General features: G+C 37.1%; 12 protein-coding genes, 1 long non-coding RNA gene and 2 other non-coding genes across 23 annotated transcripts in view; 10 read left to right on the top strand and 5 right to left on the bottom strand.

The window, feature by feature from the left end:
* The window catches only part of LOC133882857 (probable phosphoinositide phosphatase SAC9), a 45,214-nt gene extending 5,187 nt beyond the window's left edge, over positions 1–40,027 (bottom strand). Inside the window, exons 1-12 of one of the 2 annotated variants that reach the window (XM_062322079.1) lie at positions 39,758–40,027; positions 36,401–36,999; positions 35,710–35,842; positions 32,637–33,853; positions 21,533–21,640; positions 21,213–21,383; positions 15,687–15,929; positions 10,576–11,010; positions 9,195–10,028; positions 7,860–8,057; positions 6,296–6,754; positions 5,965–6,195 (exon numbers count right to left, since the gene is read on the bottom strand). In XM_062322079.1, coding sequence (XP_062178063.1) covers positions 5,965–6,195; positions 6,296–6,754; positions 7,860–8,057; positions 9,195–10,028; positions 10,576–11,010; positions 15,687–15,929; positions 21,213–21,383; positions 21,533–21,640; positions 32,637–33,853; positions 35,710–35,842; positions 36,401–36,999; positions 39,758–39,770 — 4,641 coding nt within the window. In that variant the 5' untranslated portion in view covers positions 39,771–40,027. Of the gene's footprint in view, positions 1–5,964; positions 6,196–6,295; positions 6,755–7,859; positions 8,058–9,194; positions 10,029–10,575; positions 11,011–15,686; positions 15,930–21,212; positions 21,384–21,532; positions 21,641–32,636; positions 33,854–35,709; positions 35,843–36,400; positions 37,000–39,757 lie in introns of those variants that run through there. The other variant, XM_062322086.1, reaches the window with a different exon arrangement.
* Positions 40,028–44,148: 4,121 nt separating this feature from the next.
* LOC133882885 (uncharacterized) lies at positions 44,149–55,309 on the top strand. The gene is made up of 14 exons (XM_062322116.1): positions 44,149–44,400; positions 44,630–44,728; positions 44,947–45,873; positions 46,296–46,396; positions 46,504–46,618; positions 47,009–47,086; positions 47,299–47,391; positions 47,964–48,047; positions 49,427–49,525; positions 50,309–50,371; positions 51,900–51,930; positions 53,458–53,504; positions 54,466–54,524; positions 54,911–55,309. Exons 2-14 carry the CDS (start codon positions 44,681–44,683, stop codon positions 55,167–55,169), a joined length of 2,004 nt encoding a protein of 667 aa, XP_062178100.1. The 5' UTR covers positions 44,149–44,400; positions 44,630–44,680; the 3' UTR covers positions 55,170–55,309.
* Positions 55,310–55,832: 523 nt separating this feature from the next.
* LOC133882870 (ion channel CASTOR-like) lies at positions 55,833–64,477 on the bottom strand. 2 transcript variants are annotated; one of them, XM_062322099.1, is made up of 12 exons: positions 63,973–64,477; positions 63,809–63,880; positions 62,308–62,889; positions 61,954–62,136; positions 61,335–61,394; positions 61,054–61,257; positions 60,613–60,861; positions 59,525–59,623; positions 58,920–59,114; positions 58,423–58,515; positions 57,595–57,861; positions 55,833–56,516 (listed from the first exon to the last, which is right to left on the bottom strand). In XM_062322099.1, exons 1-12 carry the CDS (start codon positions 64,396–64,398, stop codon positions 56,298–56,300), a joined length of 2,649 nt encoding a protein of 882 aa, XP_062178083.1. In that variant the 5' UTR covers positions 64,399–64,477; the 3' UTR covers positions 55,833–56,297. The 2 variants fall into 2 exon arrangements, with proteins under 2 accessions (XP_062178083.1, XP_062178089.1); XM_062322105.1 differs by lacking the exon at positions 59,525–59,623 and adding an exon at positions 59,369–59,467.
* Positions 64,478–67,172: 2,695 nt separating this feature from the next.
* On the top strand, positions 67,173–89,603 carry LOC133882808 (cysteine synthase, chloroplastic/chromoplastic-like). Of its 5 annotated transcripts, none has more exons than XM_062322060.1 (11): positions 67,173–67,296; positions 67,493–67,804; positions 74,092–74,201; positions 75,009–75,066; positions 76,064–76,327; positions 85,582–85,719; positions 85,945–85,996; positions 86,110–86,189; positions 87,119–87,178; positions 88,106–88,186; positions 89,183–89,603. In XM_062322060.1, exons 2-11 carry the CDS (start codon positions 67,544–67,546, stop codon positions 89,273–89,275), a joined length of 1,197 nt encoding a protein of 398 aa, XP_062178044.1. In that variant the 5' UTR covers positions 67,173–67,296; positions 67,493–67,543; the 3' UTR covers positions 89,276–89,603. The 5 variants fall into 5 exon arrangements, with proteins under 5 accessions (XP_062178044.1, XP_062178032.1, XP_062178018.1 ...); XM_062322048.1 differs by having other exon boundaries at positions 67,177–67,296; positions 67,463–67,804; XM_062322034.1 differs by having other exon boundaries at positions 67,181–67,322; positions 67,463–67,804.
* A 3,579-nt stretch (positions 89,604–93,182) lies between these two features.
* LOC133882847 ((+)-neomenthol dehydrogenase) lies at positions 93,183–97,528 on the top strand. Its single transcript, XM_062322068.1, has 4 exons — positions 93,183–93,320; positions 93,450–93,708; positions 96,294–96,476; positions 97,046–97,528. The coding sequence occupies exons 1-4, from the start codon at positions 93,259–93,261 to the stop codon at positions 97,457–97,459; spliced, it is 918 nt and encodes a 305-aa protein (XP_062178052.1). The 5' UTR covers positions 93,183–93,258; the 3' UTR covers positions 97,460–97,528.
* A 1,172-nt stretch (positions 97,529–98,700) lies between these two features.
* LOC133882801 (uncharacterized) lies at positions 98,701–101,189 on the top strand. Its single transcript, XM_062322025.1, has 2 exons — positions 98,701–98,827; positions 100,731–101,189. Exon 2 carries the CDS (start codon positions 100,776–100,778, stop codon positions 100,980–100,982), a length of 207 nt encoding a protein of 68 aa, XP_062178009.1. The 5' UTR covers positions 98,701–98,827; positions 100,731–100,775; the 3' UTR covers positions 100,983–101,189.
* Positions 101,190–101,519: 330 nt separating this feature from the next.
* Positions 101,520–105,356, bottom strand: LOC133882791 (uncharacterized). The gene is made up of 3 exons (XM_062322015.1): positions 105,038–105,356; positions 104,654–104,791; positions 101,520–101,985 (listed from the first exon to the last, which is right to left on the bottom strand). Exons 1-3 carry the CDS (start codon positions 105,164–105,166, stop codon positions 101,806–101,808), a joined length of 447 nt encoding a protein of 148 aa, XP_062177999.1. The 5' UTR covers positions 105,167–105,356; the 3' UTR covers positions 101,520–101,805.
* A 108-nt stretch (positions 105,357–105,464) lies between these two features.
* LOC133882775 (shewanella-like protein phosphatase 2) lies at positions 105,465–106,974 on the top strand. Its single transcript, XM_062321991.1, has one exon. The coding sequence runs from the start codon at positions 105,593–105,595 to the stop codon at positions 106,790–106,792; it is 1,200 nt and encodes a 399-aa protein (XP_062177975.1). The 5' UTR covers positions 105,465–105,592; the 3' UTR covers positions 106,793–106,974.
* A 195-nt stretch (positions 106,975–107,169) lies between these two features.
* Positions 107,170–110,695, bottom strand: LOC133882783 (uncharacterized). Its single transcript, XM_062322004.1, has 3 exons — positions 110,418–110,695; positions 109,657–109,794; positions 107,170–107,594 (listed from the first exon to the last, which is right to left on the bottom strand). The coding sequence occupies exons 1-3, from the start codon at positions 110,544–110,546 to the stop codon at positions 107,415–107,417; spliced, it is 447 nt and encodes a 148-aa protein (XP_062177988.1). The 5' UTR covers positions 110,547–110,695; the 3' UTR covers positions 107,170–107,414.
* Positions 110,696–110,822: 127 nt separating this feature from the next.
* On the top strand, positions 110,823–112,350 carry LOC133882764 (shewanella-like protein phosphatase 2). Its single transcript, XM_062321983.1, has one exon. The coding sequence runs from the start codon at positions 110,969–110,971 to the stop codon at positions 112,166–112,168; it is 1,200 nt and encodes a 399-aa protein (XP_062177967.1). The 5' UTR covers positions 110,823–110,968; the 3' UTR covers positions 112,169–112,350.
* Positions 112,351–119,521: 7,171 nt separating this feature from the next.
* Positions 119,522–119,649, top strand: LOC133859001 (small nucleolar RNA snoR86). Its single transcript, XR_009898669.1, has one exon. It is a non-coding gene; the product is annotated as a small nucleolar RNA snoR86 (small nucleolar RNA).
* Positions 119,650–120,124: 475 nt separating this feature from the next.
* Positions 120,125–120,227, top strand: LOC133859022 (small nucleolar RNA snoR109). Its single transcript, XR_009898688.1, has one exon. It is a non-coding gene; the product is annotated as a small nucleolar RNA snoR109 (small nucleolar RNA).
* Positions 120,228–124,249: 4,022 nt separating this feature from the next.
* On the top strand, positions 124,250–125,964 carry LOC133863851 (non-specific lipid transfer protein GPI-anchored 5-like). Of its 2 annotated transcripts, none has more exons than XM_062301119.1 (3): positions 124,250–124,723; positions 124,841–124,903; positions 125,636–125,964. In XM_062301119.1, exons 1-3 carry the CDS (start codon positions 124,396–124,398, stop codon positions 125,785–125,787), a joined length of 543 nt encoding a protein of 180 aa, XP_062157103.1. In that variant the 5' UTR covers positions 124,250–124,395; the 3' UTR covers positions 125,788–125,964. The 2 variants fall into 2 exon arrangements, with proteins under 2 accessions (XP_062157103.1, XP_062156352.1); XM_062300368.1 differs by having other exon boundaries at positions 124,841–124,933; positions 125,636–125,960.
* Positions 125,965–128,117: 2,153 nt separating this feature from the next.
* LOC133882754 (uncharacterized) lies at positions 128,118–131,845 on the bottom strand. Of its 2 annotated transcripts, XR_009902718.1 has the most exons (4): positions 131,721–131,845; positions 130,498–131,592; positions 129,152–129,240; positions 128,118–129,072 (listed from the first exon to the last, which is right to left on the bottom strand). It is a non-coding gene; the product is annotated as an uncharacterized LOC133882754 (long non-coding RNA). The 2 variants fall into 2 exon arrangements; XR_009902719.1 differs by lacking the exons at positions 128,118–129,072; positions 129,152–129,240 and adding an exon at positions 129,828–130,309.
* On the top strand, positions 128,759–129,753 carry LOC133882743 (non-specific lipid transfer protein GPI-anchored 5-like). The gene is made up of 3 exons (XM_062321963.1): positions 128,759–129,080; positions 129,171–129,233; positions 129,430–129,753. Exons 1-3 carry the CDS (start codon positions 128,759–128,761, stop codon positions 129,555–129,557), a joined length of 513 nt encoding a protein of 170 aa, XP_062177947.1. The 3' UTR covers positions 129,558–129,753.
* Positions 131,846–141,641: the final 9,796 nt, after the last annotated feature.

Below are 141,641 nucleotides of genomic sequence, written 5' to 3'. Positions count from 1 at the left end.
ACCTCAGGTTTCTTTGGAATAAGAGTGATGAAAGTGGCATTGAAACATTTTTTCAAACATACCTTTATTATGAAAATCATGGAATACATCTTGATATCTACTTCAAGAACATCCCAAAAAGTTTGAAAAAACGCCTTTGTAAAACCATCAGGGCCCGAGACTTTATCATTATTAAGGGCCTCCTCTACCCCAATGGAATCAAAAGAAAGGCCATCCAACTTAGGCCGCCAACTAAACCGTTGGGTAAACAGGCTATCGTAGAACTACACAATGTAATCTCTAATCTCAAACTGATCCGAAAAGACCGTACCATTAACCACCAACTGTTCAATGGAGTTATTCCTCGTATTCAAATTGGCCACTTGATGGAAGAACTTAGTGCAATTATCACCCTTCGTTAACCACAACACCCTTAATTTACCAACTTACCTCCTCCAAAAGAGTTGTCCTTTGAAAGTCATTAATCATTGTAGCCTTCCTCAATTTCTCATCCTCACTTAATACTCTCCCTTCTTCCAAATCCTCATGGACCCATAAATCCTTCAAAAGAAGCTTTTTCTTTCTCTCTACATTGCCAAAAACCTCCTCATTCTAGACTTTTAGATTAACTTTCAAAGCCTTAAGTTTGCGACCAAAAATAGAGCTTGGAGAACCCTGAAAGTGATGAGAAGCCCACCATTGTTTCACCCTATCTACAAAACCTTTTAATTTTAGGGTTAAATACGTTTTTGGTACCTGAGGTTTGGAAATTTTATTTTTTGGTACCTCAGTTTTATTTCACATCGTAGATGGTACCCGAGTTTTGGGAAAAGACAGATTTAGTACCTCTGTCTATTTTTCCGTCCAAAATTTAACGGACAGTCACATCAACGCCATTTAACACCCCTAATATCGCGACACCTGTCCCTATTCGCCATGTCACTGCCACGTGTGTGTATATATATATATATCTTTATTTTTTTTTATTTTTTTTAATTAAAAAAAAAAGCTTTAAAAAAAATGAAAAAAAGGAAGATGAGGCCGGAGTCCTCGGAGAACGCCGGCCTTGGACACCGGTGTCCTCTGACGCCAGCCTCCATCTTTTTGATCTGGATCTCGGACCACAAGTTCATGGTCACGGATCAGACGAAACATTAGACATGCAACTATCCCATGTTGCATCACCAACCTCCACAACACTTTGCTGTACTGTGTCACCTTTAACAAGTTGGACACTGTCGTCAAACAAAGTTGATGCCTCCTTACTTGCATCAAGTAAGTTCGCAACAACGGATGTAATATTCTCCCATGAAGTACCAATATTACTACGAATAGAAGACTACTCCTTTTCACTATCATCTACTCCAAACTAGGTTTTACATTCCTCTTTGGCTAAATTCCCAACTCCTAAACACTTGCTTTGCAAACTTTGAATCCCCATCTTCACCAGCCATATTTTTACCATACCCATCTACAGATTTAAGCCCCAAATCACCCGAAACAACCGAAAACTCCCTTTTTCAATTACTCACATTGGCTAGAGCCAGACAGGTTTTTCCAAACCCATTTGTAATGTTATGTCCACTCGTCATGCAATTCACTTGCAAGCAACAAATCTCAAGCTCTATACCTCAAAACCCCACTTCTCAGATTGACTCAAACCAACAAATTTCAAAACCCTTTTGGTCCAAACACTCGAGAACCCCCAATTTACTACACAACATAAGCATAAAAAGTGTCATGGAGGCCGGCATCAAAGGACACCAGTGCCTCTGAGAACGTCGCCGGCCCCAACTTGGCCAGCGTTCACACCGGCCTCATCTTCCTTTTTTTCATTTTTTTTTTTAAAAAAAAAAAAAAAAAAAGAGACAAGAAAAGTATGTGGCCGTGACATCACGATATTAGGGGTGTTAAGTAGTGCTGATGTGGCAATCTGTTAAATTTTGAACGGAAAAATAGACGAAGGTACCAAGCCCGTTTTTTCCTAAAATCCATATACCATCTGTGATCGAATTGAAACTCAAATACCAAAAAATAAAGTTCTCAAACCACAGGTACCAAAAACGTATTTAACCCTTAATTTTAACCACATATTCTCAAACTTAAAATACCTTCTACCTCCATGAAGGCCACCGCAGTCAAATAGGATAGGAAAATGATCCGAGCACAATCTAGCCAACTTCTTATGGGTCAAGTCAAGAAATTGGGCTTCCTATTAAGGGAAAACAAGAAATCTATCAATTCTAGACCAATAGGGCGGATCTCTATTGTTTGACAACGTAAAAAAACCCCTACAAGACGAATAGCCATAAGCTCTTACTCAAAAATGAAATCTGAAAACTCCACCATAGCTAAGACTGAAGTGGGCTTCACCTGATCCCTCACTTAGAAAAGTGAGAAGCGTTGAAGTCCCCCCAATGCACCAGGGCAAGTTCCACCGGCTTAGTAAACTAGCAAATCCATCCCACAACATGTGTTTGGATAAGTTTTCTAAAAGTGTTTTACATTTTGTGTTTTGAAAAGGCATTTCAACATTTGACAACTAAAAAGTATTAGGTGGGATCTACATCTGAAAACTAGTTTGGATAAATATGTTTGAAAAGTGTTTTTGAACCGAAAAAAATAATATATATATATATATGAAAAGTATTTGCATGTACTACTGAAAACAATTTTTCAACACAAAGAAACAAAACAAAAAGAAAAAAAGTGAATTACACTTTGTCCCTCCCCCAAGGAGAAGACAAATGAGCCTTTGTTGGCTCGGCTCGGAATGCGACCGCCCTTGACAAGGAATACGTTGATTAGAAAGAACCGTTAAGGCTCCTGGGTGGCATGTCGGTTCGACTCAAAGATTTATTTGACCTGATTATGGACTGGACAAGGCAATAATACAAATTGTTCATATAATTGGGGTAAAAGATGTGCCTGAGCAGCGGTGTTTTGGTGACCATGTGGGCAGAGGTAGTGAAGATAAGATGTGGTGGGTCTCCTCCAAAAAATGTTTGTTCAAGGTTAAGTCCTTTTACTCCTTAGCTTGCTCTGGGGGTAGTCGCTTTCCCTAGAAAAGTGTTTGGCGCACTCAAGCTCCTTCAAGGGTTGTATTTTTTGCATGGTCTGCGGCTCTTGGCAAGATCCTTACCTAGATAACCTTAGGAAGCAGCATGTTATCGTGATAAATAGATGCTTTATGTGTAAGAAGACTGGAGAGTTTGTGGACCATCTTCTTCTCCACTACGATGTGGCTTCCGCTTTGTGGAGTACTCTCTTCAATCGTTTCGGGATGTCTTGGGTTATGCCCAGACGGGTTATTGACTTGCTTGTTGGTGGTCCTCTGGAAGGCTAAGGAGGGAAAGAAATAATAGGAGCTTTGAGGATTTGGAAAGTACCTTGGAAGAGATTTAATCCTCATTCTACCTTACATTGTACTTTTGGACTACGGCTTATGTACACCTTTAGTCACTTAATTTTGATGACTTTCTCGCTCGCTTTTCTCTTTCTAATTAGGTGATTCCTTTGTATACTTCTAGTGTACTAAGAAACGCCTTACGCTTTTTTAATGAGATTGGTTTCTTACTTATAAAAATAAAAAAAGATCTAGATGCGACAACGCGTAAGGCCATGAGAGAGGAGAAATGTTACGGGGTGGCTGTGGCCACCCCTCTTCTCCCAGTACGGCTGCACAGCTAACCCTGTCTTCTCTTAGGGTGGCCGCCATTGTTTCTCTTGAGGGTAATCGCGCGACCACCCTAGGAGAAGACAAGTAGTGGCCACATGGCCACCCACTATTTTCTCTTGAGGGCTGTTGTGGCCACCCAATGTCTTCTCTTTGGATGGTCGTGTGGCCACCTCAGGAGAAGATAGGAGGTGACGATGCAGCCACCCATTGTTTCTCTTGGGGTGACCGCGCAACCACCTTTGTCTTCTCTTGGGGTGACCGCACGGCCGCCAACTATTTTCTCTTGGGGCCACCCCTCTCTTCTCTTGGGGTGGTTGTGCAGCAACCCTTGTCTTCTCTTGGGGTGGCTGTGCAGCCACTCACTGTTTCACCTGGGAGTGGTCACGCGACCACCCACTATTTTCTTTGCAACCACCCAAGCCACCCCCTATCTTCTCATGGGGTGGCCGTATGTAGATATGTTTGGCCAAGGGATGTGTTTCCGGTTTGGGTTGTTTCACCTATGGTAGTGCCTTTGATGTCTTATGCAGAATTGAGGCGATGGTTTTTATGGGTTCAAAGTTATAGGGGTGTTGAGCTTATGCATTTTTTTCAATCTAGGAGGTTCTAATTTGCTACATCCTAAATGGGGTAGTTTGGTAAACAATATATTTTAAAACTCCAGAGTTTTCGCGATGACAATTCTGTCATTTGACACACCCAATCTAGGGCCAATTTTGGAAGCGCAAACGACTCGGTGTCATGTGCCAAGCATGTGCAACGTCTTATATCCACATTTAACGGCCAAATTAGGGTGCTACTTGGAATAAAATGGAAGTTTGTAGGAGCGAGTTGTAGTGAGTTAGAGTTTAGGGTGCAAGTGAAAATGAGGTGTGTAGTTTGGGGTAAAGTGTAATTTACCCAAAAAAAAATTTGTTGATTCACTCCCTGAATATTTTGTCTTTGTCAAATTGCTCCTTGAGTTTCTAATTTTGTCTTTTCCAAATCCTCAGTGGGTGGAATTTAGAAAATTGTTGCCAAAGTCCTCGCCAAAGGTTGAAAATGGTAGTGGAGGGATCATTTCCAAGCTTCAAAACGCTTTAATCAGGGGTATGCAAATTTTAGACTATGTTCTCATTGCCAATGAGTGCCTTGATAGCAGGATTAGATGCAGAAATCCACATGTGCTATGCAAGTTGGGTATTGGAAAGGCTTATGATTGTGTTAATTGGGATTTTTTGCTACATATGTTGAGGAAATGTTGATTTGAGGAGAAATGGTGTAGTTGGACATCACATTGTATTTCTTTGGTGCGCTTTTCTGTTTTAGTGAACGGCTATCCAACGGGCTTTTTTAGTAACTCATGTGGTTTGAGACATGGAGACCCTTTGTCCCTCTTACTATTCATTATTGTTATGGAGGTGTTAAGTAGAATGATTTCTACAAGGTGAACGTGGCTCTCTTACTAGGCTTTTTGGTAGGCTCTAAGAATGTTGGTGACCTCAACATTTTCCACTTTTTGTTTGCAACGATGCTTTGATTTTTTGCGGAGCAAATCTAGATAATCTTCATAATTTGCATTGTCTGTTCTTATGCTTTTAAACGGTCTCAAGTTTGAGGATTAATCTGGCTAAATCAGAGTTGGTCCCCATTGGCAATGTTAATAATGTGGAAGGTCTGGCTAGTACTTTGGGTTGTCTCTACCTATAAAATATCTAGGCCTTCTGTTGGGAGCCTTGTTTTAAGGCCAAATCTATATGGGATGGTATTATTGAGAATATATGGCGTTGTTTGGCTTGATGAAAAATTATGTATTTGTCAAAAGGTGGGAGGGTGACCTTGATTAAAAGTACCTTATCTAATCTGCCTACTTCATGTCTCTCTTTTCCCTCCCGTTGGTATTGCCAACTGCATAGAGAAGTTGCAGCAGTATTTTTGGTGAGGTGGTATTGATGAAGAGTTTAAATTCCATTTGGTTAGCTGGTCTAAGGTGTGTTCCCTTATCTTGAAAAGAAGGTTAGGGGTCCGTGATTTACTTTTGTTCAACCAAGATTTCTTGAAGTAGTGGTTTTTGGCATTATGTTCATGAGAGAGAGGCCTTTTGTCAAGATTTAATAAATTGCATGCTGAAAGAGCAACTAGTCATTGGTCAAAGAAACTAAGGGGCTGACCAAGTATATGAAAGTGGCTAATATATGAGCAATGAAAGAAAACATTTTGAGAGGAATGTAGAACTACATGTTCACATCCACTGTGCAAGGCAAATGAGCTAGACAGGATTTCCAGGCTAATCTAACAGCAACCTGAAAAGGCAGGACAGTAAATACCTGGAGATAAGACACTTGTATATACAACACAGCTGGAGAGACGTGTCTGTCTTCCAAGAATTTCACTGATGTTTCCTTGCTATGTATATCTGAAGAGGGTGAATGGGTAACCCGAGGCTTTATCGCGGTAAAAGCATCTAGACGAAATCCAGCAAGCAACGGTGAAGCAGGAGATAGATACTGTTCTAAGACAAGGTCATTGTCCATTAACCTCTCAGTCTCAATTGGAACCTAGAAGCATAAAAGAGGGTTTCAGTGGCAATGCATATGGACATAGTTCAATAATGAGCTGAAATAATGAGAGGAAAAAGCACAGAAGCATTAGTTTTACCTTGAATCTATTTGATTGTGGAGCTCTCTCTAACCAGCTTTTAAAATTCATCTGGTCAGGGCCTTGTGCTGATGTAAGCCCCGTCTCTTTTTTTACCGGGCTTCCAACTACAAGAATCCTTTTGGCATGCAGACAAGGGTCACTCCCAACTGATCCTCCAAAAGAGGCACGTCGATTTACTTGTGCGAAGGGGTTTTCATCTAAAGACAAAAGATTGAAGTCTTTCTCAAAATTAACAGAACTTGAACCGGGTCGCTGAAGACGTAGTGTTATCCAAATGATGCGGCACCGAATGGGATTCCTAAAGGCAAATTTCACGTGTCTAGGTACTTTATCCTCTGTACCCAACTTTTCTGGTCCATAAAACTCTGAAGAAGACATGATCAGGGATTGGACATCCCATTTTCCCATGCATGACCTTTCTTCCTTGTGTATTTTATTGCTAGCATAAATCTGTACCTGTACTAACAATAAGAGGTAGCTAGTCAAAGAAAAGCATAAAATAAGTAAAATATACAAAAACCAGTGTAATGCACACATAATTTGTAAGAGTAGAATTACTCTTAAGAATCTCACACCTACAAAGGACTGAGTTTTCTATGGAATGCAACATGATATAGACAGTTTGGCAGGGAAAATTCAGAAAAGGATGCAAGCACACTGCAGGCACAATAATAACTGCAATTTATATCTATATGTACAGGTATATAAAATTACACCACATACAACAAACAATAATGATTACGGTAAGTATCTTGCATGCAATTCGAAGTTGAATGACTGAAATGACATTTAGCTCCAAATCAACATTAAACCTATACTAAACGTCAATTTGATGACGCTGGAGGCAATTTGTTGTTCCCGCCAAGGCCGGTGTTACCGTCGGTAGCGAGGTGCTTCCCCCAGAATTTGCCGGTTATGCTATCAGTTCCCTTTCAGCATCTTCCTTCTTCTTTGGGTGTCTATAGGTTGGATGGGCCGGTGCCGGTTTTGATATGGTGGCCTCCCCTCCCACACAGTGGCCACCCCTTGCCGAGGTTGATGCTGCCTTGCACATCAACCAGTGTGGTTGACGTTGCTTTACTCCTCTAACCAAGTTTTCTGAGTCTTTGAAGGAGCTGATAGTGGCCGTTGATCAGCATGGGGCTCAGCACAAAGGGGAGTCTGAGATTGTGCAACGTGCGATGGAGATTGGCCCTTTGTTGGGGATTGCTTGTGGAGGTCATGGGAATCAGTTACTGGATTTCTTGACAACCCTTGATAAGGACCATTGTCCGTATTCCAGAATATTGTATTTGTTTCTATATATACTAATGGGTTGTGAAGCCCAAAGATGTACTGAGTTGTCAATCCTATTCTTGACCATCAAGCTTAATATCATTCAATCATTTAACCAAGGAAAAAAACAAGGTTATTCTCAAGTTCAATATCTGTGATAGGAGAGTAGCATGCAATTGAAATTATATACCACTTTGATGTTCTTCTAGACTTCTTGTCAAGTGCATAGAATCACAGCACTCAATTACATAAACACTTTACCCACACATAAATTCAGTGCACTCACCGTGGGAACGTCAGCCGCTGAATAACCACATGGACTAACAAGCAAGATAACCCCACTGACATCAGAAAGGGTACCAAGAACAACAACAAATTCAACAGAGGTTGTATTAGAAGGAGCTTTCCAGTATGAATGCTGTGATCCAGAATTTAATGGAGAAAGCAATGACAAAAACGGTGCTGAATCTGCCGCTGTTTCAACCTACAATTAGATATACAAAGTTTGGCATCAAGAAATAATTAAAAAGAAATAAAATACTGAAACGCTAAATAGGCCGTAGCACAAAATCTTGTTTTTTTTTTCTATTAATATGTAGCATAATTATCCTGTAGTAGACAGATTACATATCAATGCTTAGAGCTTCTACTCAAAGATATTCTTTCAGCTTCTTAAGGAATATTCGGTTAATTGAAAGAAATGTATTCTTTATAAAGAAACATTGACTGACAAAGCTTTAATTGTATGGTTAATCATATCAGATTGGTATTTGCATTCAAACACACAGAGAGAGAGAGAGAGAGAGAGAGAGAGGAAAAGGACTGTGCATCATTTCCCAGATCAGGATAGTAAGCAGTCACTAAATTTTGTCTAATGCACTGTATCCTAACGACCCAATGTCAACTTTCTAACACGAGTAAGGATTTGTTTAATGCTCCTTAAATCCAAAAATAAGCGTGAAATAAAATGAACCAAAAGGATTATGACTATAAATCGCCAAATAGCAAGTCTAAATGTTGGACTGGCCAAACCTAAATAAACAGTCTCTTTTACCTAAACATACCATGATCGTGCATAGGGGAAGAAGCAATATGGTGTTTATATTCTATCTTAAACTATAATCCAATTTGGCCTCTACTTTGACATGTTCTTCTAATGAGTTCCGATTTTTTCAACCCAGCTAGTCAGATAGAACAAGTAGGAACTTTCAAATTACTAAGTAGAAAAAGTCATAGAAGTCTCCCTTTGCTCAAACAATCCTACATCCTTCTGTTTCATAAAAATTAAGCAAACTTAAAACCAGAAAATATCATCTAGTGTAAATATTTGATCAAGACAATAAACCAACTGATATGGAATCCATTAAAATTAATAAAGAAACAACATGAGTTTTGCCACTTGGTCGGAGAAGGCGATAATGGAGAAGAAGTAAACGGACTATAGCTTGAAAAAAAGACCTTTAAACTTTGATAAAATGAATGCTGAGAAAGATCAATATTAGTACAAAGCAAACTACTAATGGTGACACATAGCAAAACTAGTAACTCTTATAATACAATTGAAACAAATCAAGTGCTGAAAAAGCCTACAACCAGAATCTAATATGAAAAAAGACAGTACCGAGTGTAAAAAGCAAGCATATGGAAATTCAGCCAGGGATTCCTCTCCGTTAAGAAAATGTCTTAGGACTTTGACAGCTCGCTGGCAATCAGAAGGCTGATTCCTTTCAGAAAGATAATCCCTTAAAGATGATCCAACCACCTGGTTCAAAGCTTTAAGAGCAGCACCATCTACACGGGCACTTCTTCGCAAACTAATCAAGACCCTGACATAGTCCAAGATCAAAGCATCAAGCACAATGTCATGGCAGCATTGTTTGCAAATAACACCATCTAGTGCTACTGAACGATTTGAAGAGACATCATCCTGGCAGCCACGGTTTGACCCACTCTGGCTTGATACACCATTGTAGTTTGAAAACTCCCTTGAGTTATAGCCAGGAAGCAGAAGAGCCCCTCTCCCAGCACAACAAACTTTACAGACCTTTTTTTCACATTGAGAGCACAACAAGACAGATTGTGAACCTCCAGCAACTGACACCATAGAGGATGTACCTGGTGTTTTGGTTTCAGCACGCACTTCACACATGCCACCAGAACAACTCTCTCCTATTCCAGCAATATTCCAGAAATCTATCACATCATCATCATTATTGTCAAGACCAATAGCAGCAGTAATTTTATCTTCAAGGGAAGCTTGCCCAAGCAGTGCAAGGTTGTTTGCAACTCTGCATAATCTTCCCATTTGGGAGTCATCAAGCAAAAGATTTGGATTTAGAGTAGCGGTGTCAATTCCAACTGATAATAAAGCCCTATCCCTTTCGGCAGCAGAAAGATTCAGCCTGAGGCGTTCAATTTCAAGTTTCATAGCTTCTGTGAAGTCTAGTTTCCTTTCCTGTAATTTGCATTGTCATAATAGGTCAATTTTATACCCTGTCATGTTTTACATTTAAAAAATGAAATCCATTAACTATTAGTTTCTGCTCTTTTGCATTTCAATATTATGCTTCTGAAATAATTAATGTGAGGAGATTCCGTCATGTGTCGCAACATCGGGTAAGAGTTTTCTTTCCCATAAGATGAAGGCTTTATGCAGATTTGTCACAAATTTTAGTCCCCAGCAATGCCCTCAAGATAAGGTGGGTGGGTAATAGCAAGAAGTGTGTCTACTTTTATCAAAATACGAAGCCGAGAAAGTGGAAGGAACTACCAAATACATTAGACTAAAGCAGACCAAACAATTAATTATGAACGAAAAAAAAAAAAAAAACTAATGAGCAGAAATGAGTCAGGATATGAAAGCATGAAACTTAGCAATAAGACAAATAATATATTTTTGAGGAAAGGTTGCTAAAGAACAACTTGATGTTAAACTCTATGATAGGTCTTAAACAAGGAATAATACAATGGCTCAAAGCAACATGCAACAGGTAACAACGTACCACACTTGGCCCTGCAATGGACGTCAGACAAGTTAAGTACTGCTGGGAGCTACTATCTGAAGGTCGTAAATCTTGTGATGAAGAATGTATATGATCATCTTGAGCACCACGAAATTCAACAACAGCTTGGTCCAAGAAATCAAGCACGGCACTTCCCTCATTCACAGCATTTCCCCTTTCTGGTTGCAAGATGGGTTCCGAAAATGTGTCCTCTCCAGTCAAAAGGTCAACCCAGAGGTTGGCAGAAGCACTTTGTTGCACCAATGGTGGCACGTTTTCATTAGTTGAAGTGCCCAAAAAGGGATTGGAATCTGAACTGGACAAAATGGGGTTGATTTCCTTCTGACTGTTTTTGGCAAGTTCAATTAATCTTTTACCATGGCCTTCATTAGTAAACACACCTTTCCAAGGAAGAGAAACTCCAAGGATCTCCATCTGTAACAATTTTTTTTTTTTTTTTTATAAATAATCGAATTTCATTAAAAAGCGCAAGGGCGCAACCCAAGAAGAACACATGATGAATACAAGAGAAACATCTAACCAGAAAAAACAAAAACAAAAACAAACAAACAAACAAAGTAATCTGCCTATAATAAAATTAACTAAAGAAACATTATCCAGCAGCAATTATAGTAAACTCCACCCAGATAAAAAATATACATACATATATATATATATATATATATATATATATATATATATATATATATATATATATATATATATATATATCGAATAAATAAATAAAATGGAGGATGAAAAAGGTAAACAAAAAGAATCTTCTCTAATTGAGGTTGTCAAACCATGCCAATTCATAAAATAATCCTGATACTTGGTAACTAGATTTCAGATGCAGCAGTAATATAGGTACTATACCATACACAATATCCAACAAGTTAAGATACTTTCTGATTTCTCTAAAATTCATAAAACTTATCCATTGTGAGTATACCGCTAACATCTGGCACTTAGTTCTAAACATTATTGGGGTCTCATGGGTCATGCCTAGTAACATCCTAAAACTTCTCTATTGCTGGAAATTTTAAGGGCGGGAACATCCCAAAGAGACAATCTGGAAAGTTATTCTTGCTTTCTTGATGTGGAAAACTTGGAGAGAAAGGAATCGGCATCTCTTTGAGGATAGAGAGACCAATGTGTTTTTCCTTAAATCCTCATTTCTAAGATCTCTTTTGGATTGGGTTATTGAATATATTCCCAATTTTGAGTCAGAGAAGCTGGCAGATTTGATTTGTTTTTTATATTGTAGTAGCATCTAAGGCCTTGGCTCTCTTGTATACTCTTCGTGTACGAGGGTTTTGCCCTTTCTTCTTTCTTTCTTTTTTGGGAGGTGCAGGTGTTGGCAATAAACTACAATTCTCAAATATAACTTCTGATTTGCAAGGATCTATAACTTAGTCTCCACATCAATGCAAAGAGGAAGAAGTTATTACAATAGGATAGTTCTCTTTAGCAGACTTTAAAACCACAGAACCTGATTCTTTTGAATTGATAATGAGCAGAAGTCAGAATCAGACAGTGTCACAGACAATTCCTTTTCATGGACAAATTGTGATTTTGACATACTAGCTGTAATGTTCTAGAAAATATTTAATGGATTTATTAAGATAAAAATAAAAATAAGTCTATATGGTGTGTTAAAATAAAACAAAATGATTTTATAAATTTGAAATTAATAGCCAAAAAAATAATAATAATAATAATAAAATGCAAGAGAACATTTTTAAAGTCTAAAAAGGGATTAGGAATGACAAAAGTATATAAAAGAAAAATAAAAGAAAATAGAATAGAATAATAAATATATATATATATATATATATATATATATATATAAGATGGGCCGCACGGCCTTTCAAATGAAAGGCCGTACGGCCAATTGGATGAAATGGCCATCACTGAAGGGCATTCGGCCCTTCAGTTTAAAAAAAAGAAAAAAAAAAAAAAAAAGGATGAGGCGCAGTCATGCGCCTCACCCTTAAACCAAATGAAGGGCCGTACATGGCCCTTTTTCTAAAAAGAGGCTGACACCTCTTCATATATAAAAACAAAAAAAAAAACACACATAGCATGAGGCGCACATGCGCCTCACTTAAGGAAGAAATAAAGCAGGCCTCTCATTCCTTCTCGGCAGTGGGAAAAAAAAGAAGAAAAGGGAGAGAAGAAGAGTAGGGTTCTTGTGAGTTTAAATAGAAAAATTACGATCTACAAAGATCCAACGGTCGGATCTTTAATCTGTTTTCAAAAACGTGATCCTTGCACTCGGATCTACGTTCTTACCGATTGTTTTTAAGGTAAAACACTAAACTCGTAATTTCGTGATTTTTGGGTAAAATCATAAATATGAGTTTAATCCTCTATATTCTTTAGGTGTTTGAGCTTATTGGAGCTTACTTGAAGCTACCCAAACTTTGGGTTGAAGTTTGGTGAATTTGGGTAAGTTTTCCTCAAGCCTTAATTTTTGGGTATTTGATATTTGTAGGATTTTAGGAGATTAACATTTAGTAAATGTCATTGTGTTAATAAACATTGTTATTGGGGTTAAGTTTGGAAAAAAAAAAAAAAAAAACCCTAATTTAATGGATGAAATTAATTGAGGTTTTGAGGTTTTTAATTATTTAAAATTATATTGTTAATTTATGGGCTAATTGCGGTTATAGTGATGATTAACCCTAAATTAACCATGAGTTTTATAAAATAAATAAATAAATATTTGTGGGGTTAGGTTTTAATGTTAATAATTTGTATAAATTGAGGATTTTATTGATAAGCCTAGAACTATTATTAGGTATGAGCTTAGGCAATTGATGGGTAAAATAGTCATTGAGCGATTCAAAGTGAAAATTAGTGTAATTATTGGATGGAAACTAAATAGATGCAATATGTTATGTACAGCGGCACTTTGTGGATTGAGCCTAGGACTTATTAGTGTTGGTGTGCAAGCAGTCAAGTGATATTTTACTCACTGAAAAACTATTATTTTTATGTTTATTAGAGTAGCAAAATATGTGTTTTATAAATCCGAACCAACTGTATGTTGAATATATCTGTTTTGGTTGATTTGAGTAGTTTCAACTATATTCAAATAATATCAATGATGTTATGAAATGATGTATGGATGAAATGTGTAGAATTGTTTTTAAAGTATTTGAATGTGAGCTGCGGTTGGAATTTAAATTATGCAAAGTAGAATGATAAAGTTTCATGTTAATTGGTTTATCGTATTTGAAGAAAGCATGAATTGTAAAGAATAAGAGTATAGAGTTTAAATTGTAAAGCATAAAGCATGAGCATAAGAATGAAAGAGTAAGCCTCAAAGAATGGAAAGGAAGGGAAGTCTCACAAAGAATGAAAGGACCATCATAAGTATGCATATCATTGTCTAAATTGTGTTATGTTTTCATGATATAGAATATAGTAGCTTTTATTCTAGACGTATTAGTATGCCTAAGAGTTTTTAATGGCAAAAGAGCTTATGTATACTGCTATCGTCTAGTTGCATAATATTAAAACATTGAGCTTGGATGAACAAAAATATTGTCATGGTTCGGTATGAGTAATACAGTGTCCTAGGAGTAGGTAGATGAATTGTCGTGGCACGTCAGTAGGAAGTGCTTGGATACCCGAGTTTTACTCTAGTAACAGCATGGACAACTACGTGCTCGACATGAAGTTGTAATGCCCTAGGATTCCATGTTAACCATGTTCGGAAAATGATAGTAAGCTTGTACTAAAGAGCGAGATGGCATGTTTTAAGCTTAGTGTGCTTGGTTTTGACGCTATTGGTTGCAATATCAGTGTGGCTGGAAGTAGGTAGATGGATTGTCGTTGCACATCAGTAAGAAGTGCTTGGATATCAGAGTCTTACTCTAGTAACCGCATGGACAACTATGTGCTTTGACATGAAGTTGTAATGCCTTGAGGCATAGTGTTATCACAGTTAATAACGTTAGACCTATGTGCATTTGAGATACAACATAAAAGTATTATTGTAGGTGGGTTTATACGTGGTTGCGTCAAAGCCAATGGAACTTCTACGTATGGGTCCAACTACATAGTATGTTTTAAATATTTTCTGATAGTCGGTGTTTGCTATATCAGCTATGGGGGTTTTCAAACAAAATGTTATAAATTGGTAGCTGTTATAGTGTACGCGAGACCAAAAAGAAAAGTTGGTTCTTTGCAAAAACTCAGTTAGTTTAATATTACTGAGGCGGTGAACTCATCATTTCACCTATACGGATGTGGCAAACCCCCACAACCGTATAAATGATGTCCATTTGACTGCAGGTACACCTGACTTAGAGGAGGACCCCATAGCTGCGTATTTGGGATATTAAGATTGAAGCACACCGCGACAGTCGTATTGAGTTGGACTATGGAGTTCACTCTTTTGGGGTATTTTGTATATGGCTAGTGACGTAGGTGTCACATATTCTTTTGTGTAACCATTCTTTTGTATTAGTGGAATTGTAAGCCTTAAACAGTTAGACAGATATATGGCTCTTTTGTATGGACCACATGTATATTTAGATATGCTTTCCGTTATGAGATATAACGTTATGATTATTCCGCTGTTAGATATTACTCTGAATATCAGGTACATGATATGGAGCATGTATGTATGTTGGCTGAGCGACACGTAGTCGTGCCACTGTGATGACCCTTTTATGTTTTATAAATATTTTATACAAAAAAAAAAAAAAAATGGGTCGTCACACTAGCACACCACATAGCAAAACTTTTCACCTTCCTAAGCTCGAGATTGATCAATGGCTACAATGTCAATCTTATAAACCCAATCAAAGAAACTTTTAACAGTGTATTCTGAAAAATGTTTTATCCAATTAACAACAGATATGCACATTAACACAGGTTTCGAAAAATGCCATGTTTGTCATCCCCACCCTCTATGTTCCTCAAATTTCCATTTAACTAGCACAAAATCTTTCTTCAGAAAAAGCACATCAACCTCTAATATACTGCAATAACTAACAGTGAAATTACTACGTATATGAAAACCAAAAAAATTAAAAAGCTTAGGCTGAAAGGATTATGACACATCAACTAATATATATCTTAAAATTGCTTTGTACCTCACCAAGAGTCATAGGGCTTCTTCCAGAAACAGCAGGATAAAACGTGAGCGCAACTACACGAGTAAGAAAGTCCAATTCTCCCTCTAGTTCTTCAAAATCATACAGTAATGAAATGGTTGGTGTATCTTGACCATGAAGGCGTGCACCTGTTCCAGTAACAGCCATGTCTTCTGCACTAATTGGCCCAGTTAAGGGTATGATGAGGTTTGTCCCACTTTCACACTGAGGTATGGAAGCACCCTGTCAACAATGTGCAATGCAGGATAAGAAACTATAAAATATTAATAACAAAGTCATGAAGCCAAATCCAATCAAGGGAAAACAAATCGTAGGGATGGAAGTGTTATACTCTGTTATGGGAATCCTGGTCACATCAAGTATTAATATCTACAACCTTTCGATAAAAATAAAGGTTACAGGCAATATTCAATGGAAGTGTTAGATGTGTTATTTAGTTTTGTTCAGTATTGCTAGATTTAAAGACACCTGGGAGGTAGATAATTTGTATGTGCTAGGTGGAGTTGCACATTAGAATGTTGTCTTTACACGCCTTGCACAGGATTGAGAGGTGGAGATGGTCCTTTCTTTATTTTATTTTTTTTTATAAGTAATATAATCTCATTAAAAAGCACAGAGGAGCGCAACCTTAGTACACAGGAAGAATAAAAAAGTGTCCCTAATCAAAGGAAAAAAAAGAACATGAATGTAATAACTCAGCAAACATAAGACAACTCTGGCTATAAGCCGAGACCCATACAAATAGCGTATTAAGCACATTTCGACACAAGTCCAAAACCGGTAATTCCACATCTTCAAATAGCCTTGCATTCCTCTCACGCTAAAGATCCCACATAATACACAAGGGAACCTGCTTCCAAATTTACTAAACTTGACCACAACCCAGCGAAGTGCCCCAACCACTCAATAAATCTAACACTCTTCTTGGCATGACCCACTCCACCCCAAACAAACTATAGAAAAAACTCCAAACAGCCCATGCCACATCACAGTAAAGTAAAAGGTGATCAATGGATTCTCCATTCTTCTTGCACATACAACACCACTCAACCACCACTATATGACGCCTATGCAAGTTGTCATGTGTCAAGATCTTTCCTAATGCTGCTGCCCACACAAAAAACGACACCCACTTTGGAGCCTTAACACACCAAATACTCTTTATTTATACAAGCAGTTGTGTTCTCATCGGATTCGGCATGGAGTGGTTGACAGGTTAGTTTGGAGTCTCTCTAGGAGGGGGCATTTTATCCATTTTACTTCGAGATCGAATAATAAAATTCTGCAGAATATGTCTACTATTATTTGCTTCATATTCTACCCCAGTATTTCCACTCTATGAACAAACTGAATAATTCTAATGCAAATTTAAGAAGCCTCCCAACTACATAATTAAAGAAGTGACAACTAGCAAATTGGCCTAGTTTCAAGTCTAGATCAATTTGGAAGCTCTTCAGAACATATGCCGTAGTAATTATGAGTCCTATTCTTTCTGATATAAGGTATAAACCTTTTTTCCATAAATTTACAAATAAAAAAAAAAAAAAAAAAAAACAACATAGAAATGACAGGCATACAGATGTTTTGTATTCTTATTTGCCAAAAAAAAAAATTTGTCCTCTGATAATCCACAGTATGTACTGAACCAGCAGCTGGTTGGCCAAGTGGTGCTTCTAATTAGTTGGTCTGGTGGCTAGGTCATATTAGATTGAGAAAAACTGAGGTGTTCTTCACTCATTATTCTCCTTGCAATCAAAACTTTAAAGTTTGAGAGCTCTATGCTGGGTGGGGCATTCATTGTATACAACCTTTCTCCTATCTTTTCTTTTATAAGTCTCTTCTTATCCAAAAAAAAAAAAAAGGAATGAGTCTTGAATTGTCCGAGTCTCAACTTACATAGCAGGTTTTCTTGACCCCCTATTTGATTGTTTTCCAAGCATTAGTAGTCTACACTAGAAACAATTTTTGAAGGAATGATGGAAAGTACTTTTAGCTCCATGTGGTGCAATCCTGTGGTGTGATGTTGTACTTTCTATGTTATCATTTGAATCTCGTATAGGTGCATGAGTTGTAACCCTTTAAAATACTAATATTCTCGATGGATTGGTGTTGAATTCATATAAATTCATCATCAATTTGGTATCAAAAAGCAATGGTCACTTTGGAGATATGAATGTTTTATCATCATCACCACACACCCAAGCAAGGAGCAAAAAGAATTTACAAGTTCAAACTTTGTATCCCATGCTAAATATGGCATTCAAAAAATTAGGGATTCTAGTACACTACAATTTTAAAACTCCAATAGATATCATCATAATATGCATATTACTTTGTTAATTTTAATACATTAGAGCACTAGCAGCAGCTTTCCTTAATTTCATTCATTTCCCTAAATGTAGGAAAAACTCCTTCAAACAAATTCTCTTATTGTTCCCTAAATTAAGGGAACATCAAGGGAACCAAAAGTTGTACCCTAAATCTAGGGAAGCAAAAGTAGTTCCCTTAACATTATTTTAATATATTAAAATAATAATAATAATAATAATAAAAAATTATCTTTCCTCTCTGTTTCCTCTAGCATTTATTTGAAACATTATTTAAATGGTTTCTCTTTCCTCTCTCTTTCTCCTAGCATTTTTAATTTAAATGGTATAGGGAAAGGATAAGGGAAGATAACTATAGAACATTTTGGGGGCAAAGTTTTCTAATTTTTGTCTTTACATAGAACATTTAGGCAAATCTAAATGAGAATCATGTTTCATTCCAAAAACTATCATTAGATTGGTCTTGTAAGTTTTATCTATGGGTTATTTGGGTTATTTCTACATTGAATCGAAGTCCTTTGAGTTACAATCGGGAGTCGGGAACGGAGGCTTTCGTCTTGCTGAATGGAGCAGAGGATTATTTCGATCGGTGGTCATGGGTTTCCAAAGTGTGGTATGGATGCTGAACATGATGGAGCAGTTGACAAATGGATTGACGTCGAAGGAGTTTTGTAGGCCTCGTCGAGTGGGAGATTCGGTGTTCATCATGCAGAAACATCAGAATCACTATGGGCAATTTTTGGAGATTACAGAATATGGCAAGGGAGGGAGACGTAGCTATATACTCATACCGGAAGGACGAGAAAGCTATGGATGGGGGAGAGATATTTTGCAATTGAGGAGGTTTGTGGCTATATTTGCAGAATTCCATAATCGAGGTCAGTTTGAGAAGAGTCTTAATGCTACTTTTGTTTCTCTGATTCCAAAGAAGACTTGTGCTATGGATGTGAAAGATTTACGCCCTATTAGTTTGGTGCGGGGGGATGTATAAGATTATTTCTAAGGTTCTCACGAACAGGTTTAAGTCAGTATTGGGCAAGATTATCTCCAACACACATAATGCTTTTATTGGCGGTCGACAAATTTTGGATTCAGCACTTATTGCTGATGAATGCTTGGATAGTCAAATTCGATCAGGGGAATCTGGGCTGCTATGTAAGTTGGATTTGGAAAAGGCATATGATCATGTTAATTGGGACTTCTTACTTTATTTGCTGCAGCGTTGTGGTTTTGGAGAGAAATTGAGGGCTTGGATACAATTAATCTTGTGAATGGAACCCCGTATGGTTTTTTTAATAGCACTTGTGGGTTGCGCCAAGGAGACCCACTTTCACCTTTATTGTTTGTAGTGGTTATGGAGGCATTGAGCCAGATGCTAATTGCGGCAATGGATCAGGGTAACTTGACAGGGTTTTCAATGGGACCCAAGGATTCTGATGCTTTAGTTGTGAATCATTTGTTGTTTACCGGTGACACTGGTTTTTAGTGGTACGCAAGCAGAACAAATTCAACATTTGCGATGTATCTTCTTATGCTTTGAGGCAGCTTGAAGATTGAGGATTAATCTAGGAAAATTATAAATTGTTCCTATCAGTGAGGTGGAGGATGTCAAACGGTTGGCTTAACTCCTTGGATATCGGGTCGCATCTTTGCCTATGACATACTTCGGTTTGCCGTTGGGTGTTTCTTATAAGGCCATTTCTATTTGGAATGGCGGTTGACTGGATGGAAGTGGATATATTTGTCTAAGGTTGGCTGGCTGACTCTTCTTAAAAGTACTCTTTCCAACCTTCCTACGTATTACTTGTCGTTGTTCCCTATTCCAGTGGTATATTTGACGGGAGCGGAATGCGCAGCATTTTGAAGATGTAGAGACATCAATGTCAGAATTACGAAAGCGTTTGCTTAACACGTTATATATTTGAATACCGGCTCATCATAGCTTGAGTGATTTTACTTAATGCAGATTTTTTAAATTTATTTTCTGTTCGTTCTTATTAGGGGTACTCTTGTATACTTCATATGTATTAGGGTTGCACCCCACTGCGCTTTATTAATGAATTGACATTACTTATCAAAAAGAAAAGAAAAGAAAAAAAAAAAAAAAAAAAAAAGGGATAAGGGGAGCTATTGTGGAGTTTATTTGAAAATGGAAGCAAAAAGTAGTTTGGTTCCCTACATTTAATCAAAATCTAAGGAAAGCTGTTGCTAATGCTCCTAAACATCACTCTCACAGTTAATACATTAAATTCATAGTACTAGAATCTCCGTTGTCTTTAATATCCACTGTTTTCAGAGTGACTCAAGGCTCTATGGATATCCAAAAACCTATAAAAGTCCATGACTTATTATGAGCCTCGTCATATGATTATCTGGATTGATACTGGTGAATCCATCATGGATATGAGATATCTTTGCAAATTGGAGGGTTTACTAAGCAACAGTCCTTCAGTGCACCATTTTATTTAATTGCATTGGGACTTTGGAATTTCCACCTTTATCTCATTTGTTGTGCTACTCTTCCCCCCCACCCCCCCCCAAAAAAAAAAACCACCGAAAGGAAAGTGTGTAATCACCTGCTCTTTCAATAAGATCCTATTTGATCAACATGACAATAACAAAACCTGGAGCACTGGACCACCTTATCCTATGTGGATCCTATGGAAAGAGAGAAACAACTGCACCTATAACGCTATTGGGATGAAATTGAATCCACTTGAGTCAGTTTTCTTAGAATATTGTATGATTAGATGATTGCCAATGTCGTTCATTTAAGGGATTTTACTTATAAAAAAAAAAAATCATTTATGGGTTTTCCTGCTCTTTCGAATATTAAATTGCAATTATTTAAAGGATACTACGCACATCACCTGTGTTCTATGTACACCATTTATTCAATAAAATTACTATTACTAATCAAATTAGATGTAGATGAATCGCTTTCATGCCCGCAAATAAGTAATTTTGCAATGGGAGAATTTCCTTCATAATCGAGCAAGCTACAAGAAAGCACGTATTTACTTAAAAGAGGAACTACAAGGGCAAAGAATCCCTCATCCTCTGAAGTCTTAACCATGTAAATAACACGACCTCTTCTACCTCATACAGAAGTAAACCGCAAGGGGCAAACGTTGATGTAAAGTTGAAAAAGAAACATCTATGGAAGAGAGATACAGACCTCCACAACCAGTTTAAGCCCATCTAGACACCGTCCCGTCCTTACGTCAACTGTTGCGGGATAAGTCGTATCATCTGCACCATGAGATATTGTGAGAAGAAGCTGACAAGCATGACAAGGCTCCCCAAGATAGATAAAAAGCTCAACCACATCTGCAGCTTGTGGGCAAACCTGTGAGACAGACGATGCATATATTTCCATAAGAAAATAAAATTATGGATTATCTTTTCAATTGATATAATATGCAAAGAATTCCAACAAAGATCATTCTTAAGTTGCAAGAAATTATTCTGTGATGAAAGGAAATATATTTTGCATACCCATACTAGGTCTTTTCTTTTGAAACTCAGAAGGCTAGCTCCACTATCAGAATTTGAAAACATGTTGGCAACTGGCTTAAGAAAGAAACCAGATGGTCGTGAGAGTACCTGCAATGATTGTCATGTTATAAAATTCCAAATTTACACAGCTAAACAGCTAGATTATTTTCTAACTATTCAAGAAAAGATCCATATCGTCTTGGGAAAAAAAAAAATCACAAGCAACAAATATTCATATGTAATAACTCCCAAAGGTACTAGCTTCATGAGAGCAACATTATAGTGATCCGAATGATAAACGAAGTGTTTTTAACCAGCATTTATGAAAGTAAAAATAACAACCAAAATCAGACGCTAGTTATGATCAGCCTCAAACCAAATTGGCCATCAAGTCCAAGGCCTAGGATGGTGTGTGATACCCAACTATTGGTCTAAACATACCAAAGTAAATCTTTCAATTTAATGAAGACGAAGTTTTGAGAATTTTTCTAGCAAATATATTCCTTATGAGGTGTGGTGAAATTCTAATCTTACTGTGACACTAAATTGACTAAGAGTGGATGCTCATTCAATGATGTCATCCCAAATAGATTTGGCTTTAAACGAAGCTCCCAAGAGAAGACCTAGGTACTCCATAGGTAAGGAAGATACCCTGCAGCCCAAAATACTCGCCAAACCTTTTTTTTTTATGGATCAGTAAGCATTTTCATTCAAACAAACTGCAAATACAAACAAAGGTCTAACAAGACCTATCAAAAAAACAAAGCTCAAAAATTACTCTGCATCAAAACAAAGAAAGCTAAACAACAAAGGAACCAGAAATCAAAACAAGACTGATTCTGCTATATTCCAGACATGACAAAGAGAAACATTTACTCTAGAAATAGGAAATTTCCCCTTCCCTGATATGCGTGAACAGACCTCCCAATAGATCCTACGAAGAATCTGCTCCTCTGTTAGAAACCGGCCCTGGAATTTAATAGCATTCCTAACCTGCCAAATATGATAAACAGTAGAGCTAAGAACTAATCTGCATATGACAGACAACATGCTCTTGGAACTCCACTTGCTACAAGCTTCGTCCAACATAGTTTGCCAGTCAAGCTAAGGGAGAAGAAAACAATGTTGAATACAAGTTTTCCAGACACGAGAATTGAAGCTACACTGGAAGAAAAGATGATCTCGACTTTCAATGCAATGACGACAAAATAGGCAAAGAATATCACCCTAAAAACCCCAAGCTACAAGTCTTGCACCAGCAGAAAGCCGATCTAACACAGCCAACCATAGAATAAATGATTGTCGAGGGATAGCTTGGGGAAACCAAACTATAGGCCACCATAAAACATATGGTTTCTTCTTCCTCATAAACTCCCAAGTATCAGCACTCACAAACATACCCGAACTAGAAATAGTCCATTTAGGCATGTCTGTGTCACCAATCCTACTTCCGGGAGCCTACACTGAATTACCACTAAATTTTCAGACCAAGCCGGCTTCCAAAACCATTCCCCATTCTTAATAACAGAGCTAACTCTAGCCTCCGGAGTACTTTGAGAGTCATAGATGATTCTAAGACCAAATTTCGCATGCAATGGACCAAGTGGATGCCAATTATCATGCCAAAGATGAATAGAATGTCCAAGTCCTACCTCAAACTTTATGTGCTCACGAGCAAAGCTGCGAAGATTCAAAAGCTTTCTCCAGCTCCAAGAACAGTCCTGAGGGATGCTTAGATTCCAGAAGCTCCTCCCTTTTTTTCTTTTTTTTATAAGTAAATGAAATTTTATAAAAAGCGTAAGGCGCCCCTCTAAGTACACTGGAAGTATACACAAGGAAACACCTAAGAAGGCAAAGAAAAACGAACAAGAAAATCAGAGAAACTAATAGACACAGGTGACAAAAAAGCCTCCGTCCAAAGATACAACATAAGAAAAAACGAAGCAACAATATCCTCCATGGAATTCTCCAAGTCTTCAAAACACCTAATATTTCTCTCCTTCCAAACACACCAAAGAATGCAAATAGGCACCATCTTCCAAACTACAGCACTCCTTGACCTGCCTGCCTTCTACCAACAAGCAAATAAATCTACAACTCTCCTAGGCATAACCCAAGACAGACCAAACCGAGAAAAGACATGATTCCACAAAGTAGAAGCCACATCACAATGAAGAAGAAGGTGGTCTACAGTTTCCCCATCTCTTTTGCACAAATAGCATCTATCCACAATGATGATCTTTCGCTTCCTGAGATTATCCGCTGTAAGAATCTTTCCAAGGGCTGCCGACCACGCGAAGAAAGCCGCCCTCGGAGGAGCCTGAGACCTCTACACACTCTTCCAAGGGAAATGACTACCCTCACAACCGGCCAAGGAGCTGAAAAAGGACTTCACCTTGAACACCCCTTTCTTAGAAGGGACCCACCTAAGCCTATCAGCACGATCTCTACTCACCGTGGCTAAATGCAACACATGATAGAAAGATGCAAATACACCCACTTTCCAGTCATGCGCCTCTCTAACAAAGCTCACATTCCATCGGATAGATCCGCCCAAAACCTCCATATTATCCGCAACAGAAGCATCCTTCATCCGAGCAATACCAAACAGAACAGGAAAAGCTTCTTTCAACACCCTATACCCTCACCACAAATCATGCCAAAATTTTCTCCTTGCCCCATCCCCCACTTCCAATCTAGAGAGACCATAGAAACTCCCCCACCATGTCCTGATATTCTTCCACAGCCCCACCCCATGAGCACCTACAGGCTCGCGGGAACACCACCCACCCCACAAACTACCAAACTTAGCATCCACCGCAACTCTCCACCAAGCTTCTCTCTCTATTCCATACCGCCACAACCATTTACCCAACAAAGCTTGGTTGAACAACAACAAATTTTGAATACCCAACCCTCCATCTGAAATTGGGGAACAGACTTTCGACCACTTCACCAAGTGAACTTTAGATTCTTCACCCAATCCACCCCGAAGAAAATCCCGTTGTAGCTTCTCTAATCGAGCAGCAACACTCCTCGGGAGATGGAACAGAGACAAAAAATAAGTAGGCACATTTGCAAGGGTACTGTTAATAAAGGTTACTCTACCACCCTTAGAGAGATACAACATTTTCCAACTAGCCAAACGATGTTCAATCTTCTCAACGACCCCGTCCCAAATATGCGTAGACTTATAGGAAGCCCCCAAAGGAAGACCAAGATACTTAATCGGCAAAGTAGCAAACCCACACCCTAAAATATCGGCTAGCCTTTCCGCTTGATCAACATGCCCCACTAGAATTAAATTAGACTTTGCCAAATTAACCTTCAGACCCGAGACTGCTTCAAACAGGAGGAAGAGACTCCGCAAATTATGTAACTGAGAAGAATGAGCACTACAAAAAATCAATGTATCATCTGCAAATAGAAGATGCGAAAAATCTGTGTCACCTATTTTAAAACCTTCCAGCAAACCCCCCCTAACTGCAGCTGAGATCATACGGCTCAAGGCTTCCATCACAAAAACAAACAATAGGGGTGACAAAGGATCCCCTTGTCTCAAACCTCGGGAGCTACTGAAAAAACCAAAAGGGGAGCCATTGATTAACACAGAAAACCGCACAGTTGAAATGCAATGAGCTATCCACCTACACCACTTTTCCCCAAAGCCACACCTCCTCAACATATACAAAAGAAAATCCCAGTTAACATGATCGTATGCTTTCTCCAGGTCCATTTTGCAAATGATGCCTGGCACCCCTGATCTAAGCCTACTATCAATGCATTCATTAGCAATAAGAATCGGATCAAGAATCTGCCTCCCTTTGATAAAAGCGCTCTGAGATTTGGAAATGACCTTCTCCAAGACTGACTTCAATCTATTTGCTAGAACTTTAGCAATAATCTTGTAGAAGCCTCCCACCAAACTAATAGGTCGGAAATCTTTGATGGAGTTAGCCCCTGGAACCTTCTGAATAAGAGAAATAAACGAAGCATTCAGGCTTTTCTCAAATAAGCCTCTGGCATGAAACTCATCAAAAACCTTCATAATGTCCACTCTCACGACATCCCAGCACGCTTGAAAGAAGGCCATAGAAAAGCCATCAGGACCCGATGCCTTATCACCATTCATAGCTGACACTACCTTCTTGACCTCCTCCTCTTCGAACGCTCTCTCCAACCAGCTAGCATCAGAATCTGAAATAGAATCAAAGGACAAACCATCCACCCTAGGCCTCCACCTACTCGGCTCATGAAAGAGCTTTTGATAGAAATTAACCACATGATCGCCAATTTCTGTCTTATTAGAAGATAGAATATCTCCAATCATTAAAGAGTCAATAGAGTTGTACCTTCTGTTAGAGTTTGCTATGGAGTGGAAATATTTAGTACACTTGTCCCCTTCTTTTAACCACAAGACTCTAGATTTCTGCCGCCAACAGAAGCTCCTCCCTTTTAGCAAATAAATGCAAATCCAGGCAACCCATAAGGATCCAGACTGGGCAAACAAGGTCCAAATGTGCCTAAGCATGGAATTTTTATTCCAAGTATCAAGGCATTTCAGACCTAAGCCTCCTTCCTTCTTTGGAAAACAAATATCATCCCAAGCTACTTTAGCCCTAGCCGAATGACCATCCTCCCCATTCCATAAGAATCTGTTAAATTTGCAAGTCATGTCTCTAATGATTTTTTTAGGAAGAATAAACATGCCCAACCAGAAGACTTGAAGACCATAAAGAATAGAATTTAGCAATTGGCCGACCTGCAAAAGATAAATTCCTAGATGTCCAAGAGTCAATCCTCTTGGAAATCCTATCTAGAAGCACCCTGCAATCAACGGCATAAAGCCTAGAAGAGATGAGAGGAACCCCAAGGTACCTCACAGGGAGAACACCCTCCTGCATTTGAAGTTCATCCAGCAACATTGCCTTCTATCTGGGGGAAACACCCGAACAGAAAATAGAACTCTTAAAAGAGTTAGCTTTCAAGCCAGAGACATCGTCAAATTCCAACAAAGCAGCCTTCACAGTGCGGATGAAAGAAAGACTAGCATCTGAGAATAGGAGAAAATCGTCTGCAAAACACAGATGGGTAAATTTCAACCTAGAGCATCTAGGATGAAACTGAAATCCAGAACCACTCCGAGAGTAATCTTCCATAAGTTTATTAAACACCTCCATAGCAATGACAAAAAGGTAAGGAGAGAGAGGATCTCCTTGTCTCAAACCTTTAGCACCTTTAAAGAAACCCACCAAAGAGCCATTAATAGAGATAGAGAACCGGGGAGAGGTAATACAAACTCTAATCCAGCTAATAAACTTTTTTGGAAAACCAAAACAAGCTAGGCAATGAAGAATGAAGTCCCAATTAACAGAGTCATAAGCTTTCATGAGGTCAATTTTCATAGCACAACTAGGCTGCCCTCCCTTACGGTGATAATTCCTTACTAACTCTTGAGCCAGCAGGACATTTTCAGAAATACTTCTACCAGGGATGAAAGCAGATTGATTCCAACCAACTAAAGAATCCAGACAAGGGAGCAATCTATTGGATAGAATCTTTGTAATGCATTTATAAATGACATTACAGCAAGAGATAGGCCAAAAGTCACCCATGGAAGAAACATTAGGCTTCTTAGGAACCAAAGATAAAATAGTAGCATTCACTTCCTGAAGAAGTATACCAGAATCAAAAAAACTTTGAATGGCTGCTACAACATCCACCCCAACAACTGACCAGGAAGACTTAAAAAATTTAGTAGTAAAACCATCAGGGCCAGGAGCCTTGTTGGAAGGCATACTGAACATGGTAGATCTGATTTCTTCAGCTGTAATCCTCCTTTCCAACAAAATAGATCTGTTAGTCGAAATAACTGGAGCAAGAAGCTGATTAAGCCGAGCTGCATGATCATCAGAAAAAACCATTGAAGAAGAACCCAACAGCTTCTTATAAAAATCTTCAGCAATACTCTTAATCTTATCAATCTCTTCAAACCGGGTACCCTGCTCATCACAAAGATGAGTGATAGTGTTCTGAGCATGTCTGCCTTTAAGAACAATAACCAGAATTTTGGTCCCCTAGCTGCAACCACTGATTTCTAGCTTTCTGCTTCAAAAAACTCTCATCAGCACTTGAAATGGAAACATAATGGTGCATACATTCTCTTTCACGCAGCAAGGCAGCAGCACTACCATGAGTATCCAAAACAGCTCTCTGCGCCATATCCAGACATTCCCGAGCATGAATAACTCGACTTCTAAGATTCCCATAACAACTCTTATTTACTCACCAAACCTTCAATGCTCATTATATTGCCAACATGACTAACTCTAATTTAGGCAGATTAATCCTCAGACCAGAAACCACTTCAAAGCATAAAAACAAACTACACAAATTGCGAAGGTGATCCGGATTTGCCTCGCAAAAAATTAACATGTCATCCGCAAAAAAAAATGTGAGAAATGTTGATAGCACCACCACTCCTTGACCCCACCATGGAACCTGAAAAAAGACTCCCATCCATTGAAGTTGAAATCATTTTACTTAGCGCTTTCATAACAATGACAAAAAGAATGGTAGACAATGGATCTCCTTGTCTCAAGCCACGAGAGCTACTAAAGAAACCTAACGGGATCCCATTCACCAAGACTGAGAACCATACATATGAAATACAGTATGCACCCATTTACACCATCTTTCCCCAAAACCGCATCTCTTCAACATATACAAAAGGAAATCTCAATTGACATGGTCAAAAAGCTTTTTCAATATCCAGCTTACATAGTACACCTAGAACCTCAAATAGAAGCTTACTATCAATGCACTCATTGGCAATGAGAACTGAGTCAAGGATCTGCCTACCCTTGATGAAAGCGTTCTGAGGCTTAGAAATGATTTTCTTCACAATCATTTTCAACCTATTAGCTAGAACTTTGGACATAATCTTATACACTCCACCCACTAAATAGATCGTAACTCCTTGATATCAACGGCCCCTGGTTTCTTCAGAATAAGAGAAATGAAGGTGGCATTGAAACTGTTTTCAAACGTATCTCTAGTATGAAAATCATGGAAGATATTCATGACGTCTAATTTAAGCACCTCATAACAAGCTCTGAAAAAACAATAGTAAAACCATTAGGACCCGGGGCCTTGTCACCATAAAGGACTTTCACCACCTCAAAGACCTCATCATCCTCAAAGTATCTCTCCAACCGATTGGCCTCCCCCCCACCCCCCCCCCCCCCCCCCCCCCAAAAAAAAAAAAAAAAAGAAGGTTCAAACGAGAGGTCATCCATCCAACCTAGGATGCCAGCTAAACCATTCGGTGAACAAACTGTTGCAGAACTGCACAATGTGATCTCTGATCCCTAACTAATCTGAACAAACTGAACCATTAACCATCAGTTGCTCAATGAAATAGTTCCTTCTATTCGAATTGGCCACTCAATGGAAGTGAAAGGGGGCTTTACACGTGACCGCATCCTGGTAAGTAAACACACAAACCTTCCCAACATATCATGCAAATATGTTTTTCTACTAAATTACTTTTGAAACCAAGGTTGGGAGAAATTTTATAACCCTACTTCATGTATGCATATTCGAAAATTCATGCTTAGAGTTATGAAATCTTCCTTTTGTATTTTAAATGCCATGAAAATGACATGATGATTTACAAGCCATGATATCTTATTTTCAAGCACCATGATATTCTAAATGCCATGATATTTTCAAGTACCGTGATATTCTAAATGCCATGATGTTTTATGTCATGATCAAGATTATGACATTCCATGAAAATGCACGTACAAATTATGTACGTATGACTATGAACTCAGGAAAGGCTTAAGTTATGTTTATGAAATAGCTTGTGGACCATGTTTTTATGAAATTACTCCACGGCACCATGGCATGATATGATTATGATGATGACCGGTACCAGGATACATGACATGTTACAAGTATGATTCACAGATAGCACGGCACACCACACATCACAATGCGGGCTATCAGTCGGATGGCCTTCTCCTGAGTGTACACCCATGGTGACGATCTTTTGCTCAACCATGGTCCATCGACCAAGGAAGATCTCACTGCAGGCAGCACTCTTGTGGCCACAGGATTAAGCTCATGAGGTCTTTCGAGACACACTAACCTACGTCGCCTAGGGTTTAAAAATGCGAAAAATGACCCAAGGGGTAATTAAGTTTCAATAAGAAATAATGCTCACGAAAAACGGAAGTCTTGAATGATTTAAAGTTTTAATAATCATAAGTTTGTGCTTCGGGATTTGATTACTTTTCATTTATTGCAAATTTCAAAGTAATAATTTTGCATGATCTATTACAACTTGTAATACAAATTTTCTTTAAGCAAATGTTTTATCATATGATATATATCATGTTTTGTGTTTACTTACTAAGTTGTGAAGCTCACCCCTTTCACTTGTAAAGCCCGTTTACAAAAACTGTTGTGTATGGCCCTCTACATCATCTGTTTAGCTGGACCAAGGATCAAGATGGCAGTGACCTGCAATGACCTCCCTATATGCAGTGTAGTTCCTTTTCGTCCGGCCCTTAGATTTTTGGTTATAGCATATACAGTGTATCAAAGCTACGGCCACTTTTTTTTTTTTTAATAAGTAATATCAATTCATTAATAAAGTGCAGAGGGGCGCAACCCTAATACACAAGAAGTATACAAGAGTGCCCCTAAAAGGAATGAACAGAAAATAAATTTAAAAAGTCTACATAAGTAAAAACATTCAAGCAATGATGAGACGCTATCCAAATATATAACGTATTGAGCAAACGCTTCCGTAACTCCACCATTGATGTCACTACATCTTCAAAGAGCCGTGCATTCCGCTCCCGCCAAATACACCACATTAAACACAATGGAACTAATCTCCAAACTTCTTTAGCGGGACCATACCCAACCGATGCACCCCAACTAGTCAACAACTCCAACAGGACCAACACCATACGTGGCATAACCCACTCTACCCCAAATAAAGTAAGAATGTAACTTCAAAGATCGTGAGCAACTTCGCAGTGAAGCAATAGATGTTCAATTGACTCCCCACTCTTTTTACACATACAACATCACTCTATCACTACGACATTCCTCTTTCGCAAATTGTCAAGCGTCAAAATTTTACCCAAAGCTACTGACCATACAAAGAAAGCAAACATATGATAAATATACCAGTTTTAAGTTTCATGTCATACTCTTTTTGTCCTGGGATTGTGCAATTACGATTTTATATTTATACTCTAATCACGTGTGCCTAAGTTTGCGCCCCCCTTATTTCCTCAAATCGGGGGTGTGACAACTCTTATGCAAGAAGTTATTTGGAGGCAGAAATCTAGGGCGACCTGGTTGAAAGAAGGGGATCACAATATAAGATTTTTCCACTGCCTAGCCAACTTTCATGGGAGGAAAAACTTTATCTCCAACCTTAGCATTGATGGTATTGTTACCTCCAATCAAGGGGCGATCAATGACACAATTATTCAGTATTACAAGAATCTCTTCACGAAAATAGTTCATTAGCACCCAAATTATATGGTTTGGAATTTCCCTTGTTAGACTCGGCATAAGATCGGATGGAGAGACTGTTTCAAGAGGAGGAAGTTCTTCAAGCTTTGCTTAGAATGGATGGGGATAAAGCGCCGAGCCCAAATGGCTTCACTATTGCCTTTTTTCGGTCGTGTTGGGCTGTAGTGAAGGATGACCTTATGCGCATCTTCCATAACTTTCATGAGCATGAGTTGTTCGAGAAGAGCCTTAATACTACTTTCATTGCCCTTATCCCTAAAAAGATTGTGCAATTGGAAGTAAGGGATTGCAGACCCATCGATCTAATGGGGAGTGTCTTTTTTATATATAAGTAAAAGCAATTCATTATAAAGCGCAAAAGGCGCAACCCAAGTACACAAAAAGTATACAGAGAGAAACCCTTATGGTAGAAGAAAAAAGATCAAGAAAAACATGAAAGCTAGAAATATTTAAGTCCATGGTAGTTGTATGGTGATAGAGAGTCTTAAAGAAAAAATCCTTAAGTTCCTCCACCGACTGTTTACGATCTTCAAAGATCCGATCATTTATCCTCCAAAGCCACCACATAAAGCAAGACAGAACCATCTTCCATATAATATTGTTCCAACTTCTACCAAAAAACTCTTTCCAACAAGCAAAATGATCTACCACTCGACGAGGCATAACCTGCAGCAACCCTACAAGGCTGAAGATGGCATTCCACAGGGCATTAGTCATCTCACAATGTACTAAAAGGTGATCCACTGACTCCTCACTCTTCTCACACGAAAAGCACCAATCGACCATGATGACATACCGCTTTCTTAGTTTATTCATGATTAAAATCTTCCCTAAGGCAGCCGACCAAGAAAAGAAAACCACTCTCAGAGGAGCCTTATTCCACCAAATACTCCTACAAAGGAAATGAGTGTTATCATAAGGAACAAGGACATTGTAGTATGATTTAACATCAAACAACCCTTTCTTGGAAGGTACCCAACAAAGCTTGTCTTGGCCACCCCGTCTCAATCCGAAGAAGTATAAGAAATTGAAGAACGATGTAAAGAGATCCACCTCCCAGTCTTAAGCCGCTCTAAGAAAGCTAGCATTCCACTTACGAGAGTCACCAGAAAACTCCCAAAGTTCTGCCACTGAAGCATCCCAAACAAGTCCCAAAAAGCTACCTTGAGGGCCTAATTTGATAAAAGGTTAAACCCCATAGACCTCTACAGTATTTTCCCGTAAAATAACTAATGATCCACAAGCTGAGTGTTCCAACATGGTTTGAGAAAGATACTAACAATATGAATATATTAATTGATATAATGAATCAACATTTGCATACTATTTAATCATAAAGTTTAACATACATAAAAACTCAAGAGAGCCAAAAAGACAATATAGAAAGCGAAAGTTCATAAAACAAAATCAACAAAGAATAACCAACTATTCAAGCAAAACTATAGCATTTATGAAATGAACTACAAAGCACATAGAGGAAGCACAATGAATAAAAGAATAAAATACCATTAGAGATAATTTGGAAAGTTCTAGAATAACATACGTTTAGAGGTTGAATAGGAATTGATGGAAGATGCTTGAAAAGCCTCATTCCAAGAAACATCTCCAACTGCTTTTGACGAGAGCTATCTACAATTGCATTTTTATATCTTCTCTGCAAAGTAATTTTCACATTCTGTGCTGCAGAAAACTGTTTAAACTTTCCAGCATCTTCATTAAATATGCTAAGGATTTGACTATGCATAGCTTTAGAACCAGTATAAAGTGTTGCATGAATATCACCAGCAAGCAGAAAAAGATCAGCTAGCTGAGATACTGGTGAAAGTATTGTCGATCGCTTGAACTCCTCGAATGTCATATCAAATCTCTTCCAAGGTTTATCTGGGCAGGGGTGCATCCATGTTGTGGTCTTAGTATTGTGATCAATAAAATATGTTTTCCCCGTCACTGCATCAGATCGTTTCTCCCAACCTGGAGGCAATGGAGCAGTATATCCACCATAATTATTCATTGACTGATAACCTAAAGCCAGATCGCTATCAAGTGATATTCCCAGCCGCCTACATTGCTCCACAAACACTTGGAGGGAGCCAAAATAACTAGCTGCATTGGTTCTATCCAAAGAATCTGCACAGTTGAAACGTATCACTCCATTTTGATGTGATCTTAAGCAGAAGGCACCCTCATAGTCATCGTTATATATGATTTCACCTCTGCAATCCTTCACCCGTTGTCGTGAAGGCAAATAATCACCTTCACAAATGCCTATAGTAACAGTGGGTCCTTTGAGAAGTTTCCACAATCCTTCAATTGTTTGCTGTTCACCTTTTAACTTTATATTGGCATGCCAATCATAATTTATTAAATGCATTCGAGTATAAGGAAGTTTTCTAGTTGATTTGATATAATCTAAAGATTCCTCAAAATGCTGAACTAAAATGGACTCTGACTTTCCTTCTCCATTCCTAAGTAAGTTGATGCATACAATTGGAACCAGAGCTTTTCTATTCTGACTGCCCCCAACACCTACATCTAAATTTCGAGCATCATACCTTTTACTCAACCTCTGATAATACTGTGAGCTTCCTTTATAAGGATCACGATCTGAAACATATATTTCTGCTTCTGCAGCAGTGATCTTTAATTCTGCTCCCCACCAGATTGGAATTGTGCCACGTCGCCAAACATATGTGTTAAAAGGAACACTCTGACCAGCTCTTTTGGGGACCCATACAAGTTGCTCGCACTCAACTTCATTTCCTGTCAAATACATATTCTTCTCAAGTTCAAAGAAGTTTATGGGGACACAACAAAAGGCTGGGAGAACAGCCAGCAATAAAATGTAACGGTTGTTGCAAAACTTATAAAAAAAGGAATCAGATACACATATAAGGTCAAAGTTACTTATCCAAGCAATACGAAATGGTAAAAATGCCTAAGCAGTTTGAATAAATTAGGAAAAGATAAGCAACAGCACTCAACTACAGAGGAAACTCACAAGAACCTAAGCTTGTAAAGAGTTATGAATGTCTACAAGAAAGAGAATCTAACAAATAAAAAGAAGTGGAAAAACAGCAAATGATCAAGTGAAATAAATAAACGTCAAAAAGGACGACTGCTTTAATTTCATGTGCAGGTGCCTCTTTCCCATCAAAAGCACAACTTCTCTTGGTCCAAACAGTCCCCAGTGAACAAAAGGAAGCATTTTTCCACGCCAAACATCTCCTCTTATCTCGAACTCCCCCTTCTCAACCAAAATAAATATCAAATGCATATCTTGGCAGAATCCAAGGGAGGCAAACCCTAAATTAAAATTTAAAAATAAAAAATAAAAAAGGAGATCCCGTTCCCTCAAAACCCAAAAAATAGAATACAAGATGACCCATGGAGCCCCCATCCTTTGCACGGATAACAAGGATTTGGAATGAAATTACCTCTAAAAACTAAATAATCAGCAATGAATAGATAATGTAATCACAGTGACTCATCACTTTTGTCTCAAATTGATGGCTGAATGAAAATGTCCTTCAATGCTGGCAAATCTCTTCATCCCAACATGGGAAATTCTCAATACTGTTAATTAGTCAATGAATTCCAAACTAGAGACAATATAGTAACTATAACTTCTTCTTTTATAACCGGGATATCTAGGGCTTCGCCCCGACTAGATCCCCGGGACACCGTGCAAAGCACCCCTTTCCACTTGGGTTGGATAAAGCTCTGGTTTTCACCCACAGTCGTGGCCCCAAGAAATTATTTGCACTCAAGGGGGGTCTACGGTTCTTGATGCTTCATAAGGTATCAGGGCCAAGTGACTTATCACTCGAGCCAACCCCTTGGGGTTCAGTAACTATAACTGATAGAGCTCTTAAATATACTTAACAAACACCATAAGATATGGTACACTCATGTGTTTCAAATGGAAAGAGAAGGATTGATAAGAAATGAAGAGGTTGTTGAAGGACATACTTGTCTAATTATTGGTTTCCCATACGTTCATCACATCTATTCCTAGTGAGGATGATTCACCAGGGTCCTAGAAAATTCTTTTCAGCAGGAATCAATTCATGAAGCTATTGAGCTCAACACTTCCCAACCCAATTGTACATCACAAACTTATAGATAGGCATAAATCCATTCCCTGAAGTAATGTCGGCCAAGTAGAACTGTAAAGGTGAACTTGTGACAACAATCAAATATACCATTGACACAGTCAAGGGGGATTTTTATCAAATAGTCCGGTATAAAATTTATTGGTACTCACCGAACAATGGCATGATAACCCAATGCATTTGAAATACGAATATTTATGTTTTTGCGCCTATAAATTAAGAGTGAAGACCAGTTTAACCAAACCAAAAAAGCAGTTAGAAGCAAAGAGAATTGCACAATTGACCAAATATCCCACAATGATCCATTCAGCATGGCATAGAAGAACCTAGCATTTTTTCTTTTATGTAGATACTAAGATGTAATAAAAATGCCAAAAAGGGTAAGTAGCCAAGGGCATAGAAAGTATAGAAAGGGGGAATAACCCAAAGGGAAACAAAAGGCTGTCACAAAAACCAGCAAGAAAAATGCCATTTGATTTCAAGAATTGTCAATAGGTTACATACCTGTGCTAAAACATGAATTTAACCCCCTAGCCAGGTATCGAGTACCAGGATGCAGTCTGCTACGGCGAGCTGTGAGAGCAACATAACCTTCTAGCTGACCTAAGCTTCCAAAACTACGACATTCTGCAAACCCCTACACATTAATATCATATCTTAAACACACATAAGATAGCTATTTCAATACTACCAGGTTGTAAGGCAGATAAATCACTAATATGCTACATCAAACACAAACATGTCAGAGAAGCTTCTTTGATACATTCAAACCCCCAAGTAGGAATAAACTAATATAGGCTAAGATTGACTAGAATTACATCCCCTAGATGAATCAATTAGGGACTGTCTAACCCTCAATTTCATGTTATTTTGTATCCATCAGTTGAATGCATTTAGTTTTCTTAACTTCCTAATTGATGTGGCAACTCAAGGAAAATACTTCTATCTCACAAAGTTCACCACCTGATATGGAGAGTAACTCACAGCTTGTCACCTTATACATTCTTTCTATGTGATGTATATTCATCTACACGCTACAAAACAAGCTATTATGGGCATATGACGCACTAGCTAGGACATTTTAAATGACATACAGAAGAGGTTGACTTGAAAACCAGTCGTTTTGAAAGAAAGGAAAACAATGACCATCAGAGGAGCATCAATATGAAGATATCAATCAAGTATGAAGCAAAACCTGCAGCAGAGTGACACAATGCTGTGGCAGCCCAATGTCTTTGAAAGGCATTGAAAACCATCCATTCCAAACAAATTCATCGTCAGGCTTTTGCAAAGGCATACGGCTTGGGAAAGGCCGAGTGATGTCTCTTGTCTCACAAAAGTAGTGCTTTCCATCAACATCAAGCTCAGTCAATTCTTGAACATTCTTCAGTTCTCCTTTACCTTGGGGTAGGGGATTTTGAAGTGATATTTTGATCCACTGGCTCTCAGTCACAGTATATACAGACCCTCCACCAGGCAGATTCGGAATGCTAGAGGTTAACTTTGTTGCAACAAGAAGCAAACCAAAGTTTCCCAGGGCAGCATAACCCAATATCGCCCTGGCATATGTTATACTCTTACATAGCCATTGTGATCCATTTGTAATATAATTTAAAGCCTCAGTTTCATATTTAAAAACATCAACACCCAACTTTCCATTGTAGCACAGCGCACCAGTTGTTGGATCAATATATATCACTTGAGTATCAGTCCTGGAAGACAAGCTAGCAATGATATATACTTCACCAGTATCCAGTGTAAGAACAATGACAGATGTATCCCTTAAACCCCTGACTGCAACAAAATACAAGGAAAAACGAAAAACATGCATAATATTAGAATGAAGCTGTAAACAGAACAAATTTTTTGGAAGTAACAGATATTAGTCATATTTTTTTTTTATCGGTAAGCAAAGAAGTTTATAAAAGGACACCAAAGATATTAGTCATATCTATGTTTATAACAAACTAAGAAAGCAAGAACATTTGCTTTATAAATTAATAGTTAGAAGAAAGCTGGTTAATCAAAAACCCAATCTAACACCTATCCTTCCAACAATCATTCAAAAATGAATTATTGACAGCACAGTTAACAAAATATATATCTTTTTGACAGCTGAAATAAGAAGTAATAACTTTTTTTGAAGCAAAACAAAATAAAAGCAGAAACCCCGAGTGTCTACTCGTATTGCTGGCTGTTTATCACTAAAGAGGCAGAAGGCACTGTAGAGACTTTTAGAGGGCACTGTATCCACCTTGAGTGGATCTGAGCTTGTTGTACCATATGTTTGTTTTCTTTACTTTACTTTTAGAGGTGGGAGACCTAATACTTTTCATGTTTTTCATCTTAATGTAATTTATTATTGCCACTATAAATGCATATATGTATAGAGAGATGATTCAACGAATGTTATAGCTGGTGCAGACATGCCACCAAATGCAATTCTATTTGTTATTGTTAAGTCTGTCTTAAGTATTCAAAATACATACAAATAGATAGATATTGGATGAAGGCATAAATGCATCTCTAATATTGATCCAGTGGAGACCACTTGGACCTATGTACTTCAGAACAGGGAAATCTCTCCCACCCTTGTTGAAGGCAATATTTGATCCTAGGTTTCTAGTTCAAAAACAAGAGATTTTAGCAACTAAGCTACTAGCGCCCTAAAAAATAAATAGATCATCGGTGCCTTAGATTCTATGTTTTCTTTCTGTAGGTCTAATATCCAGAATCTGTGTATCCATGCCATGCAAGGTTCCTAAAACAAGCAGACTGCTGTGTAACAAGTATACAGCTGAGCTGGCTACCTCACATGAATCAAATTCTGTATTTTATCCACAATGTTGTCCTTGTCTATTGGATGTTTGTCCTAAATGTCCTAGTTTAACTTTCTTCTATCTATAGTTCATGATAGCTTCTTTATCTGATACTTTTGGTTGACATGAGACTCTCACCAGCATCTTTCTTTATTTATATCCGCTTCACCCAAAATTTCTCCTAGACAACATATGTCCTTGTTGTATGCCCTCATATAATAATTCCCTTTGTTGGATGGTAAATCTTATTGCATGGTCTTTATCAAACTCCAAGATGTGCAAATAAACACATCATAAATGAAAGTATCCAAGATGTGCTCCCCTGCCTCCTTCTATGTCATCGTTTGGGGCTGTAGCCAAGCCCTTGGCAGTACCCGTGAGGGATGGGGTAGTGTACCCGCCTGCGCCTTTTCGAGACAAGGTCTATCAGCCTCTTCTTCGGCGTGGCTTCCTTCTCCCAAGCGGCGCATTTCTTCCTCTGTCAGAAGTGGGTGTGTCTCCTCTCTCTTCAGTCCATTTTGTGTATAGGTGCCCTCCTCTGTTGTCTTCTTCAGAGGTGGGTGAAGCTTCCAGGGGAGGTGGTTCTGAAGGGGTTGATGGTTCTCCTGGGGGCAGCCTTTGACCAAAGCTTCTATTTTCACACTCTGGAGGTCTCCCACAAGGGGAATGTGGAGGGCTTTTTAGACTTAATGGCTCAATTTGATGTGGAGCAGCGCCTAGAGGCTTCAGTCTTCACTTCTAAGTCTAAAGGGAGTCGTGAGGTGAATAACTTAGAGTGCACGATCAATTATGATGCCAGGGGTTCTGATTTTAGTCGGGGAAAGGCAAGAGGGCACTTGTTGTGATGTAATAGTCTCTGGGTTTTGTGGGCTGGTTTTGGTTGGGTTGTTTGGATTTCCTCTTGTTTTTGGATTTTGCGGGTGTTTTTCCTCTCTTCCCTCTTTTTTTTGTTTTTGGTGTCATTTTTGTATACTCCATATATGCTTAGAGGCACCTTTACGCTTTTTATAAACTTTTTGCATACTTATCAAAAAAATATATATATGAAAGTATTCTAAATATCAAATATTGTACAAGCCAGTGGTTTCTCCACCAAGCTTCGACTCTATTTGGATGCAATGATCATCATCGTCATAATGATGACTGCTATCATCACTCGAATAAGCATTATCAATTACAAATATTGATCCTCTAATCCTTTGCAAAATAGGTTACTCGTAAAAGTACATAAATAAGCCTTTTCTCCCACCGGTTTTTCACATGAAATGGCTCCAACACATACCATCCTTGTAGAGACATAAAAAGATAATGATTTCCTATGCCGTCTATACCACATTTTCATTTAGATCTACCTTGACGTGACTTTAACGGGCACTTTGATCCTCAATGCGTCGTTGGGTCTGAACAAGTCTATTAATCATACAAATATATCAGGTTTGTTTCAATAGCAAAATTTGAAGCGTCAGAGTATGGTGGCTACTTCAAAGTTGAAAATGCCAGAATTAAGAAATGGCTATGGATACTATCTGATAACCATATACAAACAGATCTATGGATCCAAATAACAACATTGAGGCATATAACTAAATATCATATAAGCTAGAAGATGATAATTTACACTTTGAATTTCCAGATTTCGCAACAGATCAGACAGAAAACGAGGCTGAGAATTAAAATCCAGATAATGAGAAAATGCAAGCGAAGCGAAGAGTGAGGCGCATAGAGAAGCTGACCAGGTGATTCCATGGGCAAGGAATCGAATCGACTAGTAGTACTAGCCTTGGATAGCACCGCTGATGCTTACGATCCTTGGACGCGCAGAGAGAGAGAACGATTGGTGAGGGACTACAATCATCGAACGGCTCGTATAATCGATGAATGAATGCGCAGAGCCAGAGAGAGATAGAGAGAGGTGAACTGAACGCACCGGAGAATTGCGTAAGCGGAGGAACGCGAGCGTTGGATGTGGGTGGCTCCTGAAATGTATGAGAGACAGAGAGAGACGTAATTCATGTTTACTGGTCTAAAATTAGAAAAAAAAAAAAAAAAAAAAATTACGTCATAATACATATTTACTAAAATCTAAAATGTTAAAACATAAAGAGAAATATCCAAAATCAGTCTTTGCATTTTTATAGAATACAAATTGCACTTGCTGCTGTATAAAAATGACGCTGCCACCCAACCGTCGCCCTTCCTTTGTTTTTATTATTATTATTTTGCTTTTTATTTTATTTTTTTAGGATAAATTTATAATTTATATTAGATCGAATTACTAGCGGGAATTGGTCTTGTATTTTACATCTTATGTAATTTAATCGAATAAGTAATTATAACATGATGTCATAATAATTGGTTTTCTTCTTGACCAGAACGTTCTTATTACATCCAAGGTTTGGCTTTGGAATTTTCACTACTCTTTTTTTTTTTTCTTTTTTTTTTTTTCTTTTTTTTTCTTTTTTTTTTTTATAGATGAATTTTCACTACTTTGAATATATCATCAAGGGAGGAGAAAAAATAAAGCTACAATAATTGAGGATACCTTTAAGAAAAGAGGGAAAACAAACAAAAATAAAAAAAGAGAAATGTTGACGGTTCAAGAATCGGACGTGTTGAGATTCTTGAGAAGCGTCTTCAATTCCAAAGACAATTCACGCCCCCAAAATTGAGATCCGATCCCTGAGTCCGTCTTTGAAAAAAAAAATATACTTCATGTATTAAATATTCAATTTATATGAGTTTATTTATAAGTAAAAAAAGGTTGAATTAAACTTAAATTGAGTTTACTATTTTCACTTTAACTATAAGTGTATGGTATTTGATTTGGTACAAGAGTCATATCCCCATTTAATTGAGAGTTCAACTATTAATCAAATTCTTCAAATAATCTTTATTAAACCCGAATTGAGAATATTACATTTATTCGACTTTGAACCTTTGAAGTAGGATTATTCTTAGCATATTTTTTGTCACCAAACTAAATAATGAGAATAATTATTTCATTCCGCACTCCTCAATTCTTAGTAATAACTATTTATTTCCTTAATGGAATACAAATTTCACGTATCAAACGACACCTTAAGGCAACAGCAAAATACGTTATCATACAAACCCTATATTTTTCATCTTCCACGAGTTAAAGAGGAGGAAGGAGAGACTTCCAATGAGATCCTTAGTTATCTTTTTCGGTCAGGGATCAATTAGTGTTAAATATTTGACTAAATCAATATATATGTTGGATTAGATATATTGGTATATGTATGGGCATAGTATTAAGTCATTGAATATTGATAAATGAGTTAAGTTTTCAAAAGATAAATGACTGACATCGAGTCATTATCAATAGTGTGGGCCGTCATTGCATTTAAAAAAAAAAGAAAAAAAGAAATAGTAGACTATCGTGAATGTTGAATTTGAAAGGTTAATAGAATGTTACGATCTCGTAATGAATTTAACCAAATCAATGTATAATAATCTTAAAGCTTTTTAATAATGGGGAGACCCTCGACAAGAAGTGACCTCTTTTGTGATACTGTGAATGTAGGGATTTGCATTAACCAACCATATATGGGTGGAACTATAATTTTAATTTTAGAGGTGGAATAATGAAAAATACAAGTAAGAGGGTAAAATTTTGATTTTAAAATAATTATTTACAGGAAAATACATATACCCATTCAAACTACCATCTCATTGTCAATGTCCCTCAAACTATCAATTATGTCAATATTTATCCACAAACTACAAAAAAATGTCAATGTCTCCCAATGATAAAAATACCCTTAAAAATGATTGTAATTAATATAAAAAAAAAACCGGTTTTTCAATATTTTTTCATTTTTTTAAAATTATATATATTTTTATAAAAAAAAATAGTTTTTCAAATTCTATTTTTTTTTTTTTGGTTTTTAAATTTTTTAGTTTTATTTTTTCTTTTTCGAATTTATAGTACATTTGTTTCTTATTGGAAAACAAAATTAGGGTCCTTTTTGTTGGTTTTGGGGGACATTGATTTTTTATTTTTATTTTTTAAAAATATATATTCTTTTAATAAAAAAAAAGTTTTTCAAATTTTAATTTTTAAGTTTTCTAGTTTTCTTTTTTCTTTTTCGAATTTATAGTATATTTGTTTCTTATTGGAAAACAAAATTATGGTTATTTTTGTCTTTTTGTTAGTTTTGGGGGGACATATATATTTTTTTTTTAACTTTTATCAATTAATAGTTTAGAGGGCATTAACAATTAAATGATAGTTTGAGAGAGTTACATATACTTTATAAATTATATATATATATATATATTAAAAAAAGAGAGATTATTCTGTGTAATTCACCCCCGGCAACCACAATATCGATAATGATACCATATCAATATTAGAAATAGAAACAAACCGATTAGTTTGAAAGTACACCATATTTTATGGAGTTGTCTATCAACTATGGATGTCTCGAGGTGAGCTGGATAAAGTCTTAGAAAAGTACTTGTTGCATATCTGACTTCTTATAGGTGGTGGAAAGTATGTGATAGAGATGTGATAGTGAATTTGTATTGTTTGTGTGGATATCAATGAAGATTTGGTTCAGAAGAAATACGATGGTCCATGGTGGCTAATTCCTTCATCCGAATTATATAGTAAGGGAGGCGATTATTTCCGGCAAGGGGTACAACACAACAAATTTGCCAATTACTGTATAACCAGCAGAGAACATAAATAGAATTCATCCAAAGTGTCAGGTACCTGTTGAATTATTTTTATAAGGTAAATTGAGATGCTAACTATAAGTAAGTTTAGTGGATTGTTGGGAATTGGTATTGTGGTGCGGGATCGTGAGAGTTATGTGCATGCGGCCAGGCACACGACAAGATTAGGCCACTTGGAAGGTGATGCACTCCAAGTGGTTAAAGCTGTGAGTTATAATGTACGCAACTTGAGTAGATGTGGTCAACTAGTAGATGACACTCATATCATGTTAAATTATATTTTTAGTTGGCAGATTCGTCATATTAGTAGATTTGCTAATAAGGCGGCCCACAGCTTAACTTATGCTGCCGTTAAACAATTTATAAATTAGGTTTGGATGTAATAAATTCTTAAAATGTATCTGTTCATGATATTATTTTGTTAAAGCAACATGCCTTATTTTTCTGACTGAGTTATCAAAGTGTTATTGTATTATTAAAAAAATATATAATAATAATTGATTGGCTAGTGTTTTGAGATGGATGGATATGGATGGATTTTAAAGTATATATTTGCATCCACAATATATATATATATATATATATATATATATATATATCAGATTTACGGACAGCAAAGTTTGTCAAAATTCTCGTTTCTTTTAGATTATACAATTAAAACTGCTGAGCAAATAATTTGGTTTTATAATGAACTACTAACCCACGGAATGGCGAGATTTTACTTTCTTAATTGCGGCAGTTTCTACTCCTACTAATAATTTAACACACTTTTTGTTATTACTAATGAGGTCCAAAAGTACAAGAAGATTTTACTCGTTGCTGTCAATTAAGCTGTCCATAAACTTTTATTGCTCTAGTTCTAGTATTTGGTTTATGCGTGTTGTAGTTTTTTTTTTTTTTATCAATGGTATAGATTTAATTCTAATTTTTGAATGAGAAAAAAGAGAAAATTAAATTAAATGTAAACCATTAATAAACTGCAACACATATAATTATGAAAAACAAGATAATCAAGTGGGTGTTATAAGTTATAACAAAAACAAACCACACAAAATGGATGATCTCTATTTTTATATATATATATAAAAAAATAGATAATCTCTAAAAAATGCATCCCCCTTTTCAAGCTATCAAAATTTAAGCTAAAGGAACTCAAATTGTAGCCTCACCATTAAAAACATCCGAGCAGCTGAAGCTCTCATCTCATGATGCAAATTTTCTTAAAAACATTATTGAACAAAACAATTACACAAGTATTGGCCCAAAAGAAAAGATCAGGGGTAAAAGTGAAAATAGGTGAACAACTTCAGTGTTATATGTAATTTATATATATGGGAATGATTTGTTAAAGAATAATTTATGGGAATGAATTGTAAATTGTAATACAAAGGGCCACATCTGGGAAACCCTAAAAGATAATCAAATACAAAATTGTGCCCACAAAAAACAAGAGGCGAAGAGGAGCCAAGGGAGATGGAGCATTCATTGTAGCTAATGGCTCTGACGAGCCACACGATTCTCCTCGTCATATCTGCTATAATATATTTCATTGGATCGTCATATCTGCTATAATATATTTCATTGGACAATTCCTAGTCATATCTACTATAATATCTTTCATTGGATAATTCTCAGACAGCATCGAAATCCAATTTCAGATTGCTCTAACTTCCAAGTAAGAACAAGCTACAGACCCATTTTTCTTTACAATGCTTCAATTTCATCACCATTTGCCAGCTTGACGGTTATTGTTTGTAGATTGTATTTTTCTTTAGAATATTCGAGGGTTGCTAATGATTGTATTGTTTTCTTTCAAATTGAGTTTTGGTTGGTGGGTTTTGTTCAATTTGGAGTTTGATGTATTTATTGTTGAATCTTGTGTATATTTTTGTGGCATTGAGCAGAGGATGAAAGTTTGCTGAAGTTTTTGGTATTGATTATTAGTTGATGTGCCAATGTTGCCTGTTTGCTCGGCCACCCCAAGCTCTGCTTCTCATTTTCAGGTGAGACTTTACTTGCTGACATATGATACTGCTATTATGTAACTATTTTACAAGAAGTGTCAGACATGTTAATCGATTTTATGAAGTTTGAACTAGGTAAATACTTGCCTATAGCTCATCCAAGTTGTTGAGTTTGTGACACAATCTTGCATGGTAACATGTCATGCATTTGTTGAACACTTTTTTTTGACGTACATTTGAATCAATGGATCCTGCAGATTTCATTACCTGGATTGCGACCCTTTTCCCCATTTCAGAAGGATTTTGAGGTCAAATGTATTTTGGAAGAAAGGGTTTTTTTAGGATTGCCAAATGGAACTCAATCCCGAGGAGAATCCCTTAAAACAAAAGCTACAAAGTCTTTCTACTCAACTTTTGTTAAGAGCACCGAACAATCAGTCTCCATGGATTTCTCTAACAGTCAGTCCTGTCAAATTGAAGCAGATTATTCAGAATGCAAGTTTTCAAATGTTTGGAGTCCTTCAATGGAAACTGTAAATGAAACACAAACCTCAGGAGGGGCGAGAGCTGCTGTGGAAGAGAGATTCATGAACTTTACGGATGAGTCACCTCAAAATGCAGATATTTTAGTTGGACCTGTAGAACCTGAAACCATATCTACCACTGATATGATGCCAGAGTACTCGACTTCCGTGTCTAATTCGCTAGACATGGATAATGATCCCTTGTTCAATACGAAAACAAGTATTGAGGATTTTTTGGCTGGTGCAAGTAAGTCATTGAATGCTTCTGTAAATAAGGGACAAAATGCCGTGGAAAGCTCTGTAGATGCAGTAAATTCATCAATTACATCTGTCATTAAAAGTGCTACTGCTGCAGTAGATAATATTGTTAGTGGACTCTTTTCAACTGCTGATCAAAACAGAGAATTGGCTGGTAATAGATTGACAAGCTTTTCAAGTGATTTGAAGGAAGCCACAAGTAAAGCATCTGTTGTTGCTGTTGATGTATTGAGGCGTACAATTGTTGCAGTGGAGGATTCTTTAACAAATGGGGTTTCCTTCGTTGTTTATTCGTATGGGTCCGCCAAGGACCTGCTTCCTCCAGACATCAGGGATGCTCTAAATTTGTCTGAAGAGAAAGCAATAGAAATCTTGAGCCCCGTCAGGACAGTGTTTCCACAGGTATTCTAACACTTTGTGTTATATAAGACCATTCCATGGCTTAATTTTTTGGATGATTCAATAGCATCACTTTAGTGTGAGATTCTCTCTCTTTTCTTTTCTTTTTTTGGTTTAAATTAGCTTTGATGTGAACTTTTCTTTCTGGCATATATGAGTTACTTTAAACAATGGAGAATGATTTCCAAAGTTCCAAATGGCTTGGATTATCTGGTTGATTGCTGGCTCTTTGGCTGCCCATCAGTCTTCACTTTTTCCGTTGTCATCCTCATATTCTGTTTCAAAAATCATGACAGATATCAATTGTATTTGTTTCCATATCTGTGATACAGAAAGCATTCATACAGTACATGCTGAATTTGCTGGCATCTCACTAACATTATGCCGGTAGTATTCTACTTGCTGAATTTATCTGCTGTGAACAGGTTTATAGTGCTATAGAGGGTTTGGAGAGAAGTATAGGTTTGGATCCAAATGATCCAGTTGTTCCGTTTGTTCTTTTCCTTGGAACCTCAACCACTTTATGGTATGAATATTCTTCTGTGCTCGAAGAGATTTCTTTATTTATTTGCATTAGAAGAATAATCAAATCTATTTCATGGGAAATTCATACTCTTTATCAGATTTGTGCAGGGTTTTTTATTGGGCGTGGACATATAGTGGCTACTCTGGGGATTTGTCTCCTAAAGCAACTTTGGAGTTCTTGACTGGGAAGGAGAATGCTTTACTCATTGATATCCGGCCTGAGGCAAGAGACTGTAGTTTGTTCTGGCCTTTTATTTCGTAGTGCCAATAATTCTGATTTCTCCATCAAGAATCTAAATCAACCTAATTTGCATAACCCTTTGATTGCAATTTTACTATAGATATTCTCTTTTTCAAAATATGTTGTTAAATCCTCTTTTATCCCCCTGCTAGTATGCTGTTATAAACCTCTGGTTCTATTTTAGCTTTCTCATCATAATGAAAGGGAAAATCGTTCCTCCACCCTTGGTTCATCTTGTGTACTTGGGGGTCTCTCTTTCTACAAAGTATTTACTTAATTAGAAAAAGAGAAGATTTTTTTTTTTTTTTCTGGGTACTTTCTGAATGTTGAATTACCGCTGATCTTTGGTGCTGGAAATTTTCTTGGTTGAAGGTTCTAAGAGAAAGAGATGGTATTCCTGATCTTCGACGTGCAGCTCGGTTTCGCTATGCAAGTGTAACTCTACCTGAGGTTGGTTCAGAATGTTGTTTAAGGACATGTGTCAAGGAAATGACAAATTGTATTATTAGTATATGATAAGGAAGAATCCAAAATCCCAGTACCTTTGCTTTGCTGCTACTGATGATGTGGGGCTAAGTAGAAAACAAATGATATTGATTTCAGTATCTTTTCAGTTCCTTTGGTGCTGAAGATTTTGGTTAGGTAATTTTTGTCAATTTCAGGTTGATGCCTCTGTAAGGAAGTTGTTGAAGGGTGGAAGAGACCTTGATGACACCTTGGTTGCTGCTGTCATTCGGAATTTGAAGATTTTTCAGGTATGGACCTAGATATTTTTCTATGGCTTAGCACCATGGGATTTAATACTTATTAAGGGAGCCTATTGAAGGTGCACAATAAGATTTTGATCTTGGACCTATAAAACCTTGTGCTGCAGCACCATGATTTGGTCACTAGGGACACCAGAAAGTATTTACGAATTCCTTACTTTAGAGAAGAACTTAAAAAATACAATGTGATGTTCTTGGCTGTAGAAGTTATTAATAAAGTTTACCCTTTTTTTCATTTTGAAAAACCTAAGAATGTGCAATGATAATGTGAAAGAAAGATGCAAATGACCAAAGTGATAGCTGCAGAATGCTTTAAATTGGTGAAAAAAATGCCTAGTTAATAATTTAACCAACAACTGTATCTAATGGACTATAGTGAGAATATAAATTTATTATGGTGACATAAGATTCCTTCTTAAATACTTATCCTGCGCCCCCCACAAAAAAAGAAAAGAAAAAAAGACATAAGTTTCCATTGTCATGCACTTTCTTGTGATTTTCCCTGTTAGGATCTGGCTTGGGAATGATATCTCAGAATATTGTTTTTCTACTCCTTGTAGGACAGGTCCAGGGTCATAGTCATGGATGCTGACGGTACTCGATCCAAAGGCATTGCAAGATCCTTGAGAAAACTTGGTGTTGAGGCATGTATTTCTACACTTTTCAAGATTATGCTGTAATGGGAGTAGCTAAGTAACAAGATAACCATGAAGTTTGATAGAAAGAATGAGAGTTGTCTCATCAAGAAAGTCAGTCACTAGCGTTGTATGAGTTCTGAATTTCTGATCTTCATCTCACAAGTAATTCGTATAGCATATCACTAAATACCCTGTGCTTTGTGGAGTTAACACTAATATCTTCTAAATCACTCTTAAGTTCCCCCATTTTGTTTTATGCTATCTTATATTCACATTTGCTCCGTTGACTTTTCAAGTGATCTTTTCTGACAGTTTTGAACCTAATCAGTGATAAATGACTTTTCAAGTGATATGTTATACTGGTAAAAAACCCAAGTCATTTGTTTTTTTAAATTAAGTTCATCATATACTCCTTAATTTTTGCTGATTCGATTATTTTGTTGTTAGTATAACAAAATTACTTGGGTCCATTACATATGCTACAACCTTTTTACTTATTTGGAAAATTTAAAGCTAGGAATAATTCGACTATTACTGACATAATTCTGAAAATAGTTCAAAACTAGATTTCTGGTTGTAACATTGGTGGGGCTAACATCTGTTTTTTGCTTATTATTTTTTGGAGAATATAATGTGTTTGTGTGTATATTTATACACATGTATAGATAGTGTTGTTCCTACCATTATATTCTTGTATAAGGATATATTTGATGTATTCAGGTGATACATTCAGAATTGGACTTTTGCGTACAGCATCTATAGGTGTAAGCTCCATCATACAAATAGTACTTCAGCTATCTTAACATGATTCCATGTTACACAGCTAACATTCATAATGAATTTGTCTTGCTTTAGTTCACTTCGGTGAACTTACTTGCCTTGGTGGACAATAGCAGCTAATTTTGTAAAGCTGGATGGTTGTGTATCTGGCTAGGGAACTAAAATTCAAGAAACTCGAATGCAAGATGAAGTTTCAATTCCTTTTTCCTAAAATGGTCAGATAGTTCTGCTGTAAAAAGTGGAAGGAAGTATTGTAACCAAAATTGGTCTTATACCATGGAAAAACATGCTATCTTAACATGATTCCATGTTACGCAGCTAACATTCATAATGAATTTGTCTTGCTTTGGTTCACTTCGGTGAACTTACTTGCCTTGGTGGACAATAGCAGCTGATTTTGTAAAGCTGGATGGTTGTGTATCTGGCTAGTGAACTAAAATTCAAGAAACTCGAATGCAAGATGAAATTTCAATTCCTTTTTCCTAAAATGGTCAGATAGTTCTGCTGTAAAAAGTGGAAGGAAGTATTGTAACTAAAATTAGTCTTATACCATGGAAAAACATGGTATTATATACTAATGATTTGGTTTCTCGGTTACTTGACAGAAACCATACTTGGTTCAAGGTGGCTTTCAGTCTTGGGTAACTGATGGTCTCCGTATTAAGGAGCTGAAGCCTGAGACAACACTTACTGTACTCAACGAGGTATTTCTTTCACTCCTGCTGCTTACACTGTTAACTTATAGTAAAAGCCTTAAGAGGTATAATATCCTGTTTATTGAATATTCGTTCCTTTTGTCAATTTAAGTACAAAATTCAATTCCTAGACCATTTGACAATTTGACAATAATGAAACATTTGATGGGGTTAATCCTGCCAACATATACTTAGAGGTGTATGCGGTGTCTTAAGAAGGCTATCTGATCAGAGTAAATATTTTCTTGAGTAATAGTTTAATTTGATTGTGAGCCATGAAACATAAATTATGCTTTTGTTTGAGTTGGGATCCAAAGTATCCAATATCTAAGCTGTTGCTATCATAGAGCTCCAATAACTGTTTTATTGAGGGGGGTATACAGCAAAAGAAGCATCATGGGGTCATCCTGGGTACTGTTGGAAATTTAATAGAAGTGTACCAGATATCAAACTGGTACAAAAATATGGGCCTGGGGATAAAATGAATATTCTATATGATCCCTATATTCTTCAGGAAGCCTAAGTTTGAATTTTGTTCTAGTTTTTGAGAAACTCTTTTTTTCATTTTGTCAAATTTTAGGAGGGCAGGTTGTTTCCCCTGTAGACTAGTGTTCAAACTGCCCAATCCATGAATATACTGGTTTAGGAGTTCCATATTTCATATTGTTTCTGATGTAGGTTGTTACTCAATCTCTTGTGTTTGTCCCATCCATAATATTTCCAGGATTTTTTTTTAAAATTTTTTTTTCTCTATTTTAAACATTACACTAAGGCAAACTTGGGCCATTTCAGGATGCTGAGGCAATTCTGGAGGAAATCAGCCCTTCTCCACTGCAAGTTCTAGGGTTTGGTGCGGTAAATTTCTGGTCCTCTTGCTTAGTGATTGGTTAGGTGCAATTATATACCGTTTTGGTTGCCATATTCCTCCATTGGAAGCTACATTCCGAATTATCTTTTGAGTCGTGAGAGATCAACCGAATGTGATCAATACCTTATATACATATATACATGTGCGCCCTGAGGGGTGTAAACGAGCTGAGCCACTCGTGAGCTTATTCGGGATCAGCTCGATTTAAACTCGACTCGTGTTCGAATCGATTATTAAATGAGCTGTTCGTGAATACGAAAATAGGATCGATTATTAAACGATACAAACTCGTATAAACTCGGTTCGACTTGGATAAAGCTCGTGAACCCGCTCGTATAAGGATTGACTCGCTTATTAAAGTTCGACTCGTATATATATATATTATATTAATTTGTTAATATATAACTTATTTTTATAATATAGTATATTAATAAACAATATACTAATGTAAGTATAAATTAAATAACAAATAACAGTGGTCATTAGTCAGTATATATTAATTGATTATAATTTATTGGTTATATGTATAAAAAATAGTAAAAATGAATAATATCAATACTTAATTGTTAGTCATATATATGATATAATGACAATCCAAATACTTAATCGTATTATTCATGTAATATAATAGGATTAAAGGAATATATGATCATATAATAACATAACATTGTGTCATATGACATGTAATCATTTTATTTTATGTTATAAGTATTATAATTATATATTTAACAATCATTACATCATTTATTTATTTATTTTTTATTGTAAGTTATATAGGTTATTTGACATAAAATATAAATATATATTGTTTATATGTTATATAATGTAATATTAATTTTTAAATGAGCTCACCCCTTTTTTTTGTATGTTAAATAAACTATATAACTTACAACAAACTCAGCCGAACTGAACTTAATTTTTAGAACTCGTCATGAGCTCGAGCTCGGCTCGATCGAGTTCATTTAGCTGACTTGAACTTAATTGTTACCGCTCGAACTCGGCTCGAGCTCGTGATGAATGAGCTCGAGCTCGTGATGAATGAGCTCGAGCTCGTAATGAATGAGCTCGAACTCGGTTCTGGCTCGCTCGAGCTCGGCTCATTTACACCTCTATGCAGCGCGCACATGTATGTGTATATATATATTAGCTTGTGGCATGACCTGACATGCACATAGGTGAGTTTGAACCCATCTTAACAAGGTCTAGTCATGATACATATAACGACAAAATTTATTTAAGGAGGCTTCCAAATATATGATCTCATGTGTTTGTGTTATGCAGAATTATTCTTTCACTGATTTTAGATTAATGCTGTGATCAAATTAGGAATAAATGTTCCATTGTATGATCAACTAAGACTAAATGACCCATGCAAATTAGTTCTTTAGTTAATTGTGGAACCATCATTATTATCAGGTCGGATTTTCATGTGTATTTTCATTTGAAAATGCTTATGTGAATCCCATGCAATTTCAATTTCATCTTTTGTAATCAATGCAACTACTTTGTGGACAGGTTTTCATTGTGGCGCTTTATGCACTGCTAGGTGAGTGTATTTCTTCCTTGCGACCTTTAATTTATTTAACAATTGATACGTGATAATTCTTTATTGAGGTCTATCCTAAGTGAACTTTGATTTGTACATGAGTTGCAATAATTGACATGTATCTTCCAACATTTCTTGAAGTTTGAGTGATATATATATATATATATATATATATATATATATATATATATATATATACATATCTTTTTTTGTCTCTGACATTTTATGAGTTGATTTGGTTTTTAAGAATTAATCTCTGATTCTATATATGGTATAGACTTATATCTAATAATATATCTTTGAGACATCCTTTTAAGACTGTCAAAAGGTCAAAACAACAGGGTTGGTTACAAATAAGAACAATAAAAAAAGGAAGTGGTCCTCTTGTATCTCTGTCTTGGCCAACAACATTAGGTAGCATTTCCATCCAATTACTTAAAATAAGAAGTTTATTGCATGATGGAGAAGTTGGCATGTTAGAGAAATTATTATCAAACAAAAATCTTTTTTGATGTATAATAAAAAATCTCCAAAAACCTACTTTTAGCTGGAGAATGATTATGTGTAAAAAATTGAAGCCTTGTGGAAATATGTATTGCAAAGAATTCAAAATGAATTATCCTTGATCTGGATTACACTTATCATATGCTCTCCTTCTAGTATCACTTCGTATTCCTGCCTCAGCACTAGCAAATTTTGAGCTAAGGAGAGGCTAAAGACAAAATCTAGTAGCATAAAACCAGATCGATTTTTTTCCCTCCTGTGGTACCATTCACCAAATAGTAATTATGTATAATGGGTATGTGGCTTTTGTTTGTAAATTGGTCCCAGCCCATTTCAGATAGCTTTCTTTAAATATGTGTTACGCATGTAGCTCATGCAGAAACACATATATGTACAAAGAGGAGAGAGAGAGAGAGGCTTAAGTAGTGAAACCTTATCTAAGCTTATCTTGGCACAGCTGAACTAATCAAATTATTATTGATGGTTCTTGATTGCTTTTAAATTTTTCTCTTAAATTTTCTTTTTCTTTTCCCTTCCTCTGGGTGAGACTGTAACCATGCTCCTAATGATAGCACTCGTTGTGGAATTCGTTGAAGAGTCTTTTGCAATTGGCAATTGTTATATTTGTTACTTAATTGCTTGTTACCAAGCAACAAAGAAAAAGAAGTGGTAAAAAAGCTGCTTGTTTCTTTGGATGATTCTTTTAGAGGAATGGCTTCTATTTAGATAACTAGCTAGTTTTAGTTGGTATATTTGTAGCTTGAGTTCCTTACCTAGCACAAAGAAGAAGAAAATGAAAAGAGGCTTAATTTCTTGATTATTTGGGATGCAGAGATGCAGCCTAAAACATGAGGTGCTTTCAAACTTGGATTGTTTATTCAGGATGCTTAACTATCTATCTCGTCTTTAACTTGACCTTGACTTCTTGTTGGAGTAGTTGCTTCTATTCAGATGATTATCTAATCGTATTTTAATATGTTTTTTACCCTTTGTTTCCAACTAACTATATTAATTTTATTTCAGAGTGGGAGAAGACATTACAACTTATTGGCATTGTTGGCCTCGGTCAGGTGCTCATTCTCTTTTTTTAGATGAATATTTATATTGATTTCTTTTCCAAATATAGTCTTAAAAATTGCCAACATGTTGAAATTTTTTTATCAAATATCTTTGTGTGTGTGTCCGCATGTTTTTGTGTTTGTTGGAGACCATGCCCATGTCAATGGATATCAGAATTTTTTTTTTACTTGCTACTATTTGAAGGACTTTTTGAATTTTTCATTGTTTACATAGTAATATCAAACCTGAGTTTTCTTGACAACCTAGTTGGGTTGACTACAAGGAAGGTCTTTTAGTTATATCATGGTCCATGTTTGCTTAATCTAGGAGGTCACTAGTTCATATATCCCCATGAAATATTTTATTAGACAATAAGTTATAGTGAGTTAACCATTTCTCATCTACCATTTTGTTCGCCGTGCTATCCCTTTCTCCCACATGGAGTTCTCCTCTTCCCCCCCCCCCCCCCCCCCCCCTCCCTCCCTCCCTCCCTTTCTTTGCACTCTGTATGTTCACAATTTTGGGGTTTTCTTGTTTTCAGTTTGTTTAGGGGCTTCTTTTATAAACATTAAATGTTCATGGATTATGTTTAATTTTGGCGCATTAAAGTAATGAACTCAACAAAGCCATGATTTTCTACTTTTTAGTAGCTTTATATGGATGATCATACAATATGTGATCCACATAATGAACATAGAGTTGATAAATAATCTGGTGAGGTTAGTTTTTGGATAAGGTCTTGTAATCAGGACCAAATTCTGGTTTGAATCCCCTTTGTCCCCTAGTCAAGTGGTATTGCTTTCTATTTGATGTGGGGGGGGGGGGGGGGGGAGGATGCTGGGCACCTATTTGTGTAGTTTTCCGGTGTTATATATATTATTTTTCTCTTAAAAAATTCTATTGAGTTTCCTAAACCTTGTTCATGCAATGTTCTTCCTTTCCTCATTGATGGGTTTTTATTAACTCCACAAGACCATCTTTCGGCGGGTTGCTTCATATGAGGAGTCTGAAGATTTTAAGCAAGATGTGAGGTAATCCTACTTTATAAGGTCCTATCTGATCATGTAATCATGATAGTAGAGAACTGATTTAAGTAGTTCATTTTTATTTGATACCTTTGTTTATATGTATATTTAGATGAAATCCTAATTATTTAGAGAATCTGTCACGGGGTTTGTCATCGGGTTTTTTTAAAAATCTTAAACTCGGTATCTCTTTTTTCTTCTTGGACTGTTTTTCTTATGAAGGGGGATGGATACTTCTTAATAATACGTTATAACACAATTTTTAGCTTTCATATTCAGATAATTTTGCTGTTTTGTTTAATGCTGATATGTCTACTACCAGTATGCTTTGTCGAGAAGACTCATCTGACAGAATGCTTTTCTAACACTGGGATGTCTTATGTTCCTTCAAGGCTCTTCCTTGCTCCTGTTACATTTGGAGCTCAGGCATTTGCATGGGCTGCTGGAAAATTGGAAACAAACGGGAACGGACTTCCAACATCACCTTCATCCTCAGATGTTCAGAACCGGGTCTTGCAGGCTGCTGCAAAGCATGAATCTCAACCACCTGATACTGAAGGCGTCCAAGACCCGTCTCCTGAAGGTGTCCAAGACGCAGCTCCCGAGTCAACAATTTCTCTTAATGAGAAAGTAGATCTTTCGGAAGCATGAGGTTGAGATATTCTTGTTGTACAGTACTTCAATTCTTGCCTTAACATGAGAATTGAACTGAATTCTATTATTGGTGAATCCCCTCTAACTTGGATGACCGAATAAGTGAATAATAACCAAAAAGTGCAGATTGATTTTTTTTATTTTTTTATTTTTTGTGTGAAACGAAAGAGAGACTCCTTTTTAAATTTCATTAAGCCAGTGGAGCAAGTTTTCTACATTTCACAAAATCCATGATTTTAGTCGATGACGACATGCATGCTACTAGAAACATGTAGAGATTCTTGATTCAGGCAATTATCACATGGCATTATCTACATCGTTAAATTATTTAATCCTGTCTATGAGATGCTGTTATGCACATGATGTTTCTCTCACTTGACAAGCAAGAGCTCCGGCATCTTATGATGAACTCCTAATAATTAATAAATCATCTTTTAAGGCAATCTAGCTGACTTCCTTTTAGAAGCCTGGTTGGGTGACATTCTTTTTTGATATGTGGAAAACTCAGAGGCAAGCCAATTAGAGATTACTTTGAGGCAAACACTATGTCCACATGAATTTTCTCATATGTACCTAGGTGACGTTGATGGTGTCATGTTTTAAAGGCCAGATGATAGAGAATTTAGCATTTGGTAGGCTAATAACCAATTTTTTGACATGTAGTATTGGCAAACTATTGCCTTGCTCAGTGGCTTTTTTATTCAAATATTAATTCACTATGAATGGTTCAATCCATTTACAATCATAAACATAAAAGCTACCATACAAATGTGGAATTCAAAAACCCCCAACCCCATTTGCAGGTAGGAAGAGAGGGGAACTGGGTATTGTTCTCAACTTTGTTTACATTTTGATGATATAATACAGCTCTGGCTAAAGCAATCACGACGATGTATGAAAACACGGGGAGCGGCTGGCGTTAAATTTCAGCTTCTGAGCTTTTTCATCTGGTAAGAAAATTTATCTGGACTATTTGTCAAAATTTGAGGTTGATTTCTGGCATAGAAATCTGGACGGGATGGTCCATTCTCTCAATTGCACGACACCAGTAAATTCAAAATCCTGATGACTTTGGAGTCTTAAGATCTTCAATCCTTTCCTGACAAAGATAGCCTGTTTCATGACTCAATCCTTCTCAGCAATCACAACAAAAACGTCCTTCAGTGACCACCTTCGTCTCTCGCTTTTAGCGGGGGGATTGATGACTGCTCTCTCAGCATTAGCTAATCGGTAACCAATCACAATCTCCCTCCTCTGTCGGGCTCGTAAAAGTATTTCATAGAAACTCAATTCCTCCCCTTCACGAAGATACAAATCTGCTTGCCTTATATGCAACTCATTCCCCTGATAAAAGTCAAAACAGTTATGACTGATCAGATAGGAAAGTGAATTTGTGCACACGCATGTGAATAGACATGTACCATATATATATATAAGGACATTGATAGGTAAGCAATTTATTGACAAACACTAATAAGAGGATGCAACCCATGCACATGGGTAGTATACAAAGGCACGGCCCCTAAAGAGCTAGCCAAAAGCAAAAGTTAACACCCCATAGAAATATATACACATGCAGTATTCCTATTTTCCCTTCTTCTTCTTCTTTTCAATTTTTTTTTAGCATTTTTTCCTTTTTAAGATTTAAGAATTTGGATGCAAGTGCTTGCATTCGCACAATTCTATAGGTCTCTCAGTGAGAAACAGGGAGTCAAAATTCAGAGTGTCATGTATACATCACTAGGGCACGGCACTAATGACCTCCCATTTTGTTTTAAGTTATCTGCGAGAATGTATAACATTTCTTTCTCGTATTTGGCATACTCAATAATACTACAAAGAAAAACAGGCACAGATACCTTACAGCATCAACAAAATAACTGGTAAAACCATATAGAATAGAATAAAACGGATAAAAAAGATAATGTTGCAACTAACAAAGATTACAAGAACAGAAATGAAAGATACTGTTCATACATCAATAGTTAGAAGCAAAGTTTCCCAGGCCTAACAGTTCATCATTTGCTAAACTATTAGACAATCTGGGGAAGATAAATTCTGCAGAGTTTTCAGGATATTAAAATTAAAAGGTTTAAACCATGTTGATTTTTGGTATGTCCATATTAACTTATGATCAAGAAAGAGTTGGTCCCCAAATAAGAACAAACTGTTAGGAAGGACATTTTTACACCAGATATTTGTCAAACTACCTAGGCAGAGGGGCAGAAATTTGGTAAGCTGTACAAATTAATCTGGTCTCTCAACTAGTTTTTACTCTAGACAAGTGTTTTTAAAGAACTAAATGTATAGGTGTTATGTGCAAGGGGGACCAAATGGGAACAATATGAAAGTTTTACGCACTGGTTGCATGTTTTCTATATGCTATATGTTCATATCTCATTGTCATCAAAAGGAAGCCTACCTCCTCTGCAAAGAGCTCTTCTAGTACATCATTTATTTGTCGATCCTCAGCAACCATGGCCAGTGCCATGCTGACAAGCTCATTTGATAAAACATAATCACTGATCTTTGACATGGATAATAGATTTTTTGTCCTTGGGTCCAGAATTTCACTGATTATTACTGATTTATCTGAAGCTTGCTGCATTTCTCCAATCCAAGAGCCTTGTGAGAAGCTCCCTCTATGAACTTGGGATACCATAGCATCTCTGTATGGGAGACGTTTAGCCTGCAAAAACCCAAAAAAAAAGTTCTCAGAATTGATGACAGAGCGAAAGATGAATCACAACTCAACCTCGTTGGTAAGAACAAATATATGCTATCCAATATTACCAAAGAAAGTTTAATCTCGATAGTGCAAGAGAGAAGAAGCTTCTATTTCAAATCCTCGCCTATTCTTAGAAGTCTCAAATTATGGCTGAAGGAACGCTATTCAAAATTATCCAACAAATTATGAACAAGAACTTGAAAAAGGTTATAAAATTTTCAACTTTGACCTGATTATTAGTCCAATGTCAGTCTAGCAATAATGTCAAATCATTCAGGGTATAGAAAGCTGTTGAGATGGGTTATAATAGGAACAAAATGCGAAGAGCCAAGTCTAAAGTTGATGGATAAGCAAACAGGTAAAATTAGACTTGATCAAGAGAATCAGAACAACTTGTTACTAAAATGAAACATTATAGAAGAAACCATAAAATAAGAGAAACAATACAAAAGAGTTAAGAGTTTTGATAGTTTCATTAAGGTCACTCAAAGATCAAATTGAACAAAAAAAAAAAAAGACAACCTGAATGTCACGAATTAATAGTAATGTGGCAAGAGATCTGGAATCAGCTTGAATTGCTGAATCTTCAACAGATTCGTCAGCCAGAATCAAGATCTGCACAGACCAGGAAGTACATCAAAATATTGTTAAATTAAAGGAATGTTCATATTTAGGTAATCATCACATGTCACACAAAATGCGCTCCACAAGCCTCAGAAATGGCAGTTTATAACTCTCGCATAAAGATGTAACCTAAGTTTATGATTCTCATTTCTCACTAACTGATAAATATACTGCATTTCAAATAGTAAAATTATGTCACTGTTCTGGAGAAGCTACACCACACAGATGGTCACGTTCATCCAGCAAGTTATTTCCCATGGGAAATCTCATTGGTGGCGTCAATACTTCCACAAGTATCATAAGTCCTCAATCTCATTAAGTATCAAAACTGTCACCTGATGCCACTTCATTGCAAATGCTTATCAAGGAGAAACTAAAAACTTAATGCTACTTACTGAATCAAAAGATTCTAGGGGAAGGCTTTCCAAGTGACGCCGTATTACAGCATTTCCCTCACGATTAACCAAGGTTATATTCACCAACCGGCTGATGTCAAGACCACCATCAATAAGCTTCTTGTCCCTCTCCTTCTCAAGAACCTCATTGAACATCCAGAGCTCTGAACCATGTGCTAGAAACGCATCCAATACCTAAAAAAACACAGATTAACAAATGACAGTTTGCCAGTGAGTGTTTCCCTTGTTCTATTGTAGCACAAAATTGATATAGCAAGTGAAGGTATTGGAAGCTGGTAGGAGTTAATTGCAAGTGTGCATCCAAATTTGGTCATGTAGACAGAAAAAACAAACTGTTTTTGACATGTCTACCACCATTTTGTAAATATACGAAGAAATGCAACCCAAGACATACTGAGAGCACGGTTGCAGATTTCTTGTGACATTACCATAATCATATCCTCCATATCTCGCCGCCAACCACAAAAAAGTATCTTTTCCGTAGATTTTGGAACAACAAAATCTTTTGGTAGACTTCCTCTCCATACCTGCAGCATTCAGGCCAAAAAAGAAAAAAATTAGGGGCTTCAGTAGAAAGAACTTACCACAATCATATCATCAACGTCCCTCCTCCATCCACAAAGTAGAATCTTCTGTGGCTTTTTTGTTGGTCGAGCAAAGTGTATGAATGATGCTTCTTTGACCTGAATGATCAAATTGATTATAATTTTGTAAGTTTTTATTATGGTATGCCTCACTCACTTAAAATCCATGGTAGGCACCATGCCAATGTGCACAAATTAGAAGATCTCTTATTTATTGATTATTTCCATTTATTTATTTATTCAGTTCAACTGGCCTAACTGTGACTTATTGTCTTTTATTTAACAGGTAAATATAACTCAGGCACTCATTTTGGATTGAACCTGTGAGTTCATCCCTCACCGCTTGTTTATGGGAGAGATGTCATTTGGTCCAAAGACCATCGTCACTTATTCTCTTTTCTCCTTTGGTTAGTATATTAAATCACATCAACATACACAATCAAACCCTTCTAATGTATTTTAGTTCCACTAATTAATAACATGGAAACGACTACTTCTGTATAACAATGGGCACCACTGTCACAGAATATCTATGTGATCAAGAAAAATCCTTCTAAGAGCAAAAGATCAGTGACAAACCAAAGATACATTTTATGAGAGGGAAATAGATTTCTTAATTGATAAGATTTGAATCTAGACCTATTCGACCCCAAAGAACACAAATTCTCAAGGAAGTGCTATTAGCTGAGCCGTTCGAGTGCAGTTCAATGGACACGTCACCTGAACATCATGAAGCAAATAGGGAAATGCAATGTGAATATTTTCGCGACATACTAGAGCAGATACAGTATTTCCCAAGAGATATTGATGATTGGCCTGATGCAGTGATCGCTACTAAATCAAGTATAGCCTACATCTCCTAGCCAAGCACCAGAAAGTTTTCCTAATTCATACATTATAGCTTTTTCTATGTCCTTTTGTTCCTTCTTTTCCCCTTTTGGGAGCGAATGTCAGCTGATGTTTTAACGACGAGTAAGCAAAGTCTCTAACAATGAATTTGCCCAACAATACCACCAAAAATAAACAAACAAGCAGAGATGCCAAGAGATTTATTTGGAATCTATATGTTTTAAGGAAAATGAAAGCACCGTAGGCAATGTTGCTGGAGCATAGCTGTCGTCATCCTCAGCTATGACAAGAACTTCATCACCTTCTTGTAGAACATAGGAATCATCAGGATTCAGAATAATTTTACCCCCATATGATGCAACCTTGACTCCACAAGGAATGGCATCAGGAAAACTGATTAAGACATCCTCAAACTGCATGCCATCCAACTGTGGCCATCTTTTGATGTAGAACTCACAATTTTCAAACCCAAGGATGTCTTCCCAGATCTGTCACAACCAGCCCATCAGGAAAATGATTAAATGAATCTAATTATGGAAGTTAATTTGCATATGATAATAAAGGGCAGTAAATGATACTCAATTGAAGAAAAATCAACTAGTAAAATCAACAAGATACACTATAATAACATTAGGAAACTATCAATTAATGTTAAAGGGTTTAGAGTATTGGAAATTGACCTGTGCAAGTCCAGGTTGCCGAGCACATTGAATCATCAAGCGACCAATTACATCATGAGCCACAACAGTTTCTACAAGATCTCCGCCAACAAGTTTAACAAGGACCTCATTGTCAAGATCACTAAGTTCCACAACTATATGTCCTCTAAGCCCTTCTTTAACTCCAGTTAGACTTAAAACTATTCTAAGTGCACGGGCATCGCTCTGTGTCAAATCAAATGTGAGTCAATAGCAATCTTACATCAATCATGGCAAAGATCAACGTTTGCACTCAAACAGACCTGATCAGCATTTCCATCTTCAGCAAGGACAATGATTGCACGGGCCTTGGAGACAGATACCTATGAAACAGAAGGTCTCAGCAAAATAAAAATAGAAATTTACAAAGGCTGCAAATGGTTTCAGCATCAGGTAGTTCTCATCCAAGAAAGAACAGTTGGTTCCATGAGGCTGTAGCACATTGTGTATCTGAAATGAAAACAAATGCACATTGCGATAACTTCTCAAGAGACTCGACACTGGAAGCGGGGAAGCTAAAAACACAGAGTTGTAAAAAATCTGCAAAATGACTTATTTATGTATTTTAAATTGACTTAAACTTTTGGGTGGGGGGGATAACATATTTGCTTCTTGCTGATTAAAAAATACAAACTTGATTGACATAAAAGTTACATATTTTGCCAAAAGTCATTATTGGATTTAAGGGAGAATTACACACACTTCAGACAGAACTCATTCTAATGTACTCCTACCAATATGAGCTCTTGACTAATTCACTTTGTCACTGGATTGAGACCAGTCGGCAAGCTTTTCAGGAAGGGTTAAAACATAACCAGATGGGAAACTGGGCGTATGCTAAGCATAATATGTTCAACAAAACAACAGAAGAAGTAAGCAGACCTTTTTCAGATCTGCTAGAATCAGAGGGCTCCCGCTTCTGCATATAACTGATGTTCCTTTGAAATCAAATTCCATTTTAGCAATGTCAAGTTCCATTTCCTCTTTGTCTTGCTCAGCCATCACGACAACAATTCCTCTACCCAAACTCTCATTGGCTATAGCAAGTTGATTAAGTAGTGACCCCTGAGTCCACAATGGTGTTGTTGGTGACGGGAGAATATAAGCATAACAAAAGGCAATAAGCATAAAACTTTTCCATAAACAAATGAATTGGTTTAAGCTATTTAATGCTGTCCTTGCAAAGAGAACCAGTGAGATGTCTTCGTACAATGAGCAGTGGAATCAGAGCATTACCAATTTATCACTCCACCCAAGAATCAAAGTGTGGTTTTGTTCGACCACCTCACTTCTTCCTTTCCTCAGTGAGTCCAGCTTCTCAGAAATTGCATCAGAAACAAGTCCAAGCATCATTGCAAATATAAGCATCCCACCAAAGCTAATGGACACTGAAACTAGCCTCCAACCAACACCTTCAGAGTCAGAGTGGTTGCCTGAATCAGCTATATATGTCCAAGATAACCAAAGGCATTCTGCTAAGCTACCATCAGTCACTCCAAAGAGTGCCAACCCCCCAAGACATATAAGTAATAGAGTTGCAACTAGCAATGCCAATGGCTTAGCATACGGGTGGACTGACAAAAACGCATCCAAGCGATATGCTAGTTGCTTGCTGAGAGAAACTTCTTCTGAAATGTTGTCCAATGATCTTGATTTAGAGACATAGTCAATGTACTTCAAACTAAGAATAGGGATAGATAAAATTGTGAGAGAGAGAATGAGCGCTAAAATTTTCAAGTTTTTGCTTGGGCGACGATCACTCTCCTGTTTAATGGAATTGGTAGCATCTATAGAGATATTGCATTTGGAGATCTGGTCCTGCAAGCAGAAACTATTTCCAATTATCAAGATTTCACTTATAAATTACCCATAAAATTAAACAGGTCCCAGCCAAAACATGGACAACAAATCGAATCACTGCTTGCAAAAAAAAAACAATCTTGGAGAAGTACTTCTAAAATAAACCACAGACCATTGTATATTAGTAGCTCCTTTGGGCATGTTCACAAAAATATAAACTAACCTCAAGCAAGTTTCCAGACTTGATTGCTTAATAATCCGAGTTTATGCAACACCAACCTTGGCTCAATGTGGGTTCATTCCCAAATGAGGCAAGCATTGCGAAAACATAATTCCTTGGGAAACTTAGAAAAAACACCTTACTAGAAAAGGGAAAAGACGGAAGGCTTCAAGGCATGTCAAAGGGTTTGTCTTTGAAGCATGTTGAGATCGCTAAATGACAAGTCTAAAGGTTTTTTTTTTAAAAAAAAAGAAAAAGAAAGAACTACTGGATTAGGCTAGTTAGGAGAAAGATTCGGCTCATGAACAAAGCTTGAATCTGTTATTAGCAGAGCTCATGCTCAACCTAAACTCAAATCACTCGAAGAGGAACAGCACAAGAGAGCAAAAAACCTTGCTCAGTACGGTTCACTTCTTTTGCACCACCCTAAATTTCTGCATGCCTGCTAAAGTTGTACAAAAACTCTATGCCTCGGTGGTTCGATCGGATCAAACCTTTTCACATCTCAACCAGCTCTAAAAGCTGTTTGGGGATTCTTCGCAATATTTATCTTGGCCTTAATAACAAAACACCAAATACAAGCATGCTCAAGAGAAACATATTAAAATGGTTTCAACTAAAACGAACCAAATTTCAATTCTTAAACACCATAATCCATCACAACAAAGTCAACAAAATTTGAAATAAAATTCAGAAACAGTTTTGAATTCTGTATACCCGAAGCTCAATGACTTGGTTCTGTAATGAGAAGTTGTTGTGCAGAAGTGAGGAGAAAACTGTGATCAAAATCTACAAACACACACACCAACACAATCGTCAGCCATAGAATTAACCATTGTTGTGCGAGCGAGAGAGAGAGAGAGAGAGGGAGAGAGCACTACGGTTACTGAGATGGCTATTTGCCACCGAATTCTCAAGCCTCGACCTGCAAACCAGATAACCTTCTCAGTGGTACACTCTTTCTCCCCCGAAACGGCGGTGATTTCCGACTTCCGTCCCGAAACGGCTCCAGCATCGTCCGGTTTCGGCAGCCTCTCGTTCCTGCGAGAGAGGTCGAATCTCCGGCGAACCCCTGCATACCTGAAATCCCTGTACGGAATCGGGTCCGAGGCCGGAACGCCGTCGTTCCGGAACGTTCTTGGAGGTCTCGGATCGGGAGGGTGAGGGCGGGAGATTCTGGGGGTTGTGGTGAATCTCCGGGGGTGTTTTGGGGAATTCGCAGGGTGGTAGGAGGAGTGGATGTAGGCCGGTGAGGGGAATAGCCAGTCTCTGGTGGCGGAGGGAGGAGAGTCTGAGTCAAAGGACATGGTGGGAATTATGGAAAATAATTTAGGGCTTTTTAGGAAGTTAATTAATTTTGGAGGTTTTGGGCTTTTGGGTTTCTAATCTAGACCCATTCGTTATAATGATTAGCAATTAGCATTGATTATTGCGACAAGTCGGTGAGTGAAAACGAAATGCCATTAAATTAAAAACAAACGATGACGTTTTAGGTTATCGTTATTCTAATAGCCACTTTGCTCAACCTTTTGAATTTGAGAGGAGTTAATCAATGGTAGATGATTACGAGAGATCTATAAATCTCATGAATTTGGATAAATAATTTGAGAGAATTCTGAATTTTACATTTTGTGGACAATTCTTGCCTAATTTGTGCTATATAAATATATTTATTTTATCTTTTGTAATTTAAATATATATATTATATATATATATTTTTATTTTTTTTGAAAAATAATTTAAATATATTTAACACAATCATATCAATTCATCTTAGCGTGGTCAAATCCGTTATGACTAACAAGTTTTTCTTGTTGACTTCTGCGATGACCAGTTTTCACTCTAAGAATGTTTTCTGTTCCGATACTACTTTTAAACGTGTTCTCTTTCTTAGGAGAAAAATCATATTTAGTCATGCATTTTAATTTAGTGCTTAGGTTTTTTATTTTTACAATTAGGTCCTTATGCTTTTATATGATTTTAAATGGGTTCATCCGTCAACTTACCACTCACTTAATTAACGGCATATCATGTGACACCAATAAATTAATGTCAAGTGACTTTCATTTGACATGTTATGTGTCAATTGTAAGTGTCACGTAACACAGTCATCTTAAATTATAGGTATACTCTAAATTAAAAGTTAAAGGTAGTTTTTTTTAATAAAAAAGAAAAAGAGGTGATCCATCTACTTTGCCGCATGATATGTACAATTAGCACATGATATATCAAACGAGAGCCTGTGACATTAATTGATTAATATGATATAACATACGGTTAATTAATTGGATAATAAGTCGATGGAATGACTTATTTTGAATAAATAGTAATAATAAAAAATAAAGACTTAATTGTTAAAAAGAGGGAATTTTTTAATGACTGTGTTGCAAAATAACTCATTGAGGTTTTAAAAGTGACTTAAAATTTACTAGGATAGGTCATTAAATTGGAAGTTGACTTGTTTTCAGTTTTCGCATTTCATTGTCGATTTGTTTAATAAATAAAGAGTACGTGATTCCATTCCATTCCATGACGTGAGAACGTGAAGCAGTTCATTGAATCTGGCCGGCATTTATTTGCTTTCCAATTTTTTTGTTGTTGTCTGATTTCATATAATAGACAATGATTGGGGCATTTTTTTTATTTTTATTTTTTTAAAAAATAATAAATAAAAAAAGAATAAAATTAGTTGATCTAATAATTGAAGGGAGAGTGACATGTTGACAACCGTAATGAGACGACCAAGTTTAAATAGACTGGACTTGCTATTTTGCCAGTCACATCTCAGAATAACTAAATGTTATGAGAGAGAATTAAGAGAATTCAGCAGCCTTTTTTATTTATTTTTTCTCCAACAAGTTTGCTGTTTTTTTAGTAGATAGGACTTTAGTATGAGGTAATCACATCATGCTTTTGTGAGAAACCATTTTCAGATATTTCTATTTCTCTTCGATTTTCATAATAAAACTTCAAGTGATTACTAGATTTACTTTGCACGTTTGGGGTTTACATGTAGAGCGTGACAAGCGGGATCGATTTCATAAAATGAATGCTAATGTGTTAAGCGATGTGTCGTTAAATACGAGACAATTTAATATCGTGACTTATCAGACGTTTTATTGGACGAAAAACAAATGAAATGATTCATTTCAAATCTGCTATAATCTTGAGAAGTTCAAATTCAAATTTAAAAGCTCAAGAAGTCAACCCAAAATGTGAGTTTACTAAGGATTAATCTTATTATTAATGTTTTATATTTTAAATTATTTATTGGTAAATGATTTCTAATCTTGAAAATATATATATATTTTTCCGGTTTGGATGTCCAATTTTTTTAATATATATATATATGATCGAATGTAGGGCCTAGGGAACACTCAAGCCCCAAGAGCTTTCAGCTCGCTCGACAACCTCTAAAAAGTCATATCAAGCCCCAAAGCCTTCGGCTTACTTAAAGTGTTCAAGGCCCGAGGGGCTTGCAGTCGACAAGTTAGCTTAAAAAGCACATGAATGAATGAACAAACTTACAGTCCTCGGCTCGGCTGCCAAGCCTGGATCATGGACAACCTCCGAACTAGTTATACATCCCATCAGCCAAATAGCCTCGGAACCAAGTCAATATCCTATCAGTTACATGGATTCAAGAGTACCATTCGAAGATTCCTCTAACACGTAGAAGATCTTCACACCTAACGACCAGGAGAGAGAATAAGATGTGCTAGGTGCCTTATGTTTGGCAACTCCTTCCCCTCTCATTCTCTTATTTTCATTTCTCTAAAAAAAAATTAATTTCAAAACATTATAATTTTATTTTTTATTTTTTATATCACATAAAATTTTTTTTATTACTATTTAAATAAAAAAAATAACTACAATATAATATATATATATTTTTTTATAAAAATCATTTCTAATTTATATAACGTCAATTACTTTTAGTACCACTAAAAAGAATTTTCCCTTAAATACGGGAAGGGTTGCTAAATGCCAAACGGGCCTACGAAGGGACAGAAAGGGCCAGAAGAAAAGGGGAGCTGGCATATAAAAGTGATGAGGTACCTGTCCCAACAGCTATACCCTAATTTTTCCTTTTGGAGACCCATCTTGACTTAGCGTCGGAGAGGCATCACTGGCAAGCGCTGATCGTGTACTTTCCTTTGCAGGTTTGCTGGCTTAGCTCAGCGGACGACGGACGTGGGGCCATTGTAGGTCCAAAACAGCAACATTCAAAGTTTGTCATTAGAGTACATTGGCATTTTTTAGTAATTTGAGAAATATTGTTGCAAGTTATTAAAGTTTTGAGATATTGTTAATTAGATAGTAATTTAAGGGTCCTTGATTTTTTATTTTTTTTCGTTTTTCCTCGTTCAGAAAAAGAAAATAAAAAATCATCCTTAACAGGAGACGCCAAGGCAAAACCCCAGAAGAAAGTAAACTTAGTGCTGACAAACAATGGCGGCTGCTGCTTCTGCTTCTGCTTCTCTGATCAATCCGCTGACATCTTCTCTATGCAACTCCAAATCTGAGCTCTTTGCCGACTCTTCTCGGACTTTGAAACAAGCCTGGGTGGGTACAACCAATTCTTTGAGGTTGAGGAACAAGAATTGTTCGAGCAGGAGGCTGTCTTCAGGTTGCTCTGTCGTGTGCAAGGCAGTGTCTGTGAAGCCCCCGACAGAGATTGAAGGTCTCAACATAGCCGAGGATGTCACTCAGGTCAGTTACAATTCATTTTCTTCTTTTTCTTGTTCTTTTTAAGGATAATTTTGAGGATTGTGAAGTGGGTCGTTTTGGTTTCTTGGTCATTTTAGTTGGAGTTGGCTGCTTCTGAGAATTATATTACTTATGCGAGATAATCATGTTGCTTTTAGGATTATTTGTGGGAATTATGTAGTTGGGTTGTTTTTACATTACTGAAATTTGAGTGAGTTGGAGAATTTCGATTGGTTTTTGCTGCTTAGTGGATGTCTCAGTGTCGGTGAATAGTTATTCATGAAGAAGTTCACAACACTATATTGAGATTTCTTAACTTTTTACTGAGGTGAACAATGCACCATTATATACAGAGATTTACATGAGTAAAACAATGAACTATTAATTACAGAGATGTTCATGTTACTGCAGTATTTCATGTTTTCATGGGATATGCAGTATGGTTGAGGTAGTGTGAGCATGACTTGCAGTTTAGTCATAGGATCTGTAGTATGGAGATGACTTGCGATCCTTGGTGAAGATGTCAGCCACCTGGTCGTGAGTGGAAAGGAATTGGATGAGAATGTCGCCATTGACGACCTTCTCTCAGATAAAATAGTAGTCAATTTCGATGTGTTTGGTGCGAGCATGGTAGATCGGGTTGGAGGCAAGGGCTAGAGAACTGATATTGTCACACCATAACACTGGGGGTGAAGTGAGGGGAATGCAGAGTTCTTTGAAGAGCATGCGTAGTCAAAACAAGTCAGCAGTGGTGAGAGACATGGAGCAGTACTTTGCCTCAGTGCTGGATCGAGACACGACAACCTGTTTCTTAGCACTCCAAGAGACCAAACAATTGCCTAGGTACACACCAAAAACAGAAGCCGAGCGACAGTCATTCGGGTTTTCAGCCCAGTCAGAATCACAGAAGGCTTGCAACTAGAGAGTTCCAGGAGTATATAGCAACCCATGATCAATAGTGTGTTTGAGATAGCGTAGGACACACTTGGCAGCTGACCAATGTGTGGTGGATGGGGAGTGCATGTGCTGGCATAGTTGGTTACCAGAGTAGGCAAGTTCTGGGCTAGTGAGAGTGCAGTAGAGGAGTGCACCAACAACCTGTCGGTATTCTGTGAAGTCTAGAAGAGGGTCTCCATCGAGTTTAGAGAGTTTGGAGTCAGCAGAGCATGGAGAAGTTGCAGGTTTAGCACCTAGCATGCAGGTACGATGGAGCAGCTCCTCAATGTATTTGGCTTGACACAAATGGAGAGAGTTTGCTAATTGTGTAACTTGGATACCAAGGAAGAAGGCAACCTAGATCCTTGATGGGGAACTTAGACTGCAACTGAATAATCAAAGTACTAATAACAGATAAATGGGTGCTAGTAACAATGATTTCATCTACATAAATTAACATAAACACTTCAATGTTGTCTTGGATGAAAGTGAAGAGAGAGTTGTCCACCAAGGAAGCTGTAAAGCCTAGTTCAAGCAAAGTAGTGGAAAGACAATGGAACCAAGCTCTAGGGGCTTGTTTAAGTCCGTAGATGGACTTGTGTAATTTAGACACATTATTTTTTGATAAGATAGCCAAGAAGTTTATAAAAAGCGTAAAGGGTCTCTTAAGCATACATAAAGTATACAAAAAGGGCACCAAAACAGGTAAAAGAGGGAAGAGAGGAAAAACACCCGAAAAAATCCAAAAAACAAGAGGAAACCCAAACACCCCAACAAAACCAGCCCACAAATCTCAGAGACTGTTACATCACATTAGTGGCCCTCTTGCCTTGCCTCGGCTTGAACCAAAACCCTTGACATCATAATTAATCAAGCATTCTAAGTTCTTCACTTCACGACTCCCTTTAAACTTAGAAGTGGAGACTGGAGCCTCTTGACGCTGCTCCACATCAATTTGAGCCATAAAGTCTAAAAATCCCTTCACATTCCCCTCGTGGGAGACCCCCAAAGTTTGAAAACAGAAGCTAAGATCAATCACTGCCCCGGGAGGACCATCAATCTCTTTGAAACCACCTCCTCTAGTAGATTCATCCACCTTTGAGAAAGACAACAAAGGAGGGCAGGGCACCTAAGCACAAACTGGACTAAAGAGAGGGAGACCCACCTACTTCTGACGGAGGAAGGGTTGCGCCACTTTGGAGAAGGAAGCCACGCCGAAGAAGAGGCTAACAGACATAGTGAGGTTGTTCCTTGCTGATAAAGCCTTGTGGTTGTTCCATATAAACTTATTCCATTAGGGAGCCATGAAGGAAGGCATTGGAGACATCCAATTGCCTTAAGGGCCAATTAAAAGTCACTGCCATAGCCAACACAATTCTGACAGTGGAAGATTTGATGACATGGCTGAATGTGTCAGTGTAATCAATGCCACTTTGTTGCTCAAAACCCTTTGCCACTAGTTTAGCCTTGAATGCCATCAGAATGTTTCTTGATCTTGTAAACACACTTGTTTCGAATCACATTATGCTTGAGAGGTCGGGGACAGAGGGTCCATGTTCCATTGGTGATTAGAGCCTCGTACTCTTGATTCATAGCAGTTTTCCAGCGGGAGTCAATTGTTGCTTTCGAGTAGCAAGTTGGTTCAGTGACAGGAGATATGGCTAAGAGACCCTTGAGGGGATGGTGTGTGTGGTGTAATATAACTGGTATTTAGTGAATAACTTGGGTTTCAGAGAACCAGTATGAGATCTGGTAGTCATTGGATGAGCATGCATAAGTGACGAGTCAATGGGGGCAGTAGTATCAGTGGATGGGATGGGATGGGAGGGAGAGGAGTGGGGGTAGATGAGACTGTAGGGGTAACATGTAGACAGATTCAGCAGCAGAAGCAGGTGAATCAGAAATCACTTGGTTGATGAAGGGTGGAATCACCAGTTTGTGAGTTAGATAATGAAGTAGGTGTGGATTCAAGGGACTCCAAAACAGATTCAGCAGCAGAAGCAGGTGAATCAGAAATCAAAGTAGACTGAGGTAGAGTATTACTTACCGGAATTGTGAAGAAAGAGTCAGACGTAGCATTGATCTTGGTTGGTAGGTGAAGTTGAGCATGATCCTTAGCAGGAAATGAGTGTTCATAAAAAACATGCTGTGAGAGGTATACTTTGTTAGTGAGGGGGTCTAAGCAGCGATAGCCAACATAACTATAGCCTAGAAAGATGCATGGTTTTGACCTATATTCCAACTTGTTGGCAGTGTAGGGAGAGCAATGATTGAGAAATGGTGTAGGCAAGCGGTTTGTGATATAGACAAATGTTAGGAAAGCATCCACCCAATACTTATTGGATAATCTTGAGTGCGGAGCAAGGTAAAAGGCCAGTTTCCAGAATATATCTAGTTTCCTCTCAGCTAGGCCATTTTGCTGAGAGGTGTGGGGGCAGGATTTCCTATGAATAATCCCATTTTGAGATAGGAAAGCTTGAAACCGAAGAGAAGTGAACTCCCCCCCATCATCAGATTGCAAACCTTGGATCTTATGACAGAATTGAGTTTCCATCAGCGTTTTAAATTTGACAAAGATCAAGCATCATATTTGTTATGCAAACGGTACAACCATGTGTATCTTGTAAAGTCATCTACAAATGTACTTGTGCAGTATGGGCACAATATGGGCACCTGCAACTGCAGAACTGCAGGAGATACTCTAACATTAACAATTCATGTTAAAGATTATATATTTATGAATTAGTTTATTAGAAAATTTCAGTATTGATGTAAATTTTCACCCATGTCCGACTATTAAATTTTTCCCCTGATAATTAACGGAAATCATGAAGTGGGTCGTTTTGATTTGTTGGGAATATGGAAATTGGCCGATGTTTAACACATTCATGACTAGAAGAGGTAACTTAAAAGGAAATTCATATATTTCCTCGAATCTTCTTTGTACTTTTGTGACTGTTGATAAGGTCAACTCTTAATGTGATTATGCTAGCTTGTTGGAGGTCAACCTATTGGTGAATAAGGATGAAAATTACAGCTCTTTAAATCATTTTGAGTTAATTGTTATTCCGAACCAATAAAAAGAGTGAGTTGTTATGTTACTTTATTATATTTTTGGTGAGGCAAATTGACCATTTCTGGGTTAATTGGTGGGATAATGAAGTGGGTCCAATTATTTTTATTATTTGATTCTTGAAAAATAATGCGATGTAGTTGTATTCATAATTTAAAAAAAAAAAAAAAAAAAGAAAAAGAAAAGAGAAATATGTAGGTCAATAAGATCTGGGTGCTTTGTGTAATTGTTGATCTGGTCAAACTCTTACTTCGTGTAGGATTTTTGGGTTCAATAACTAACTACGGAACGAAGATATAGGTTCTTTGTAGTTTTCAATTTTATTTTATTTTATTTATTTATTTTTTCCTAGGTGAAATGTGCTTATTGATTTTATTTTTTAACAAGTAGTTCAGCCAATGGGATCTCCTCCCCTGTAAGAATGGGTTGAAGGGGGAAGTTGTGGATTTAAGACCCAATGATATAACTTATTAATCAAAATGTTAAAAAGAAAGTAGTAATCTGGTGATGCTATTATGTGTTTTCGAGAATGATGGGAAGGGGTCAGTACAAAGCTTTTAAATTCAAAAGTGAATTCTAGAATATAATAAAGTGGAACATTTAGAAGAAAGCTTGTTTGAACTTTTAAAATATTCACGCAATCTTTTCTGTGGCTTCACACTTGCATATAAGGTTTGCTATTATAATGGAAACTTCTGAGTGGATTATTCCTTTAACGTATAATGTCAAAAAATTTTGAGTATCAATTTTTGATCCAGCCTAGTGTTGCTTAGGTACAATTGCACTTTAAGACTGAACTTGGAAGGACTGAAGTGGGTTTCTTTCATCAATAAAATTGACACTAGTTGTGAAATTATTACTTTGTTAAGAGGAAAAATAATAATTTGTACTGAAGGAAATTGTCATTAAAAATCTGTACTTAAGAGAAACAAAAGATTTTACTACAATGAACATGAACTTTTCAGAATTTTGATTACTTTATCTGTTTTGGATACCTTGTGTTAACAGGTGATAAGGTAACCTCTTGACTGATTGAGCTACTTTAGTTTAAATTAATCCATGAATAATATTGGGATCATCAAGTTTGAGCATCTTTCAATGACTTTTGTTATTTTATATAAGTTCTCAACGCTTACTTACCAAAATTTTTTATTTAAGCTGTCAATGGTTGTTCTCAGTGAGGAACTTTTGGATCAATTGTCACAGAGTACATTGTTTCACTTACTTGCAACTGATCCAATTTGAAAAAATATGAGTTTCAGAGATTTACCACTTAGAAGTGATAAATCACATTATAATTATTGGATCATTTTTCATTTTTAAATTTCTTTGCTACTCGTGAATATTGTTAAGGAGCTCATCTTGTATTATTAACCTGCAAATTTTCAAAATTCTGTAAATTAATGGAGGTGCGAAACTAAAATATTTCTAAGTATGTTAACCCCAAGGGGTTGGCTCAAGTGGTAAGGGCCTTGGTCTTTGTGGTAGTCCCATCGGGTCTAAGGTTCGAATTCCCTTGGGTATACACAATTTCTTGAGGCCAGCCCGCCGGCGAAGCTGGAGTATTACCCGATCCGTATGGAGGGGGCGCTTTACACAGGTCCGAGGTTTACCTGACATGGATGGGTACCCGAAGTGGCCTTGCCTTGGAGGGGTTCCTCGTCATAAATAAATAAATAAATATATAAAAATAAAAATAAAAATTCTGAGTATGATTATCTGTTTGCAGAGTAGAATGCTTGTCATGTTAGCTTCCCACACGTCTCAAAATTAGAATTTGTTCTCTCAATTCTCTGTCTTAACATCAAGGTAATAAGGAATTTGCTACTCACAACATTTAGATTTTGGGTTTTGTGCTAGTACGATGACCATATTTCTTTGGCCTGAAATGTTGATCCCGGAATCAAGTGTACTCATATCATTAGCCATCGAGAAGAAGTGTATTGATATTCTATGGAATGTCGACACCTTTAATCATGGCCAAATTGAGTTGTCTTGACATTATTCATGCTGATCTTGGTGCATCTAGTTCTTGAGTACACCTATACTCCACGTTACACTGCAATGTAGCAGGGATGAATTACAATCTCCCACTTTAAGGTGGTCAAATAAATTCCATTAGTTGCAGGCAATAGTTTTCTGTCAAGGTCCAAAACTTGAGCTGTTGCTATATGTAAAGCTATGTGCCTTCTTTTATGCATAACCTATATCCATCTATAAAAGCACTGTGGCATACTTTAATCTCTTACTTATTTGTTGTATTGGTTGCTTTGTGACACAGCTTATAGGAAAAACCCCTATGGTTTACCTGAATAACATTGTAAAGGGGTCTGTAGCAAATGTTGCTGCCAAGCTTGAGATCATGGAGCCATGTTGTAGTGTCAAGGACAGGTGAGAAAGATAAAAATGCGACTTTAGGGTTTAAAAATGTATGTGCATCTTGTAGTTAGTATTCATGGTGTTGAAGCGTGAAGATAGAACTGACAATCTGAATGACCCACTTTTGGAATTAGGTGGACTTATAAATGCTATTAGCCTATTACTAATACACACTGCTTTTTGATTCTTTTCTATGGACACTTGAAGCTTTTTTGGAGTTCCAGGGAGTCCATGGGTGTGTTTGGCAAACATTTGTGATTGAGGAATTTTTGTAGTAAAAAGTTTGAATAGTAGTAAAAAGTGATTGATGTGATATAAAGTATATAAAAGTTTGGAATTGTTTTATAGAAAAGTGAAAAAGTTTTGTTTTGTAGTGGGTTTTTTTTATTTGAATAGTAATAAAAAATTATTGATGTGATATAATAAGTGAAAAAAAGAGAGAATGTTTTGGATTTGATTTTTTTGGGAAAAGTGAAAAAAATAGAGGGGGAGTTGGAAATGTTTGCCAAACACCCTCCATATGTCAGATTGTCCGTACTATCTCATCATGCAGGTTTTTCTGAAAGGTCATTTCTTCAGCGAGTAAAATCTAGCTTTCTGTCCTAACAAGTTCACAATTTAGACAGTTAATATGTCCAGTTGTAGTGATTTATGACTCATATGTCATGTCTAAGGTCAAAAAGGTGTTTCCTATACTGTGAGGATAGTTTTATCCATATGAAAAGCTAATTTCCTAGTATCTGTCCTTAAAATTCTTGGGACTAGACTTGGACAATGATGTTTATTGTTCTAATTAAATATTCTGATATTTGGCTGCAGGATAGGTTACAGTATGATAGCTGAGGCTGAACAAAAAGGAGTAATAACACCTGGAAAGGTAAGGGGCGTAGATACAACTGTTCTGCGCTTTGAATGGAATTGTAATATGCACTTACTATATACGCAGCATTACCTTATGGCTTTTGCCATTTGGACACTTTAGCCAGAAATTTGACTCCTCGTAAACAAGGTAGCCTGATTGGCCACCTTGATGAAAATTATCTCTGTATGCAATTTCTTGTAAGCATGAATACCCAGATCAATGTAATGCCATTTTAGTATGTTTCTATAGGAGTATTGTGCCTTAAGCTAGAGTTATGGTGCACCGTCAGACCTTGAACTTTTTTAGTGAGGGTCAATTTATGGTTGGCCTATCCTGTAGCGGGAAGTGGGCCTTAATGCATGCCTTTTGTCATAATTATAATGCGGCCTGTGTCACCCTTATATTTCAAGCCAGTAATTGGATTCATCATGTATTCATCTACTCCAGGTGTGCAGGAAAGTTGTCTGACAGTTTTTTTTTTCTTGATAAGTAAAGTATATTGCAAAAAAGCGCAGAGAGGTGCAGCTCAAAGTACACAGGATGTATACATGATACCCCTAATTTAAAGAGAAAGAAGCAGACAAATCTAAAAAATCAGAATAAGAACAGTCAGGCATAGACTATAGCGTCACTCTCCACGTAAACAAGGTTTGTATCACCAACTTCTTAAAATTAATCGAACCAGTTGGCAATGGCCCATAGCATGCAATAGTTGCAATGGTGGTGACATGAAATTGTAGGGGCTTTGATCGTTGTGAAATATAAAGCCTTCTGTCGTGGATTGAGTAATTGAGTTCATATGTTGTAGTTGTCTTTTATCTGTAAATTTTAACTGACTCAAATGTCTGCTATTTTTGCTGGAGCCTCCATGAGATGACTAAAACAAATCACTATCCATATTATTTTGTGGCTCTCATTCTGATGGGCGGATTAAACTGGAGCTTCATTTAGTTGCTCCTGCATAACGTCCGGAGTCATTCTGAGAGAGCTGTTTCTTTCATGTATTTTGTAGAGTATTCTTGTGGAACCTACAAGTGGAAACACAGGCATTGGTCTTGCATTTATTGCAGCTTCAAAAGGATATAAACTCATCTTGACAATGCCAGCATCAATGAGTTTGGAAAGAAGGGTTCTTCTAAAAGCGTTTGGGGCTGAGCTTGTATTGACTGATTCAGCAAAGGGCATGAAGGGAGCAGTTCAAAAAGCTGAAGAGATTTTGAAAAGAACACCCAATGCCTACATGCTTCAACAATTTGACAATCCTGCTAATCCTAAGGTATGTGGCCACAGTATCCACTCATGACTTGTTGCACCTCATAATTATCTTAGGATATACTTCTTCTCTGTCATTGCATTCTACCGATATCTAGTGTCATGGAATCATTGTAAACCAACCGTAAAGCATGAGGAGACTTGTGTCATTGTGGGACAATGCCAGATATGCCCACAATTTGATTGAAATTGGACTCATGTCTCATCTGATGAAGTTCTCTTGCAATGCTACTGATCATGCATATCTTCTAATTATAATTATGTTATGTTTAAAATTAAGAAATTTGCAGTCCTAACAGGCGCATGCTTTTTGATTAGGGAAAAATACTGTAGAGGTTATGGAGTTTAACCTTTTATCAAATCACTCTCTATGGTTTAAAATTTATCAAATCACTTCTTAAGGTATGCTTGTTATCAAATTGCTCCCTCCATACACTTGCCAATAGGGTTTTTAGCAGAAATTGTGATATGTAGGCATAAGTCAAACCCAATAAAATAGCTCAACATGGACAAATGCCAGCTTAACTTGACATATGGCAAAAAAAAAAAGAGGAAAAAAAGAGGAAAAAAAGAGAGGAGGGAGGGGATGGCTGCACATCCACCCTCTCTGTTGGGGTGGCTCATGGCTACCCCTTATGTACATTTGCTGTTAGGATTTTTAATGGAAATTGTGACACAGGTTAGAAGACTGCATTAGACCCAATAAAATAGCTCAATGTGTAAAGAAGTGCCATTTTAGCTTGACACATGGCGAAAGAATAAAAGAGGATAGACAGAAAGAAAGAAAGAAAGAAAACCAACCCACCCCCCAAAAAAAAAAAAAAAAAAAAATAAAAAAAAAAAGAAAAGAGTGGTGGCCGCGTGCCACCTCCAATAGTCGGATCACTTTCTCTTTCCTTTTTTTTTTTTTTTTTTTTTTTTTTAATATTTTTTTTTCTTTGGGGTTTTTTTTTGCCATGTTTCAAGATGAGGTGGCACTTCTATACACGTGGAGCTATTTCATTGGGTCTAATGTGGTCTTATGCCTATATGTCACAATTTCAATTAAAAACCCTAATGGCAAGTGTATGGAAGGAGCAATTTGATACTGGAGTATAACTTAAGGAGTGATTTAAAAATTTTAAACCTTGGAGAGTGATTTGATAAAAGGTTAAACTGTAAAGACATCTACAATATCTTTCCCTTTCTAATAAATTCACTTAACTCATGTCAAAGATCAGGATTTACATCCACCTGTAACTATGGTAGAAATGGGGCTTATGCGTTTTGCAACAAACTTTCCTGCATTTTCTCAGTTTATATTCATTACTACTGTTGTATTAACATTTATGCTTTAGCTATATTTTCCAATTAAAGAACCTGCAGTGCAAAGTGTGGCCATTTACTGAAACATTTAGCAGAAACAGAGCACTTGCATTGACACAGAATAATATTGTGCAGATGCATTTAATTAACAGAATAGCTGTGAGGAGCCATCTAAGAGTTCTCCATGGCTTGTACTGATGTGATTATTTCAATCACCTTACACCCTTTTTTTTTTTTCTTTTTATAAGTATTTAAGATATCATTAAAAGTGTAAGGCGCACCAGGTACATAAGAAATATACATGAGAAAACACTTAACTAGAAGGAGAAAGAGAACAAGAAAATCATGGTAACTAATCACCAAAGGATAAACAAATATGACTGCCCAAATATACAAATTATAGAAAAATAATGACTTAATCTCCTCTAAAGTCTTCTCACAGTCCTCAAAACTTATATCATTCATTTTCCTCTATAGATACAACAAGAGGCATAAAGGCACCATCTTCGACACAACAACACTTCGAGCGCTCCCGACAATCCACCAACATGCATATAAGTCGACTACTCGTCTAGGCATAACCTAAGACTATCCAAATCGACCGAAGAAAACATCCCTCAAGGTACCAACAAACCTCACAATAGAGAAGAACCCACAGACTCCTCATTCTTTTTACACATACAACACCTATCAACTACACTGACATGCTGTTTCCTCGGATTATCCATAGTAAGGATATTTCTAGGACCATCGATCAAGCAAAAAAAGCTGCCCTCAAAGGAACTTTAGTCTGCCAAACACTTTTCCAAGGGAAATGTAAGCCATCATTGCGAATCAAGACATTGTAGAAGGATCTAACAATGAACAAACCTCTTTTGGAGGGGATCCACCAAAGCTTGTCTTCACCTTTCCGTCTCACGCTAGTTGAATACAACACCTTGAAGAAAAAGGCAAAGACATCCACCTCCCAGTCATGAGCTGCTCTAACAAAGCTTACCATTGGAGCCATTTGAAAACTCCAAGTGAGCCGCAACAGAAGCATACTTCGCACACGCAGTGACAAATAAATATAGAAAGGCATACTTAAGAGCCATATCTCCACACAACAGATCATGCCAGAAATTAACTTTGGAGCCATCTCCCACATCAAATTTGGTACCGTTAGACAACTTCCTCCAACTCCTAATATTCTTCCATAAACCCACCCCATACGTCCCAAGAGGCTCATTAGAACATCACCCTCCCCACGAATTGCCAAATTTAGAGTCTACCACCACTCTCTACCAAGTCTCTCTCATGTGCATAGTGTAACGACACAGGAAAAAATACTAGCCACATATGCACTATCACCTCAAAAGGACTAGTCAATTTGAAGCTTTTCTAAAATTCATTATAAAGCCAAGTTTCACCTAGTAACTAGGCAATGTGAGACTTACCACTCATGACTATCTCTTATAAACCACTCACTCTATGTGAGATATTCATCTCTTCCCAATATGGGACCAGGGTGTTACAAACTCCCCCTTAAACCCCTGACGTCCTCGTTAGGGCCACGTCATGCAGCGCTCCAGTACCATATGGCCTTGCGTTACTAGGTGGCCCTGATACCATTTATAACGTCACAGAGAAAAACGCTAACCACATCTGTACTATTACCCAAAAAGGACTAGTCAATTTGGAGCTTTCTTAGAATTCATTATAAAGCGTAGTTTCACACTTTCACCTAGTAACTCGGCAATGTAGGACTTAGCACTCATAACTATCTCTTATAAACCAATCACTCTATGTAAGCCATTCATCTGTTTTCAATATGGGACCATGGTGTTACACATAGCGCCATAGCTATTTTCCTAAGAGAGCTTGATTGAACATCAACAAGTTCTGGACCCCCAACCCTCCTTTAGAGATCGGTGAACAAGCCTTGGACTAGCTTATTAGGTGATATTCGAACTCTTCACCTAGCCCACTCCATAGGAAATCATGTTGAAGTCTCGATATGGTTTGCAATCTGCAAGAAGAGGAAATGGGGACACGAAATACGTAGGTAAATTGAAAAGTGTAGTCTCTATAAGGGTAATTCTACCACCCTTAGACAGATACATCATTTTCCAACTAGCCAAGCGACGCTCTATCTTTTTAATAATGTTGTTCCAAATAGACTTGACCTTATATAGGAGGCCCCCAATGGAAGACCAAGATACTTTAGAGGCAGAGAGAAAACCCCATAGCCCATAATACTTGCCAATCCATCCACGTCAACATCATCACCCAAGAGAGCCAAAATTGACTTAGCCAAATTAATCTTCAAGCTCGAGACAGCTTCAAAACATAAAAGCAAGCACCACATATGTCGTAGATGATCAGGGTCAGCCTTGCTGAAAATCAGAGTATCATAAGCAAATAAAAGATAGGAGATATCAATCCCTGTCCCCATCGAGAAGCCAGATAATAGTCCCTCCACTCACGGCAGCATAAATCATCCTACTCAGCCTCCATCACAATGACAAACAATAGAGGGGATAGAGGGTCCCCTTGTCTCAAGCCGCAGGAGCTACTAAAAAAACTCGTGGGAGTGCCGTTCACCAAAACTGAGAACTACATCGTAGAAATACAATGAGCTGTCCAAGAGCACCGCTTTCCCCCAAAACCACATCTCCTCAGCATGTAGATAAGAAAATCCCAATTAACATGATCATAGGTTTTTTTAAAGTTCAGCTTGCTAAGTACACCCGACTCCCCATATCTTATTTTACTATCAAGACATTCATTGGCAATAAGAATAGGATCTAAGATCTGTCTACCCTGGATGAAGGCACTTTGCGGCTTATAAATAATTTTCTCCAACACTATTTTTAGCCTGTTTGGCAAAATCTTAGTAATAATTTTGTAAATGCTTGGGCTATCTTGTGGTCGATTCGAGGACAGATTGTTGGCTTTGTTTGAGGAGGTTGAAGCTGCCAGAGACCTCTCCTTGGCAAATCCTAAGACTAATTATTTGTCTTCACAAGGGGTGAAAGGGCAGAGGGAATTAAATAGGTTGGCTTGGTCTATTATCTATGAGAAGAAAGGGGATCATTATGTTAGAGGCAGGCATAAGGGTAGGGGTCCATCTCGCTTATATGACGCCTAAAATATTAATGAGGAACGTTAGAGGGCTTAATGCGATTGAGAAAAGATTGGAGATTAGAGGGCTTCTAAGGGATTGGAAGGCGGATATTGTATGCTTGGTGGAGACAAAGATGACAGTTATCTCAAGGGAGGTGGTGTGGAGTTTATGGGGTTGCTATCATGTTGATTGGTGCTATTTGGGTGCCAATGGAGCGTCGGGTGAGATTTTGTTAATGTGGGATAGAAGGGTGGTGGAGAAAGTGGAGGAATGTATAGGTAGATACATCGTTGCTTGTTCTTTGCGCAACACTGGAGATAATGTAGTTTGGGCTTTTGGGGGGGTTTATGGTCCTAATGATGATAGGGAGAGGAGGGATTTGTGGGCTGAATTAGCTGGATTGATGAGTTGGTGGGAGATGCCTTGGTGTATTGGGGGGGATTTTAATGTGGTTCGTTTCCCTAGTGAGAGATCTAGTGGTGCTGGCTACTTTGTAGCTATGGAAGAGTTTTCAGACTTCATTTTCATGCATAATTTGGTGGACCTACCCCTTGAAGATGGCTAGTTTACTTGGTCTAATAATCAGGAAGATCAAATATGGCTAGAATCGATAGGTTCTTAGTTTCTCCGGAGTGGGAGGAATGCTTTCCTGAAGTGTCATAGAGGAGATTGACAAGACTTCTCTCCAATCATTTTCTTTTGTTATTGGATTGTGGGACAACAAAAGGGGGAAACATGTATTTTAAGTTTGAGAACATGTGGCTGAAATACGAGGGTTTTGTTGAGCATGTTAAAAAGTGGTGGATGTCTTATGAGTTTTCTGGTTTGCCAAGTTTCTTTTTGGCTAATAAATTGAAGGCTTTGGAGTTTGATTTGAAGAAATGGAATGAAGAAGTGTTTGGTGATATAGGGAAGAAGAAGAAAGAATTATTGGAGGGTATTCGAGAGTTGGAGTTAATTGAAGAATGCCGTTTCCTAGAGGAGGATGAAAAAGTTCGTAAGGTAGATATGTTGAGAGAGCTGGAGAAGACTCTTCTCTTTGGGGAAATGAGTTGGAGGCAAAAATCTAGAGCTTTGTGGTTGAAGGAGGGGGACAAGAACACAAACTTTTTTCACAGGGTGGCCAACTCACATCGTAAATTCAATCAAGTGGATTCTTTGAGTATTAACGGTACAATCTCCAAGAATCTTGCGGAGATTAAGGAGCATATAGTTTAATATTACAACAATTTGTACTTTGAGAATTGTTCTTGGCGGCCTAGGGTGGAGGGCTTATCTTTTTTATCCATTGATGCGGATGAGAGCAGTTGGCTAGAAAGAGCGTTTGAGGAGAAGGAGGTGTGGGATGTGATCAGGGATTTGAATGGAGATAAGGCGCTGGGTCCTGACAGATTCACTTTGGCTTTCTTTCAGAAGTGTTGGGATTTTTTAAAATCTGACATTATGGATGTTTTTGCAGAATTTCATGCTCGAGGCAAGTTTGAAAAGAGCTTTGATGCTACTTTTGTCTCCTTGATTCCTAAGAAGACTGGTGCCATGGATGTGAGAGATTTTCGCCCTATTAGTTTGGTAGGGGGGATTTACAAGATTATTTCAAAGGTCCTTGCGAACAGATTTAAATCAGTTTTGGGCAAGATTATCTCCAACACTCAGAATGCGTTTATTGGTGGTCGACAAATTTCAGACTTTGTGCTTATTGCAAACGAATGTGTGGATAGTCAAATTCGATCGGGGGACCCTGGGCTGTTGTGTAAGTTGGATCTGGAGAAGGCTTATGATCATGTGAATTGTGACTTTTTGCTATATTTGTTGCACCGTTGTGGTTTTGGGGAAAAATGGAGGGCTTGGATACGTTTTTGTATCTCTACGGTGAGATTTTCTATTCTTGCGAATGGAACCCCGTCAGGTTTCTTTTATAGCTCTTGTGGTTTGCGACAAGGAGATCCTCTTTCTCTTTTTTTGTTGTGGTTATGGAGGCTTTGAGCCGGATGCTGATTGCCGCTTTGGATCAGGGCAATTTGACAGGGTTTGCAGTGGGATCCAGGGAGTCCGAGTCTTTAGTTGTGAATCATTTACTGTTCGCTGATGACATGTTGATTTTTTGTGGCACGCAGGAAGATCAGATTCGACATCTGAGGTGTATTTTTCTATGTTTTGAGGCAGTTTCGGGCTTAAAGATTAACTTAGGAAAATCAGAAGTTGTTCCTATCGGTGCGGTAGAGGATGTCGATAGGTTGGCTCACCTACTTGGTTGTCGGGTCGCTTCTTTGCCTTTGACATACTTGTGTTTGCCATTGGGAGCTTCTTACAAATCCGTGTCCATTTGGAATGGTGTTGTTGAGAAAATGGAAAGGAGGTTGGCTGGATGGAAGCGTTTAAATTTGTCTGAGGGTGGGCAGCTGACTCTTATTAAAAGTACGTTCTCCAATCTTCCTACATATCTCTTGTCGCTGTTTCCTATTCCAGTGAGGGTAGCTAATTGTCTTGATAAGATTCATAAGGCTTTTCTTTGGGGTGGTATTGGAGATGAGGCCAAATTTCATTTAGTGAAATGGAACAGGATATGTACTCCTTTGCATTCAGGTAGGTTGGGAGTTCACAACTTCATCCAGTTTAATCAAGCTCTTCTGGGTAAATGGTTGTGGAGATATGGTAGGGAGAGAGAGGCTTTATGGCGATTGGTGATTGACGCAAAATTTGAGAGCCTAAAGGGTGGGTGGTGTTCGAAAGAGGTGTTGGGTTCTTATGGAGTGGGTGTGTGGAAACATATTAGGAGGGGATGGGAGAAGTTTTATAATTTTGTTCGTTTTGAGGTGGGGGATGGGTCATTTATTAGTTTCTGGCATGATTGGTGGTGTGGGGATAGTTCTTTGAAGCAGTGCTTTCCAGTTTTGTTTAGTATTGCGAGGAACAAAGATGCGATGGTGGATAATAACCTGGTCGTTCATAACGGAGTTATTCAATGAAATGTTCTTTTTACAAGAAATCCAGGATTGGGAGATAGAGATGGTTCTTTCTTTCTTCGATCGGATTTACTCCTCTTATGTTTGATATGGAGAGGGCGACATGTTAGTTTGGAACCCTTCTAAAAAGGGTTTTTTTGAGGTGAGCTCCTATTATGAAGTACTGATTAGAAGAAAGGGCCCATCTTTTCCATGGAAAGAGTATTTGGCGTGTTAAGGCTCTGACTAGGGTGGTTTTTTTTATTTGGTCAGCAGCTTTGGGTAAAATTTTGACGCATGATAACTTGCGTAAAAGGAATATCATAGTGATTGAGTGGTGTTGTATGTGTAAGAAGAATGGAGAGTTTATTGATTATTTGTTGCTTCACTGGGAAGTTGCCCGGGATCTTTGGAGTTACATTTTCGTCCTATTTGGGGTAGAGTGGGTGATGCCACGAACGGTGTTGGAGGTGTTGACTAGTTAGGGCGTGTCGGTTGGGTATGGTCGTGATAAAGAAGTTTGGCGGTTAGCTCCATTGTGTTTATTGTGGTGTATTTGGAGGGAACGAAATGCGCGGCTTTTTGAAGATGTAGAGACATCAATGGTGGAGCTAAGGAAGTGTTTACTTAATATGTTGTATATTTGGATAGCGCCCCATCATTGCTTGAATGCTTTTACTTTTGTGGACTTTTTAAATTTATTCTCTTCTCGTCCCATTTAGGGGCTCTCTTGTATACTTTCCATGTATAAGGGTTGCGCCCCTCTCCGCTTTTAATGAACTGAGTTACAATTACTTATCAATTTTTTTTTTTTGTAAATGCCACTCACAAGGTTTAATTGAGTGAAAGGCTTTGGGATCAACAACCCCTGGAATCTTCGGAATGAGGATGATGAATGTAGCATTGAGGCTCCTTTCAAACTTACCTCTAATGTGGAAGTCACGAAACGCCTTCATAATGTCTTCTTTTAACGCATCCCAACAAGCATGGAAGAATGCCATAGAGAAGCCGTCAAGGCCTAGCGACTTGTCACCCTTCATTGCTTTCACTACCTCCGACACCTCCTTTCCTCAAATTCTCTCTCCAGCCATATAGCCTCAGCCTCCCCAATAGAATCAAAGGGAAGGCCATCCAACAAAGGCCGCTAGCTAAATTGCTCAGTATACATCTCTTTATAAAATTGGACAATGTGCTTGTTGATCTTCACCCAGTTGGTAGAAAGTGTTCCATCAATCAACAAGAAATCACCTTACATCCTATGTATAATATATTCTTGCCTATCAAGATCATGGGGTCATCTGGCTATAGTGTTGTGGACCTGAAATATGGATTGTCTAGATAGCGTTGTAAAACAACTCCTGGCACATGTAGAATGGTCAAGGGCCCAGTTCTAGATGGCAGCCAGTGATAACTAAGCCTTAAGTTTTCCTCATTATATTTGTCTTGGATATTTTGTTCTCAATCACTTAACGGTAATGACGATGATGATAATTACGATTAATTTATTACTTATAAAATATTTTTTTTGATCGGTAATCAAGATGTATATAAAAAGCGTAAGGCGCCCTAGGTACACAGAAAGTATACAAGGAATATTACTTAAAAAATATATAATAGCGACGTTGATGATAATGACATTAATTATGTCGAAACTGTTTAAGATGAGAGCAAACTATTGGGGTTGATGCCCAGATATGAGACTGATGTTATATTAAGGATTTGTGAGTATGTACTCAAATTTGAGACTTTTTCTGAGAAGTTTTTTAGTCCTATAGAATTTCTGTAGTTGTGTAGGTAGGATTGTATTATTAGGATAATGCTTTGGCCTGGAGATCTTGTTTTAGTAGCATGTTGGCTTTGATACAGTGAGATATAAATGTGGGAGTTATTGTGTTCTATGTGCAGGTACACTATGACACAACTGGTCCAGAAATCTGGGAAGATACAAGAGGCAAGGTGGATATATTTATAGCAGGCATCGGAACTGGTGGAACCATTTCTGGTGTTGGTCGGTTCCTTAAACAGAAAAATCCCAAAATAAAGGTAAAATTTTTGTCAAACCATTTCGGCCATCTGTCTTATGTTCATGTGCTGACTGACCAAATTGCTCTTACAACATGTCCTATGAAGAGGGATGGGGAGTTTCATGCTTTCCTGGCATATGATTTCCCTTAGCGATAAGAAAAATGTTTTCAAAGAAAGGGCTGTCATCTTTTACCTTTATTTATATTTTATTTGAGCAGTCCGGTTTGACTCATGATGTATCAGGTCATTGGTATAGAACCTTTAGAAAGCAACATACTTTCAGGTGGAAAGCCTGGTAAGACAACAAATAATTCTGACTATTTCAGTTAAATCTTATATATTTTTAAGGGTTTTATTTTTTATTTTTTAAATTATTTGACTTGTTATGCTATTACCATTTGAATGCAGGTCCTCACAAGATTCAAGGAATTGGAGCTGGTTTTGTACCCAGGAATTTGGATCGAGAAGTGGTTGACGAAGTCATAGAGGTCAAGTGTTAACTTCTTATGTTATACCATATTGCCTTCAACTTGATTATTTCTGTTTTTCTTCTACTTTATTCCCTAGTAGGTTTTGGAATCTCCTCATGTCATGGATGACCGACCACCCCAAGACAAAGTAGTGGGACTTTCACTGATTTAGGCAGCACAAATTTTGATTATGTTAACATGGGATTTTGTTAATCTTGCATCTTTGTATCATTATGACAATAAATTCTTTGCTAAGTGATCAGCGAAGAACTAGTTAAGTGGAATTAGGTTCATTACTTATTTACTTGGGATTGTGGTAATTGTAGATGCTAAATTTCAGAACATAGTAATATTTGTATTAATGGATCATAATATAGATGGATCATTATCTTTGTTGCTGCTATGTAATGCGGCCTAAATTAGCATAAATATGACCATTTTCCAAGTGCTAATTAAGACTGGAGATGTCTAATGAGAATCTCTCAGCGACCTTTATTAGTGCAGTACATGTGCCTATGCATGAACATAGGTCATCTCTAGTCATACACAAGCATGTTGATTTTCTTTAGTACATTCTTGCTACAGTAATCTTCAAGGAAAAAAAACTGCTTAGACCTGTTGCTTCAATGCCTTGCTTGCCTTATCTTTTGGTTCAATGGTCCACTGGGTAAAACATGCGTTTGCAATTAGTGAGCACATGCACAATGTGTAGGCACTAGTGTTTCTTAAGTAATTTTCCTTTTTTTTTTTTTTTTTTTTTTTTAATTGGTAAGCTACACACATACCCAGTGAGTTTTGAACTTACGACTTCATCCTCCACCTTATTCTTACAAGGGCAGGAAGTGTCATTTGAATTATAGTTCTTTGGTTAGTAGTTGTCATAAACGTCAACTCTTCCTTTTGTGTGTTTACCATTACTAAGTTCTCACATGCTGTTATTTTTGCAGATATCTAGTGATGAAGCTGTTGAAACTGCAAAGCAACTAGCACTCCAGGAAGGCTTGTTGGTTAGTGCTTTTTATTTGTATTTTCAGCCATTTTAAAATTTGAGATGGAACCCAATTGGGACAGTATGCCCTGGTGTATAGTATACGCATACCTCTCTGCATTCACTTGGATGCACTAGAATGGCTTAATTATAACAAGAGAAAGAGAGATGAAAGCAGAACAAAATGATTGAACAGATAGTCTTTCCTCTGAGGTTTTCTCATCGATTAGACAAATGCTTTTTCTTCTGTAAACACTCAAGAGATCAGTTATATTTAGCCATGAAATTTCAACAAGCAAGATGCTACATCTGCTTTATGATATTATTTAGTTAATCAGAAAGGAACCAACAGAACTTGAAAGTCAATTAAGGCGGCAATAGATTGCTTTTTACCATGTTCTTTAGTCTCACGCAGTTGGATTGTGCGTCTATCAGGACGTTCCCACTCATAGTGACTCATAGTGATTCATAGTGATCAGAAGTAGTGGCATGCTGCCAATATGCTTTTTCTTCTTCTAGTTGATGAGGGCATAAGATCTTTATGATATATTTGAATTGTGTTCAATCATCTTCTCTTTTTGTACTTCCCCTTGGCTTCAACCTCCCATCCCCCTCCCTCCATTAAGGGAGGAGGTTTGGGGTTCGATCTACATGAGTGTGAGATTTGTGCGGGTTAGGAATTTTTTAGTGATTAAAAAAAAAAGAAAAAAAATTGGAAAAAGCTGGAAAAAATCTCTCTCTCTCTCTCTCTCTCTCTCTCTCTCTCTCTCTCTCTCTCTCACACACACACACACACACACACACACACACACACACATACAGATACACTTGTGTACATACGTTACATACATTTATATGAATATATGTGTGTGGGTGTGGAGTATTTATGCATGTATGTGTATGCTATATTATTCTTCTTTTCTCACATGGTTTCCTTACTAATCAGGTGGGCATCTCCTCTGGAGCGGCAGCTGCTGCCGCACTGAAGGTTGGGAAGAGACCTGAGAATGCGGGGAAGCTCATTGCGGTATGTCCCTTTTTTCATCCTAACAATGAAAAAACTGGTGAGAAATTCAATCCATCTTGAGTGAGCTGCAGCACTAGAAAGAAGAGAGGTGCCTTCTGTGGAGAATTATAGCATCAATCTGAGAATTAAAACCAACTTCAATGGTTAAAGGGTTTGGTAGAATCAATAAATTGGCAGGTAATAAGTAACAAGGCATACTAAGACAATCTTAATATTACAGTGATTTTTTTTTTTTTTTTTTTCTGAATTTGTGGGGAGAGGTGGGCTTTGCAATAAGCTATTTGATTAAAGGTAAACCAATTGGTGGTGTACTTCACTGATAGTTGCCCTATTTATTTTATCATTATCTTCATTATTACTTCAATGCATATTAATGGTCTGCTTTTGGTTGTGTTGGGCCAAAACTAGAGCAGTCATATATGAATCCATTCTGGTCTTTGGATTTGACCTTGCTTTTATGGTACTGCTCAAACCAATAAAGTACTTAACGTTCTGATTGGCAGACTGAAGTTCGGCAGTCCAGCCATCCAACACATAAATTTCCTATAGACTTGGTCTCCAATGAAGGAGAAGTATTTTAAGACTGTGGACCCCTTAATTAAAGCATTTTAGTTGGTTCCAGAAACTGTGGTTCCCATCATCACCACCTCTTGAACTGTTTGTTGTGAGCCCTATGGGCTCGTTTGGCAACACCTTTTAGGATCTCAAAAACTACTTTTACTTTTATATCACATCACAACCAAAAAGCAAAAAACATATTCTAAAAAGCATTGTCAAACAAACGCTTAAATCCTCAATAACAAATCATGAAGTGTGGAATTTGTAGTTTGGACAACTATGTTAGATTCTTTGTTCTCTTTCTGGCACTTGTGACTTGAAGCTATATATGTTGTGGAATATGCTGTTAAAATATATATATGTAGTGAGCTATTATAAATAACTTTAGTTTTTTTGACCTTAGCTATGGACTCATTTGAGAATTCAAAATGCTTGTAGATTGTGTTTCCCAGCTTCGGCGAGCGATATCTATCCTCTGTTCTTTTCCAGTCAATCCGGGAAGAATGCGAGAAAATGCAACCCGAGCCATGAATGAAGCGCTGTTAAGAATAGTATTGTTTCAATGTATTTTTGCATTCGTGTGTACCGTGCTAGGATCTGGGTCTTTACAACATGGCTCCAACATGGTACGAAAAACATGCAAGTTGTCTTTGTCTTTTTTCGTTTTTTCTTTCTTTCTCCAGTAAATGGTGGTGTTTAAGGGTGCAAGTAGTTGAGCTGATTTTCACTCTTCACGTTCCCATGGTGTTTAAGGGTATCTTTCGTTTCCCAAGTTTTTATTTATTTATTTATTTATTAAAATGTAAAAGCAATTTCACGTTTCTTTCTAGATGGAAATTAAACTAGAATTCTTTCCAAAGGTGTTCCCGATGTTATAGTGAAAGGAAGACCATGGGTGGTGGTGTGAATTGAAAAAGTACACTTCTTTTTCCCAGCAAAAACGATTCCTTTTCACATGGAGTTTTGAACTTGGTGGATTCCCCTTGGTTTCCTAATTCCTATGCTTAATGGTCTCTTTCCAAAAGGTTAAAACTTTGTTTTCATAATTTCTCCTTATTAAGAGAGAGAGAGAATTAAAATACTAATCAAATGCATATATAGAAATGGTTTGGCCCTCATCTAAAAAGCATCAATCAATTTGCTGGTCTTATTATTCTCTTCCTACAAACTAAAATCAATTAATTTGACCTAATCACAGTTTAATTATCTGACGTGGCTTATTTTAAGTGGCTTTTCTTTTGTTTTTTTTGAAGTGGCTGACATGAAAAGTCACTTAAAACACGTTACGTCGTCCGATGTGAAATGAGTAATAAATGAGTGTGAAGAGCAGTTTTATTCATTATGATAAAAACAAAACGAAAGGCGAAAGGAAAAGGGAAGTGGAAGTGGAGCTTAAACCACATAAATTATAATCTCATTCATATGGTTCTCAGTTGTTGTAGACTAGGAGCTGCACTCACATGTAGGATTTGATAATCATACTTAACAAACTAAAGTCTATAATCACATGCCTAATGTTAGCTTTTGAACAAATAAAATTGATGTATATATAGCCATAGGCCTTCAAAAGGGTGGAGGTCCCCAACCTAAACTGATAAAGAAGGGATGGGAACCATTAAACCAAGAGTAATTAAGAAAATATTGTTCAGACTTTATCATGACTGGTTTGTAATCATTACTTAAAGCAGATGGTTAGTTTTTGTGTGTGTTTATATATTCTCAGCTTTTTAAGCATGACAAAACCACTTTGCTCTTGTGGATTCCAAGCATGCAAGCATAAGCACTATTTGTTTACGTTCCAATACCAACAAACTCCATTCTTTTTATTTTTATATGGCTCAAAAATTATAAAAAAAATAAAATAAAAAATTAATAAAAAGAAAAAAGACTCGAAGGAATGTCAATGAGAAAGCATCTTGTTTGAGTCTTTGGTGATTAAAAGGCAGACAGGAGATAAAGATAGGAACACTTTTGCTCCCTCAAGTGTCGCTTGGGACTCCATAGGCAATAAGCATGTTAGAATTTATTAAATATTTTAAATAATTTTCCAACAAACAAAGCATGTGTAGGGAAACTAATCGTGTTTGTGAACTCAACTGTTTGAATTTTTATTCGGTTTCACTACCAAAAAATAAAATAAAAATAAAAAAATCGACATTTTAAGACAATTTTTTAAAGGACGCTATTCACAAAAAAAAAAAAAAAAAAAAAAAAAAAGGGCGCCAATCAATTAGTGTCTTGTATATCACAATTTTTTTTTTCCTAAACAAAAATTATAAAGTAAAAAATAAAAATTTAGCTTATTTGTTTCTACCAAGAAATTTTTTTGGCCTCCGGCCTTGCCCGTAAGAGTTTTTGGTTCCGTCTCGATATGAATTGAAACTTTTCTATGTCCACACTCAAAAGTAAAATGCAAATTTGGATTAACATTCTTCATTGTATTTTGAATTTGAGGAGGGTTAATTAAATGATCCAATAGTAATTACTAGTAAAATGTTGTGAATAATGCATGCATACTTTTCTTGTCAAACTCTTAATTAATTACCTCTTACCGTGTTTTAAACAAGCACAATAATAAACTATGCTGTCAATGTCATAATGGAATATTCAACCCTAATTCATACGTTAGAATTCACATTCCATTGAACAATATATATATATATATATATATATATATATATATATATATATATATATATATATATATATATATATATGCTAAAAAATCATTTTTTATTTTTTTTTCTATTTTAGCTATTCATTCTTTCAAAACACCTTTTTTTTCACTCTCCATTTAAAATCACATCTTATGCTCCCCAAATGTGGTGAGCAATGTAGCAACTCAATTTTTTTTTTTGCTAAAATAACTAGTCAAATGTGAATAGTTTTTCACCCAAATTTCCTATAGGGCTATAGCCAAAATAACCGTTGATTAACTCAACGTAAATGCTTTTTAGCCCATGTAATGCCCAAATTTTTTTTTTTAAATAATTTGTAATGAGGCATATAGGCCACGTGGCATGTTTCTGATTGGTTTGATGTGTATTTCTGTTAAATTCATGGACAAAAGGTGAACATAAGTGCCATCTCAATATTTAGGATCAAGACAGGTACCATCTACGATACATTTTGAAACCGAATTAGCCTTTTGTAAGTTGCTTTACCATAAGGGGGTCAAGGACTCAAAGGTATTATTTAACTCTTTTTATTTTTATTTTGCTTTAAATAATATTAATGTGGGATATAGGACATGTGACTAGGGTTGACAATTTTTGACACGACTCGCGAATTCGATACAAACATCACACAAAGTTATAGAGTTTGACTTTAAGTTAAACGGGTTTGGGTATAAACGGGTTGACCCGTTTATGACACGTTTAAATGTGTTGAGTTCGGATTTCATGTCTCAACTCGCAACACGTTGATAATTAGTTTGACATAACATGCCGTTAAAGTTATTAGACAAAAAAACTAAACAATAAATTATGTTTTTTTATCTGTCATACTTTTTAAAACCGAATGGTTGGTTTGATTTCTCATTAAACAACAGGTATCTTTAAAATATTTAATCCTAATAATAATAATAATATATTGGAAGAACACTTAATATTAAGGATAATAATAATGACAATGGGTGTGTTCGAGATTAAGATTTCGTAGATAAAAAGTGTGATTTTAAATCAAATTGCAGAAAATGAATCGTTTGGTAATTGGGTTTTTAAAAAATTGCAATTTTAAAAAGTAGATTTCTGTTTTTTCAAATCTCGGGTAAGGATGTGCTTTTTTGAAATCATGGAATTTTAAAGGCTAATTTATGATTTTGTCAAACGGTTAACTACGTTTACATTTTAAAATCGTTATTTTAAAATCACACTTTTTGAAATCGTAAACCTAAACGAACACTAAATTAGGGTTGTCAAAATGGGTTATCGTGTCAGGCTCAGGTCAACAAGGCAGACCCGTCAACCCGAACCCGATACGATTGGGTAAACGGTTTATACGGGTTAACCCGTTTAGCTAATCATGTTATAAACGTGTTGACGGATCAACTCATTTATGACCCGAACCCGTTTAGCATAAACCAAAACATTCTAATTTTGTATCGTGTATATATCGAATTCGCAAATCGCGTAAAAAATTACTTAACATACACGAAATGTTCGGAATAGGACGCATGCAAGTGAATATAAACAAAATTCCACGCTACACGAAATGTTCGGAATAGGACGCATGCAAGTGAATATAAACAAAATTCCACGCGAGGTAGGGCTACCTTCTGTTCTTACAAGTCAATATCAGGGCCCTCTGATTGTTTCAAAACAAGCCCAACCCCACACGTTCCTCATCCTGGCCTCTATAATATTTATTGCCACCGTCGCACTTGTATCTTTTCTATATATATATATATATATATATATATCTTTTGTATATATATAAAGCATACAGAGCAAATCCCTCCCTTCCATACAAGTATACAACAAATTAACTGCACCATTTTGTCTAGCTTCCAAGCAATGAACTCCTCTAAAGAACCGGAGGCCCCTTTTCCGTCTCCGAATTCCCTCCCCTCAACCAGGTAATTATGAAACACTAATTAAACACCCTCTCTCTCTCTCTCTCTCTCTCTCTCTCTCGTTTTAATTACATGCATGGTAATTAATTTGTAATTAATTAACGTATTGTTAATTTGATGATGGTGATCAAGGTGGTGGTCGGAGGAGACGGTGGCTGTAGTGACCGGAGCGAACAAGGGAATTGGGTTTGCGCTGGTGAAGCGGTTGGCAGAAGTGGGACTGACTGTAATCTTAACTGCTAGAGACGTAGAGAGAGGGAGCACGGCAGCTCAGGCACTGCGAACCCAAGGATTTCACGTACACTTCTTTCGCCTTGATGTCTCCGACCCTGCTTCAATCAACACCTTCGTATCATTGTTCCAGATCAAATTTGGATCCTTGGATATCCTCGTAAGTAGCTACCCTACCTAGCTAGCACCTATTATATATATTATAATTAATTGCATGTGCACGAGATCGATATTCTAGCTGAAGAAATTAATGAAAGGATAGATTCCTCCTCAAATTACGTTTCTAAGCATCAAAATACTTTAAATGTGACATTATATCGTTGAGAATTATTAATTATATTTTTATTAACTTCTTACTTTTTATATATTTTATGAAGAAGAACTGTTTTTACAAAAGTAAAAAAAAAATTTAATGATTGTCTCGATAATATGCTACTTTTTTAATACATGACATTTTTCCAACGTCTCGATATTTAAAACGTCTTAAATTTCTTAATTCAAGAAACTGCAGGGAATCTTGGTCCCAAAAATCGCATGGTTGGGAAAGAATATTGAAAATGATTTTCTTAAAATTAGTAATTAATTAATGGTGATTGCGTCTGTTGGTACTTATGAATAGTTTCAGTGATTATTGGATTATTGATCGATCCGTTTCATACGGCCTTGCATGTGTACGTCCAGCGAGAAGCCGGACCACTCTCGCAGGCCTACATTATAATATATATCAGTGTCTTTTTTTTTTCTTTTTTTTTTTTTTCTTTTTTAATTAAATAAGAAAAAAGTTACAAGGGAGGAATATATCAGTTGTTGTTGCAGTGGAAATTTTATTTCCCAATTAAATATGGTTGATGAAAGATATTAATGCAAGAGACATGAGCTGGTGTTAATAATTAAATTATTATCATACTTTAGGCGTGTTTATATATATATATATATATATATAAATTATTATCATACTTTAGGCGTGTTATATATATATATATATATATATATATATATATATATATATATATATATATATATATATATATTAGCTTTGTAATGCATTTACTGATGATTTAATTTCCTGCGGTTATTAAAGAATTTTTTTATTATCCAGTTGACTAAAAGTATATTTCAACAGATTGTTATTATTATCTTTATTAATTTACGTATATATGAAATAACATGAGAGATGTCACATGCATACTGTTATCTTATTTTTATTTATTTACCTCGATTTTGAAAATTTTGAGAGAGAGAGAGAGAGGTGTGAGGTCTCTTACAAAGTATTAATTATATTTGGATCCGAGTATCCGGTTCTTGTAAAAGTAAGGGCATAATTATTCAATAAAATGTGAAAAAAATTAAACAATTATACTCTTACTTTTATAAGAACTAAATACTCGTTCTCCGGTTCAAATGAACCGAAGAAGATCAGTTTCCGTATTAATTGTATTATACTGAACAGTACCACTCTTTCATTAATTTGAACAACTAGCATTAATGATCTTCTGCCATATATTGTAATTAATTTCACTCTTTTCTATCGGTAAAAGTCTAAAATTTAAAGCAAGAGAGCATTTATGTTGAACTCTTTAATTTTCCTTTTTTATTTTAAAAAAATTTATCTTCAAAATTTTACTTTAATTAATTTGATTAGCCACTTTTCAAAATGATTAGATATTAAACTCTTTAAATATTTATTTGCTTTAATTAAATTTTATATTTTATTGCTGAAACAAAATTTTGGACTATTTGCATTAATAATCTGTTTTAATTGAGAGGAAAGAAGAAAAAGTACTAATTAATGAGAAAGAAAATTAAAAAAAAAAAAAAAAAAATTAACTTCCCCTTTTGGACTCTTTACATTTAGAAAACATTATTAACAAGAGTTAAATTTAACGATATTGACTATAAGAGTTTGTTAAATATTAGTGTATTTTGTAAGTTTTATTAAAATTTTAAAGAAAAGCTTGAAGTAGAGAATTCAATATAAACGCTCTTATAAGTTAATAACTAGCTTTACGCAATGATTTTATATGTTAATATGATTGAGTGAAAATATATTAATTAAATATTTATTAATATTTTGTATGAGTTAATTAAACCTTAAAAAATGAAATTTTTTTACACTGACTAACCGATTAAAAAGGTGAAAAAATAAATCTGCATACAGAATATAATGCAGTAGAGGACTAGACATGATGTTACATAAAACATGTACGTATTACATAGAACATGCATATGTTTTAGTTGTCACTTCATACTGATTGGCGCTCGTACAATTGATGTGAAATTTTGTTGATTTTCATTCCAATAAGTAAACAATATAAAAATATAGAGCCTATCAAGATAGATCACTATATATCTATCACATATCCTATTTCTCATTTTATCTAATCATAAGTTACAACTCTTGCTTGTCCACACTCACATTTTTTTATACCCATTTTTAAGTAGTTTTAAAGAGTTTTTAAAACTATCATTAAATTTAAAACGATTTTTAAAAAAATCATCTAAAAAAAAATGTGAAAATAAAGTGCGTTTAGCATTACTCTCATTACAAAAAGAAAAGGCCTTTGTGTACGTATGGTTTGAATTTTAGAAAAGACTATCGGTTAGCGAGACGCTATCCTCAAACGTTTGACTAATCGTTGCTTCTTCTTTTTTTACCTTGAAATCGTCTATATTTATGTTTCGTGATTTTCTTCAAGTAGTGTCAGTTAATTTGGTGAGAAATTTATCGTCCAAATATATTTTTAGGTGAACAATGCCGGTGTGACATTCAATGAGATCAATGAGAATTCAGTGGAGCATGCAGAGACGGTGATCAGAACCAATTTTTATGGAGCCAAATTACTCACTGAGGCTCTCCTGCCCATGTTTCGTCGCTCGCCTTCTACAAGCCGGATTCTTAATATTAGCTCTAGACTTGGCTCACTAAACGTAAGTGACAGATAATGCTTTCAAATCTACACCCATTCTTACGTGGAACCGAATTTGAACTGGAGAGGAGCCGGTCCTTTAAAAAAGAGGGGTAAAATTGTCAATTTTTTTATAGACAATTTTTCCCTTCCTTTTTAAGAACCGGCTAGCTCATCTCCCGTTCATTTAGGATCCGATTTCTCTTATGTACATACATGTGTTATTAATTAATGATTAGAGTCTTTTTGTACTTATTAATATTGCCTATATTTTATGGGAAAAAGTGTCACATGGCAATTTACAATTTAGTGGCACACTTCACGTGTATTGCCACGTTAATTTGTATACGTAGTAAGTATCATATTGACCGACTCACATTGTAGTGGCTGATAAGGTAAGTGTTACATGAATTGTTAGGTTAGTTTGTAAGAAACTTGTCGTAAAGGTTGCAATACAATCCTAGCTGACAACACTCTTTTTCTTGCTCATATCATCTCCTAATATGTATATATATAGTTTTAGCATTAATATACTTGTAACTAACGTACTATACCTATATATGATTGATATTCTTGATCGAATGCATGCAGAAGCTGAAAAACCCTAACATAAAAAAGATACTAGAGAGAGAAAATTTGTCGGAGGAGCATATTGAGGGTGTGGTGGGTTTGTTTCTTGAAAATGTAAGGAATGGAACGTGGGAGAGGGAAGGGTGGCCGGAGTTATGGACAGACTATGCAGTGTCCAAGCTTGCACTGAATGCATACACAAGGGTTTTGGCAAAGCGGTACAAAGGGTGTGATATTAGTGTGAATAGCTTCTGTCCTGGCTTCACTCAGACGGCTATGACTCGTGGTAGGGGCAACCATACTCCGGACGACGCGGCCGATGTTGGGGCGAGGCTGCTCTTGCTTCCACCGGAGCTCCTGCCAACTGCTCAATTTTTTCTATGGGGTGGCACACCCGGTAGTAGTAGTACTACTATTGTTCACGCAAAACTCTAATTAATATTGATTAATTGTCTGTGTTTTTTGTTTTAAATAAATATTATCATGCATGAAGTATAATTCCTAGCTCGCTCGTTATATATATATATTAAGATATATAGTAGCTATATATATATATATATATCAATGTGGTAGTATCATCATGAGCCATTATTGTTAAAAAATAAAAAATAAAATTCAAAGATTGATGGACACTGTCGTATCAACCTAGTGAAATGTAGGTGTAGTATATAAAATTTGTCATCATCTAATTAATAATCCATTATCTTGTAATTTATAAGAGTAATTCTACTCTTCATACCTCTTTCACACTCGCTGAAATGACGTGTTTTAAGTTATTTTTTATTTTTTTTAGTAGTGGTTGACATGGGAAGTCACTTAAAATACATCACATCAGCTGACTGTGTGAAATGCATGTGAAAATGATCAAGAGTATCATCATTGACTTTATAAATTAAAGAGTATTGCTCTCCATACTATACCATCATCTCACTGAGTTGATGTGATAATGATTATCATGCCTTATTAAAAAATAAAAATAAAAATAAAAAATTCAAAGGTTGATGGATACTACCATATTAGCCCAATAGAATTGAGGTACGATAGATGTGTAATATGTAGCATTATTCTAAATTAAAAGTGTTGTCCCGCTTAAGATTTGAGCATAGATAGATAATAATATATGGTTGAGATGTTGCATCCTGGAAATGACGCATTAATAACCCATTATATATTATTCCTAGTACTACTCTTACATATAAGCACGTTTAATTACGGAGTTCTGATGGGTTCATGACCATCACGACTTTAAAATGCGTTGTGTCAAGAAGAGTGCAAATATACATACTGTCAAATGGTAATTCATATTTTAATGACTGGCATAGTAAGTGTTACGTAAATTTCCATATCAATTTGTAAGAACTTATAAAAACTATAATATCGCTAACCACTCTCAAAAGAATTGACAAAATTTTCTTATGCAGAACAAAGAAATGATTTGAGTACTTATATGAAGGAGATAGAAGGTAGTATAATTATGGATGGTGTTGTTATTTTTTTGTTAATTACAAACATTTTTGTGCTCTAGATGTTGTGATCACATCTTGTTCTTCCTAATAAAAAGACTAATTAACATTGCTCATCGTATACAAACTGGGCCAGTGATACAAGGCTAACCTTGTCCCAATTAGCCCATGGGCCCCCAACGAACCACTCGTAGTCTTAAGTTCGGCCCAACAACAAATCCCATCCGACTCCTGTCACACTCGGTGCACGTTAGTATTCACCACAGCGCTTCGAGTGAAATACAAAAACCCCAAAACGATTTGCAGTGGTTTTTGACGCTCTACCAATTCCAGATTCCAGGTTCATTTCTGATCTAATTGTTCTTCACTTTTTATTTCTGGATTTTGATTGGGTTTTTTCTTTGCGCTAGCTATGTTTGGTTGTTGAGAAGGAAAATCCGGTAATGGTAAAAGAAAATTGAAACTTTCAGTGTTGGAGTTGATTGATTGATTATTGTTTTTATAAATTGTAAAAGTAATGGATAAAGAACTTAAAGACCCAAAAAAATTTAGATTTTTTCCTTTTCCTCTTCTTTAATTTTTTTTCTCCTCGTTTTCTCGGTTACCAAACATGGGATAAGTTTGGTTCCTTCTCGATTCTGTTGATCGACGCGGTCAAATTTGAGTTCTGGGTTTGGGTTTTAATGGTTTTGTGTTGGTTGATTGAACCCAGATCCTAGCCCTTTGTTTGGTATCTGATAAATTTTTTGAGAACTATTGCTTTGGATGGTAAAAGAAAATTGGAGTGTTTAAATTGGAAAATAGAATAATCAGAGTTGTGAGATTCGAATTTTTATTTACTTTTCCCCAGTAACCGAAAAGTGCACATCTTTATGTGTTTGTAGTAAGCGTTGTAGTGCTTGGTGTGGCTAAAGTGTGATTTCGGCAGGGCGATTGAAAAGGTTTAGAAATGTTGAGGTTGTATTGTTTAGACATTGTAAATTAAATGTGGTTATGATGCCTATAGACTTAGTTGGTATGTTGTTTTATGAATATCAAAAGGTAATAACGATTTCATTTGATTTCATTTTAGACAGTTGTATAAACTATTTTTACATATATGGGTTTGATTTGGTCCATTTTCTTATGGTATTGAGTGATTGTGACGCTATGTAGTCGGAAGAAATACAAAATGCATGAAATACCAATCTTTATTATATATTTCAGCGGAATGTCTTTAAGTTTGATACTGTGTAATGCTCAGCAGCCTGGATATATTATATCTTACTATCTTAGACTGTTATCAGGACTCAAAGCGCTGTTGAGAATTAATCTTATGTGGTAACTCTTTTAATTTGGAGGAACCAGTGCAGCATATTTATATAAGATTAGAAAGTATACCATATGTAGCCAGCATTTTTTTTTGTTTTTTATCATGCCTTTTCAATCGACCTCAAAAGAAGGGGTTTGGCTTTGTTGGTTGTTTTTGCATCTCCACCAAGTTATCATTAATGTTTTATTTACTTGTGTTGTGCATAGTTTCTATTCCCCTTCCCCCCATATTCTGATAAACATTTTAAAAACGGCAAGGGGGCACAACCCATCTCTTAACCTTGAGTTATCTTTCTCATTTTCCCACAGAAATAATGTTATGGGAGCCCTTCTCTTTTCTTGTTTGTTAGAGGTTTAGACCACCACAATTTTATTTAGACCAATATGAAAGCATGTGGTAGCAACTTTGCACTTTACAAGTATTATCAGAACTAGATGTGTTTTATTCAGTAAAAGATGATTTACCATTAAAAATCCAGTGTTCAATCAAGTCTCTTGGTTTATAAATGAGTTCTTCCAATATAACGTTACTTTGTTTTGGTTCCTACAGGTTTTTGATAATCCATAGTTCAATATTTCGATTGTGAATTTATTCAATACATCGACAATTGCACTGTTTATTCTGTTATGGTAGATACTCTTGCTTGTGGGAAGTTGGCGAGACTGCATTGTCTCTCAATTGAACCATTATTTCTTTTTGATATCTTACATTGCCTAATTGCTGTATGCTGTTTGATAATCCTTAGTTCAATATCTGTTCTGATGTGCCTTTGGGACTCTGGAAGTTGTGTTATCAATATTCTGCAGTCCAAGTAGTAAATAGCCTACACTATGTAATTGTAATGATTTCTTTGTTTTCTATGAGGTCAGATTGAATCTCAAATACCATCTAGTTTTCAAAGACTAATCCAATATAATCTCTTGGATTGCAGGACTCAAAAGAGAAACCAGAAAGTTCTTTGAGTTTTTGCTTGAGAATGGCTGGGCTTTCAGGATATAGGAGCCTCGCACCTAAGACAAAGAATCTTGTAGTTGCCGGAGGATTGACAGCATTTGTCTTTGGTGTGTACTTCTACACCATGAGAGCTGTTGGAGGTACAGATGAACTGCAGATGGCTATAGACAAGTTTGAAGAGCAGAAAAGCAAGGAAGCGGTTGACCCAAGTATGCCATCAAAGGTTTAATCTTGTAATCAGTTTTGTAATAATGTAATCAGGAACTGAGTCAATTGTTAATTTTGTGAAAGATATTACCAGGAACGGAGTTTAGTTTCTCTTCAATTTGAGTGGTACAGAAGCAAATGTTAATTTTGTGAAAGAAAGCTTCTCAATACTTTGTTTTGTTCTTCAATCTGATGGTTCAGGCAATTTCATGAAATTTTTTTTCTTATACATTTTGGTGTATTTGATCAGTATGCAAAAATGGAAACCAGATATATAAATTCACAAGCTTTGTCGGTTTTTCCACCAGCTTTGAGTTTGTATCAAAAGGAATGGGAAAATGTAGGCTGGTGGCTTTTACAGAGATTTTTTTACGCATGAAATTTTGGAGTATAATGTATTTCGTTAAAGAGGATGGGGTTAAAAGTAAAGAAGCGATGTCCTTTATCAAAATGGAAGTCAGTTTTGTATCTATCAATTTCGTCAAATGAAAGTTACGAAGGTTGTATAAGCCAATAAACGCCACTTCCACCATTCAGATGTCAGAAAACATGCACAATATCAGAAGAATTTCAAGCCATCTATGTTAAGTCTGTCGTGAGCTAAATTCACAAATATTCACTCTTACATCTATATTATGATTCGGCATGTCTCCAAAAAATGAGGGATCGATCCTCAAAACTTCCTGAGTATTACAAAACATCAATTGGAGGCTAGAGTTGAGAAAAGAGTGACTGATCTTCAAGCCAAAAGAGGGTTGCAAAATGGGATTCAGTGTCCTCCACCAATCTTTATCAGTTACCAAGGATTTAAACATGATAAAAAAAAATGAGGTTACTCTTTTCACTTAATCACTGATGAAAAAGGAGGCCTTCAACTTTCCAGCAAGATGTGGCAGCATCTTGATACTGTCCTGGGTTGACTGATCAACACAGGACTCCAATTCATTCAGGGCACCAGGTTTCTTTTGGAGCTTAGCTGACTCATACTTATCTTGGCAGACCATCAGGGATCTATTCATCCTTTCCTGCATCCAAAATACGAAAATTTGACAATCTATATTAGCAAGGAGTAATTGCTTCAGCACGGCCAGAGGAAATGCATACATGCATATATGGTGCGGGGTCTGCAATTAGATGCACACACATGCACACAAACACACGTATATATGGTGCGACATCACATTCTTGATGCAATTGGTGGATCAAAAAGTGTAGGAATTTCATGGAGAATTATTACCCTGGGGACTCTGCTAGTTACATGTGTTGTACTCCTGAATTTTAAAACGGCAAGGCCCCACAAACATTTAGAAAATATGTAGTATATTTCCAAGAGGAATATCCATAAAAGCTTAATTATTCTCGGTCTCAGATAAACACCTGAATTTTATCTGAAAAGCAAAGCTAGCAAGATGAACTGTAACAAGCAAAGCAAACAAACATTCTTTCCATGCTCACAAATTTCATGAACGACTGAATCAACTTCAATACTAAAATCATTATCTCTGCAAGCTAGTTGATAGAATTTAACATGTTGAAACACCCAACCAAGTCCACTCTTCCAAAGTTTTATACAATCACTCATCATCAGGAATTTACAATGCAGGAAGTTGCATCTATCCATGTCACCTGATGCTGTTACTAGTTACATAATTTGTCTACTTGTGTACAAGGATAAGTATTGGTAACCATATCAAGGCCAATCCCAATTACTTCTTTCTACTGATCATTCACGAATGAAAAAGATGTTATCTTCACAACAAATAAAATTAGAAATTCAATTAAAGGTCAAACCAGACAAGATCTTAATTACTGACCCTTGGCCATTGGGAATAGGGTCATCCCAAGAGGTAATCTTCTGTGAGCTAAAAGGTTGAGTCAACGAGGAATCTCTCACATTTGGTCAGATTTTAATTTGGGAAATGGTACATCAAATAAAAGCTTTTTTGCAGCCCAGTAGGAGAGATTCAATTCAGAGGAAAAGAAAGAAACAAACGCATATATAATAACTTGGAAATCCCAATGTAAAGAGTACATAACCATATTTCTATGCAGGTAGGGAGATTCAAATGCAGGGCAATATCTTCAATCGATTGGACATAAAACAAATAAAATGTAGATCTAGAAACTAAGTTGTAACATTAAGGTTTTACCAAAATCAAAACCCATGGATTAAATGGATCTTTCATGTCATCTTATATTACCCATCTGCCAAATATCATTAACACGAAAAAAGTAGAGGTAAACATACTTCACATTAGGACAAGTTACCCTGAAATATTTTGACAAAAAAAAAAAAAAATCATGTTATTGGCATTCTCCAGGTTAAAACAATTAAGAGTGTTGGTACAGTTTCCGGTATGGTGACGTGTCGCCTGAAGATTCGCTGTTGATTTCTACCGAATACCTCAACCCTGCAAAAAGGAACAAACAACTCGTCGGGGGTGCCGACCACGCCCACTCCGATGCCTAAGTCAGTCTAAAAAGTTTTCTGCAGAGTATTCTGAATATTAATCTCAAGAGCTTCGAGAGTTCGTCCTTATACCTGGTGTGACGGTCTTTATTTATAGGCCGGACCTTCTTGACACCTAGTTGGATTAGGAGTTTGAGTCCTAGCCTGGTTGAACTTTAACTATATCTTCAAGGAATTCGAGTAGGAGTGTGAAGTCCGTAGTTGATCGCGTTTGTACTTCTTTGAACTTGATTCCATGTCAATAACCATTTTATCCCATAAATTATGGATCTGTAGTTTATCCCTGATCTTCTGGGATTCTATCTTTATCTCACTCTAAGACGGACGTGGCGCATGACACCTTTTAGAAGTCTGTAGCACATTTCAGCTAACCTCCGAGGCGATGATATCCGAGACGTGTTCGCTCCGACCTGGAGATCTCGGGATATATCGAGACGTTATTACTCCGAGACACAAATATCCGAGATATGCTCGCCCTATTCAGACTAGGAGATTTCGGGACGTTCCATATACCGTAACCTGGAGTGTTAAGACCGAGATGTCGTTTTGCCTCCGAGATCTATTTATACCTAGGCAATCTTTTCTTCACTGGTCGAAATAAATGTCCGAGACATAGATCCGAGATGTTTCTGAGTCCACGTGTCTCTAGGGTTAATTTTATCCCTAACAAAGAGCATGGGAGCCCCGTAACTTGAATTTGAACAAAATAATAATAAAAACATTTTCTGTCCTCAATAAATTCAAGTGAAAAAGATAGGACTGAGTACATATGATGCAAGCTAAAACCAATTAAGGGATTAAAAAAATCAAATGTATAAATAAAAAAAAAAAAAAAAAAAAAGAAGTCAAGAAACGGAAGTGCATTGAAGAAAACAACGAGGCTAATAACAATCAGATTTTACTGTACATATTTCAATTATAATATTAAATATTAAGCTCCAATTAAAAGCAATCACATTAAACCTAAAGCTCAACTCAGTTTGTTTGGACAGAAAATTGTTCCCTCAAAGGTAATCAAGCATCCTTTAAAAGAAAAAAAATCGTGGAAAGTATCATGTTTTTTTCAGCAACATATCCTATAAACAAGTTTCTTTGCATATAATTTTTTTTTTTTCTTGGACATCAAATTTGGACAGGAAATAAATTGCTCTGAAACGAACAGAATCAATGAGAGAAACTGAATAAAAATAAGAATGGCGAAAATTAAAAGGAAAATAACTTACTTGAAACTTGGCCATCTCGTTCTCAACCATCTGTTGAGATCTAACAACTGGAACGCTGCAATTTTCTACACAATTGCTGATCTCATCATGGTCTCTTCTCCTATCAAAGCACTCGTACGCGCATTTGAAGTATGCTTGCTGCAGGCAATGATCATTGAGAAAATAATTGTAAGAACCCCTAATTAATTAATTTTTCTCAGAAACCAAATGGAGTCCAATACCCCACCCATTTATTTTTCACCAGGTTCTCAGAAATTAAATAGAAGAAACAATGAACAAATACCCATCAGATATACAATACACCCATATCAGAATAACTATCTTCTAACAACCCAGAAAGCTCCATAAACCAATGAGAGAGAGAGAGAGAGAGAGAGAGAGAACCTGAAGGGTGAAATTGACATGGTCTTGGACAGGAGAAAGATGTTCTTTAGCGGCTAAATTGACTTGGTGTAGTTTTTGCTGTACTCTCTCTGACACAATTCGCTCTTCAGCTGCTGCTATGTGATCCATCTCCCTGTTTTCTCTGAGGTTTTTAGGGCATTTGCAAATTGCAATCTAGCTAGTTCTTCTACTCCCCTGGGGTTTAGGGTTTTGTTTCCGCCTGCCTCTATAGCTACTGGTTTTCAAAACCTACAAACCGCCGACCCAACCCATACCCGACCTCAAGGGCTCGGCTCTGCTTGGCCCAACATTTTATTTTATTTTTCTGTCATATTCAGCAGATATTTGCTTTTTTCTTTTCTTCTTCTTAGCAATACAATTATATGAAAATTCCTTTAAGTCAAAGTCTTGGGTGGCGCTAATTAAGTCAAAGTAAAGAAACCTAAACGTAAACGCAACCGTAAGTCCGTAACACCTTCACTGTCTCTCACGCTCCATAGATAGTCGCAGTTGCAGCAAAGCCCAATTTGAAATGCAAACAAGAACACGCAGACAATGGGCACAGAATCGGCGGCCACACCCACTTGCGAAGGCGTCCCTAAACTCCTCACGTCTTTCGTCGACACCTTCATCGACTTCTCCGTCAGCGGCGGTCTCTTCCTGCCCCCAAACCCTAACCCTCTCAATTACGAAACTGCCCCTGAGGATTCTCTACCCTCGCCTCCGTTGCGGACCCGCTACCCGGCCCCGATGGGCCGTCTGGTCGCGATCGGCGATCTCCACGGCGACCTCGAAAAGTCCAAGGAGGCGCTCAGGCTCGCCGATCTGATCGACGGTTCCGACGAATGGATAGGCGGGTCGGCCACCGTGGTACAGATCGGCGACGTGCTCGACCGCGGCGGCGACGAGCTCAAGATCCTGTACTTCCTGGAGAGACTGAAGCGGCAAGCGGCGAGGACCGGCGGGACCGTGATCACCATGAACGGCAACCACGAGATCATGAACGTGGAGGGCGATTTCCGGTGCGTGACGAAGGAGGGTTTGGAGGAGTTTGAGGTTTGGGCGGAGTGGTACCGTCTGGGGCAAGCAATGAAAGGTCTTTGCGAGGGTTTGGAAAAGCCCAAGGACCCATTGGCTTTTCGCGGCCTCAGAGATTCCGATGAGGCTTTCAGAGCGAGAATCGCCGCGCTACGGCCCAGTGGGCCCATATCGAGGCGGTTTTTGTCCCAGAACGCGACGGTCTTGGTTATCGGCGACTCGATTTTTGTCCACGGCGGGCTTTTGGCGAAACATGTTGAGTATGGGTTGGAGAGGATGAATGAGGAGGTGAGGGATTGGATCAATGGGTTGGGGCAGAAACACGCACCAAGGCATTGTAGGGGCAGGGATGGGGTGCTGTGGTTGAGGAAGTTTTCGGTAGAGTTGGCGAAGAATTGCGACTGTTCAGCTCTTGAACACGTGCTCGCCACAATTCCGGGGGCTAAGAGAATGATAATGGGGCATACGATTCAGAAGGTTGGGATCAATGGTGTTTGTGATAACCGGGCGATACGGATTGATGTTGGTATGTCGAAGGGGTGTAATAATGGGTTGCCGGAGGTTTTGGAGATTAGTGGGAATTCTGAGTTGCGGATTTTGAAGTCTAATCCGTTGTTTGAGAACAAGTATAAAGTTTCTTTGCATAGTGAGAGGAAGGAAGGCCTCGGGTTGTTGATCCCGGATCGTGGACCGACACAAGTGGAAGTGAAGGCCTAAGAGTTTGAGTATCTAAACCTTATAATTGTATCTCATTGGAACTTCATTTGGTGGTCTATAGAACTGTAAATCTTTGCTTGAAATCAATTGTTGTTGTAGGAAATTAGACCAGGAAAAACATAGCTGTAGGCTGTAGCATTCTGAGCATTTGAAAATATGAATTTAACTCTCATTTCAAAGAATGCTCTAGCATTGTGATTATTTGAAGACTATTTGAGTTCCTGCCATTAAGCTACATCTATCAATATGTATTAGCTACAGGAATTCAATTTTGCCATTCTAAGTTATGATATATTCATACATTCTCATAAATTATAAACAACTTGGCAATCTGTCATGACCTTAGTAGATATGCTCTTCTGCCTTGGCCGTGTGGCTACACGTAACAAATATTCACTCTTACATCTATATTATGATTCGGCATGTCTCCAAAAAATGAGGGATCGATCCTCAAAACTTCCTGAGTATTACAAAACATCAATTGGAGGCTAGAGTTGAGAAAAGAGTGACTGATCTTCAAGCCAAAAGAGGGTTGCAAAATGGGATTCAGTGTCCTCCACCAATCTTTATCAGTTACCAAGGATTTAAACATGATAAAAAAAAATGAGGTTACTCTTTTCACTTAATCACTGATGAAAAAGGAGGCCTTCAACTTTCCAGCAAGATGTGGCAGCATCTTGATACTGTCCTGGGTTGACTGATCAACACAGGACTCCAATTCATTCAGGGCACCAGGTTTCTTTTGGAGCTTAGCTGACTCATACTTATCTTGGCAGACCATCAGGGATCTATTCATCCTTTCCTGCATCCAAAATACGAAATTTTGACAATCTATATTAGCAAGGAGTAATTGCTTCAGCACGGCCAGAGGAAATGCGTACACGTATATATGGTGCGGGGTCTGCAATTAGATGCATACACATGCACAAAAACACATATATATATGGTGCGACATCACATTCTTGATGCAATTGGTGGATCAAAAAGTGTAGGAATTTCATGAAGAATTACCCTGTGGACTCTGCTAGTTACACATGTTGTGCTCCTGAATTTTAAAACGGCAAGGCCCACAAACATTTAGAAAAGAGTAATGTTTTTTGCACAACTTTTACACAACTCTAACAACTTTTTTTTAAGATCAATCATTGAATAATTTAAGGCCCACATGTAGGAAAACAAATCCAATGGTTGATCATAAAAAAAAGTAGTTAGAGTTGTACAAAAGTTGTGTAAGAGTTGTGCAATAAACATTACTCTTTAGAAAATATGTAGTATATTTCCAAGAGGAATATCCATAAAAGATTAATTATTCTCGGTCTCACATTTACTGCCAAATATCTTTACGTGACTTCAGATAAACACCTGAATTTTATATGACAAGCAAAGCTAGCAAGATGAACTGTAACAAGCAAAGCAAGCAAACATTCTTTCCATGCTCACAGTTTTCGTGTACGACTGAATCAACTTCAAAACTAAAATCATTATCTCTGCAAGCTAGTTGATAGAATTTAACATGTTGAAACACCCAACCAAGTCCACTCTTCCAAATTTTTATACAATCACCCATCATCAGGAATTTACAATGCAGGAAGTTGCATCTATCCATGACACCTGATGCTGTTACTAGTTACATAATTTGTCTACTTGAGTACAAGGATAAGTATTGGTAACCATATCAAGGCCAATCCCAATTACTTCTTTTTACTGATCATTCACGAATGAAAAAGGTGTTATCTTCACAACAAATAAAATTAGAAATTCAATTAAAAGTCAAACCAGACAAGATCTTAATTACTGACCCTTGGCCATTGGGAATAGGGTCATCCCAAGAGGTAATCTTCTGTGAGCTAAAAGGTTGAGTCAATGAGGCATCTCTCACATTTGGTCAGATTTTAATTTGGAAAATGGTACATCAAATAAAAGCTTTTTTGCAGCCCAGTAGTAGAGATTCAATTCAGAGGAAAAGAAAGAAACAAACGCATATATAATAACTTGGAAATCCCAATGTAAAGAGTACATAACCATATTTCTATGCAGGTAGGGAGATTCAAATGCAGGGCAATATCTTCAATCGATTGGACATAAAACAAATAAAATGTAGATCTAGAAACTAAGTTGTAACATAAAGGTTTTACCAACATCAAAACCCATGGATTAAATGGATCTTTCATGTCATCTTATATTACCCATCTGTCAAATATCATTAACACGAAAAAGTAGAGGTAAACACGCTTCACATTAGGACAAGTTACCCTGAAATATTTTGACAAAAAAAAAATTCATGTTATTGGCATTCTCCAGATTAAAACAATTAAGAGCCTGGGATCCCCGTAACTTGAATTTGAACAAAATAATAATAATAATAATAATAATAAAAACATTTTCTGTCCTCAATAAATTCAAGTGAAAAAGATAGGACTGAGTACATATGATGCAAGCTAAAACCAATTAAGGGATTAAAAAAATCAAATGTATAAATAAAAAAAAGTAAAGAAACGGAAGTGCATTGAAGAAAAGAACGAGGCTAATAACAGTCAGATTTTACTGTACATATTTCAATTATAATATTAAATATTAAGCTCCAATTAAAAGCAATCACATTAAACCTAAAGCTCAACTCAGTTTGTTTGGACAGAAAATTGTCCCCTCAAAGGTAATCAAGCATCCTTTAAAAGAAAAAAAATCGTGAAAAGTATCATGTTTTTTTCAGCAACATATCCTAAAAACAAGTTTCTTTGCATCTAATTTTTTTTTTCTCGGACATCAAATTTTGACAGGAAATAAATTGCTCTGAAACGAACAGAATCAATGAAAGAAACTGAATAAAAATAAAAATGGCGAAAAATAAAAGGAAAATAACTTACTTGAAACTTGGCCATCTCGTTCTCAACCATCTGTTGAGATCTAACAACTGGAACGCTGCAATTTTCTACACAATTGCTGATCTCATCATGGTCCCTTCTCCTATCAAAGCACTCATACGCGCATTTGAAGTATGCTTGCTGCAGGCAAAAAGAACAATTGATTAAAGACAAATAACAGCTTAAAGATATAATTAGTATCCCCATTTTGTAGCCAAAAAAGTATAAGAATGGGAAATTTTGAAAAGTAATCAAACATTGATGATATGGCTTTGTTCATATGAGTTTCTCGGCAATTGTATGCGACAGATACATACCAGTCCATATGAATGTTGAAAGAACTGAGGAAAAGAATTGAAATAATTTTTTTAACCTGAAGTTTTTTTGCTTTGTACAATGTTTTCATTCGTAGAAACTGAATTTTTTTGAAAATTTAAGATGGATCGAAAAACATAAGCCAAAAAGTCGCACTAGGTACACTTTGAAATGGGTTCTGCTTTCTCTTCAAGTCCAAAAGACCAAAACTTTTAAGATTGTCAAAAAAAATCCTAATTAATTAATTTTTCTCAGAAACCAAATGGAGTCCAATTCCCCATCCATTTATTTTTCACCAGGTTCTCAGAAATTAAATAGAAGAAACAATGAACAAATACCCATCAGATATAAAGTACACCCATATCAGAATAACAATCTAACAACCCAGAAAACTCCATGAACCAATGCGTATAGAGAGAGAGAGAGAGAGAGAGAGAGAGAGAGAGAACCTGAAGGGTGAAATTGACATGGTCTTGGATAGGAGAAAGATGTTCTTTAGCGGCTAAATTGACTTGGTGTAGTTTTTGCCGTACTCGCTCTGACACAATTCGCTCCTCAGCTGCTGCAATGTGATCCATCTCTCTGTTTTCTCTGAGGTTTTTAAGGCATTTGCAAATTGCAATCTAGCTAGTTCTTTTACTCCCCTGGGGTTTAGGGTTTTGTTTCCGCCTGCCTCGATAGCTACTGGATTTCAAAACCAACAAACCGCCGACCCAACCCATACCCGGCCTCAAGGGCTCGGCTCAGCTTGGCCCAACATTTTATTTTATTTTTCTTTTATATTCAGCAGATATTTGCTTTTTTTTCTCTTTTCTTCTTCTGAGCAATACAATTATACGAAAATTCCTTAATTCAAAAGTATTGGGAGGCGCTGATTAAGTCAAAGTAAAGAAACGTAAACGGAAACGCAACCGTAAAACCTTCACTGTCTCTCATGCTCCATAGATAGTCGCAGTTGCAGCAAAACCCAATTTGCAATACAAACAAGAAAACGCAGACAATGGGCACAGAATCGGCGGCCACGCCCACTTGCGAAGACGTCCCCAAACTCCTCACGGCTTTCGTCGAAACCTTCATCGACTTCTCCGTCAGCGGCGGTCTCTTCCTGCCCCCAAACCCTAACCCTCTCAATTACGAAACTGCCCCTGACGATTCTCTACCCTCGCCTCCGTTGCGGACCCGCTACCCGGCCCCGATGGGCCGTCTGGTCGCGATCGGCGATCTCCACGGCGACCTCGAAAAGTCCAAGGAGGCGCTCAGGCTCGCCGATCTGATCGACGCTTCCGACGAATGGATAGGCGGGTCGGCCACCGTGGTACAGATCGGCGACGTGCTCGACCGCGGCGGCGACGAGCTCAAGATCCTGTACTTCCTGGAGAGACTGAAGCGGCAAGCGGCGAGGACCGGCGGGACCGTGATCACCATGAACGGCAACCACGAGATCATGAACGTGGAGGGCGATTTCCGGTACGTGACGAAGGAGGGTTTGGAGGAGTTTGAGGTTTGGGCGGAGTGGTACCGTGTGGGGCAAGCAATGAAAGGTCTTTGCGAGGGTTTGGAAAAGCCCAAGGACCCATTGGCTTTTCGCGGCCTCAGAGATTCCGATGAGGCTTTCAGAGCGAGAATCGCCGCGCTACGGCCCAGTGGGCCGATATCGAGGCGGTTTTTGTCCCAGAACGCGACGGTCTTGGTTATCGGAGACTCGATTTTCGTCCACGGCGGGCTTTTGGCGAAACATGTTGAGTATGGGTTGGAGAGGATGAATGAGGAGGTGAGGGATTGGATCAATGGGTTGGGGCAGAAACACGCACCAAGGTATTGTAGGGGCAGGGATGCGGTGGTGTGGTTGAGGAAGTTTTCGGAAGAGTTGGCGAAGAATTGCGATTGTTCAGCTCTTGAACACGTGCTCGCCACAATTCCGGGGGCTAAGAGAATGATAATGGGGCATACGATTCAGGAGGTTGGGATCAATGGTGTTTGTGATAACCGGGCGATACGGATTGATGTTGGTATGTCGAAGGGGTGTAATAATGGGTTGCCGGAGGTTTTGGAGATTAGAGGGGATTCTGAGTTGCGGATTTTGACGTCTAATCCGATGTATGAGAACAAGTATAAAGTTTCTTTGCATAGTGAGAGGAAGGAAGGCCTTGGGTTGTTGATCCCGGATCGTGGACCGACACAAGTGGAAGTGAAGGCCTAAGAGTTTGAGTATCTAAACCTTATAATTGTATCTCATTGGAACTTCATTTGGTGGTCTATAGAACTGTAAATCTTTGCTTGAAATCAATTGTTGTTGTAGGAAATTAGACCAGGAAAAACATAGCTGTAGGCTGTAGCATTCTGAGCATTTGAAAATATGAATTTAACTCTCATTTCAAATAATGCTCTAGCATTGTGATTATTTGAAGACTATTTGAGTTCCTGCTATTAAGCTACATCTATCAATATGTATTAGCTACAGGAATTCAACTTTGCCATTCTAAGTTATGAATATATTCATACATTCTCATAAATTATAAACAACTTGTCAATCTGTCATGACCTTAGTAGATATGCTCTTCTGCCTGGGCCTATATGAGCTATACTATTTATTGGCCTGTCAATGGGTCTTTGCTGCTTATATCAATAAGTCAGATCTTTTGCATTGTGATTATTTACAATTTTTTTTTTCAATAGATTGACTTAGCTACACTAACTTGGTCTTGGCATTCTGCATAATACACTCTGTCAACTAAATCATAAATTGCTAGGCCATGTCTCATGACCTTTATCCATATATGATTCCATTGTTGAAATCATCACAATGGTGGGTTCAGATACTGCTTTTGAGGTTGTATGACTTCGTTATTGATATATGGTAGAGTGGGGAACCAAAAGTCAACAAGGATTATCAAATGTAACTAGACGGAATGAGATTTGTTAAAAAGAGTGAGGACGAGGATTCTAGGTTCAAGAACTCGAAGTTTTATCTAATTGTTGAAAGGGAAGAGGAAGGAGAAGTTGTTTGAGTAGGTTAAGAAAAGCATTTGAATACTAGTAGCTCTATGGCGAAAACATTTGGTGTGAATTCTTCGCTTCGATAGGAAGTGACATTATTAGCGAGGTTGAATTTTGTGGGAATCGGTGAATGGCAAAAAGAAATCCTCAAAAGAGGAAGTCTATAAAAGCCAAGCAGACTTTGATTCGGGTGATATAGTTTGAGTAACATGTGGGAGAAGATATCCACTTGGTGGCCATTTTGATCAATCCCATTTTGCAAGATCCAGAAATGGTCCTGAGTTGTTGTGTTCTTGGTGTTATGTGCATGAATCTTGATTTTTACTAGAAGAACAGAACGCAAAGGGCAAATTCTCCTCTCTTCATCTCTGCCTTCGATACTTCTGTCCATTTTGGGTTCTAAGTGAATTGTGATGGGTAGAGCTTCATGGGTGAATCAGGGAATGATATACCCATTCATGGAATTCATGGACACGGGTGTAGCCAACTGGTCGTGAATGATGTTTGGATTAGTTGTTATTGAATGATCAGGTAGTTGCTAGAATCTTGCATTGTTCAGATATCAGGGGTAGACCCAGTTGTGCAAGAGCAAATTTGAGCGACTTTCAGTTAGCACTGGAGGAGGCATTGTTGGCAGAGAATGGTAGAGGCAGAGAATTGTAGACACACACATTGGCCCGGATAAAATAGCTAATCAAGAAGCAAATCCGAGTGGAATTGAATAGGCCATTGTTTTCTTTACTACTTTATCAGTTAAATGCTCACAGAATCAGTAAACCGAAACTTGCCTTTTGTCCAAAAGCTTAGCTCTAACATCCCAATGGATTTGCTGCAAAATTTGCTCTTATGTACGAGGATGACCAGCGTGTTTGATTTCGTTTATGTTTCACCACAAGTTGTAAATTGTACACCCAAAACCAAGTCTACAAATATTAGCTTGTAAAGTTTTCTTCTTCCAATAATCCAACCACTTGCATCTCGAACTCTCTCGAATCTGAGAGCAAAGAGCGAAGGAAATTTGGTCTCGTGTTGAGGAGGAGGGGATGGTGTTTTTAGGTTCTTGATTTTAGCTTATGGGAGGATTTTCTCTCTCTTATGGCGACGTTGTCACCTTAGAGGAGAAGGTAGTTGTTTTCTTGTCCTGTTCTAGGATGGAGAAGTTGATTTTCTGTCTTTATTGTGTTTTTTCTTTCTTGGTTCGTTGGGGCGTCATGGCAGAGGATCTCTCCAAATCCACGGCGTTTTTTCTTGACATCGAAGGAGTATTGTCTGTTGGTATGGTTGCGGGTAAGGAATTGAATGGTACTGTCAACTGGGGAAGATCATGTCTTATAGGGAAATGGTTTGCATATCGTTTTGTCCACCCTGTTCCGGTGTTGGATCTACTGTTAATACATGATGTGGTTGCTGGATTTGATGGAAAAAATGACGGTTTTGATCATGACGGCAAGCAGGGGTTGGAATGAGAGAGATATCTTTCATGGTTCATTATGGTAAATCGGTTCTGTTTTCATGAGGCCAGAGCACGTTTTGGAAGAGGTTTTGGCAGCAACGCCGGTGTCAATAGTTGTAACAGGTTTTCTCCATGTGGTATTGTTGGTGGACTACATGCTGTGACGATGGCAAGCGGCTCTTTGATTGGACGAAGGTTTGAGTGGGGAGCGGTTACGAGTTTAAGGTAACCGCTCCCATGTCGGAGGACAACAAAACGAGGAAATCGGACTTGCCTAGGTGGAAAAACCGTCTGATAAGCACGGGATAAGCAATGGTTCACTCCATGATTATAGATACGACGCGTTTCCTCCTTAGCAAAGCACGGGATAAGCTGCGGCGTTGGGGAGCGGTTCACTGATGGATCAGCAAGTTGAGTGTGGAGCAGCTCATGGCTATAGATAATATGCCCATACAGTTTTTCTCACCCTCCGAAAATGGGGGAGTTCAAGGCTACGGTTATTCCACTCAAGGCACACATTCTGCTGGCGATTTAGAAGGGAGTCCGAATTTTTTGCATCAACCGTCTCCCATGGATCTCTGTTTTTATGTTTGTTTGTTTATTAGTAGTCTTCTAATGCAGTCTGCTTTGTTTTTTAAATCAAACCTGGACTGTAAAAACTATTTATAGCTCAGAATGTGTCATCTCCTAGATTTTATAGGTATTCATATAACGTAGAGGCATATTCTGTTGTCAAGGTTATCCTTTAGCAGCTGTGGTCTGTAATGGTCTAAGTTTGACTTTGCAAAGGTGGAGGAAACTCCACACCTGTCTTTGACTTATGCTCCGATTGTTTCGGTGTAAAATGGTTTCTGAAAAATAATTTCGACATTTTCCGGTGTTTGGTGGGGGCGAGAATAATAATCAATCGTAAAATGATTTTCGTTTGACAAAAAAAGCTTAATAAATTTTCCCTAGACGATAGACGTAATTGACATTTTTTTAAACGATGCAGTCGACCTTCATGCTCCAGCAGTCGACCATTGTCGGAAACCGGCAACCATCGCTGGATTTCGACCAAGCCGGATTCTGACAAGCCAGATTTCGGCACTGGTCGGAATCCGACGCCAGAACAGCAAGATCCTGGCCATTTGGTCAAATTTGGCCATAACGGTGAGATCCATCGGCTTCCGGCCAAATGGCAATAGTGAGAGTAGTGGGAGCATTTGTCATAGCAAGCCATGCTATAAATCCCAATCAACTGAATCATGCATCTTCCTAGTTGCATTCCATGTATCAAAACACGAAAAAAAAAAATCCCAAATTTAGAAACAACCCAGATAGGTTTATCTTTCTCCCCGAAAGTAACCAGAGAAAAACTATTTTGGATTTCCACCAACTGATTAAAGCGCATTGGCCTCCAAAACCAGCTACCATTCTTTAAAACCGTGGACACTCGAGCCTCCAAATTACTATGAGAGTCATGCACGACCCTGAAGCCATACATACTTATCCAATAGCACCCCAGTTGTGTGCCAATTGTCAAACCAGAGGTGGATATTATTACCATCTCCAACTTCAAATTTCAAAAAACTTCTTGTTTCATCTCTAAGTTTTAACAACTTCCTCTCAAACCACGAACAAGCTTGAGGAATTTTCAATTGCTAAAAACTCCTCCCCATCAAGGATTAGGCATAGGTGCTATTAAAAAAAAAAAAAAAACCAGCATTAAGTGTTTTAATTTTTTTAATGGTCAAGATCTAGTTTTAAGTGTTTTATAAAAAAGAGAGAAAATAAAGTTAGATTTTAATTATTGGAAAAACTACAGCACCTAAACTTAATCCATCTCTCTGTCAGTTTCTTGTCTTGATAAGTCATGATGGAAACCCTTAACGCTTACTTGGGTTTTACAAAAACAAAGAATATATATAATTTGTGATAGGATTTTATTTTCTAATTCCTATGGTTTTGAGGTTTAAAAAAACAAAAACAATAAATGCATTCTATTTTATCACAACAAAATGATTTCAATGCAAATAACATTTCGTTCTTAAACCTTCCCTTTAAGTTTTAGTGAGAGAACGTTTACCTTCTCTCTAAAACTTTTGAACCCTTCTGTGAGCAACTCCATGGGACTCCCCAACACCCTAACCCGTTCCCTACCATCTCCATCCACCCCACCACAAAACCCACCATATTCTTCGCCTTCTGCCATATTTCTCTCCACCCTTCTTACTGTTTCTCAGTATTTTCAGTCATCGGAGTTAAGGCCCAATCTCCAACTGCCCACCTATCTTCTTACAATTTTTCAATATTTTCGGCCATCGGAGTTTAAGGCCTAATCTCTAGCTATCCACTTATCTTTACAGCAATTTTCTTGTCTTTTCACGGTTTTTCTCATCTGGTGACTCCGCCTCCATCCGTGTCTTCAACCAGGTTTGTCAAGGATTTTGGGTCAAAATTTTCATATCTAGATCTACTTTCCTCTACCAATTCCTAGTTGTCATGCGCCAACCCTCTGCCTTCCCTGTCGTCTTTTGCCTGCGCTGATGCCGCTCGCATCTCCAACAACCATTTATACGTCGGCGCGTAGACTACACACACCAGCAAGTGAATCTCACTCGCTGGCGTGTGTGTGTCACGTTCCTCCTCCTCCTGTGCTGCTCTTGGTTTTCTGTGGTGGCCTTCCATCCTCCGGCGATTTCTGCAAGTTTTCTGACCATTCACGCCGGCGTGTGGTGTTCACGCACCGGCGAACACCCCTCTGACGCAGGGCTCCACTAGTTATCGAATTTATGTGTTTTTGTTTTTTTGTTTTTGTTTTTTTTTTTTTTGTATTTCTAGGCTATTCTGTTGCATCTTCCCTGATTCTTCCTCCTCCTATTCACTCCTGTAATGGTGTTTGGGTCCTTGTGACTCATTTCACTTCACAAATCACATTTTATGGTGACCTCGATTTTGTGGAATTCGTGCCTCAAACCATTGGGCTCGCATCTTTGAAAGTATTATCCGCGCATACTTTTATTCTTAGTTTTAATTTAGGGTTGCCCAGCTTTTGTTATGTATTTTCTTTTATGTTGTAATTTGTTTTCATGTACTTATAAAAAAAAAATAATAATAATAACATTTCGTTGATGTATGTATAAAAATATCTTCTAGTTTTATAGAAATGAATGGCCAAAGTTTAACAATACAAATTTGATTTATAGGAGGAAATCAAACGTTTGTATAACGCTGTATGGATTGCATCAGCTTGTTGTCAAATATTGGAGGTTCTAGAAATGGTGTACAAAAAAGGAGATTTATATGTATTACGCTTGGATCTCGTTTCAAATGTTATCATAATCTTTAATATTAATAATTTATAAATAATCTAAATTAAAAAGTTCATCTTTAATCATTGAGTAATGTTTCTTGCACAATTTTTGCACAATTCTAACTATTTTTTTATATGATTAACCATTGGATTTGTATTCTTATATGTGGGCCCTAAATATTCAATGATTGATCTTAAAAAAAAGTTGTTAGAGTTGTGCAAAAGTTGTATAAGAGTTATGCAAAAAACATTACTCTTAATCATTTAAGGGGAGTGATCCTTACACTCACACTACACAACAATAACACAATATCAAGGCACACATGGACCCCACTCCATTGTGCCTTGGTATTGTGTCATTGTTGTGTAGTGTGAGTATTTTAATCATTTCTCATCATTTAATAAAGAGTAATGATTCAATGCCACCCAAATATACAACTTTTCACCACTTTGCCAGATAAATAAGGTGATGAAAAGTTGTATATTTAGATGGTAGTGAATCATTACTCTTTAATAAAATGGCAGCAACATACCATTTTTGTAATTTCTTTCTATAAAAGAATCATACAAATGGTTGATTCCCGTGTGATACACTTTTGATCGAAATATCATTTTACCAATTCCAAGAAATTTTCGTTATGAATTTAAAATTTGCTAGAATTGGATCATTTTGATTTCTAGATGGCTTAGAACCAATAGTTTATTATCTAATGGATTTTTCTGTTTTAATATAAGATTAATAGAAAATGCTTTTACGTGTGGTTTGTTGTTTTAGTATCACATCGAATCTATGATATGGAACGTTGGATTAAGCTTTTTTCAATTTCTTGTGATTCAACGGTAGATTTGTGGTGATTGAATACGAAGATGCGGGACTGGGTCCTATGATGAAACGGGAATGGTAAAGACTCAAGAGAGCTTACTTATTTCCATCACATTGATCTTGGAATTGCTTTTATTTTATTTTATTTGGCTTTCGTTGCCCTTTCCAAGTTCGAATATATATATATATATAAATTTAGAGTTGAATCTAGTGGTCTGGCTTTTATTTTTTATTTATTTTTATTTATTTTTATTATTATTATTTTTTTTGTAGTGGAAGTTAAATTTATTGCTCATCGTTGACCCCCAGCTCCCCTCTTCCTCTCAAGTCTTCTTTCAGTTATACAGTGAGTGTCTTTTGTCAGTTTTGTGGCAGTTCAGCTATTGTTTTGTCTCCAAAACTTTCACTTTGGACGAACTTCTAATATTGGGTTGGGCTACTCATATGCCAATTCCTAATATTTTAGCTTATTTGTGTAGAGTAATGTTTATTCTTGATCATTGTAACCTTGTAGGGGTGCTCCACCCCTCTTGTATTTTATTTTTCTATTTTAATGTAATCTCCCCTACAAAAATGGAAATAATAATAATTATAGAGTAAAATACACATTTGAATACTTACAAAAAAAAAAAAAAAAAAAAATACACATTTGAACGGAGGGAGCTTGAATTGTCCGCCAATCAAATCCCAAGCCCAGTTTATTGGAAGTGATGTACTGGCCCACTCTCGACCCACGGCCCAACCTAAATCCACCTCCTCAAAATCGCCGGGCAGGTCTGTCATTTCACATACCAATTAGGGTTAGGGTTTTACAAAGGCCTCTATAAAAAGGCATTCTGAACCATCAAGTGTTCACGGCCAGCCAAGTTCGCTTCTCAGTCACACCAATTTTAGGGTTAGGATTCTTTCTCCACCTTCTTCTTCTTTTTCTATTCTGTTCTTTGAATTTTGAGAAATGAGAATGTTTAAAAAAAGCCAATTTGCAGAGCAAGAGCGTCAATAACAGATGGCGCAAATTGCATTGAAGGTTGGCGATATAAAATTCCTAAAGCGATTCTCCGTGCCTATCAAATCCTTTCGTTTTGATTATGGCCTCGAACAAGTCGCAACATTCAATTCCACATCTCTCTCTGAAATTCTGATTTTTTTATTTTTATTTTTATTTATTTTCGTATGCTTTTCTTTTTTGGTTGGTTTTTTCTTTTTAGTTCGAGCGATCAAATTAGTATGTGAAGCGTATGTTAGATCTTTTACCTCTGGTCAATCGACATGGCTCTCTGTTTAATTATTGGTTTAAAAAATTAGTTTTTAACGTGTTGTAGGAGTGATCTAATTGACAGATGAATTTGATCAAAAAGTGTATTTCTTTGATTTTAAAGGAAAAACGGAAGCCTGCAATGAGTTTCTCTTTGGTGCCCAATTTACAATTTTGTTTAGCAAAATTGTGTGCTTTTTTGTTGTTTCTCTCTCGTTTTTCTCATTAGCTTCTTGTTCCAAGTTCTAACCCATTGATTGATTGGGTGAGGCTACATGTACCAAGGGAAGGGTGTCATGTTCGATCAGTACCCTTGATCTTGATTTGCCAAAGCGGCTGTAGCCAAATCAATCGTCAGAGAGAAGTTTACTGGCCGGTTGTCGTGAGATCTCTTCGATCTCTGTCGACTAATCTGCTTACCGAATTTCTTATATTCTTTTTGTCGATTGTATTAAAACTCATCAAAAAAAGTGGTGTGATTTAACGTATTAATCTCTTGTCCTGAGAGTGTTTAAGGGACATTTAAGTGGGTATTTTGAGATGGCTTTAACAGAGGATATATGCAAAATGATGCCATTTAACTCATGGCTATGGTGTCCATTACCATGGCATGTACCATCTTCAACGGTAGGATTGAGAAAGGACATGTTTAGGCAAAGAAGATTACCAAGATTTGGCAAAGCGGACTATACATGAACCCAATCCACCAAACAGAATCCACCAAAATATCTTGCTTCTGTTGGATTGCCCAGCTGACCTTAGATGATATGAATGGTGCGTTTGGGTATTGCGATTTCGTAGACAAAAAATATAATTCTAAATTAAATTATAGAAAGTGAACCGTTTGAAAATTGCGTTTTTAAAAAATTACAATTTGAAAATACAAAAAATTGCTTTTTTAAATTGTAGGCAATTGAATGCTTTTTTAAAAACGCAGAATTTTAAAAATTAAATTATGATTTTGCTCACGTTAAACTGTACTTTTAAAAGTCACTTTTTTAAATTGCATATTTTAAAATTATTATTTTTAAATTACACTTTTTTAAATTGTAAATTCAAACCGACCGAAGTGTGATGATTAGGTAACATTACTGTTTTTGTCCATCATGATCCAAGGTTACTTGATGATACTCAACAAAGCCCCTCAACTGATTCCACCTTGGCCTTTGAACTTCATCTCAAGTCTTTACTCTCTGATTATCTACAACAGGAGGAATCTCTTTGGATGAATAAATCTAGGGAACTTTGGTTAACCTGTGGAGATCGTAATACCAAATTTTTTCATACTAGTACTCTCATTCGTCGAAGAAGGAATTCTATTGATCGTCTTTTTACACCATCTGGTTGGATCTCTGACAGGAACATGATTGGTAGAAGCTTTGTTTCCCACTTTAAGCATATTTACACTTCTACTAATTGTACTCCTTCTCCTGAGCTACTGGATCTTTTTGTTAATCCCATTCCAAACCCAAGAGCCAGAGCCTAGAGGACAGGAAAAGAGATTACCATATTTGATATATTTTTGCTGGAACAGTGGAACCCAGATGCTGGCATGATTTGTAAGAAGCTTCCAACCAAGCTTAGAGACAAGAGATAAATTGACATCTTTCATCAGCCGAAAACCTAAACCACTCTGATCCTTCGGAAGACAAAGCGAAAACCAAGACTTGAGAGATAAGTTACGAGCCTTGTTGGTAGGAAAACCCCACCAAAAATTCTTGAAAGCAATATCCAATTTGTGGCAGAAAGCATCAGGGAGTAGAAAAGTACTCATTGCATAAGAGGGGATAGCAGAAGCCACCACTTTAACTAATACTGTTTTGCCTGCCTGAGATAAAGTCTTTGAACGCCATCCTGCAATTTTCCCTTGAACCTTTTCCAAAATATCAGAGAAAGCTACTACTTTGGATTTGCCAAATAATAGACTGCTCTATTACTGATGATGATAATCTTTCCCTCTGTGTTATTCCTACAGATTCTGAAATTTTTGAGGCTTTATCTAGTTTGGGACGTTTAAAAGCCCATGGCCCTGATGGTTTCACTGCTTTATTTTATGTGACTTACTGGGATACTATCAAGACCACTGTTCTTAGTGCTATTTGGAATTTCTTTCGGCATAATCAGCTTTTAAGGGAACAGAATCATACCTTCTTAGCACTGATTCCTAAAAAGATTGGCGCTTCTTTTGTTCAACATTTTCGGCCTATTAGTCTATGCAATATTATTTATAAGATTATCTCAAAATTGCTTGCTAATAGGCTCAAGCCACTGCTCACCAAATTTATATCTCCTTTTCAGACAGCATTTGTTCATCATCGTCATATTCAGGATAACTCTATCTTAGCTCATGAAATGCTCCACACTCTCAAATCTAAGAGGGGCCGTGGTGGTCTGATGGCTATTAATCTCGATATGGAAAAAGCTTTTGACAAAATGGAATGGTCTTTTCTACTAGCTATTCTTCACAAGCTTGGATTTCACTCTCGTTGGATTAACTGGGTTCGTCTATGTATCTCCACTTCTTCATTCTCTGTTCTGTTGAATGGTAGCCCTTTTGGATTATTTTCTCCCTCCCGGGGACTTCGCCAAGGTGATCCACTTTCTCCATTTCTCTTTATTATTGGATCAGAAGTTATTTCCCGGCTCCTGTTTGGTTCTCTCCGGGGTTTTAAAATTGCTCGAGCATGCTCTCCACTGAATCATCTACTGTTTGCTGATGATTTGATTATTTTCTCAATTGCTACTTCTAAAGAAGCTGCTACTATTAAATCTTGTCTTGACAAGTACTGTCTTTGGTCGGGGCAGTCTGTGAATCATGTTAAGTCTCATATTTTGTTTAGCAAGAATACTTCTTCATCTACTATCACTGCCATCCAGAATATTCTTCCGTATGATGTTACTCTTAAATCCATTATTCCTCTACTTGCTAAAGGGTCTTGTTTTGTTCCGCATTTTAATTCCAGCCTGCCTATCTGGACTTCACCTTGGATTCCTACCATTTTTAATTTTTCTCCTACACCACGTCTCCCTCACCTCCCACACTCTCATCCTTTTCACATTGCTGATCTTATTTATCCCTCATCCATGACATGGCGCCTTGATTTACTCCATTTTCTTTTCTCTTCAGCATCTGTGGCTGAGATTTTGAAAATTTCCATTAGATCAACTTTTGATTCTTGTTTGTGGACTCCTTCTACAACAGGTATTTTTACAACTAAATCTGCTCACCATCTTCTTTCTTCTTCCACTTATCACCCACCCTCCCCTTTTCCACCCTCTAGCTGGAAATCTTTGTGGAAGCTTAAAATTAATCATCATTTAAAGTTGTTTCTTTGGAAGATGATTTGGAATATCATTCCCACAAAGTTTAGAATCTCACAGTCTCTACTTTCCTCTCCTATGGATATTTCTTGTTCTCTATGCTCTGGCCCTATAGATTCTGTGCTGCATCTCTTTTTCTCTTGTCCTATTGCTAGAGTTGTGTGGCGCCAATCTTTTTGACCTTTGGATATTCTTGCTTTTAATATTGCAGATATGACTGATTGGTTCTCTATTATCCTTAACCCAGCAAGGATTGGTATTCCTTTGGAGGATTTTCACAAGTTTCAAATTTTTGCAATGGTTGCGTGTGATCATATTTGGTTTTCAAGGAATAAAGCACATCATGAAGACTTGGTTCCTGATGCTCTTGCTATCTCTGCTCATATTAATAAATTGGTTCAGGAGCATTTTTTGGCTTGGAAATCCTCCTTGCCTAGGATCCCAGAGGTTTGGCAAAAACCTAGATTTCCATATCTCAAAATCAACTATGACACTGCTACTCGGGACTCCTTTTCAGTTCAAGCAGCGGTAATTCAGAACTCTTCTGGTATCATTACCCATTGTTTCTCTCTTATCAGTCCTCCGTGCACTGCAGTTTTTGGGGAAGCTCTTGCTGCGCTACTAGCTACTAAATTGGCTATTTCTACAAATACGACTTCGTTTATTCTTGAAGGGGATTCTACAACAGTCACTTTGGCTCTTCAGAATCCTTTAATCACAAAAGACTGGCGTATTGCAACTACTATCTCCCAGATACATTCTCTTATTCCATCCACAACTAGCTGGTCTGCTAGTTCTGTTAACCGAAGTGCAAACTTCTGTGCCCATCATGTGGCAAAATGGGCCGCAACCAGATTATTTTCTGGCTGCATTCCCGTATCTTCTTTTTCTTTTAGATCCTTTTCCTCCTGTTTTGGAAAAGTTTCATCCGGTTCTTTTTTAGTTCCTTAGTTTTGTATTTTGTCTATTTGTACTTTAAAAAAAAAAAAAAAGACGTGTGTTTGCAATAATTCCAAGATGGTCCCAAAAAATCAGTTCATAGTTTATAATTTATATATACTATAATATACATAGGTTTTAACGTCTTAAAAGGACACGTATGGCTTTATTTTTGATAATGGAAAATCTTACCTCACACGGCCAGTGTAATTAGTTCACCAAATACACCCTATTGGAAATGATGGCCCCTCCCCTAAAATACAGACGAAACCTTTTGGCCTTTCAGTATAAATCAGTCCCCTGCTCTGCACTGCACTGCACTGACCAACTCAGAACTACTTTCCATGGCCTTAAGAGGGGTATTTGGGATGGGTCTGGCCGTGGTCATAGTCAGCTTGCTTTGGGCAAGAGCCACAGCTCAATCAGGCTGCACCAGTGTGCTCGTTCGCATGGCTCCATGCCTTAACTATGTCACAGGGAGCTCCTCAACCCCGTCTTCTTCCTGCTGCTCGCAGCTCGCCAGTGTTGTGCAATCACGTCCACAATGCCTTTGCTCAGCGCTTAATGGCGGCGGCAGCGTTGCAGCATTGGGTGTTACAATCAACCAGACGCTTGCTCTTGCGCTCCCAAGTGCTTGCAGTGTGCAAACTCCGCCCGTCAGCCGCTGCAACGGTAAAGCTTAAATCCGTACTGTCTTTTTAATTTAATTAAGAGAAACTGTTATACAATTGGAATGACGTAATAGTAAAAAAAACTTAACGTTTGTTGCTCAACTTCAATTTGGAGCAGCTGCTAATGGACCTGCACCATTCTCTGTCGATTCCCCAGTGGGTTCACCTGAAGGTTTACCTGGTAACACTTCAACTAGCTCATCAGGATCAGGTACTTGAAAATCTGAGATGTTCAACAAATGGTTCTAAAAATCATTGATGGATCAAAAAAGGCTAAGTTTATAATTAATAAGCTTGAAGTTTAAACCAGAAGTTAATAAATAATAAACATTCTGATTCCCAAAGCTTTGGCTCAACCACGAAACAACTTACTAATTATATGGTACTTTCAACTGCCACCTTCAAATAGATGCATCACCATGCAAACTGTGAGTGTGTTGTCTCAAGAGTATCAAAGATGTGAATTTGTTTAACGATTGTTGAAGTATTATTAAATTCTAAATTTGCTATTTCTTATCGGTTTAAGTTTTTTTAAGATAAATTGTGATTTAATGTGTTATTAGAGTAGAAGTTGAGGGTTTAGACCTTGATTCTATATAGTATATAACTCATTTCAATTAAAATAGTTCACGTGTTGTCTTATTCCACATGTGAGGGTGAGATGAATGTTAAAATATTAATCAAATAATTAAATAAGATGTAATTTTTAGTATTATTGTATACACCCAACCAACCAACCAACCAACCAACCCTCGATCATCCGAGTGTCATAAATCTATCTTTTTAATTGAAAGCATCATCGATCATCAGCATGACAATAATAATAATAATAATAATAATAAAGTATTATTGTAAAGGGTAATTCGACTGCATACGAAAACCCATCACACTAATGTATATATATAATCTTCAGATACAGGAGGATCAAAAGCAGTTCCAACGAATGGGGAGGTAACTCCCAATGGTGGTATCATGGAGACGCCCCTTCAGCTCATCCTCCCATTGATCTTCGTTTCAACAATTGCAGCAACTTGGGAGTTTTCTTTGGGATTTCTTGGAGCTTGAACCACCATTTGACATTCGAGCTCTTACTTGTTTGCTAGCTAGCTTTACCTGCTCGATCTAATGTAATCTCTTATATAAAGTTTGTGTCTTACTCTTCTACATGTATACTTTCGCTACCTAATGTTTCTTCTCCAAGACTTGGCAGCTATGTGTAATTCTGTTAATTACAACATATTTCCCAAAGTTTGTGTTAATCTTGATAAATACAATAACCATTATCAGTGTTAGCTTTCTTGTCGTGGCTACCAAATTCTCTTGTCGTCACAGTAGGCTCATCCGTTGAACTGCATAAAAAACCGTCATTTTTGATAATCCCTTTAGAGCATTCCTAGCAGCCTCTCCAAATTTTACTCACTAAAATAGCTAAAAATCATTTTTCTCTATTCTGGTGAGCTACTTTTTTAAAATTCCCCTAGCAGTCTCACCATTTTAACTATTCACTATCACTATTACATTTAAATAACACTTTTTCAGATTTCTTTATTCTGTCTATTTAATTTTTTTTTTGAATTTTTGTCTTTTTCCTAACGGTCATATATTTGAATACTTGTCTTATTTTAATGGTCATATTTTTAAAAATTTGTCTTTTCTTAACTGTCATATTTATGAATATTTGTCTAGTAATAATTTGAAATTAATGTAGTAAACATATATTTTTAATTGGTATGATTTATTGGTAAACAAAATAGTAATTAACACGTGGCCCATCTTTCTTATTGAAGGAGTGATAATTAATAAGCCATGAGATGAGATTACGATGTTCCAAGATATGAGAATATGTGAATGCATGGGTGGGCACCTACACATATAATATAATATACAGGTAGAACCATTAATTATCTACAAAAAGACGAAAAAAGAATAAAATACGACAAATTAATTCTTTTTAATTAAAGTGGTGAGGCTGCTGAGAGTGATTTTTTAGTATTTTCATCAAATTAGCTCACTAAAATAGTTAAAAAAATTATTTTGATGAGGCTACTAGGAATAATCTTATAAGCCTGTGTCATGTAAAAAAAACTATTAAGTCGTTCCATTTATTTGGCCAATTTTAAGATGTTGCTAGGTTGGTTTTTATTTTATTTTACTGGATACCACACCTCCTCCTTTTGTATTCTCTTTTCTTCCATTAAGACTTTGGGTTAAGTGGTGTCTCAGCATGCTATATTATTATGTGATCAATTGGGGGATTCAAAGGTCATAATTTAGCCACATCATTCAATTGGGGATCTAAACAAAGTTTAGTCCATCGCACTAGATCCCCCAATTGATCACATAATAATATAGCATGCTGAGACACCACTTAACTCAAAGTCTTAAGTTTATAGGTTTTTGCCCAATTATACTATATTAACCACTAAAATTTGTTACACTTTTCTAATGTGGGACACAATCTTTTTACACTCACACGTCTAAACTCAACAATTTTGATATCACTCGGCAAACATCAACAAATGTATCAATTGGAGATCCATTTTGAGGCGGACTAAACCCTCTTTCAGTTTCAAATCTTGAAGCTATATATCCATTTTATCAAAACTAAAATAACGGAAGTAGAAATTTTGAAGAACTTTGCAAAAGAAAAATCACTTCGGGCCAACCAACTCCAAATGTATCATCAACCTAGAACTCTAGTGGCCAAAGGTGTTTTGTGGTTTAATTGTAACAAGAGAGAGGGCTTACAAAGTAAGCTCAAAGTGTTTAGTTTCTCTCCAAATTTTTTTGAATATATATACTAGCATCTCTCTCTCTCTCTCCTAAGTTTTAAAAGCTATGTAGGCTAAATAAAAAAAATAGCATGTCACAAGTTTGTTTGAACAAACTAAGGACGAAACTACTAACCAAGCTCTCAAGTTTTTGTATGGAGCTTTCTGCATTAGCTCATTCGAACCAAACTATGAACAAACTTACGAACAAAGTCTTCGGTACCAAATTTTTAGACTTCTATTAATAGTCCAATTATACCTAGTAAAAGTTGGAAATGGAATTTTTTTTTTTTTTCATGAAATATAGAATTGTATTATTTCTTAATCAACTTTCAAACGCCACTAAGCTTGCCTTGATTTGATGTCGAAATAAAAAAAGAAAATGGTTGTTTTACTCCGATTAGTCTGTGCTGGACTGCATTTTACACCAACTTAATCCTTAACTCAAACATAAACATTTCAACCCAGAAACCATATTTTGACGCATGAATTTGGATGAAAGAAAAGGACTTGAATAATTATCCGATACAGGTGTGCCCCATTGTGGACAAGGAGGAAGAGCAGTAAAATCTCAAACTCAAAACATAAGAAGGATTAAGATAGAATTATGTTACAAAAGAAAGCTAATAAAAGCTATTTTAAAATTTTATATCTGTAATTTTACATATGTGAGGTGACGGGTTAACACACCTACTACAAATTATGGTTCAGGATTTTCTAGGGTCGAAGCTGGGATGTCATTATCAGGGCAGCTTGCACTGAAAGGAGTAAGTATCATCTCCTCCTACACTACTCCTTCCTACTTTAGGATTTTTCTTCTTTCTATCTAAACCAGTTCAGATTCTCAATGGTAAAGCTAAAAGGCCAATTGTAGGAAAGGTAAGAGTCAGAAACACGTAAAGACAAGTTATGCTTTCTTCTCACAAGAAGTTTCTAAGACTTTCTCCAAGCTTTTGAAGACCTTAAAATATAGTAGCAGTTGGTCACCCACATAACCGACCTTCAAAAAATGCTTTTTTTTCTTGTATGCTTAGCTCCAGAAGAAGTTAAAGGTCGCCAGGTTTGAACACCTCAAGTTCTAAGCTGCTGCCAAGTAACAAGAGAAGTACCCGTTAGAAAGTTGGAGGAGTTGTTCACCCATTTTGCATTTGTCTTTTTCTTCCTTGATTTCCCTACAAAAGCCATACTTGCCTCCCCTCAGTCAACCAAACTAATCATCTTACCAATTCACAGGCACTTCCAGAAAATTCTTGAGAGCATCTCTAATGGCGGCATACGGAAACATGAAGACGAATCTGGTCCTAGTCCTAGTGGCCATGCTCTGGGCAGGAGCTGCAGCTCAGTCGAGTTGTACGAGCGTGATCATCAGCATGTCACCGTGCCTTAACTATATTACCGGCAACTCCTCGACCCCGTCTTCAGGATGTTGCACACAGCTTGCCAGCGTCGTCCGCTCGCAACCAAAGTGCTTGTGTGAGGTTCTTAATGGCGGTGGCTCGTCGCTGGGGATCAACATCAACCAAACTCAGGCTCTAGCCCTACCCGGTGCTTGTAATGTTCAGACCCCGCCCCTCAGCCGCTGTAATGGTAAGAATGCATATCAAAATCCAAGGTGACATTCATAAACGAAAATCATTTACATCTCTGCTAACTTGTACCTCGTGAATGTGATGGCAGCTGCTTCACCACCAGCCGACTCTCCTGCCGGAACACCAGAATCTTCAAATACAACTCCTTCAGGTACAAACTGCTTCATCATTTATTCAATTCACGATTAGTCAAAAGCTGAATAAGATTTTGGATTCAACAAAATCAAACCTTACAAAGAACAAGTCTCTTTATCTTTTGCTTATCAAGGAGACCTCAAAGTTGAATGATTTATTTGTGTACTCTGTTCACTGGTTTAAACTATTCATGTTGGCGTTCAAATGTGTAGGAAGCGGATCTAAAACTGTGCCATCAGCAGACGGTACATCAGCAGGAAGTTCCATCAAGTTGTCAATTTCTCATCTCTTCTTCCTTCTTTGTGCGGCAACATTTGCTTCAGCCTTCACAACATACTAGCTTCGACCGTCACAGCAACTGCATTCCTACCTAGTTTTGATTGATTATCACTGTATTCTACATTTATAATTAGATTGGTCGTTTTCAAGTATATTTTTTGTGTGAGACCTCTTCTTCAGAGGTGTTAATATGGTTTTGTATTACTGAGGAGACATCTTGGTCTCTTCCCTTCTCAATACAGATGGTTTCTGGCTTATCATTTTTATCCGCTACTGGGAAATTAAGGCAACATCAAGAAATCACTTTGACATTAAACAATAATCAATTCAGCAATAAGATACTAAGGCAAGAATTCCTATTAAGTTCCTTCACCGACAATATTTAACAATCTTTCATGTTTTCAGTTTTTGTATGCCACTATTCACATAACAGAGTAATTGAGGCTACGCTAATCATAATGGGATCCATTTAAATGATCATATCAGCCTCATTAATTCTCATTAAACAAATTTCTAAGAGTTGGACTATCTAACCCAGTAAATGGGGTTATCTGACACTAGCCCTGCCTCTAACCTCAACCCATTGTTCTTGTTCAACCTCTTTCAAATCCCAGTTCCCATCTTTCAAGACAGGTTCCAATTTCTCTTCGAAATCTAGGTTTTGAAGCTCGTCATGGAGGGCTGGAGTGTGATCCTCTTCCGTACGATTGGGATCATCAGACGGTGCCTGATCGATACCGGAATTAGGGGATTTTTGAAAACTCAAACCTTAATACCGAGTCTTCGTTGTTGGGATTTGGGACACAGATTGATCTAGATAGAGGAAGAAAATGGTGGACCGATGGTGTTAAGAAGATATATATATATATATATATATATATATTCTTTAAAAAAAAAAACATCGAAAATATTATTTAAATAAAAAAAAAAAATTGTTGAAATTTGTATTGAAAAGAGAGTAGGTGAAATAGAAAAGATTGTTTATTTATATCAAGACATACCGCTTGCTGTTGGAGATGCTCTAAGATTCACATAACGACTGCCGGAAGTCCCAAGTTGCATCCTTGTTGTCTTCAGCATATGATTTGCTCATTGCTTGTAGATTGAATCGAGAAGGTTGCCTTTGAAATCTCTCCAATGGGCATTGGATTCATTCATTGGTCTAGAGCTGCCGGAGTGGCCGCGCCACGCTTTTGCGACGGCCCTGAGGATTTCGAGGTCTTGCTCGTCTCCGTCTCCAAGCTCTAGCTTTTTCTTCAAGACAGTCTTGTTGGGGCCATGTTACCTTGGGTGAACTCATCCATGGGTCAATGGGCCCAAAAGCACGAAAACTCATAATTCCCTTTATCCAATCTTGCCCAAAGGGCATTGGGGGTACTGTGTTGTGGAAGGCCCGTTGGGCCTGTTGACCCGAATAGACAGCCCCATGACCAGTGGTTCCGGATGCATCTAAAAATCCCACAACAGATTCAACCCTTTAGGACAACTCCACCCATTGAGATATCAACCTTGATTTTCGAAGGAAGAACCATGCTATCCATGCATATATATATATATGCATGCACGATCCTTTTATTTCAGAACAGCCATAATTCACAACGTACATAGTTTTACTTCATGATCATGCATGGTGAAACTAAACATGACATGTACATGTACGTATAGCCATTTCTTTGGCTACTTATACATGCATGCTAGTTCCACTTTATTACAAGCCACACCATACGTAGTTACATACATAAGCATTAAGCAGCTCCATTAATTCTTCTTCTCACGACTCACAAGCTGTGCTTGGTGGGCTGCACTGTCTCCGTGGGCTTGCCATTCGGGTAATAATGGTGAGTACCATCAGGGGCTGTTCCAGAATAGCTCTGAAAAGTCGGGTTCACTTCTTTCTCTGGCTCTGTTTCCGTGCTTACAGTAGTAGTACTACTGCCTTTGTTGGCTGCTTCATCTTTTGTAATACTATCACTCCCCCCGGCATTAACGTTTCGACCAAAAGTACTACTCTCCTCCGTGGAGGCTTCTGCAGTTGCTAAGATCAACACCAACGCAACAAAGAAAACAAGTACGGTCTTCATTATCCAACTGTAAAACTAAGAAGCAATTAAGCAGATCATGTGGGTTAGTTAGTTAATATATATTATGTATATTGTTTAACAAAAACTATATATATATCATAAACTTAATTGATTATCACTACTACTGAAATTAGCATGCGTACCGGCCGGCCGGCTGCCTTTTCTGCTGGAAGATATAGATATGTTTGTCGCCACTTGCCAATGAAAGAATGGATGGCAATGGTCACAATTTATAGGCGATTTTCATGGATTAATTAGTTGCGCACTAATAAAGCATGGGTGCGGTGGGGGTACGTGTCACAATTGCGGCATGCTCCATTGGGAGACGCTGTGGCCACAAACAAGTAATTATGATTCAAATTGATAAATGCTTCACCATTTCATTCTTAATATTCAATTATTTAATAATTAATCTGGATTAATTATGATTTCAGTGTAGTGTAGGGTTCAAAATCGTGTGACACGTGCAATAATTCTGACCTGCAATAATGACGAGCACATTTCTTTTTTCACTGCATACAGAGTAATTAAAGAACTTTTTTTTAATTCTCTGAGTAATGACATGCATTTAAGCATATATAGAACTAATTAATAATACAGGGTGCGTTTAATTTGAAGAGAAAAGAATGTTGTACTTTAAGTACTGGGTCAACCCAATGAAATAGCCCAAATTGACTTATTGACCCATTTTTTTTGGATCAGCTCGGTAATGGGACATCGATCATATCCAATTCGATTTTGTTGGCATCGATCCATAACGGTTTTTAATTTTTTTTTTTTTCTTTTTAAATCAAAATTAATTTTTTTAATTATGAATAAACAATATATTTTTTAAAAACATAAACTTATCTAACTTATGTTATGTATTAGAGCAGATAAATGTTATTTGGTAAACTGTTATACAATTAATTTTTTACAATTTAGTTTAAAATGATACTTTTTGTCTAAAAAATCAGAATGTCAGGCGCACCCTATTTAAGTTGTATGCATAAATGCCATTGCTTAAAGAATTAAAAAAGAGCATTACTTGTATGCAGTTAAAAAAGAAAATGATAACTTCACAAAAGGGTATAAAATTATACGCTGTTTTGAGATAAGGGTACTAAACTAGTAAACGTCTCAAATTGGGATATCCACGTTTCCAAACGTCTCACTAAATGGTACTCTGGTAGGATTTGCTGTTAAATTCTAACGGATTACCCAAAATACCCCTATCTTTTTTTAGGAAAAAAAATGCTAGGATTTAGGTATTGGTCAAAATTTAACGGAATTTACAAAAATACCCATGCTTGAATTTTTGAAATTTTTTATAATTTTTTTTTTTTAAAAAAAAAAAAAAAAAAGCACATGAGTATTTTGAGAATTTTGGCAAGATTTAATAGCAAATCCTAATGGAGTACCCTTTAGTGAGACATTTAGAAACATGGATACCTCAGTTTGAGACGTTTGTTACTTTAGTATCCTTATCTCAAAACGGCGTATAATTCGATACCTTTTTGCGAAGTTATCATTTTCTTTTTTCACTGCATACAAGTAATGCTCTTTTTTAATTCTGAGCAATGGCATTTATGCATACAGCTTATATAGGGTGCGCTTGACATTGCGATTTTATAGATAAAAAGTATAATTTTAAACTAAATCGCAAAAAATTAATTGTGTTTTTAAAAAATTGTGATTTGAAAACGCATATTTCAAATCGCAGAGAAGTTGATGTTTTTTGAAAGACACATAATTTTAAACGCTAAACTGCAATTTATAGGTGAACATATGATTTTGTTAAATGCTTAACTGTGTTTTAAAAATCACAATTTTAAATCATTGCTTTTAAATTACACTTTTTAAAATCGCAAAAGTTTTCGTGAATCGTGATCGTTGACCATATACAGATATCTAAGATATTCAAATGGTTATGGTTATATTTTATAATTATAATATGAGAGCCCTTCTATACGGTCATGGCAGAAAACAAAAGTTTTTTGCCCACCAATAAACACTCAACACGTCAGCTTAGCACACCAAAGCACCATAGGGTGAAAACATCCAATCATACCAAATTCATATACCCAACCCGCTGAAACCCATCCCCATTCTCCATCACCGCCTACCCAACCCAATCCGTCACCGCTGCCACCACAATCGGAGTCACCACCAATGGGCCGGCCGGTGGAATCGACCTGGGCCGACGGTGAGTGACGCCCAGACAGAAGGGTTGGCCCGAAGGCCACCCCCAAGTTCGGGCCAACCCTAGACCCCGGGGGTGGCCGCGTGGCCGTCCATGGACCGGGGGGTAGCCATGCGGCCACCCCCCAGTGGCCGGGAGTGGCTGCGCGGCCACCCCCGGCCAACTTTGGGTCCAAGAAGAGCAGACGGGACTACCCACCTTGTTCGGCTCCGTCGCGTCGTCCATGGAGTTGCCGATCTCGGGTGTCCGGCGTGGAGTTGCCGATCTTGAGTGTTCGGTGTGGTCGTGGAGTTGCCGATCTCGAGTGTCTGGCATGGCCACGTGGGGCAATGGCTCTGTGGCTGGGAGGATTTTTGGTTTTTATTTAGGGTGAAAGAAGGAGGGATGATCCGGTGTTTTGCTAACATTTACCTTTTTTGTGTTTTTTGTTCCATGCTAATATGTCAACCTCTTATTGGTGGACAAAAAGACCTTGGTTTTTTCCACCACCGAATAGAAGTTATACTCTTATAATATTGGTCTACTATGGTCCACTCCTCCACCGTTCTACTTGGCCAACCCATTTAAAAAAAAAAAAAGAAAAGAAAAGAATGTTGTACTTTAACCGGGTCAACCCAACGAAATGGCCCAAATCGACTTATTGACCCATTTTTTTGGATCAGCTCGGTAATGGGACATCATATTCAATTCGATTTTGTTGGCATCGTTCCATAACGGTTTTTAATTTTTAATTTTTTTAAGAGAAATGATTATTTACCACATAAATATACAACTTTTCACCACCTTGTCTATGTGGCAAGGTGGTCCCCTACTAACTTTAGAATTTTTTTATTTTTAAAAAATAAAATAAAGTGGGGGACCACCTTGCCACATAGACAAGATGGTAAAAAGTTGTATATTTAGGTAGTGAAGAATCATTTCTCATTTTTTAAATCATTTAATTATGAATAAACAATTCAACATATAAAACATAATTGTTATTTAATAAACTGTTATACGAATGTTATACACTTTCAATAGTATGACACTAAAAATTAACTATTGATTTTTTATTTATTTATTTATGTTTTTTTTTATTTACAAGCTTTTGTTAACTCAAAAGTTGATTTTCACGGCTGTCACATTATCCTAATTATATCACAGTCATATAACAGTTTATTAAATAGTATTATTCTTCAAATATTTAAAAAAATTAAATATACACAACATAAAAATAGGACAAAAACAAACAAACCCTTTTCAAAACCATTATAGATAAAGGAAAAATGCAAAATTCACGTGGTTATACGAATTTGCAATAAGACCCACATAGTACAAAAATGTCACGAGAAACTTTTATAGAAGTAATGTTTCTTACACAACAAATGTACATATTTTGTACACATAGCTGACGTGGAAATTAAATGGTTTTAATTTTTAATTTTTAATTTTTTAAAAATATGCTGGACAATTCAGATGGATCGATATGAAGCTTGAGGATGTACGGCAACTTGGATATGAGCGGGTATAATGGTGCGTTTGGGTATTGAATTTTGAGAATTAAAATTGAATTCTAATTTTATTTACAAATATCGAGGTAAAAAATTGTGTTTGGATGTTGAATTTTGAGATTGAAAAATATTATATTTTAATGGTAAAAAATGATTGGAAGTTTAAAAAGTTGTGTATAATGATTGGTATTTTGAAAAGTTGTGTAAAATAATAATTTAAATAATAATAATTTATTATATATTGATTATTTAATTAAAAAATAAATAAATAATTTTTTTTTAAAAAAAATAAATTAAAATTTAAAAAAAAAAAAAAAAAATGATGCAGGCGGCAGCCACCCCCAGTGGCCGGGGGAGGCCGCGCGGCCACCCCCAAGGGTCGGGGGTGACCGCGCGGCCACCCCCGGTTGGCAGCCACCCCTATTGTTTTTAATTAATTTCTTTTATTTTTTTTTATTTAAATTTGTATTATTTTATTATTTATATGTGGGACCCACGCGCTTTTTGGGAGACAGTTTGTCCTGCGCGTGGGGCCCTGCCAGTACTCAAATTATCAGCTTAAAATTCAAACAAAATTCGGGTCAAATTCGGGTATTCGGGCGGGTGGGCAGGTTTTAGAAAAAATCCGAGTGGAATAATTATTCTACTCGGTTGCCAAACACATCATAAGTATATCGTTGTGGATCTTTGTTCATGCTTCAGAGTGCTTTAGACTACTTATTACTCTTAATTTATTTTTTTGTCCTTGTTCCTTGATTTGGGTTAGCTTAATTATCTTTGTTTATTAGATATTGCTTTGTCATGCTTTTCTCTTGGGAGGCTCAACTACCTTGGGGTTGCTGAGATTTTTTCTTAAGAAATGCTAACTCTTTTTAATGTTTTTTTTAAGGTTTTTCTTTACTGATATGAAACTTTATTATTTTTAATAAAAACAGAATAAAAAAAATCAAGTTTTAGTTTTTTTTTTTTATATTAAAAATAAAGTGTTATATCAGCATAGAAAGACTCTAAAAAAATATTAAAATAAGCTCCAGCATTTTTTCTTTTGCTTTGCTTGCTTGATTGTACTGTAGTTGAATGTTGGCATTTTTTCCTTATATAAAACACGGCCAGGATAATCTCTGGTAGCTCCTATGCTTTCCTGTTTAGTAGTAAAAATCAAATAAACTAGCTTCTACTTTTGTTGTTTCTCTCATTTTTCCCATTAAATTGAGATATTAGCTAGATAATAACAACAACTCATCAACAACAGGGATGATGATAACATGTCACGCAATTGTTATCCTACAGAAATTTGTCGAGTTTTGAGCGAACCACTGCTGCAAAGTAACAAGCAGCCCTTACTTCTTCCAAGGAGCCTGATAACAATTAACCTGTTGAAAATAATAATGCTAGAAGCCTAGAACTAATGTGTCTGCTGCACCAAAAGAAAAGCAGGGTAGCCGTAAAGGTGGGAAATCATCTGAGTCAAGTGGTACTCATGCAAAACAGGCAGGCCATGTTGAAAACTGTCGTTGGGGAGGGACTCGGCGTCATGGACCTGCACTTGCTGAGCATATGATACTCGATGCTGATCTGATTCCTAATACAAAAGTTCCTAAAGATAACAAGTGGGATGATGATGATGATACAGTTCAGGCTTTGCTCCAGGCTGTTACAAAGTTTGAGGACTGGCTGGAGGATTATTATTTCTGGAGATAAATATTACACGCCACCTTCCAATGTGGAAGACAACCTGTAAAAGAGGCGTCAAAGGCAGGTAAAAGCTCTCTTGAGCTCTCATTCTCTCTCAACTCATGCTTATCTCTCCTCTCCTCTCCTCTCTTCTCTTCTCTTCTTCACAAATATAAAATCTAATGACTTAAGCATCGAAGCTATACATCTCCGGCCTGCTGCGGCAAGCTCTTGTGTCCTTTCCTTCCTTTTCTTCACAGATAATACGAAGGGTCAACTGTTGAGACAATCCTCCAACCACGGCAAATTGTTCTAACAATTTTGGAGCTGGTAGAAAAAGAACGCACAGCAAAAGCATAAATACAAAGTACACTTAACAAAATCTTTCTTTATATCTCTGTTTCCCGAAAGGGCGACAACCCATTTACAAGCAATAGAGACAAACAAAAGGTAACAAGGCTAGTCCTTGTCCTTCGCGAAATCCTGTGCAGCTTCCCCTGCGGCTTTGGCAACATGCCCATCGCCCTCGGCAGTTGCATCTTTTGCAGCATCCTCAAGGGCCTCAGCATCATGCCCATTGCTTTCGGCAGTTGCATCTTTAGCAGCGTCTCCTGCATCTTCTCATTCTTCTGCAACATCACCGGCAGTATTCTCCCAAGCTCTCCAACCTCCTCATCTAAAGGTGTTGGGAATAATCTTACCCCAAGTCAAATTGGAGTAGCAGTCATATCCGGATCTAATAATTAAGGACTCTTTGAATAATCTGGTCAACAGTTCAACTTCCAGTTGAATGTGTATAGGACATAGAGATCAAGTCAAACTCTGGGCACTCCTAGCTTAGGTGGGAGTAGTAAGCCTCTTTGCCTATAAATAGGTTCATACCCCAAGTATAAACGACAGACTGATTATTTTATACATTGAGCATACTTTTCTCTCAGAAGTTAATTTAGGCATCAGAGCAAGACTTCGAAAGGGTCTCATGCATTTCACACCATATTGGAAACTGTCCTAACAGTTTGGCGCCGTATGAAGGAACGATTATTTATTTCACATCAAAAAAAAAAAAAAAACCGTCATGTTTATGAACACGTGTTCAAAAGATGGTAGAAGAATTGAGACTACTCAAGATGATTCAGGGACTTGGAACAATCCCCATGCGCATTTAAGTCAATGTTGGTCTTCACCGGGCATGCGAGATAAGTTTACATTCTTCCCTTCATCGTTGTTAGTAGCAGTTAGCAATTTTTGCAGTTTATTGTCTTTTTCTGTGGCTTTCCATTCAAATACATGCATTCCGTAATTCTGATGATTGAAAAAAATTATAACCATTGTTTTACGAGAAAAGACAAAAGTATGGATGAGATAAGTATTATCTCTTGAATGCATTATTATTGAAAGCCAAAACTTATTCCTTTATGAGACTAGTGCTAGAAGGTTTTGCCGAGACAATTAATAAATAAAAGTGCTTACTTTTATTAACATGTTAGTATGTAGCCTTTCATAAATGCGTAAATGCATAGAACAAGAAATGGAGAAAACCTTAAGGCAAATCCAGGGAGACAACCTTGCAGAGAAAACAAGGCAGGGAGATAACCTTTTTTAACAACAAGGATGAGAAAAAACCCTAAGGTAAATCCAGGGAGATAACCCTGTAGAAAAAACAAGGCAGGGAGACAACCCTTTTAAAAACAAGAATGAGAGAAAACCTAAGGCAAATTCAGGAAGACAACCCTGTAGAGAAAACAAGGATGGGAGAAAACCCTAAGGTAAATCCAGGGAGACAACCTTGCAGAGAAAACAAGAATAAGAAAAAATCCTAAGGCAAATCTAGAGAGACAACCCTGCAAAAATAAAAATAAAAAAAAAATAAGAGAAAATCTTAAGGCAAATCCAGAGAGACAACTCTGCAGAGAAAACAAAGAAGGGAGATGATCCTCAGTTTTCAGGTAACCCCCGGTTTGCAGGTTAGCGGGTTTTCAGAAGGCATGAGCCATCCCCGGAGATAGGGAGAAAACCCTAAGGAAAAACAAGAAGGCATGGGGGGTCGGATTTAACGTTTCAGGTTTTCAGAAACCACAAAGACATCACACATTTTTGGAAGATATTCTTAACAAAATTTACTAAGGAGCACCACCCTCGGAATCCGAAGGCAGTGGGGGTAGGTTGGTATCCATCAAGATAGAAATGCGTGTCTCAGGTGTGATCACACGCTCGGTGTCCCCAGGAAGTGCAACAATTAAACCCGAGACATTCGAAGATAAGAAGCTAAAGATTGTTTAAGCCTCAAAACAAGCAAAGACTTAGAACCTGTTTAGTAAGTAATTGTGTTGTGGAATATTTGTTTGAATAGTAGTAAGAAGTGATTGATGTAATATAAAATTTGAGAATATTTTATAGAAAAGTGAAAAAGTTTTGTTTTGTAGTATGTTTTTTTATTTGAATAGTAATAAAAAATTATTGATGGGATATAAAAAGTGTAAAAAAGTTATAATGTTTTTTATTTGATTTTTTTTTTTGTGAGAAGTGAAAAGAAATAGAGGAAGAGTTAAAATGGTTTGCCAAACAAGCTCTTAGATTTCCCGAGACATAAAATTCCTATTATCTGAGCATGCTTCGGATAAGGGAATTGGGTGGTAACTGTTGGGAATAATCTTACTCCAAGTCGAATTGAGGCAGTAGTCATAATCCGGATCCAATAAGGACTCTTTGAATAATCTGGTTAACAATCCAACTCACAATTGAATGGGGATAGGACTCAGAGACCAAATCAAACTCCAAGCACTCCTAGTTTAAGTGGGATTAGTAAACCTAATTCAAGTTTACTACACCTTTTTGCTTATAAATAGGCTCATACCCCATGTATAAACGACAGACTGATTATTTTATGTATTGAGCATATTTTTCTCTCATAAGCTAATTTAGACATCAGAGCGAGACCCCTGGAAGGATCTCTTAATTTTAGTTGTTTTGCAGTATTCTTAGAAAGCGTGAAAAACATCGAAGAATTTGCATTTCACACCATACCAGAAATTGCCCTAACAAAATGGTTCCCCTATGACCTATTAACAACAACATGAAGAGAACCCTCATAGTCCCAATCACAGAACTCCCAACTAAAGCCCACAAAAAAAAAAAAAAAAAAAACTCTTTGGTCCCATTTCTTTATCCTAGAGTACTTTCCCGGGATGATAACCAACTTTTTGTTCATACGACCCTGAAAGGTCCATAGACCGCCACCCTTTGTTTGCGGCTTGTGAAACCACATAAACTCCCAGGAGTTAGATTGGTACTGTCGTGTTTTGATGTAGGACAAGAATTCCATCTTATTCCCGGGAGGCTCTTATTACCAAGGGGGCTCGTCTTGCCGTCAGGAATGCTAATGAACAGGCTTATTTAGGAACAATCTTACCGTTGGACAAAGAGTTTTACCGAAAGATTGAAAAGGTTTTACTGTTGGAACCAAACAATAGATTCCGACGAGTAAACTACTTTAAGCGGGACATTCTGTATCGTTGGCATCAAGTGGACATGAGGATAGCTCCGGCAGTGGAAGTACAAACGGAAAAGGCTATTGGCCAAGTCGATGAAGAGTGAGAAACGACTGACATGCATGAGTGGAAAATTATCGGCGAGACTTTTAGTACTGTCGGGCCATCAACTCCAAGGATAGGTTGCCGGGAGGTTAGGACATTGGGCTCAACGTGAATGGAAAATTATCGGCATGACTTCTCGTACCGAGTGGAATTAATTAATTGTCAATGATGTGGCGATGATATTGATTCATTTACATTCATAACATATATCTTATTAATATACCAAATCAAGAAGATTTAAGCAAGAAAGGAAATGGTCAACTACCATATATCGTCCAAGAAGGAAAGAACAAACTACTGATAGATTGTGATTTGGAAGATACTCTCTACATAATAACTTTTTTCTAAATTTCCTGATTCCTCTTCTAGAAGATTCTCATATTTGGATTTACTTTGTCGTCAAGAGTTGCCTTAGTTATTATGTGTTTATTCTTTGCTTTAATTCCTTTCTTAGAAGATTTTACTCATTAGTAACTCTAGGATCTTTCCATATTTCAGCTAATGTTGCCACCAAGCATTTCCATAGTTTGTTTCTTTTATTTATTTCCATTCTTAGAATATTTTATCCTTTTTTTTTTTAGTTTTAGGATTTCATTATAAATTAGGAGCAATTGTGATGGAATAAACAGTTCAGTTTTGCCGTCAATAATATTGTCAAGTTATTCTATCAACGTGTATTGATTGTGTGTATTGAAAACACAATTTCTCTTTCACGTTTATTGCATCTCGCTAATGTCATGTTTCACCTTATTGAGAGCTTTGGGCCACATAATGCATTAGGACAGGAGAATCCACCACGCGTTGGGCGTCAATTGCGCATCCTCGGCTAAGAGCTGATGTGCAACTTTTTCAATGATATTCGGTGAAGGGCAAACGAAGGCCAGCTCGTAACATTTCTTTATACAAGCACACCTCGTCGCCTCCACTGGTTTGCAACGCACTATCCCCGGGCTGCAGGACGCGTATGGACACGTCTCCAGGGGCAAGCTATACTTCTCCCAAAGAGCGTATAGTACACTCTCCTTATTACCAAACCGCCGTGTACTCCCTGGGAGAACCTAGAAGATGTAACACGTTCTCTAGTCCAGCTGATGACTTTTGTAGGAAAACCAAAGCAAACTAGAA

This window comes from Alnus glutinosa, chromosome 1 (assembly GCF_958979055.1).
Source record: "Alnus glutinosa chromosome 1, dhAlnGlut1.1, whole genome shotgun sequence".
NCBI classification, from domain to species: Eukaryota; Viridiplantae; Streptophyta; class Magnoliopsida; order Fagales; family Betulaceae; genus Alnus; species Alnus glutinosa.
Note: the sequence above shows the minus strand (reverse complement) of the source record. Positions and strands in the feature narration are given on the sequence as shown.

What these genes read in the sequence shown, in the direction of transcription:
- LOC133882885 (XM_062322116.1), top strand. Translation starts at nt 44,681, where the DNA reads ATGTTGCCTGTTTGCTCGGCCACCCCAAGCTCTGCTTCTCATTTTCAG. An exon ending in GCTCTGCTTCTCATTTTCAG is followed by an intron (nt 44,729 to 44,946) that starts GTGAGACTTTAC and finishes TGGATCCTGCAG; the next exon opens with ATTTCATTACCTGGATTGCG. An exon ending in AAGTTCTAGGGTTTGGTGCG is followed by an intron (nt 50,372 to 51,899) that starts GTAAATTTCTGG and finishes CTTTGTGGACAG; the next exon opens with GTTTTCATTGTGGCGCTTTA.
- LOC133882870 (XM_062322099.1), bottom strand. Translation starts at nt 64,398, where the DNA reads ATGTCCTTTGACTCAGACTCTCCTCCCTCCGCCACCAGAGACTGGCTA. An exon ending in ACGTTGATGATATGATTGTG is followed by an intron (nt 59,115 to 59,524) that starts GTAAGTTCTTTC and finishes GTGTTTTTTTAG; the next exon opens with GTATTGGATGCGTTTCTAGC. An exon ending in CCCTAGAATCTTTTGATTCA is followed by an intron (nt 58,516 to 58,919) that starts GTAAGTAGCATT and finishes TGGTCTGTGCAG; the next exon opens with ATCTTGATTCTGGCTGACGA.
- LOC133882808 (XM_062322060.1), top strand. Translation starts at nt 67,544, where the DNA reads ATGGCGGCTGCTGCTTCTGCTTCTGCTTCTCTGATCAATCCGCTGACA. An exon ending in AGAAAAATCCCAAAATAAAG is followed by an intron (nt 85,720 to 85,944) that starts GTAAAATTTTTG and finishes ATGATGTATCAG; the next exon opens with GTCATTGGTATAGAACCTTT. An exon ending in ATGCGGGGAAGCTCATTGCG is followed by an intron (nt 88,187 to 89,182) that starts GTATGTCCCTTT and finishes AAATGCTTGTAG; the next exon opens with ATTGTGTTTCCCAGCTTCGG.
- LOC133882847 (XM_062322068.1), top strand. Translation starts at nt 93,259, where the DNA reads ATGAACTCCTCTAAAGAACCGGAGGCCCCTTTTCCGTCTCCGAATTCC. An exon ending in AATTCCCTCCCCTCAACCAG is followed by an intron (nt 93,321 to 93,449) that starts GTAATTATGAAA and finishes ATGGTGATCAAG; the next exon opens with GTGGTGGTCGGAGGAGACGG. An exon ending in CTAGACTTGGCTCACTAAAC is followed by an intron (nt 96,477 to 97,045) that starts GTAAGTGACAGA and finishes GAATGCATGCAG; the next exon opens with AAGCTGAAAAACCCTAACAT.
- LOC133882801 (XM_062322025.1), top strand. Translation starts at nt 100,776, where the DNA reads ATGGCTGGGCTTTCAGGATATAGGAGCCTCGCACCTAAGACAAAGAAT.
- LOC133882791 (XM_062322015.1), bottom strand. Translation starts at nt 105,166, where the DNA reads ATGGATCACATAGCAGCAGCTGAAGAGCGAATTGTGTCAGAGAGAGTA. An exon ending in ATGTCAATTTCACCCTTCAG is followed by an intron (nt 104,792 to 105,037) that starts GTTCTCTCTCTC and finishes CATTGCCTGCAG; the next exon opens with CAAGCATACTTCAAATGCGC. An exon ending in ACGAGATGGCCAAGTTTCAA is followed by an intron (nt 101,986 to 104,653) that starts GTAAGTTATTTT and finishes TTTTGGATGCAG; the next exon opens with GAAAGGATGAATAGATCCCT.
- LOC133882775 (XM_062321991.1), top strand. Translation starts at nt 105,593, where the DNA reads ATGGGCACAGAATCGGCGGCCACACCCACTTGCGAAGGCGTCCCTAAA.
- LOC133882783 (XM_062322004.1), bottom strand. Translation starts at nt 110,546, where the DNA reads ATGGATCACATTGCAGCAGCTGAGGAGCGAATTGTGTCAGAGCGAGTA. An exon ending in ATGTCAATTTCACCCTTCAG is followed by an intron (nt 109,795 to 110,417) that starts GTTCTCTCTCTC and finishes TTTTGCCTGCAG; the next exon opens with CAAGCATACTTCAAATGCGC. An exon ending in ACGAGATGGCCAAGTTTCAA is followed by an intron (nt 107,595 to 109,656) that starts GTAAGTTATTTT and finishes TTTTGGATGCAG; the next exon opens with GAAAGGATGAATAGATCCCT.
- LOC133882764 (XM_062321983.1), top strand. Translation starts at nt 110,969, where the DNA reads ATGGGCACAGAATCGGCGGCCACGCCCACTTGCGAAGACGTCCCCAAA.
- LOC133863851 (XM_062300368.1), top strand. Translation starts at nt 124,396, where the DNA reads ATGGCCTTAAGAGGGGTATTTGGGATGGGTCTGGCCGTGGTCATAGTC. An exon ending in GCCCGTCAGCCGCTGCAACG is followed by an intron (nt 124,724 to 124,840) that starts GTAAAGCTTAAA and finishes AATTTGGAGCAG; the next exon opens with CTGCTAATGGACCTGCACCA. An exon ending in AACTAGCTCATCAGGATCAG is followed by an intron (nt 124,934 to 125,635) that starts GTACTTGAAAAT and finishes TATAATCTTCAG; the next exon opens with ATACAGGAGGATCAAAAGCA.
- LOC133882743 (XM_062321963.1), top strand. Translation starts at nt 128,759, where the DNA reads ATGGCGGCATACGGAAACATGAAGACGAATCTGGTCCTAGTCCTAGTG. An exon ending in GCCCCTCAGCCGCTGTAATG is followed by an intron (nt 129,081 to 129,170) that starts GTAAGAATGCAT and finishes ATGTGATGGCAG; the next exon opens with CTGCTTCACCACCAGCCGAC. An exon ending in TTCAAATACAACTCCTTCAG is followed by an intron (nt 129,234 to 129,429) that starts GTACAAACTGCT and finishes TCAAATGTGTAG; the next exon opens with GAAGCGGATCTAAAACTGTG.